Source organism: Phalangium opilio, unplaced genomic scaffold (assembly GCF_054372755.1).
Source record: "Phalangium opilio isolate 3A_F unplaced genomic scaffold, DU_Popi_V2 ptg000014l_1, whole genome shotgun sequence".
Classification (NCBI taxonomy): Eukaryota; Metazoa; Arthropoda; class Arachnida; order Opiliones; family Phalangiidae; genus Phalangium; species Phalangium opilio.
Genome location: NW_028324149.1, coordinates 3,234,887 through 3,350,791, shown reverse-complemented (window position 1 = coordinate 3,350,791; position 115,905 = coordinate 3,234,887). Strand labels below are relative to the sequence as shown.

The following is a 115,905-nucleotide window of genomic DNA, read 5'->3' as shown; positions in this document are numbered from 1 at the left end:
CCGCCGGTGTGGTTTAAGCCGAGAAAAAGGTCACGTTAAATATGCCTAGTTTTCTCTTAAATTTATGCTCCCTTTTTTCTCACCATATCCACAATACTAGTACGGAGAAGTAAGCGAGAATAGAAGTCAACGAGGAGAAGTGTAAAACACTTTCGGTTTAGAGTTAAAGCATCCATTAATTGGAAGTCGAAGAAGTTTAAAAACTTCGCCACAAGAAGACGCCCCTCTAAGAGAAATACGTTGGGACGTAAGGTCCCAATTTCGAAACATACTTACGGAGAGTATGATAGACTTATGGTAACGTAAATTAGGCCTTAACTTAAAAGACCGCGCGAGTCTGGAAAATACTCCGCGACAACAAGGAACAAGAAATGTTCTCAATTCACTTCTACTCAATTTACTTCGGGTACAGAAAATACGCGATTTACATAGTACACTAGGCAAACACTGTCATCGTTCGTGTCACAGTAAGGACGGGATAGCGTGGTGAAAGAAACGGGGGGGGGGATATTTCGCGTAATACTACTAGAGGGACCTTTCCACGATAGATTATTTTCTAACCCCTTTTCAAGCCTTCTTTGAATACCAAATAAACAAAGTCTTGTACAAACTCTCGTACGTTAGAATAACTATCCGTGTTATGTACCTTCTAGACCCCCAGACCTCGAGCGCCGGGGGTTAAGTAACTCGTCTTTAATCCGAGTCATAGCCAATATAATTTTATGACGTGTTAAGATACACCTAATTCAAGGTCAAGACCCAGAACGCGGAAAATGAGAGATAGCAATATATTCACTAACCACGTGGTTTTGTTTATACGCCCTCGAGACACAATTTTAAAGCGCGTGGAATTTTGAAACCTACGGATATTAATTAATGTATTCGTGGAGACACGTGACAATCCGAAACCATTGCTCGTGACTTAATTGCGCGCGAAACTCTAAAATTGAAGGCAAGGCTTAACGAGTTATTTTTATTTATGAAATTGCCTCGAAGCAATCCTTTCCTCGCAATTTATGTCTTAATAACGTCCCCGAATACAATTGAATATTAAGCACCTTGATGGGGCGTAAGCGAATTCGCTAAACTAAATAAACCCCACTTGCCAAGAAATCGTTTATTGAAAACATTTACAAAGTACCCGTTCCCCAACTTAATTATAGCTTGGGAAGTTTGGTAAAATACCTCGTCTCTTCGACCAAAATTTATCATAATTTCCCCCAAAAGTTATATACTTATAGAAGGCTTGGTGAAATTGGTGGCTATAGTCCAAGCCCGAGGCCTTACCCATAATTTATAACCGGATGAAGTTGGTAACGGTAAACGGGCAGCTTCTAAACGCGTGGTCAGCATGATAAAATTTCGAAACTACATGACTGCGTGAGACGTTACGGATCCAACACAAAATGGAAGCGCGAGGACAAGGCTTCTACTCTCGCTAAAGATCTATTCACAAGACGAAAAACAACCGAGGTATCTCCGAGAGTTTATGGGTAATTTTCAATTAAGTTTCTCGAACATTTTATTTTAGCTTTGGTTATGTTAGGCCCAATAGGTAATAGGTATCCCTTAGGAATGGGCTGTAAAGTGTTCAATAGTTACGCAACAATTGTAATGGTGGCGAAAGGTGCATCTATATTTCAAAAAAGGCAGAAAATACCTTTATAAATACGGTCTATTCCAGGTTTAGCATCGAACGACAAGTTTTACGATCTCCTAAGATAAGGCGCGAGATCCTTAATCGTTGCCATAATTCAAGATTCAAGTGACGTCTATACTCTCTATACGCTGATCGGTTTCCGCCTGAATGGACCTTTAACTTCGGAAGGGCCCTATTCGCTAATTCCAAGTCCGTAGCTCCAGCGCGAGGGGAGGGGAGTGGACGCGTGCTACTCGAGCATTTTCCATGTTCCCTATTATTACACTTCCTCTAATTAGGCACTTCCTAGCCGGCACGGTTATCGGTCAGCCCCTAGCCAGGCTAGTTTCATCCCTTCAAGCTGCATGTTGTTGAACGACGTACGGACCGGGTGAGGGGGGCGTTTTCCCTGGTACGTGAGAAGCCCGTTTTACTCGAGAAAGATCCCCAGTTCTGATCAAACTCACGCGTTCTACCACCCCCCCTTTTTGCTTATAGATGAATATATATATATGTATATATCGTACACCTTGTTGGAATTTTCGAAATTAGATCTCCCCTTTCACTCCTTTTCTTACTTAACAGGGTTTAAGTAACACGCTGCTTACGGTGTTGTCTTAAAACGAGGAACGTGCACCGATACTATCAGTTGACTTTAACGCCTACCCTTGAAAGCTTCGATAGGATATAATTATAAGCCTTGGCAAAGTAATAGTAAGCCTTGGCTCGCGGTGTTTATAATAGGTTTAGAGTTTACGGGACTACGTCATCCGTCGAAGGAGTAATGACAACTATAGAAAATAGAAACGTCGTCGTTCTACTATAAAATCCCCAAGTCCAATGATTCAATTGGGTAATCCAAATACTTTCCTATTTTAAAACTGCTAAAGCCTTAATAATTATGTCTATAATGGTTACAGTTAACACGAGGTGCTTTGTGAATACGGACAGACTCTTTTATACATTAGCTATAACGCTTAACACTCCAAGAAAATAATGTCATACTTTTATAGTATTATCTTCAGCGACATAAAAGTCGATTTCTTTTTAACAATAGCGTCCCATTCCCAGCAGCCGTCTTCTTTAGCCATACGTTTTAAATCACCTGGCAACCAATATCGTCTCTTTAAATTAGCCAATAAAGAATTTTTCGCTCGGATAGTTCAAATAACCTTCCGCGCTACCTCATTCAAGAGCGACTACTCTAGTTCTAGAGTAAATCTGATTTGAAAAAGGAGGTTAAAAGGTTCAATTTCTGCTCCAATTCACCTGGCCACTATCAGTCAATTCACTCCGCTAGGGTTCCATCGCGCACATACGTTACGCTCCCCCGTACAAATGGTCCCATCTTTAACCACTGTACTACTCCAAGTTCTTCGACCCAATCTTAATGGTTTCGATAAGCAACGGGCCTTGGCAAAAGAGAAATAAGCTCTGGTTTTCTAAGCCTGTGTTTTATACTTTAACCTAAATACAGAAAAGGGATGACGTTTATACTGTGAAGAAAACCCGGCAAATAAATTTTCTCTCCAGCAACATTGCATTTTTGCGAGCATCAAAGTGCGGCAGTGTAAACATTTCTACAGGGGCTATGGGAAAATACATAGAAACGTTTGCCCCTGTAAGACCACTTTTCTTAAAACATTCAATATTAAAATTTACCAGCCAGCTCAATCCGTGAACCATTTACGGGTATTATCATAACCATATAATACTACGCGTAAGTATAAGTCTTTCACGAGGCATGTGAAACACCATCTCTTTTTTAAGAATTTATCCTCCAAAACGGAAGGTGATTTCTTTCCTTACGGGTACGGATATAGATAACAGTAGGCCTTCATCGTTCCTGTTTCCAGTAAACCACGCGATAAATTCACCATTCTATCTTTTATCATTCGAGCCATATTCAAGGAGAGTATTATAAGGTTATGGTAGCATAATCGTTCCGATAGGTGTTAACTCCACTCTCTCAGATCGATAAAACCTCGAGTACGTTGACTCCATATCGCCATCTATCTATATATATCTACCTCTTTTCTCGGGGCTGGCAGTCTGTCCCGATACCTGCCTAGGATTCCCCGATCTCACAATAGCCCGTGGGTTTTTCTTCACAGTGCCTTCGAGTGAGGTTGGTGGCCTAGCAAGGCATGACACGCTTTTCAAGACGCATTAAGGTTTTCGCGGGTATTGCTCCGTCGATCTGTCTTTTCCGCGGCGCGCTATACTCCCTACAAATGGGACTCGCTTTTTTATCACGTGATATACGTCCTCCACTTTCAAATCTTACTAGTACTCTTACACGTCGAAAAAGATAAAAACGTGTCACGTGTTGCCAGTTACATCCCTTTAAGGAGACTGATCATGACCTTGCCATAAGTTTATAAGATATGTTCACCATAAGTTTGTCAATGGTTACAAACTGGAGCTTGTCATGAAGTGACGTAGGTCATAGATTCGAGGTAAAGCGAAGGAGGCCTGGTGAGTGGGGCGCGCTGTCAAAGGCTTAGTTCAGACTAAATAGAACTAGATGGAAGTCCTGCAAAATTAACCACCGAGTGTAGGACTTCAATTCTCGCTTGTCGTTCTCGAACTAGCTCGAGCTGTAAGTCTCTACCATTGCGAAGTATAGGTAATGTCATACTTATGGAAGGAACATCTCATATAAACTTATGCCTCGCGCTATAACCAATTCCACAGAACTATTCGGGCTACGTCCACTGATAATAGTAGCAAATTTCATAAGACATCCGCGAATAGAGTAGCTCGCAGCTACCTACTTAACGGGCTTCGTAAAAGGCCTTTATCTGAGACGAAACAGAATAAAACAATAAACTAGGTTACGCGAGTACCTCGGAACAGAGAAAAACACAAATATTAAGGCAAAATAAGTATAACCCTTTAGTATGGGTCGTCGCTCTCTTCTCTATTCAGAATGGATTCTACCTTTTCCTGTAGAGCCGTTTCGCAATATGGCGACCCACACGAGCGCAGTTAGCTTCAGAATGTTTGCCCGGCACGTTCTTAGCGAGAAAACAGAACAATAAAAAGTGAATATTTCCAGAGCTCCGCATTGATGGTTCTTGTATCCTGTCTTACGAATATAGCTACAATTACCCTCGCTTTTTCTCTGTCTAAGACTAGGCAAAGGCCAAACTTCTTTTAAAGGCCAAAGATACACGCACTAGCGAGTGATTCGAGGCTATAAAAACAAACCGATACTTTGGACCCGATTTTTCCTTCGTTACTATTTGCTTAAAAAGTAGCGGAAACATTGTAGTACAGTGGAGAGATAATACTCAAGATTGAAACCTGGAGAGTAACCACGAATAATATTTATTATTCTAATTCTTATGTTATTCTACTTTAACCAAATATTGATACAGACCAACTAGGCCCAAGTTTGCTAAGAATTCTGGGTAAATGTTGGTTAAATTTTCATATTTTGTCTGGCATCAAGGAGAGTTAAGGCCTTTTCAGACCATAAAACATTTTGACTCATTTAGATGAGTCAACTTGAGTTGAGTAAACTAGTTGGGGCAGAAGTTGACCGAAAAGTTGAATCACCAAATTAAAAATTGATCACTGACCAATTTTGTCTGATTCAACTTCTTGACCCATCTAGTTGAGTCAAACGTTGTATAGTCTGAATAGGCCTTTAGAGTAAGAACCTCCTAGTTGATTTACCCTTGACTACACACCCTGGCCTATTTTTTGGTCTATAATATTTGAAATATTAAAGATCCGCTTCATCAAATAATTTGAAAGATTAAAAGCAACAAAACTGAACCGAAAAAAAAAGGATGCAGCCTTCTATGGATAATGTAAGCTTTACTGATCCACGTTAAGACGTTGTCTAGGTAACCAGAGCTTGGGTGAATAGACGAGAATAGCAACTAAGTATATATACATATACGCTCTTAAGCAAAACTCTAAGCCCTTCAGGCTGCAGTGATAACATTATCCTCCTTCGGGCGAAGGAAGCAAAGTCCCCACCAATGTATTTGACTTTATTCCAAAGGTAAGTAACGGTATTACGACGCGGTAATCATGTTTACGGTTTTACAAATACCATTTTGGTCTATTATTTTTATATCCCTTATATTTCAATATAAAAATAATTGTAGTGCCCTGTATGATATTTACTATATAATCAGAACTCTCAATTATTTTCATCTTTGGCCAATCTGCGCTCTATTTTTCTTGGTCAATACATATAGTCCCCAAAAATCGTCACACAAAATATATAAATTTCCTATCACAGAAAAAACACCTGTTTACAATTTAGAGCTTTTCCCATTTCGCAAAAACAGTTTTTCTCAAATATTTGTTAGAGCTGTATTGAAAATAAACCATGGAAATTGAATAAATATGTCGTTTCTACATTTACAATAAAATTAAAACATTTTACTGATGAAATCGTAAATAGGCATAATGCAATGTTTTGTACGGGATAGCTTAGCTATTCGAAAGAGTTTCGCAACTTCTATTGTATAGTGTCTGCCCAGTTAACCCATATCCTCCTAAAATTCCATCTTGACTCGAAATAGGTAAACCACGCTGTATTTAAACAATCCTATTGCTTCCTAGTTTGCATAGCTAAAATTTACGAATACGGAAAAGCTTATACGTTAATAGAAAATTAGGGGCGTCACGTTCGTCGCCACGCTCTATCTCAAAATTGAAATTGTTTACGTTCAAATATTGAACCTACCTCGTTGTAAAGGTATTGTCTTTCGCGTTATTTGCGCAAATTTCGCGTTACCTAGGCCAGAGAACGTGGAATACTAAACTAGTTTCGGAATTTACCGCGGGAACAGAAATTATACACGCTGATGAACTTTGGGGTAACTGGAGACGTTCACCGCGAATTCCCCCCGTATCTATTCCGGAAAGTGCGTGGATGTTGTTGGTTCAGAGAGGTCATCTTTGTAGGCGCAGGCATGAATTGCGCCAAGGTGAAATTACACTCCTCTATTTACTACTTGAATCCTTACAGTAGGCCTGGCCATTTTTAGGAGTTCTAACATTTGAACGACGAAGATGGCGTGGCAATCTTTCATTTTCTTTTTTATGGACGATACCATAAGTTAATGACGATATGTTAACCATAAGTTTGTCAATGGATACAAACTGGAGCTTGTCATGAAGTGATTGAAGTAGGTCATAGATTCGAGGTAGAGTGACGCCTGGTGACTGGACTGGGTGCTGTCAAAGGCTTAGTACAGACTAAATAGGACTAGATGGAAGTCCTGCAAAATTAACCACCGAGTGTAGTCATCAATTCACGCAGGTCGTTATAAAACTAGTTCGAGCTGTAAGTCTCTAGCATTACGAACTAGTGTCATACTTATCTTATAAACTTATGGCATTACCCATACTTCAGACCCATACTTCGAAGAGTATTATAGGGTTATGGTACGCTTAAAATAATCTCGAGTTCAGCTAGGGTCCTTCTCATTATGTTTAAGGTCCGGGAGAATTGGTTTGCGCGCTGCTCTGCGCAGTTGCGTTGAGGTAAATCAAGCTGGCTCGGGGACTGAAACCGGATAAAACACGGAAATTGGCATGAAAAAGCGATTTTTAATCATTATTCAAGAGCGTGCCTTTGCCCCCAAAAGGAGAGGGTGGGTGACTCGTGAAAAGTCGTTTGGCGAAACAAACACGGAATAAGCTAAGTCTGTTTCCTTAATCTTTCCACTCTAAAAGGTTAAAGGAAATGCGTATTAATGAAACTTGAAAGCATTTATAGAAAAGGAAATGAATGGGACAAGAAAATACTTAATGAAATTTCCTTAAATATTATGCTGGCACTAGAATGAAACTATTTCGAATGCAGTATTATTGAAAATACAAATTTTTTTCTTTTTTAGAAGTGACTGAAATTGAGAGGGTAAAGGGAAGGCTAGCGTATTAATACTAGAAGTAGTACAAGGGCAAACCAAAAACAGAGTTTACACCACGATATCTATAATAATAATGTCCAAAAACTAAAAATATTCTATATAGAATATAACTTGCCTCAAAAGCCGAACTAAGTTCTATTTTCTTTTTGAGAAATTAAAAATAAATAATATCATAGACAAAGACATCATACTGGACACTACTGGCTTTTATCCACGCAGTGCCTTTCTCTCTTAATTTCATTTGCATTTGGTATAACCAATCGGCTTCTGGGTATAACTACCCAATTCTTGCTACTGCAATGTTCAATTTAGAAAAAAAAAATCTTTCATACAATTCAATCTAATTAAGTAAGAAAAAAATTTGAAATATCTCCTTTTTTTCCGTCTCTCTCTTCGAATCTTCACCCGGATGAATCTAGTGATCATTGTCTGAATTCTTCTTTAAAAAAAACAGTGCTTGGACATATCGGAACATAAAAGAACAAGATTTCTAGCCGAACCTCACTCTCGTTCAAGGGTTTCCTTTGAGAACACTGGGGGATACCAAAAGAATGCCAGGAATGTCTTACGAGAAATGTGGAAATTCCATATTGAACCCTCCCCCGCCCCTTTTTTTGATTACGAGGCGTTTATCGCTTTCTTCACGTCAGAACCTTGGCTACGTCTTTTGTCTCTAATCCTTTTTTTTCCCCCTTTCATCTCTCTCACTCTCTAGTCTTCAGGATGGCGTTTTTTCCATCTTTTAAACCCTCCGTGATAGAGATTTTAAGGGTTGTTGATCTGAGAATTAGCTAGGCTGGGCGGCAAGAAAATTATTTTAAAATTTTGCATATATATTTCAGATATTTTAGTGGATTAGAGAAAAATGGACAATTTAACCTTGAAGGGATTACGCTCCTTATAATTTTACGCAATAATCTCCCATAAGATGGCTCTGCGATGCTTGTATTTATGTTAATTTTATATCGTATTGTCTATAATATCACACGCTTCTGAACACATTAATATAAACTAAGCCTAATTGCATCTCAATTTTGAATATTTCCGTGCAGATTTGTAGCTCACGTGGTATTGAGGTAAAACGCAACGTTATGTATTAAATAGTTAAATTCCAAACGTAGCGTGCGCTTCCCACGATGACAGCAAACCCAAACAAAATAATTCTAGCACAAAGGGAGAGACACCATATACCCTATCAAAGAAAACTTGAATAATTATATTACTTATGCAATTGAGGGGTATGTTTTTCCATCGCGGGGTCATCTTGTTTGAGCCGTCGTTTTTGGCTAGATTCATTCGTAATAGGAAGATGGGGGGGGGGTGGCCCAGGCTGCAGCACGGGCTTTTAGAGCTAGGAGGACGTCGTTTATAGAGAAAAGAAAGCCATTAGCCCTTTAAGAGAAAAGCCATTAGCGCGAGCCGAAGCTGTCCGTTCTTTACGAATCTTTCGACATGCAGTTTTGGGAAGAAGCCGCCTTCTTCCCTTTTACATACCAAATTCGGAGCGTGCTCACAGTTTGGCCTCGTGGCGCGGCGGGCGAATAGCGCGCGCTGAAATGCACGCAAGCGATAAATTATTTGCGAACGCGTTTGCCGGCCAGCTTTACTCCTTCAAACTAATTACCTCTCAAGTAGCGTCATTATATATGTATTGTGTACCAACTCAAACCCCCCCCCCATCCCTCACCTCAAATTATAGATAAGATTGTTGAGATTTTTGATTGAGATTCATTTCATTCAAATCCACCTTATTTCATATCGCCGGAAGTTTGGCTTATCTCGGGATTCATGGAGGGAAGATATTCGTCTGTCGTCTGCTACAGTACATATTTTTGGACTTTGTAGCAGACGACAGACTAATTTCTACCCCCCCCCCTGTTACTCCCCTCCATGAATCCCGAGGTAAGCCTAACTTCCGGCAACAGGGAATAAGGTGGATTCAAATTCAATACTTTTTTCAATAATAACTCTTTTTAAAGGGGGTTTAATATCGACTACCAAATAGGATATTTTGATAGTTTTAAGGTTAGAATTGAGTATTATAAGTTAAGGTTGTTTATTTAATAATATTTCGAAAACGGAAAATGAAATGAAGCACTGCCGACTTGATGATGACGTTTTAACTGTGTTGTTTCTTATTGGACAAAATGTGTATCTCATGACTGATCGTAACTATAGCAACGGTACGAGATGGTTTTCTTCATCAAGATTCCCAAAAACAGAGATTTTTTGTTTTTAACCAAGGATTTCACTTTCCAGTAGCGTCTATACTCCATAACCATCTTTCGTGATAGGAAGAGCTGAAGCAAGTCGAGAATAGAGGGCAAGGCAAATTTAAATAGGGGGTCCCAACACGATCTCTTATGGCAAGAGGGGATTTGCATGGGTCGCGTCGTATAAGTAGGGAACTATTTACAGTTAGCGCGCGCGGCCGTTATTATTGTCCCCAATTAACTTCACCAGCAGTACCCCTGAAGAACGACCTTTTTGGTGGTCTGCCTCTTTGGCTCCAATTTTAAAACCGTAAAGGTTTTAGCTCGGTGGCCAATCCAATTGCTCGTTAACTGGATGAGCTTTGTTTCCTATTACAAACCAGAAGGCTTCCCTCCGTCCCTCCGGGATTAACACCATACGCCGAAAAGGGGTTGTGCATGGGGTTACGCCTCTTAAAATCTGTTCAAGATCCATGGGGACTTCAATATAGTTCTCATCAGATTTTTTTTTTTTAATTTTTAAAAGGGTTAAAAACTTGTTATACGAAACAATTAACCCTCTCCATTTTAGAAATCATTAATTTCACTTCATAAAATTAACTTTTCAATTAATAACATTAAAATGGAGGTCTACAATTACCTATATTCGAAGATGTTTCAGTTTCTTTTCCTATTTCGATGTCAAATGTGTCTTAGGTTGACGGAAGTTGTTTCCTTTTCTAATATTTCTACTTCCTTTAGTACAATCTTAACATATGCTAGATTTTAAATATTTAATAGGATCTTTATTCAAGATGTTTCTCCGAATTCTTTTAACTCCATAAAGCTTGAACTTTAAGTTTAAATAAAATAACTCCACCAAAACAAAAACACCGCCATCCTTTGTTGTACTGCAGCCGTGAACTTAACCTGACGGGCAATCCTAAAACACCCTCTTTCTAAACATATAGTATATAGTGTTATCATATACCTCTTTCGGGTTGAAAATGTTTTCAAAACTCTAAAAGATTTTTCCTCTCCCGTTTCCCTGGCGAGTAGGTTATCCTTTATGCTTTTGTTATTTTCCTGTTTATCATTTAGGAAAATTCAGTTTTATAAACCAGGAACCCACGACTGCTAGAGTGTATATCCGCGAAGATAAAGATAGCTAACGTATAACCTCATAATATTCTTCCTAAGTATACGCTTCGAATGGATATTCGCTACTAGCACGAGTTCTTTATAAAATGGTAGAGGGGGCGCCTCCTGGTGGTGGATTTTGATTTGATGGAAATAAAACCATGATAGCCTACTGTGATCTCTATCATTCGATCGACTCAACCACGGAACAAAAATTAATATTTTTTACAGTTTAAGAACTTTCAAAGATTGAATGAAGATGGCGTTGCAGTTTCATCTTCTTTCTTTCTCGCGTGTACAAAGGCATAAAGATACTTATAGAGATTACTATAGGGTTATGGTGGAACTTTGCGGGGTAAGAAATACGAGAGAAATATTCGCAAAATTCGGAGATCTCTGGCTGCTGTATTCCCTACTCCTTCTCCTTAATGTTGCAACAACACAATAGAGGTTACTGCAATTGCATTTCCCAGGGGCATTGCCTGGCAATGACGCGTTTCCCGAGATACGCGCGCATCCTGATTTCAATATACCATAGATAAAACTTAAATGCAATAACATCGCAACTCCGGAAGTTCGAGGATTTGATTCAATCGCGAGTTATACGTAATTAATCGAAATGAAACGTTACGCCTGTCAAATGTCTGAAAGACAAACTTAACGAATAATCACTACCCCGATTTACAAAAACCAAATCCAATTGCGGGATTTCGAGCTAAGATAGGTCAAAGGTCACCTTGTATATCGTGAAGACAATGTTTTGAAAAAATTTAAAAAAATTATTTCTTGTTCGATTTCAATTTTTAGATATAATCTCATAAAACCTATGTACGCCTATTTTAAATTTTCAAAAATGTGATAAACAATAATAGCTATATAGTAAACCGCGTTTCAGACAAAGACAGGCGTCTTATAACCTTGAGAAGATAATAAATAGTAGAGGTGAATAAGTATCCCTTGAAAACTCAACTATATAGGTATGAACTTGAAGTTACAATTTTTGGCAGGCTCTCGCGTACGCAATTTGCCCTCTAGTTACGTAGCTCACTAACTCTATCTTTTAGAATTTATACTTTAGCTTGAGACGTACACGTACCGTCAAAACGCAAGACGCGGTAAATACAATTGGAGTAAGAGTTGAAAGTTCCTTTTAGATATATATTCCCCTAGCTTTAATATTTATTACAAGCGGGTTCGCGCTATGACCTTAATCTCTTTTGCAGCGTAACGTCTTCATTATACGCGCTTCAATAATTTCTATTTTTATACTGGCACTATATAGCGTATACATAGAGTAGTGTAGGATCTCGAGCGAACCCGCCTTTGCTTTTATCACGAAAACTTATACTACAAGGCGCACACGCCCGAAGATCTCAACAAAGACATCAGAACTATATAAAAAAGAACAGTGCTGACTCGAGACGTGTGAGAAATTTCATATATTTAGGCCTAGTAGAATATCTTGCAGGGAAAACGGTTCAAATTTCCGTATATAATTAATTTTGGTCTATGAGCATTTATATCTTCATAGCCTAGATAAAACGTAATGGATTGATTCTAGCTTTCGCAACGAACGGTTATGTTTTTTTTTTTTTTTCACATACTGAATAAGGTTCTCCATAAATATTAATCGAAAGTATTATTAAATACCAGCTTTATCGAGCGCCTCCTGGTGTCTGAAATAGAAACCAGCAGGGCCTACTCGTAACAAGACCCGTTTAAGGACCATCCCTTTATCGCCTCTAAATTGAGGGAGAAACTAAACAAAGATGGCGGAGGAATCTCTTTTTTGTTTTCTTCATTATTTCACGATACTGTAAACTCCTACGGTAGTCCCATACTTAAGCGTTAAAGGGTTATTATTCAAAATGTATGATTATTTCTATTAGCTATGTTTTTATCGTATAATATCTTCGGCTTTGGCTCTGGCAGTGCCAAATGGAAACTCAGACCTAATCTGCTTACAATATTTCTATCCTTCCAAAAACCTTCTAGACCTTTTCACGAAAATATATACTAATAAATTTTACCCGCGCTGTAACTCTTTTCAAGGAAATTTGTGAAAGTGGAATTTTCTTAATGGAACATGGTGCTCATGCCAAGGCTTAAAAATCGGAGCCTTTAAAAAATATCTTTTAGTTTAAAGTGGTTGAAAGTATTTTTAAATTCTTAAATGGAATTTTTTCACACTCTGTTATTCTAAATTCCAATAGCGGATTGTTTTAGTGTTTTAACCGAAATAAACAAAATTTGAGGTAAAATAAATAGAAAATCCTGTAATATATATCACGTGGTTTTAAAAATTAAAAGAAAAAGCAAGGAGTATTAAAGATGGGAGAGAGTGTTCTAATAAAGTAGAGAAAGAATATGGTGTTTTAAGAATTCGCCAGAAATATATTTCAAATTTTAAAAGTTTCGTCGGCATCTGGAATCGCAATCTGAAATTTGAGACATGTTAAAGGTGTACTCTGACATTAACAAGGGCCCCTAAAAGTGATGTTGATCGCGATGAGTGGTTAAGAAAAATGCTTTCACTTCCTTTATACTTATATAACACCGCAACGTCAATAATAGTAAAACGTTTTCGGAACAAATTTTAAGTTGACAGTCCATTAGCAAAACAAGATTCGCTCTCCACGAATAAATGTTGGCGGCTTACCAAAGCCTCTACTTTCGAGATATAACAACTATAATAAATAGCTGGGATGGTTAAGCAACCTCTGTAGAATGCCTAATAGACTACCACGCCATCTATATCCAAAAGTCTGTAATGCAAAAGTTACCGGAACAGAGTTGGGGCATAGCCTACTAAGTGATTTCCGTAGTTGGTTCTCCAGTCAGAGGCGGGTTGTTATTTAAGACAAATTCGCCACCAGAGGGGGTCCCACTATCTTTTTATAAAAAAAACCTGTAATTTCTACTGCACTATACTTATGAAAAGTATAACAGGTTTATGGTCAAAAAAATCAGAATCAAAACTTGCATTTCTACATTTTTCAGGATTTGTAAAACCGTGCACCATTTTGGGAGGGACATGGGTCTCGTAATTAGGTAGCTCAATAACCATTCCATCTATTGATTAAGAGCTAGGCAAAAGTGCACTGCGAGAAAAAAAGGAGGGGGGGAGAAGGGCGCCGAAAAGTTTGACGCAATGAAACTTTCTGGGGTCCCTAATCTAATTCGGTGGAAAAGTTGCCGAGAACGACGACGTTGCCATCAACCGATCATAAAAGATGAGCCGCGAACTCCCAAAAGGCGCGAGAATTAACGCTAAGAATTACGGTTAGGAAATGTCAGACTTATTACCATCAAAGACTCTAATTAACAGAAACTTGTAAAATTAATTAATTTTCTCTGTCATTTTCAAATACTACACCCGATATTATACTCGTAAAGGGATAGCCGTACAATTTTAGCGGGAAGGCGAAGATAACAGGGTCGCGTTCGGTGCTATTCATCATATTAACCGGTATAAGCCTGAACGCAATGTAAAAGGGTAGGGTAGTTAGTTCCATTGGGAAGATTATTGATTATTGCGCTAGGATTAAATGGCGTCGGCCATCTTGGAGGTAAGATTTATTTCTTGGGAGATTCAAGCTATCGTAATTTTCATAAGTATGGGTTCAAGGATATTTGATTATAAGAACAAGCACCCTTTAGAGGGGAAAGGGGAGGATGGATTTTAAGTAAAAGAGCGCCACCTGGTGGTGGATTTGCCGTAAACAGAAACTATACTAGCTTTCTATGATCGCTATCTCTACTGTTAATCCGACTCGAGTATGAAACCACGGATCCGCATCATGAAGCGAAAATCACAGACATTGATTTTATATTTCATACCGCGATGCCCTCTGGTGGCAAATCATTTTAACATACTTAAAATAATAACCTAATAATAGTAAATGAATAACTAGTGATGTATTTAAGAAAATTAATGGGTCATAAGGTCTATTAGATATTGATTTCTATGTAAAAAATTTAACTATAAGAAAAAATTCCTGTTCAATATATTGATTGCAAACAAGAATACTCTACCATCTACGCTTTCATTTACAAATTTTTAATAAGCATTTTTAAAACACAAATTATTGTTGTTCCTAGCTTATATTTCTTATATTATCCTTTAATTTCAATTAAATTTGGCATTAACTTCGTGAGAAAATAGTCAATTTCAAACTTAATTCCCAAATCCCTCAATAGAAGTCCAGTCTAATCCGTTAAAAGCAACTCGTAATTGCGATTCGCAATTTGCGAAGGACTGTCACATCGCTACCCCTCAATTTCCGATGGTAAATCAGTTCAAATCAAACTTTTTCCGTTTAAAATGGCGCAATTCTCAACACTCTACAATGCAATCAAGAGTAAATAATATTGCTAACTATAGCTTCTATTTAATTTGCATTTACAGAAGTCTTTATGACGTCATCGCACGTGCAAAAGCACAAAAAAAATAATCACGAGATGTCAGATTAAATGCGCGTGAAAAACATTTCCTGTCACGTGGATAGGAACCCTTTTGCGGGAAGAAAAAAACCCCCAAAAAAATATCGGAACCTTTTTAAAATTCAGAACTTCAACATGAAACAGATTCTAAGCCTAGATTCTATCAGATGGATGCTCTCGCATAAAAAACGGATTTTCGCGATAAAAATTTAAATTGTAAATAAGGATTGAGTGATTTCAGAACGTTCTTCACCCCCCCCCCGCTCGTTTTCTTTGTCCTTCTAAGGGAATTATATAGGAGAGGGAGATCTAGGGGGCCATTTAAAAAGGGTTTATTCCTATAACAGAAATTGCCTACATCATTCTTCGATAATCTCAATTTTTGATTTAGTCATAAAATAAAGCTTACTGTACTGTCTATAAAACCCTTTATCGTAATAATCCGGTTAGGTTGGTATCGCCTTAAGGCGAAAAACACGTATCTTTAAGAAAATGGTAAATACCCAGTTTCTTGGGCGTAACTCATACGTCTTAGGATATGTATCTAGAATGGTTGCCAACAAAGTGTTGGAAAAGAACCAAAACAAGAACTGAGAATTTAAAAGTAGCCATTTTAGATTTAAAACTAACAAAATCATTCGTTTTGGGTTGTTGTGCGCCATTTCCAAAATGGCGGGGATTTTATTGAACTGGGGAATACAATAGGAAGTAAAAATCACAGTAGGTCACGCCTCTATTCCGTTAAAGTTTAGCGGGGAAATGTTGAAATTTTTCATTTTCGCATGGACAACGCCGAGGCCTGATGACAGACCCATACTTAAGGAAAGTATAGGGTTATGACCGTATCTTAATCTACCTTGAAAAATAACCTATAGAGATATTTCCTTCTGAAGTCTAAAAGCGCCTGAAACTACCTTGGCAAATTGTTCTTTACTTTTTCATAAGCCCAACCAATATTATCAGGAAAAATAACGAGCGATTTTCAAATTGTTTTTTTTTTCAGTAAAGCCAAAAAAAATATAATTGGCTTTGTAGCTTGCTTTTTCAATTATAACTCCGCCCATTTTTCCCTGAAACCAGGGGAAACCTGGTCGTTAACCTCTTACAGAAACTGGACCTACGAATCGGTTATAAAACGAATAAAGTGGAAGGCTAAACTACATACCAAAGAATTGTCTGAACAAGATTAAGTTTGTGGAACATTTACGTAATCGGCTTTTATGGATGGACAGAGTTTGATGTACGTTTCTTAAAAGGAAGAAAAAAACCACACTTAATAAGCGGCTTGTTAGGTTTTAGTCAAAAGGATTTTCGATTTTTCTTAGAAATACCTACATCGTTGGGGAGGTGGGGCTTTTGAAGTTTTAAAGTTTTAAAATATAACCTACCTTGGGGCGTATTATTTTTAAATATGAATTCAGATTTTATTTTAATATAATTAATTATTAATTGGGGTTTAAAATATTTTAAATTAAATATATTTAACTATAAAATATATAAAAAGTTATTTTAAAAAATATTATACTGATGTGCAGCAGTGTAAACATTTTTACAGGGGCTATGGGAAAATACATGAAGTACTGCACCCTGTAGGTTGTTTCCCCCGTATTATTTACTAAAACCATAAAATTTATATTCTGACGTTTTATTTCATATAACAACTAAACTAGGCCTAAGTCAATGGTGTGTTTAAAGACCTCCAAGCTCTAAAATAGATATCAAGTGTATACGGGCATCACAAAAAAAAAACATATCGTTTTCTAACTTGATCCCAGAAAAGCAAAGTTCCACGCGCGTAAACGATAGAAGTTCAAAGTGGTTTGGTCGAAGTATGAAAAAGTTGAAGTTTGAAATTGATCGCCAGGCGTTAGGCGTTTGGCGTTTGGACAAATCTATCAATGTCAAAACACACACTCTGTAGAAAGCCCAAATCCCTTAACGTCACCCTTAATCAAATTTTAACGGATTAAAAAAAACAGCGCGCTTTAAGTATAATACCTTCCTCGATATTGAAAGGGGTATTGTCGGTTTATTTTCAATATCAAGTATATATAGAAATAACAGAAAGTAATTAGGGATCGCGGTGATAAGAGAGACAATGGATTCCCAGTTCTTACTACCTAAAGTTCTAATCTCAGTTCTTTATACTGTCAATTCTTCTTTAAAAAGGTTGTCTATTGCAAAACGCGAGCGGAATATATATATATATTTAGGTAGAAAAAGGCGTGGTCTGTTTTAACTAAAAACCTAAAAATGATGTCTCGTCACCTAGATGACTAAATTAGCCTTCGGGCGCGTTTCGTTAGGCTTAATGTAATTCTTATTTGAAAACGTTAAAACCGAGATGACAGATTTTATAATGAAATTACGCTCGAGCGCATATTATATTCGAGGAGGGAGGAATCATGGTAGCACGCGCTGTATAGACTATTTTGATCGAGTGCTCGTGCTAATACACGTGCTAGGCTTTAATCTCTACTTTATTATTCATATAGCTGGGACTGACTGGAAGAACTAAACCGTTTTGGGGTTGAAATAGTCTATTCAGGGTGATGGAAAAAATTGGGGTTTTTTGACAGGGTAAAACGCGGGGTGAAAATGAGTAATGCAAATGGTAACTGTACCGAGGGAAGGTGTCAGTACCCCAGGGGTTTGGGCTTATATTAGTGCCGAATTTTTTAAATTTTAAGATAGCTGGAAACGAGAAACACTGGGATAACGTAATTTTTATATCTACACGTGGTAACGTGATTCTAAAACAGTAGCGTCGCTAGGGTTTCAAATTTGGGGGGGCTAAATCTGGGCAAACTAGTTATTATAAGAACTTAATAAAAAAATTGCATAATGGGTTCATTGGAAAATGTGTAGACCTTTAAAACTATCCCTAAATTTGTGTCAACGTGAAATTATTCGTATTTCAAAGATATACAACCTTTTATTGATAAAGAGTACGGAACCGATTATGAAGGATTTTCACTCGTTTTAAGTTTAATTTTAGTTTTGGTTAGCTTTTAGTCCACACTATTGGGACTCCCTTCGAAAGAACATAAAACATTTTACTTGTCTCCATCTGTTTTTTCTTCAAAATTAAACTGTTTGATATTGAAATTCATCCCTGCTATCATTATAATTTTTTATATATTGCTGCAGAATTTTAGGTTGCTAACAGCAATTTTTTGGTAGGGTTTGCGGATTATTTTGGGGGGGCTAAGTTTCAAATTTGGGGGGCTATAGCCCCCCAAAAAAGGCCTAGCGACGCCACTGTTCTAAAATAAAAAAATATATGGTTTTTGTAATTCATAAAACAATCGCATATTTTTGTTAGATAAAAATCTATGCTAGATTTAATTCCATTTCCGACATTCTAGGAAATAAAACCGGAAGGATCTTTTGGAAATACATCCCCCCTTTTTCCCCGGTTTCTTTAGCAAACCTAATCTGTCACTGATATCAACAATCTTTGGGGCCAGCTCACTCGTTTTAAACGATTTCCGGGATTTTTTTGGGCGGTTTCCTAGAAGATTAAAGCCAAAAAAGGATGAAAAACTAAGAGAGAGCGAGAGAGAGAGAGAGTGTGTGGGAAGAAGAAGAAGAGGAGAACTATCACTAAGGAGAGAATAAACGAGATGGGCGTCCAAAATGAAGGTTTTTCCGTAGTCCAAGTCCACACAGCTAATGCGAACACAGCCCAGAGTTAACACGCAAGGCCCTTATAATACAAACTACATTGAAACTGAATTCTTTAAGTCCACATGGAAGCTTTCAATTATTTTCCTAAATTTCATAAAGGGTTATGATTTGAAGAATATTTTCAGATATGTCCCCTGAAACTGAGTATTTAAAACAAACTACTTGGTATTTTTCAAATTCACCTGACTGTGACATTCTACCACTTCTAGTTCTTAATTCGATAAAATTAACCAATTATCCCTACAATTTACATACCATCTAAAGAACAACATTAATTCCAAACCTTATATATTGAATGTGAACTTTAACCTCCTCAATTCGGCATTGTTTCACGAACAGATAGTTCCAAAAAAAAGGGAGTCTGTCGTTAACGACTTTGACACGACATCTAGCCGGTCACTCCCCTACTCTCCTCCAAACTCCAACCAATCCAGTATCGTCACCCCCTTTCTCCCTTACAAGATATAAAAGAAAGTGTAGAGAGAGAGAGAATCTTTCCCGTTACAAAAACTAGATTCAATTTAAAACCTGAAAGTCTCTCGAAATTATACCCAATGGAAAAAGAAATGGTTTAACTTTAATTTTTTTTTATTTTATGAACTATTTTTATATCCGTTACTTTTGATAGGTTTTAAGGTTTATCGTATTAAGTTCTCATAACGTTGGCAGCAAAGGGACAAGTACGTCATTTTATTACCGGTTGTCGTTTTAAAATGAGGGCTGCATGAGTGTCCAATCAATAATTTCAAAGGTTTATTTAGCAATTAGTCCGTTTATGGGATATAGATATCAAATAGTATACTACATATTAATGATATTAGCGGAAGGGTTGAAATGGAGGCATACATAGGTTACAGATATTAGGAGGATTCATACCATTTACACAGGGAGGTCAGGGCTTCAGTTCAGGTGTTACACAAGGAGGCCTGACTCAATGGATAAGTCTAAAGTCAGGCCGCCTTGTGTAAATGGTATGAATCCTCCTAGCCTGTAAACTATGTATAGAATGAACCTGGGTTTTACCTAAGGAAGGTCAAGGGTTATCATTTCTGTTCTGGTTAGCTGACATTTGTCCATACAAGATTCTAATAACTGATTGGTAGATAAATCTTTACTGGTTAACGTGTAGCTATTATATCAACAAGTATACTAAACATTAACGATTGAAACGTAGAATATCAACCTTTGTGTTCCTTATAAGGAAAGGGTTATGGGGCTACATTTCTGTTCAACTGCTCTATTTTCCTAAGATGGTAAAAAGGATTAAGAGTTCAATCTTTCCTTAACGTCTCAGAGCAATTAGGATTGGAGCTGGACTTAACTATCCTTACAAAAAAAGACTCTACAAAAGATGAAACGTACAAACATAAACAAGGGCATCTTTTGATCTTTCTTAGTCATACTTGTTTATAAATGGATTATAGCAGAGGTTCACGTTTTAACGAAAGGATGAGATTCTTATTTTTTATGTTATTTTTTGTCTCTTATTTTTCTTTTTTAGGATCCGTTTGAACCAACCGGTAATAGAATAAAATAAAATCCACTTTTTTCCGTTCGTTTTTGGGCAATTTTTTAAAGTGACTCGTTTATTTCGGATTCCTTTTTTTGGCCCACCCCACCTCTCTCTCTCTCTCTCTCATTCCCAACAATTCCACATTTTATTTCGTTTCTAGTTGGATGTGTTTAACTTTATTTTTATCCTTTTGGAAATGGTATATAATTTAAGACTCGGTTAGTCTTAAGACAAGAAAGCTAGACGCAGTTTGGTTGGGTGGGAGTGTGCTTGCTTGGGGTGGTGCTAAAAGTTTTCTCAGTTTTCTAAATGAAATTGCGTGGAAACTTAATTTCATCTTTGAGAACTAGCTAGTCGGTCTGGCGCCTGGAAACTACTTATTTTTATACTGTTATAAATTTCTTATTAAAAATAAGACGTTTTTGGTGTAAAATTTCAATTGAAAAGTATATTAGGAAGCGTCTCTAAATATCACAAGACCATAGTTTAAATTTTTTTTCCAAATACGTCGCTGAGAGGTCCTTGTACTAACTGATAAAGAACGTGTATACCCATACTTCTAAAGATTATTATAGGTTTATGACAATATATAACTTATCACTAAGAATATAGGCTTGAAATAATAGTTATTACTTTGAACGCGAAAGGAATATCATTAAACTCGCAGCTTAAAAGGCGTTATTAGAATGTCAAATCAAGCCTTTTTAGAAAACCTAGCTGGGTTTGTCGAAATTACTAGTTTAAAAGACATATCCCTAACAACGTCATTACGTTTTACCCAAAAAGAGATTCAGTGTTGTGAAAATAAAAAACGGGTCAATTTGAAAATAGCTACATACGTTCAGTCAGCCCCTCTCTTAATCTAGTATTAAAGTTAGTGTTGTTTAGTTCCCTTAAAAAGAGGGTGGATTTTTACTCAACAATAATCGTAACTTATTCGGATCCCAAAAGGCTTCGGGTTCAACTCCCGAATGAATAGAAGCTCGAGGCTTAGCCAGGGCAGCCAATGGGAACCCCAACAAAAGTATTCAATTTTATCGCCTGGCGCGAGCTGGATAAAGGGTTAAACTAAAGAAAAAGGATCCATGCTAAATACCTAAATGCTAAAACGTTGTAAGTCAAATAATTCATATTTTAACTTCGTTTGTTGAACTCTCCGATTTTGACAAATGAGGTGTTGATGTAAACATTTCTTCTCAGTAACAACCCACAATATTTTAGACCCCCTCAGACGTCAGAGTCTGGTGTTTTGAAAACCTTGTTGACTTAATACGGAACTTCCGTTGGGGGTATGTGGAATATAAAAAGACGTGGCAAATATGACTTCAACAAGAAGACTTTGATGGTAACTTCGAAGCCCTATATGCCATTGTTGCGTCGACATACCAAGGGTATAAACTTAGAAACTCAAAAGATTAACACCGTACATCGTCTACGTTTCAATCGAATTAGACTTTAGGGATCATTGTAGTTGCGATATTTTTCCCCTGAACTCGAGGGAAGGGAAATTATCAGGTTAGAGCGCAGTGAGACGCGTTAAACCGTTCTTTCCCCTTTTCTTATGGGAGAAACGAATCAGAAAAGAACCTAGGGGACTTTCAGCGGACGCGGCTAACAAAATAAAATTCGGGTATAAAACGGAGAAGTCAAGTCCCATTTACATTTTAGACTCAAAATTGTAATAAGATGAACTGCAAAATTAACCACCAAGTGCAATTCTCGCCTGTCGTTCTCGAACCATAGCTCGAGCTGTAAGTCTCTAGCGTTACGAAGTACACTTACGGAAAAATTTTATAATCTTATCAAAGATACATTTCTTGACATTGAAAAGGCACCTTTTAGGGGCTCCTTCCCCAAATGACTGTATAGCGCTAACGAATACCTCGGATCTAATTAGGAAAACTCGCTAGTCTCCGTTCGTTCTCTCGCTCGAGCTTCTTTTTACAGCAGCGGGTCTTTAAGTACGAACTTTTTCTTTTTAACGAATGAGAACGATGAGAGGGGACCCTTTTTCTCGTTCACTCGTTTGGGTCAAAAGTCGAGAAACGATAATGGCGTTGTAATTATCGCCTTTCATTCGAGACGAACGAATATTTCCCATTGGCTAATAAAAAATTCATTCGCCAAAATGAGCGGCGATTCAGCTTGCCAAGGCCCGAATATTAATAACCAAAAGTTAAGCCTTGGTCACGAAGAAAAAAAAGTTAAATTCAAAGCTTTTCTAAGAAAGAAAAAATTATTTAAAAGGCTTTAATTACAGTTTCAGATATTTTTACTGTTCGTGGTTTTCTTTCTTTTACCCTTACTATTCATAAGTTTATAAGTTTGTCCCATAAGTGATTTTTCTTTGACTTTCGTGATGTTTCTATGACTTTCGTGATGTTTCGATGACTTTCGTGATGTTTCGATGACTTTCGTGATGTTTCGATGACTTTCGTCATGTTTCGATGACTTTCGTCATGTTTCTATGACTTTCGTCATGTTTCTATGACTTTCGTCATGTTTCTATGACTTTCGTCATGTTTCTATGACTTTCGTCATGTTTCTATGACTTTCGTCATGTTTCTATGACTTTCGTCATGTTTCTATGACTTTCGTCATGTTTCTATGACTTTCGTCATGTTTCTATGACTTTCGTCATGTTTCTATGACTTTCGTCATGTTTCTATGACTTTCGTCATGTTTCTATGACTTTCGTCATGTTTCTATGACTTTCGTCATGTTTCTATGACTTTCGTCATGTTTCTAGGACTTTCGTCATGTTTCTATGACTTTCGTCATGTTTCTATGACTTTCGTTATGTTTCTATGAATTTCGTGATGTTTCTTTGACTTTCGTGATGTTTCTTTGACTTTCGTGATGTTTCTATGATTTTCGTGATGTTTCTATGATTTTCGTGATGTTTCTATGACTTTCGTTATGTTTCTATGACTTTCGTGATGTTTCTATGACTTTCGTGATGTTTCTATGACTTTCGTAATGTTTCTATGACTTTCGTAATGTTTCTATGACTTTCGTAATGTTTCTATGACTTTCGTAATGTTTCTATGACTTTCGTAAAGTTTCTATGACTTTCGTCATGTTTCTATGACTTTCGTCATGTTTCTATGACTTTCGTCATGTTTCTATGACTTTCGTCATGTTTCTATGACTTTCGTCATGTTTCTATGACTTTCGTCATGTTTCTATGACTTTCGTTATGTTTCTATGACTTTCGTTATGTTTCTATGACTTTCGTGATGTTTCTATGACTTTCGTGATGTTTCTATGACTTTCGTGATGTTTCTATGACTTTCGTGAGGTTTCTTTGACTTTCGTTATGTTTCTATGACTTTCGTGATGTTTCTATAACTTTCGTGATGTATCTCTGACTTTCGTGATGTTTCTATGAGAGCTAATTTGAGAACAAGCCGGTAATTGGAAATGCACGGTTTCTGCTGTACGTCTTACGATATAGTTGTATATACGATGCTTCTTCACCAGGCGTTTCGTTACAAAAATGTGTTACGTTTCATTAACCAGTGTCAAACTTATGGAATTTATACTTAGGCTCTTACGGATTTTAAAGGCAAAGAAAACCCGTAATAAAAAGTGAAATGTTTACATTTTTTCCTTTTGAACAAAGTTTCATATTTGAGCAATGGCAAATAGAAATAATAGAAAGTGCGCTGTAAGGATCGCGTAAGAAAACTAGAACTATACGGCCAACTGCTAACTTCAAAAAACAAAAACTGATTAATGAAACATTTTGATTAGAAAATCTAATTAATTACAGATATTTCTTTCTAAAAGAAGGGCCATTCGTTGATTTGCTAATTATTTTCGTATTTTACCAATTCCCTTCTCGAGGAAATTCGTAATCCCTTCAAGGTATGTTCGGTACAAGTTCTAATATCAAAAAAGGACTTTCTCATACATTCTGGTTCAAGACCAGTGTCAAATATTAAACCTTGACCAAGTAGAGGCGGATTAACACTCTAATGTTAAATCTAATATGAAAAAGTAGCGCTAGAGCGAGAGTTTTTTCCTCTCCTAGCCAAAAAGAGAGTGAAAAGTGTTTACGTAGCCTTTATGGTGAAAGCTCCGTGTGTCCTAAGGGGGACCCAGCTAGTAATTACCAGTAAACTAATTTCCTTCAATTTCTTCTTCGGGGCGAAGGTACCGGTACACGGTAGACTTTTCTTTCATCTGGTACTTTCTAGCTAACGGAAGTACAAGTACTTCTTGTCTAGGGGGCTCGAGGAAAAAATTAGTAGAAAGTCTCAAACGCGAGTTGGGTCTTGGTAACAAGGATGAAAGGGTAAGACTTACTTCCCGGGCCTTAAGGAAACGCGCCTCAGGTAAAGCGAGGTGGGTCAGGTAATTATCTTTGGATAAAGAACAAAAAAAAATAATACGGTTCTAATAGTACTTTGAATGTTGCTGATGTCGTGGTTAGGACCGATTTCAAATAATCCGACTGTGGTTTGAGATATTTGAGGTTAAAGGCCGAGAAGATCACGGAGGCTTAAGGTCCAGACATCCTACTGGAATATGGGTCTTAAAATATTCTTCTTATTTCTAAGGGTACCAAACAAACAAAAAAGGAATTTCCTATTCCAACAAGAAAATGTGATCTTTTATAATGTTTTCCCTAAAACGTTTATTTTTTTCTTATTTTTAAATATCGAATTACTTTGTTCCGGGTTTTTCTGGAACAGTTTTGGGTAAGAAAAAAAAGAGAAAAAAACCAATATAAGTGTATCGACAGAGAAGAATTTTACGTATTCCCGCCTCTCATATGACAAGACAGCTGGTAGACATCCCAAGTGCAATTTTCGCGCCAAAAAAAGCTATTATTACTAGTATTTTCTCAAACCCCTGTTTTTAACCATACCATTTTTCAGAAAGATTTCTTTAAAAAAAAAAATGTCTTCGGAGATCAAAGTATTTGCTCCGAAATCTTTCTATTTCTACGAGAAATATCTTCGATTTTCGGGTTATCTTTAGAGCAAGTTACAATTGGTTTTTGGTCGACTAAGAAAAATCTTTTCTTAAGCCTTTGCTTTTAAAATTCCTCACACGCTCACCAATTACTAAAAACCTACGATCTTATAGGATTTTCGTGTCGATATTAGAGTTTCAGATTTTTTTAAAAAAATTGGAAGGGATCTTAGTCGTTTCGTACAATTTGTTATTAACTGCGTTACGTGTTGGCACGAGAATGTTTTGCAGTCTATAAACGTCGAATGGAGGCTACTCTATACTCTATAGGTTTATAATGTTTCTGGAAAAGAATTGAGAGTTTGGTAGATCAAAACTATTTCAGTGTTCGTACAACTTTGGCAACACTGATATACTTCCAAGTATACAGATATTTCCATGAAATTTAAAGGTTTATCAACAAAACCACCTCAAGCCCATCTGCTCTCAATTAAACAAACCCCTTCTTGTCAAAATAATATAAAATCTCATTAATTAAAATGATAAGTAAACATTTCAGAAGACTAAAAAACCTCAGCGAAAAAATAACCGCGGTTAGATTCCAACGAACCAAACCAAACAAAATAAAAATTATTCTAAAATACTTTATCTTTCGTTTCGTTTGCAACCATTCAAGGCTTAGAATTTATCTTTGTCTCCAAAGGAACCCCCCTCCACACCAAAAAAAGAACAGAAGCTTTACCACGGATGTAAAAAGCTGCGGAATAGCTGAACCCCAATTCAGCGAACACTGAAGTTATCCGTATAAAAAAGTGTAGCGAGATGAAGATTCCCATTTCGGATTCCAGAGATGAAGCGCAAGAGGAAGAAAGATGGAGATGAAAACAGAAGGGATGCTTAGAAAAGAAGAAGATAGGAAAGAGGAGTGAGAGTGAGAGAGGGATTGTCAGACGCAGCGGCTCGCAACCCGCGCGTGGCGGCGGCCCTGGGCTTCTGGGTAGCTGGCTATCGGATTCACATTACCCAAAAAACTTACACGCGGGAAAAGGGTTGGGTAGAGACAGACGTACGACCCCGGGGTTGGGACGTAATTTGAGATTCACAGGTGGCGCTAGCAAAAACCCCTTCTTTCTCTTCTTGTTTCAACTCTTTCGCCCAATGGCGCCCATCTTCCGCCTAACTTTATACGCTTTTTTCTCAACTCGGACCAGACACTGAACTGAACTGAAAGCCAAAATATCATATCTTTAAGTTGTTTGTAAATGGTTGTTAGAGTCAGTTAATTTCAATGGGGTTTTGTTCAAACCTCAGTTACTCTAGGTGTAATTGAGGTAAGTTCAGGTTTTTGGTAGCTGTGGAAAGATAACAATTGGGTCTACAGCGCCTTAATAGGGTTTGTTTGTAAAGTTTAAATTACGAGAGTTACGGCCTCTCAAAATTTGTTGATCTTCTGAAACGTTGGTCTAAGAACCTTTATTTCTCGAGCTCTGATTAATGTAAGACCAAGCATCATTTGAAAGGGATCAATATTAAAATTAAAGTTAAGGCGTCCTAGAGTTGGTCTATAGTCTGACTACTTGTAACGGTTGTCTAAAAACGTACTAATTCAAACCAAAATAGTGTGAGCTTTAATTGAGAATTAAATTTAAAGCTTCTATCACGAGTATAATTAATTATATTTAAACATATATAATAATTAAGCAGTTGGAAAACGTTCCTATCTCATCCATGTTAAATTTCAAATTACGCTCAATATAAAAATCAAGACGGTATTAAATTTTGAAACCACTGAAGTATGTCTAAGGCAAGGAAGTAATTTTTTATCTTCCTCAATTTTTTTTTTTTTTTCAAAACTCATTTTCCATATTAAAAGCCTTAGCAAGATTGTAAGTTATTTTGAATGAGGTAAAAAGGCAGAAAAACATATACTCTCTCATTAAAATAAAATTTCCTCCCCTTTGGCTTTAAAGTTTTGCTTGATGTAGAATCAATAATCTCCTTATTATAAAAGATTCACTCAGTGCACATCATTCCCCCGATAAAAATGCACGGAACATTATGTTTCCTATATTAAACGTAAGTAACTTAACACATATAAGTATGACACTAATTAAATAAGTTAATAAAAGTATTTTCGAATGATTTCCGGTAACCCAACTTGTTATATAATTCTGTCGCGGGTTTTTTATAGTAGAACACCAAGGATAGTTTAAGAGTCCCATTGAACCCAACTTTTAAAACCGAACGAATTATATTTACACAACCTTAATCAAAGTCGACTAAAATATAATTAAGTTATACTTGACTAATCTTTTTAATTAAAAACACGCCAAGTTAGCCACGAATTAATTTTAAAGTTCACTGAACTCAGACTTGGTAATAGAATAGAAGAGAAGGTCGGAATTCATTTAAAAATAAAATATAATTCCTGATTAGTCAGAAAAGGGTTGTTCCTATTCACCCTTACGATGCTTTGTTCCCTTACCAACGTAAAAACGTAGAGCGCTATTAATCAGGGAATCTACTGAAGCGACTTAATTCACTTCCTGCTAAGTATTAAAGGTAGCGGGGTCGTCCATATATCAACCACAGGGAGCTGAAAACCATGGCACGCGACTTCCTACGCGGACGCTTCTACTTGACACTACTACCTCAGATAGAACCCTATCCCTAAATATCCAAGTTCAAGTCAGGGATAGACTTTTTCGTGTACACTTAGGAACTACTTTCGCGAGTGTGCGTGATGATTAGGGACAGAAGCCTGGCAGTATTTAGCTTGGGGTTTCGCTTTAAGTGGTGTATAAGGATTCCCTCGTCTTTACGAGTATCATGACGCGCGTCCAGTTTCCTGGTGGTTTTCTAAAGTAGGGGGATCTAGTAAACCCCTTGTTTAGGGAGCGGAGAACAATGGAATATTCCCCCATGGTTACGCCTTTTCCCAGCTTCTCAGAGAGTACCTAGATTATGCTGGATAGGACACCGAGCCTTTTGGGTTAAGCTCAGCAACTATACAGGGTGGAACCTTCCTTGTTCTTGATAATGAGTTAACTTTCCTATAGCTAATGAGCATCTGTTACCAAGATTGCTCGAATGATTTTAAACATTGGCAATTACATAAACTCGTCATAAAATATTTTCTAGCGTAAATGAAGTACCCGAGGACATTGAAAGGTACAACTGGGTTGGTATGAATTTAATTGTCAACCCCCAGCTAAATATTTGGCAAAAACCATCTCTCCTCGCTGCTCAGATCGTAATCTCATCGGAGCTCCTTTTTCGCAAATGGTGCAAGGGAGTTTAGCTTTTGAAAACCAGAGTAACCTCAACTACCGGAACGGTTACACGATGGGCGTTCTGTTTTAAGTGTAGTTTCCCTAGTATGTTCGGGTTCCTGATTCAGCAGACAGTTTATACGTAACACCCTGTCACGGACCGTAAATGCTTAGTTTGATACTGTACTATTTCCCTGGGTTTTTTCTTTTTTTCTTTTGCCCCTTGGTAAGAGAAGTTGCCTTTTTTTCTTAGTTCTTGAGCCTGCGGGGGATGCAGGGGCGGAGAAGAGGGATGGCGAGAGTGGGCAGGAGGAAACGATCACGTTTTCTACAGGATTGAAGGGGCATTAATCAGCTCGGTCGTCAACGAGAACTTGTCCTTTCGTTCCCGACACCTCCAACAAGGGTTTGATCGATTATCGACGACAAAAACCCCATTCCCACCCTTACCAGACAACCAGGGTCACTTTGCGCAACTACCAAGCCTAAAAGTACCCATCCCGTATCACGCTTTTATTCCCAATTCCTCCCAGCCTGGCGTAAACCATGGTCTATTTCGATGTCGGTTCGGTACAACCTTATTACTCATTGTCCATTTATACGCTTCATGGCGAGAGTAAGCCTTACGAGTTGTCTTTGATAGAAATGGTCCTGATTGTTGACGAGGGTCACTTGTCACTGTTCCGAAAGGCAATGAGACGTAAGTTAAGGTCCGGGGGCTTAGCCCGAGTGACTTTGGGAATTGATGAGGACAAGGCGCAACAATCTAAAGAGGAGAGAGAGAGGAAACGACGGAGGCCGGTTCTCCATTCGACCGGATAAATTTCCGTAAAAGAACTAAGAGAGGTTCGAAGGGGGTTGAATGGGGGCCATCGGGGGAAACAATAGGAATGTCGAGTGACGCCTGCCAACTGATGAAAAGGGGTGACGCCATCGCGGAAGGAAATAATGATTTATTAAGCGACTTCTTTCCTTATTCAAGCGACCAATTAACTTTGTACCCTAGCCTGGCCTGGCCTGACACAACTTATCTTTCCCGTAGCTTTTTCTCTTTAGTTACAAAGCCTAAATTTCAGGAAAAGTTTCTCAAATAATTATCAAGCACAAACTCGATTATTGTTGTTCGTAAATGGACATTGATTTACGAAATTTTCAAATTCGACGTCAATCTTTATAACTGAGCTGTAATCAACCAAAGTTCAAAACCCAAATTGCTGAAACTAGTTTTGCATTGACGTTTACAACAAACGTGTTCGACTTCATTAATATTTGGTACCTATAAGGGTTCGTTATATTCTATGGACTTCATGGGTTTTTCTCTTTCAAATATTCAATTCAAAACTAGTTTTATTCATGAAGGTAGAGTGGTTCTAGAAATAAACTTGTTAGCCGTTGAGTGAGTGGAACGAGATTTCTTAATTCGCAGTGAAAAATTACTTTGAACTTAATTTTCAAAAGGATAACTCTACCTTGGCGTCACCCGAATAAACCAATTCCAGGAACTCAAGAACTTTTGAAATTCGTTTAAAGCGAATTCATTAAACTTTAAGGAATTCGTCAATGGCAAATAACTTTCTAGCTTTTGGTATAAAATTCCGGGAAGCGCTGGAACGAAAATTCCATTAGATCTCGCGATATTTTTTTGTTATTCGAGATCGAGAGCGAGTCTGAAGATAATGCGTTTTCATAAAGCAAACCCTTAAGAACGAAAGGAACCGGTTAGAAAAAAATATCCAACTTAAGAAGATTATTTTCCAAAAGTTAATGGATAGGAAAGTCTCTCTCGTTTTCTGCAAAAATTCCTTAAGCGAAACCCAAATTAGCCTCGTAATATATTGGACTAGCCATCTTTTCCTCTCGTATACCAATGGCAGAGACAAAAAAAAATGGGTTACGGGCATAAAGTCTTTCCGAAGCTTTAGTTTCTTTATGGCAGTTCCCATCTCAAAACAAGAGCACCAAGACGTTATCATAAATGGTACACTCACTCAAGACTCTAGGTCATCTTAGTCCGAAGGAAATTCTCTAGGAGCATACAAACGAGTCACATGCATAGCGGTGTTGTTCTCGTATAGGAGTGTCACCTAGTGAGAGGTTTTGCCGGACACAGAAACCACTCGTAAGTCGACTGTGGAAGTAAATCAGTTCCGGTTTGGTGGAGAAATCCTTAAATTGCACGAAAGTCGCTAAAGATAAGCCCTTATGACAAACACATCCTTAAACCTAATCAGGTTATGGTATCTGTCCGCATTGAGACCAAAGACCTAAGCCTTTGCCATCGTTCAACTTGGTAAATGGCATAGAGACCAATGATAAACAGAACTAAATAGCTGCTCCATAAGCAGACGACATTGGCAAACTAAATCTTCCTCGGACAAAATCTTAAATACATAACAACCTACTTGATGGAAGTAAAATAAGGGGAGTTACTGAAAATAGAGTAGGCATATAGAGAGAGACGGCCGAAGTAAGCTTTAGGACTAGATACTGGAAGAAGATGGAACCATTTTATATCCTTACGTACGAAGATAAAAACCGATAAAACCTTCAAGAAATTTTGCTCGGCTCGTTTTCCGCTCTGTCGATGCTTATCAAGAGTATTTTTTTTTCTTCTTTGGCTGCAAACGTATCTCCCAGCTTTTCCTACACGACCCGTTTTTTCGGACGAACGCGTTCCCCGATTTTCACCTGGCAGAGAAAGGGTGGAAACAAGAACAGGATTTCATCTTTATTCCCAACGGACGCCAGTGGAAGAGGAGAGAGAGAGAGAAAGAGCATCCCGAGGTGTAGAACACTTTCTAACTATGTTTACCGATGCAAATGTTCAGATTTCACAGGCCAAGGAATTTTGATGGACCGATGTATCTAAACAGCTGAACGACAGTTAAGAATAGATGATTTGTAACCTCCGTCAAGGTCAAATTTTTAGCTGTTTATGTACTGTAATTTCTGAAACTGGCAATAGTGTTCCCTGAAAATTAATAGCCAACTAATGAAAGAGTAGGACGGTGTTCAGCGAGGAAACCGATCTCTTTGGTAAGCGCCCTGAACGCCCCTTCGTTACGTCAATAAAAACGGTCAACTGGCAGAAATTCATTTTCAACTATTTTCCTCAGTTAATTTTGAAGGTTCTCATTGCAATTTCTCGAAGGGTCGCAGTCTGAAGACGTCCATCGAGCGAGCAAGCAAGCGTCCAATACCCCCAAATAACATCACGCACCCCTCCTTCGTTTCTGGCACGCTGCTTGTCAACTTTCGCGCCCAATTTCATTCGAGCCCCTATAGCTCTTACGATAAAAAAAGGAGTTATTCGAAACCCTAAATTCCCCTTTTAACTCAGGACTTTGAAAATAAATTTTAAGGGTCCTTCATACTTCGATAAGGTGTAGAAAAAAATAACCTAATTCTTGGGTAGTAAAACTAAAAAGATTGAGGACATATTTTGTAAAAACAAGTTGGGAAAACCAAAATATTACCTCTCCGAGTCTAGAGGAGGACTACTTACAAACTTATTTTCCCAGATATGGAAATGTTTCTTTTTTTTATGAACAAATACTGAAGTTAAAATTTATGAAATATTAAAGCAGTATACAAAGCATAGCAAATATACTGTAAATCAGACGACATTCTACATCCAATAAGGATATACTTGTACACATTAAAATCATCCGATGGGGGAAAAACGGGAAATGAAAAGATAAAACTTTGGAGGGATATTACCTTTACGTGTTTGTAAAGGCCAAATTTTCTACTCCTCAACTGTATACCCTCTATGTTCAAAGCCATATTCACAACAGGGTTGCCATGTAAACACTATCCTCTCGTTTCACCTCAACGATTTTCTTACTTTGTCAACATGACTTTTAACGTTACATAACACCAAAGCTAATTTGTGACTACACACACTGAAGGTAAATGCGCACCATAAAAAGCATAAAAACACGAAGCTATAATCCGATTACGATCAGACCTTTCTCTGATCTGGGCTGCGTTCAGCAGAGCTCACCAAAAAAGACAGCGGATTTTGGAAAACGTTTACCTGTGAGCTCTGTCGTCATAGCTTTTCTCCGGTCATTGGTGTTTTAAGAATAACGCTAGCGCAATAAAGCGTGCAAGGTACCAAGGCTTAACAAAAATTGTATGATAACATATTTTAAGAGATAGATAACAACAACTTTTATAATTAAAATTAGAAACTAACATGTCTCTTAAACTTCTCGCGTGATCAACTTGTTTCACGCCAATTAAATAGCTATAGTCCCATCAGAATCAGCAAGAGCTATTTGTATTAATTCCTCCATGCTTTTTTCGCCAAGCTGAGAACTACGCGTTTTACGTCACGTTATCCAAAAACCCGACTATTTTCCTTGAAGTACGCGCTGGCTCAGCGCTGAGCACCGTGACGTCAAAATTCAATAACAAAATCCCGTTCTGCAGGTCACTGCTAACAGCGCTGCCTATTGACAAACAAAAATTCATTTGACCAATATAGTTGCGTTCTTCTTGAAATCACTTTAGAAAGAATTATGCTATAAACAGATGTAGTATAGCTTAAGTAATATATAAACATCGATTTCAAATAATAATAATTAAAAATATTCTTGGGATATCAAAATGAAACAGAGCTTTATAGCTACAAAATCACTAAAGGCATCGAAATTACGAAAAATATTTCCAAATATTAATTACACATTATGAGAAAACCAAATTTTAAGGTTTTGTAGGATTTATTTCCACAAAACAAAGCGAACTGCTAACGCGGTGCACTAACGGACGGACACACACAGACTAAAACATAGGCTGCTTTTTAACTCTTTACGTTTTAATTTTGAGTTGAGAAACTAGATTATCTTAAATATTAAAATAAATATAATTAATATTAAATATTTTCTTCGTTAGTTGTTCGCCTTATTGAGCGTTACATCGCGTTAATAAAGAACAATTAGACATTCTTGAGAGACTTGACTAATATTGGCGTTTGAAATGAAGCATACGCCGGTTGCATTACCTTACTCAAATAGGTAGTATATAAGAGTGTCGAACTACAGCTAAAAGCAAGAACAACCGCAATTGCGAAAACCTTTGGTGGACAACCCACCCTAGGGAGGCTAGACGTTTCTCGTAACCCTAGCTGATCGCCGCGAATGTCTTAAACCCAACGATGACGATGGAGTAGAAGCCAGGTGTACAGACTGGTGTCCAAGTGGAATGGACGAAGACCAGAAGATGGTGGTGATTAGAAGCCAGTATGTACAGACTGGTGTCCATGTGGGATGGACGAAGACCAAAAGATGGTGGTGATTAGAAGCCAGTATGTACAGACTGGTGTCCATGTGGGATGGACGAAGACCAAAAGATGGTGGTGATTAGAAGCCAGTATGTACAGACTGGTGTCCAAGTGGAATGGACGAAGACCAGAAGGTGGTGGTGATTAGAAGCCAATGAATACAGACTGGTGTCCATGTGGGATGGACGAAGATCAAAAGATGGTGGTGATTAGAAGCCAGTAAGTACAGACTGGTGTCCAAGTGGGATGGACAAAGACGAGAAGATGGTGGTGTGAGAACTCAAGTAAAGAAGCCATTTCCGTGACTGTGAAAGCAGTTCGGAAATGGCGAACACGTTTGCTCCGATTTGGAAACTGCGAACGCGGTCACGTGGGTGTAACAACAGACACACACACACACACAGACACACAGACACACACACACACGTCGAAATTAGAACCTCTCCGTGACATACGTCACTCGGAGAGGTAAAAAGTCCTTCGGGGGAACGAGGGCATTTTATATCAAGGGTTGAATCCATTTTCTAGTATATTGTATTAGTTGAAATATTGAGAAGGTTTAGGTAATTCACCGGGGACACTATTTTCATCTACTCTCGTAATAAACATACATTGACCTAAATCCCGAACAAACTTTTCCCGATAATTAGCTACCTTAATTAGCTCGCAATCAAAAACCCAACTGCAAAACAGCCAGCGGTTCTCAGTAGCCTAAAACTTGTCGACAACCAAGTATTTTTTCATCTTTTATAAATATAATCAATTCTAATTAGTAATTAGGCCTAATTAGAATTGACAAAGTACGAAAACAATCGCCTTATTTACTAAGCCTTGGCACGTTTCGTGTATGAATTAAAATAAGCTAGACCTCGCGCTAGACAATCACGTGATTATTTGAATAACCCAAAAAACAAAAACTCGCACGTGCCTACCTTGTAATTTGAAACTCCTGGAGATTTTTCGAGAACTTTGAGATACTTGTAATGAAATATCTACAACCGGATTTTTCAAAGTGTTCCACATCACCTACTAAAATTCAGTTAAAATTGTTGTAAGAAAAAACCCCTAGCGGTTACATTAAAAAATACGGCAATTTTTTTTTTGCTATCTTTATAACCTACATGAGTTTATGGGTCAAATTTTGAAAGCACTTTTTTAGGAAATAGACCATTTCGATTTAACATACTTGCGAAAAAAACTGTCAGTTTCAAAAAGGATTTTTGCCCTATATTTTCGTGTAATGAATTTTTTACATTACTAAATTAACTTTGCGCTAATTTAAATCGAAATGACCTATAACGGTTATAGGTATACTTACGTAACATGGTTCGTTAAATCTTCTGTTTCATTTTAAAACGTCGATAAACCGTGCAAATAAAAAGGGTTTCTTTTTTTCGTCTCACAAGTCAAAGAAATAATTTATTTCTACAAGAAAATTAAATAATAAAACAAATTAACATCATTATGAAATGAATTAAACGAAAATCACCAATACAATGCTGACGATTTTTTTTTTTTCGTTTTTTCGCTTTAGTGAAATTTTTGGTTATGTTAAGTAGAAATTCGGATGGAGGAATTTTATATCGGTCAGAATTTCTACAAAAAATAACTGGCAGCAATTTCACTAAAATTGGACTAGAATAATTATTCAGGGTTAGGTTAAATTAAATTAACCACATTATTAAATTAACGTCCCGTTCATATACAATTCTTCATTTGATCAGTGCCCAGTCAATTTATTTTTTACCAGGGTTTAGTCTAACTAGTGGCAGTCATCAGTTCATGAACTCTCACGAACTCACGAATCATAATTTGTGATAAGTATATATATATCATATACGCTAAAATCCTACTATACACATTTTTCGTCATTTAATTTTACACAATTTAACTTAAGCAGCGCGTTGATTAACAATTCTCTAATATATATATATATATTTTTGGCGTTTAGTTTATTTGACTTTGACGCGACATTATTTTAAAAAAGAGATCGTAAATAACCCTGGAGTAGAAATTGTGTAGAAGCGAGTGTTCGAGAACTTTACTAACTCGTATATACTATCTTTCCTGACCTAGGATATTTATAATCTCTTAAATTTTAATTAATTTTGTTTAATTAGTAAGTTATTTACGTAGTTCCATCACCACCATTTAATTATTTCCCAACACTCAGTCATACCTGGCTGTAAAACGCATGGACGCGCGCAAATTCACGAACGTCAATCACTCCGAAATGTTTTGAACGTGAGAAAACATCACAAGGTGCACGCGGTTTCGATCCAGCGTGCTCCGGAACAGTTCCAATTAGTTCTAGAGTAGTTATCTTCAAAAGAACACAGACGCGCTATTCCAACGTACTCCGGAACAGTTCCGAGTAGTTCTAGAGTAGAATTTATCTTCAAAATAACACCGACGCGTTACTCCAGCGTGTTCCGGAACAGTTCCGAGTAGTTCTAGAGTACGAATTGATCATCAGAGTAACACCGACGCTCTGCTCCAGAGGAGATTATTTTGAATTTGTTCGAACCTTTAAGACTTGGATTTTTTTAAAATAAAATTATTCCTAGCGAAAGCCGAGCTTGGTTCCGCTATGATTGGTCTGAACAGTTATAGTTTATTGGGCGCGATTCGTGGATCATGGGGTTGACCAATCATATATTTTAAAGTCATTACTATTTGGCCACTGACCGACGGCTACCTCAGACGCGTGTCCTTGAAGGTTGAGAAAATGGCGGCCAACAATAAGAGATACCCGAACCAGCGGGGAACGTCCGAAGAATTGGAGACGGAGAAACTAGCGATGGTCACGTTTAACAAAACACTAGCGTCGTCCAGTCCTTTCGAGTTTTTGACCACGAAGATTATTTCGCCCGCGTCTTCCGGTCTGACGTCACGAATTTCCAGTGACGCGATATAACATTGATGACTCGAACCGATCTATTGAAAAATAGTAATTCCAAATTAAGATATCAATAATATCACATTCAAAGTGGATCACTTGATTATCGAGTAAAATATCCTTAGTATCGCTTACTTTCTGTTAATTCTTTAAACCGTGTTTGATTTCATTTACTTATGACAAAAACGTGCGGAGTAACGCAACTAATCAACTAAAGGTGGAATTCATAAACGACGAACGCAACGCAATTTAGTACAGGCAAAGGCAGGGCGTCGTGCGCAAAAGGCGGAAGTTTGCGCACGACGCCCTGCCTTTGCCTGTACTAAACTGCGTTGCGTCCGACGTTTATGAATTCCACCTTACAATGTTATTCAAAATCTTGTTTCAATTTTATACGATGTGCAAATTCATAACTTTTTCTCCGCCCAAGTGATTTCAATCAAATTAATTTTCACGTTGCACATAAAATATTCACGTCTTCTTTGAACCGTTGGGGGGGGGGGGGGTAATTCCGAGGGGCTAATCACTTCGTAAGGATTTTGAATATTTTAGTAACTTTAGTACTGGTACAGTGTAGGCTGAATGGCCAGCCCCTTGGAACATTCCCTTTTCCCCGCTAAATCTTTCCGAAAATACATCGTAAACCCTTTTCGTTATTAGGTAGTTCAAAATCGTGTTCGGATCAAAACTTATATCGCAACTGAGGTAAAGAATTGTCTAATTTTCTTCGGAAAACTCGCGTATGGTAACTCATGGTTTAATAGGTCAATTAGAAAGTTCAAAGGTTAATTTTGTTGTTGGAAGTTACCCAATACCGCAAAATTCTATCAATATGTCTCGGTCATTTTATAACTCGATTCATAGACCATTTCGACGTAACTCAAACCGAAATATAGCAGTTAAAAAGCCCGCCTTCCGTCACGCTTTTTAACACCTTAATCCCAGGGAATTTTAATTTTTTGAAGGTAGTGAGTGAAAGTTTTAAACTTGTCTCGATTAAAGTGATTAAAGCATCTCCTACAACTCGAAACCAATGACTACCAATTCCAGATAATAATCTACCAAACATTTGTTTGAACAAAAAAGAAAAAGGAGGACTTTTGAGTGCGAACACGACTCTGTGAGCTTAAGCCCTAAACCGAGCGACCACCAATTATCCACGAAAACTCGTTCTGGCAATTCCAAAATAGAGGGTTTAGATAGAGCAGCGAGAGACTGGGCATTAGCTAACCAAAATCTATACCAAAATGCTGGGAACTGAAGATTTCAGGCGTGGACAAATAACCGAATTCAAGCTTCGCGACTACAACAACAATCCGTAAAACATGATCATGATTGTACAAGGAAATAGATTAAATTAGTTATCCAACCCCTTGGTCTGGCGCGTGGTGTTCGCGCTAATTTGGAGCGAAAATTATACAGGCGCTAAGGTTATTCGCTTAGATTTTCCGCTTGACGTAATTCGCGGCAATAAAAGATTGGTGGTAATCCGTAGAAGGAGTAATTTATATACGTACGGTATAGTTGTGAGCCACGAAACGCTTGCTAACGTCTCCGGCCTTAAGGGCCAGTCGATGAATGACCCAATGAGCTCGAATGGGACGAGGATGGGCGCAGAATCGAACCGAGACGTAAGCCGTGTGACCCGCTATGGCCATCAAGCTCTTGTTAATCGCTTCCGCTTCCGGTCTACCTGTAAAGTTTCGTAGCAAAATTAATTAAGCTGATTAGTTCCAAAGATAAGTTCTATTTTAATTAGTGAAAGAAACGTTTAAAGGGGATTTTAAAGCGATTAAGAATATTATTTTTTCTTTTCTTTTTTGGGAGTTTAAAGAGCTTAGAAGCGAAGAAAGTTTTCTTTCTATAGAAATCCTTTAATCCTGTAAAAGGAGCTGCTAAAGAATACTATCTGTTATGTTAAAGTATTCGTACATCTTAGCAGTGTCAACTGCGCTTGAAAAAAAAATAAAAAGCTAGGTCTATATTGCATTTTAAAATAAAATCAGTTTAAAGGAAAATTAACAAGTTTATTTATGGTTTCTTCAATTCAAAAAAAAATCGACCTTTTTCCAAAAGTCGGAGGGAAAATAGACTCTGCATGGTGTCTAATGAAACTCAAATGAAGGCAATTAATTCTAATTAAAGCAATTAAAACGCTTTACTAATAAATTAATTACAATAGTTAAGGCCCCCAGCGCAATTTTTTTCTAAACATACCATAAAGACCGGGTAATATTTTTTTTCTACACTGAACGCACGCGCTCTACCAAATAGTAGGGGATTAAAAAAGGGGGAGAACTTAAACTTATTTCCTTTACCAAAACGGAAATTTAAAATCCAGCTACTTAGAGAAGAACGCGGCTGGGGTTGAAATTATAAACGCTTAGCTCCTTGTAACACCGACAAAAATGTCCGAATGTCGCAAGGTGAAACCTAAATAGACTTATCACAGGATATTTGGAGGTACTACTCGTTGCAAGGTGCTAAGTTAATATACAACCAAAGAAAATTTTCATTCGTAAGGTCGGTGAAATACAAACTAGACCTAGTACAGGGGTTTAAGGTTTGGGAGAGAGTTTTTATATCAGTTCTTCTATACACCTCAAAATGGTTGTTACAACTTTAGCAAGGCCTAGTGGATTTTGCGGGGGGATTAGCTATAGATGGAGGGAATGAAAAGGGAGATAGTGTGTAAAGGGTTTTTTTTTTCTTTACCATTGGACTGGCAGTCCAGCTGGGCTCCATCTCCTTGGCTTGGGATTCCAATGTCAGCGGGGGGTTGTTCCACGAGGGAAGGAGGGTCTGAGGCACAAAGAAAATGAAACATTAGTAGAATCTTCGTACGTAACAGAGTAACAATAAGTATAACAATCAATGAAAAAGCTAAAAACACCATAGAGTAACCCATTTTTAAGCAAAGACCCTATTATGTAAACAAACCTTAGTTTATTACGAAATTTAGCTTAAGGGCAATTTATGGTATCACACTTATGGTTGTAATGTTATTTATGGTATCTTTAACCAAAAAAAAAGGGTACGGAGGATGAAGTATTTCGCTTTTCAAACCCTAGACTGATACCCTTTTGGCATTAACAGCGCCCGTATACCAAACAAGTTGATGAAATCACACATTAAAACTTTCCAGAGTATCGAAACCGTACCTCAAAACAAACAGCATGTATATATTAAATTATTTCTTTGAAAACAAAATTATTCGATCCTATATTTAATTATTAATAATTAATTTAAACACTAATCTTTTTACAATTAGCCTGATCCTTTGAAAGATAATTTAATCTCCATTTTATCGAATTACCTTCCAACCGAAACTACTCAATCCAATAAACCCGATTCACCCCTTATTTTTCCTGGGGGTAAAAAAAGGGTTGGAAAAAGCTATTCTCCCAATTTCAACGCTATCATTCTTCCCTTTCTCTAGCCGCACTCATTCTACTTCCTATACTTCCTCCATTTTGAAAAAAGGAAGTGAACTAATCCACGGGTATACCGCGAAAGGAATTATTGATTAGAGTCTTCGATGACAGGTTCAATTTTATTTTGTTTTCCCCCTCCCAAGCCTGAAGCTGTGATATACGAGATACCAAGAATTTTTCATCGAATTTAACCCTAACACTGACTGACTCTACGCCTCTCGTGGATCGAAATAAGAGAAATATAAAAGTTGAACAAAAAGTAAAAGAATCCATAAGACGGAGGTAAGTATATATTAGTTTTCAATCTGAAAATTAATCTGTTTCCATTGGAAAATGAATCGTTTCAATTCTTTTCCAAGAGTGAAACTATATATATAGAGCGAGTTCAATCGGTAATAACTCGCCGACGAGAATGAATTTATGGCTATGGATAAAAACTGACGTACGAGTTTCAAAAATGGATAGGGTGTTTCGATAATTCAATGATACTAACTTATCCCCACCTCTATTGTAAACTTAATCCGTCAAAGAGTACTGGACAAAAAGTCGTTCGTAGAAATGGTCTATTATAGGAGAAGAAAAACTCTCCGTATTTGACCCGCATCAAAGGAGAGAAGAAATAAAAAAATCTCGTTGTCCACTCAGCTAAGTTGAACTTAATTTTGGAAGGTTATAAATGGGCGTAAGTTTCGAGCTCTATTCGGCTTGTATTGGATTTGGGAACGCCAGAAGGACCGGGATGGATTGGTCTTGAAATTGAAGTTTACTCTTTCGATAGCTGGGTCTTCCTTTGTGGTATATAACTTGGCTAATAACAGTGAGAAAGGCGAAAAACGAATGACTTTCGCTTCAACAAAAGTCGAGAATGTATCTCGGCGTCGAAAAACTCATTTCGTTTTTCACCGTCGCACTGCTGTTGGTTTGATTTAAAAAACACTTTCGATGTTTTTTCCTCCATCGAGTCTACAGTCTAGACATTCGTTATTTTCAGAGCTATCTTACGAAATCCGAATACGAAATTTGAAACTTTCGTTTACAAAAAATAAGAAAATAAAAATGCAATGCCACGAGTTCAATCACGGATTCTGTAAGCCTTTTGGTGGATGGTAAAACTGAGTACTATATAGTTTGTCAAAGCTAGTACCATCTAAGGTCATGCTAAAGGTCGTGGTTCAATCAAAAACAGTATAGTATTTACCCCGGACGTTGAGGAAATATCCGAAGGAAGCGAATGAACCGAAAGCGTGTTCGGTTTCGCACCGGTACCAACCGGTGTCAACTTTAGTGATGGAAGTAAAGTTGAGGAATCCACCCTTTACCGCGTTATGGTCGCTGAGCAAGGAAGGAGATCCGTTGGACAAGGAAGATCGAGCTGTACCATCGTCCCTCAACCAAACCGGTCTGCTGGGAGGATTCGCGTCTACGTCACACTTTAACGAGACGCTAGAACCTTCCAAGATTGGATAACCAAAACCGGGTTCACGACTGATTGAAAACGTTGGCGGATCTGAAGAAGTCAAAGAAAAATAAAAGGAGTTAAGTCTTAGGCCCTTAAAGTAGACCTAATAAATTTCTCCTAACCGGAAATGACGTCAAGAGGCGCTGTCGACACGCGCCCTTTAAAATAAATACAGGAAAAAAGGCATTACTTACAGAGTACATTGATAGAGGCACTGACGGCGGCCGGATGTAGCCACGTCACGTGAAATAGTTTACAAATCAGCTCCTTTTTGTGCAGCTCGCGCGTGACGTTCAGCGTCACGACGCTACGACTGACGTAAGCGTCATCGTCCGAAGAAAACTCGACGAATAATTGAGTCAAATCCGTTATGTCGGAGTCCCCCAAGAGCCAATGAATTTTGCGAACCGGAGGTACGGCCCCCGTTACTACGCAATGGACACTGACAACGTTGTGTTCTTGGACTGTCAAGGTGGCTTGATGAGCCAATTTCCGGCCTTCAACTTCGAGGAAAGGATCTTGGGGAGGAGCTAAGAACAAAAAAAACCCAAAATAAAATATAAAACCATTTAATTTTCCTATAGATTTATCCGAAATTAGTTGGAGCGTTTAAGTAGCACTTTGATAATTACCTAGCCAAGTTCTTAATTATGTTATTTGATCTCGTAATTAATCATAACTATCTAACTTTTGAGTAACAACCTTTGATTTTTGGTTTTACTTAAACAGAAAATGAAGCCAATTGTAAGCGCACCTGGTTGGGTGTATAGAACGGATTTAAATATATTACAAATTGCATAAGTCTATAATCGTAAGTCTCCGTTCAGCACGATGCCAACACAAAATAGCTTTGATAATTTCCCCAAAAAGACAGAACTCTCCATAGAATCAAACTGTCTTTGGATGGTACCTCCACGAATTATTTGTCACCATCTAATCATTGTAGTCTTACGATAATAAACTTAGGGTATTATTTAGATTAGGTAAGGAATTTAAATTAGGCGTATTAAACGACTTTCGGACGTTAATGCTAAGCCTTTGCCGAGGCAGTCTCTAGGGCGTGATTGCGGTCGGGAACGTTGAAAACTAATTCTACTATGGCAAGATCGTTAATATTCTGACGCGTGTTTGGCGCCAAAAGTCGCTCTATGAATATCTAAATAGGATAAAGGTGGGGGGAGGGGGAGAAATTTACGGTTCCGCGCTGAATGTTAAATGCATCGAGCTGGAATTAAAAGTAACTTCCGTAAGCGGGCACGAAATCTGATTTCGCTACATTACGCCTCGCAACACCAGCAGCAGTACAATTCCAACAAACTTTGTAAGACTATGGTTACAAACAATAGCCTTAAATTTTACAAGTTCACAGGGCGGGGGGGGGGGTTACAATTTAGGAGCTGAGTATAATTTAAAATTTTTCTTAATTTGCAGTCTTTGTGTGTGCGCATATTTATGGTAATTTTGCAGTGTTGGTAGAAAAATAAATAGCCGCGTGACTAGTTGTTAAACCTACTAAACAACATGATAAACATAGCAATTTTAGTAATATATTGTTCGCATCAGGTACTCGTTTACTTTGTAAGTTATACTTTATCGCCATTATTTGGCCTTTCTGACGTCAGTAAAGGGATATATAAACACTTCTATATGTATGAATAAATAACAATTCCCCGTGTCGCCTCTACAATTTTCCCACTGTACCAAGTAGAAAACTTCGTCGGTTATGGCGTCACGATTACGAACCAAAAATTCAAAATTAATTGATCAAAGTTGTACTTACACGTGACGGTCAATTTGAGAACTTTGGTCATTTTCCTAACTCGACCTTCTTCTCCTAGCTCCCAGCATTCCCAAGAGCCTTCGTCCTTGCGGCTGACTCCGACGATGGTCAACGCGGCCGTACCATCGGGCAAAATATTCCAAAATCTTCTCTGGGCGTCGGCCGGATCCAGGGTGACCAATTGTCCGTTTTGAACCCATTGAACCGAACCGCCCGGAGTTTCTAATGAACATGGGATACTGATTTTGTCCCCAGGATTGACCATCTTGTCCGGCAGGCTTAAGATTGAAGTTGAAGTCACCGAAGCAACGCATTCTGGAAGAAGAACAACAAAGAAAACATTCGTTCAAAGAAAGTCATTACACTTACGTCGTTTTTACTCAAAGTAGCTTTCAAACAAGATCAAGACAAAATATTAGAGCACCCCATCTATTTTTAAGCCTAATTGTTCCGAACATAACATCAAACGTAAGTTAATCCTCGCTATCTCTACTTTAAAGTTTTACAAAACCCAAAAAAGGGGAAAAAGCATTAAATATTTCTGTTCGGAAAATAAAACATGTTTCCAATTTTTACAAAACTATATCTTAAGCCTTTGTTGGTAGATATTCTTGTCTTGATATTTAAGGAAAAGGAAGAAAGAGAAAGAAAGAAAAGGCAAAGAGAGTTTCAAAACTCTAGGTCTACTATACGATATATACTTCCAAATGGAAAGATCTCTTGTTTTTACGGACATTTACTCGGTTATTCTTTGTCTGCGGACAAAATATTCCGAAAAGAACTCGAGAATACAGAAAGGGATGAAGGAAGGAGGGAAAGAGAGAGAGACTAAAGATAAGAAGATGTGGGCATCTTAGAGAAGGAATTGACTTAGAAGACAAAGATACGGGTGCGCCGAAAAAACAAAGAGAAGGGAAAAAAGCATCCACTAGAATCCCAATTCGGCAAGACTCAATTTGAAGTCATAATGAAATGGTTTCACCGAAAAGTGGGGAAAAAGCCTTAAGAACTTTACAATCATAAGACTATCATAATCTATAGAAGTATTGGTCTTACGAGCACGTCTCCTTTATAAAAAGGTAGAGGATAAATAATTATAATTATCACTTTAAATATACCTAAAACTCCGACGTCGAATCAAGAAAGATACACACGTTGGTGTTAGGCGGGAATATTTTTTAAGGGATTTACAGGGGCTGGTAGAGAAATGAAATTCACCTTTCAATTCTGTTTGTTCCATATGGTTTAAAATTGATCAGTAAACGATGCATGAGTTACCAACGTGCAATTTTAAAATAAATTCGCGTGGAATGCGCAGGCAGTTCATTATCCCTTTTCGTTTAAGAGGACCAAGGAGGAATTGGGAGTTGAGTGAAGACGGATTGAAAAGTCCGTTGACTATATCATTTTCTTTTATTTTTGGGGGGCAAGCTGACTAGGTTGGAATAAATAAAAGAATTCGTAAGGGATAAGAAAAATTTAGGATCTTCGGGGACTCTGTGTTTATCGGCGCGTAGAAATGGATACCAAAAAAAAAGACAGAAAAAAATTCGACTCGAATATATATCTCGTTATCATTTTTAAATCGAACTGTAGTATAGGTCTTGTTCGAATTGATTTCGGCAATGAAACCGAGGCTTAATGCTCTCCATATGCCTACTATACCTTAACCAGATCGTCTTGAACAAGGAGGACTTTACAAAAAATAAATGCGAAGAACAAAAAGGAGAGAAAAAAGAAATTGTATTTTTCTCCGTATACCATATTTTCGGAAATATTTTAGGAAAAAGCTCGGGATGTAAAAGAAAAATGGGGTTAACGCGAATATTGTAATATTTCAAATTCAAGGCTGTGTTTTATACATTTTATTTTTTATCGTATTTGTTTTTGCATAATACTTTAGACGCGGTATAGAAGCTAGGAAACAGCCCGTGCTTTGGATTTTTAAATAAATATAAACAAGGATTTAGTTAAAACAAGAGGATATAGAAGTAATGGGAAGTAAGTAAGGAGACTCATACTGGGCACTATACGGATCGTTTTCATTTGCGCTGTTTATATGCCTTTCATCGCTTCAACTCGTAAGTTACGCGCTACCTTTTAAAGCGTCAACTTGTTCGTATAATTTACGGTAATTTGGTAATCCAATGTAACGTGTTCACGTAAACCTTACTGACAATGTCAGCGGAACAAGTATTTTAAATTCAATTGTGTCGCGGTAGAAAAGGAGGACGTTACTGTCTTTGCTAAAGTCAAATCAGAGCGGATTCACGCCCTTTTAGCTTTTTACTATCGTTCGAGCCACTAAGCTATTTTTTCCTCAATTCAGTCTTAGAAACCCCGAATCTCGAACTAGATAACGGGTTTATTCCGTTCTGGATTCTACTTAATTCTAAGACCGCGATCTTTCTATACATTTCTTTTTTCCTTATTCCGCCTCAAAAACGGGGTACTATTTTTGCCGTGCTAGGCATTCCAGGGACGCGCCGTGGAAATTCAGTAGTCCCTTTTTTTACATCGTGTAAGTCCTGAGAAATTCACGGGCAAGATGGTTAAGATTTTCAATTTGTCTTTAATTTATGGCTAACAACTGTTCGTTTTCTGTATTTGGGTAAAATTAGTAACACGTATACGTGGCCTGAAAACGTGAAGATAGCTACGAGGCCAATATATTGCACTTTTCCCATATGGTGCCGAAACCCGGGAATAGCGTGATAAAAAACATATTCCATCTTTGGTCGTTTTCGATCACTTCTTACAAACGTGTTCTTTGTAAAACAAGGCTTATCCATGCGGGATAGCCCACGATTATCCGAGGACCTACATCCGCAGTACTAGCCATTTCCTAAGTGGATTTTGTCCTTCTCTTTTTAGACCTAAAAGTTTCTTCCAAGGAGGGGAGAGTTTTCATCCATTTTTCAAGGTAAGTTGATACCGAAGCTTAGGTTATAACCCCATGTTAAAGGGCGTACATTGAAACTACATTACTTTACGATTAAAACATGGTACAAATTCAAAAGTAGCAAATTTTTCAGTATAAGATATAAAATTAATACTATACAGTCTGTTAAGTAAATACAATTTAAAATGTATTATTACGTCTTTGCTAGTGCTAAAATCTTACGATGAAAAATAGCTTTGCCACATTCTCTCTATCTCTATATATACCCGTATGGTTTTCAGTTAATTCCTTTTATACGTTAGCAACCGTTTCTTTTTCTTGAACTAAACCATTTCCGTGGAAAGTTTGAGCCAGCTCAAACCCGGCTTCAACCGTATGATAATTATCTCGAAGAAATAGAAAAGTGAAAGGCAAGATTTAACCGCTATGTGAATAGGATAAAAATGGCCTAATAATTTCTTTCCTTTTCCTTTGGTATAGGTACGCCTACAGCAAACGTAATTGGCATTCCCAATCTCGGGAACAACGCAAAACAAAGCTAGAGCATTAAGAAATTGAACTGAACCGCAATAACCAATTATAACAACTCTTTCTTTATTTATCAATAGGATCTTGGAATTTTACCTAACTAGTTTTTAACTTTCGAATTACTTATAAAAGGTATGTAAATAAATATAACAGAAAAACGTATGTAGCTTTTGAAGTCCGAAAACTGTCGAGGTTCATTTAGTTGCCTATTTTACACATTTTATCTTTTCTCTACACTAGCTTTGAAATCTCCTATGGGAGACAAGTTTCTTATTCGACTTTCGAATTCCGTATTCGATGAAAAGAGAAAAACAACTTCTCGTATAAAAGTTCAAAAAAGAACTTTCCAAACTTTCTTTCGCGCCAAAATAAAATAAAAAGGCGGGAAAAGTCGATAGGAAACAGTGGGCGTGAAATGTACATGTAACTTTTGAAAATTAAGAAGCTCTAGTCTTGAAAAGGGGGCTGGAAATCAGCTAGTTTCTTAAAAATTCCGGTGTATGGTAACACTGGACTTCAATTCGGATTAAGAGTGACGTTCCAATTAAAGAAAAGGGGTTACTTTTCCTGATTCGAAGGAAAAAAGGCGAGGAAAAAAAAATTGACTTTACGAAGAGCGCGTGCGAGGGGTCGGATATTTCCATAAAAGCCTATGGATTTTAGATACGAGAGTTGGGAATACTTGTAAATGTTATACCCCTCGAACTACAAGCGCGTGGGAGTGTTTCATGGTTATGGTTTAATGAAGGTGAAGGTTGTGAAAAGACTATGAATAGTAATAGCGCGTGGTTTACGCTTCATTCAAGGGTCGAACGCGAACAAAGGCTTAAAAAAGTTTAGCGCGAGAAAAAGACAATCGAAAGAAAGAGAGCAATTTAAATTATTCCGACGCTGAATCGGGTTGCGGCTGACTAATTTCGTAGAAAGAAAATCTTTAATTGGTTTTTTTTTACTCGACTTTTTTAATTTTTTTATTATTTTTATCGTCGTTTTTTGCAAAAAATGTTTCCGCTTCGATTAATACTTTGTGATAAAAAATTTATTTTATACAAATAAAACTTTACAAACTTTAAAAAAACATATTATTCATAAAGGTTTGTTTTGGCAAAGCCGACTTTTAGGGGTAAAACACTCCATGTTATTCCTATCAGCCCCTGTAGAAATGTTTATACTGCCGCACACCAATGCTCAGGGTGAAGCTACCCACCAGGGTAATGCTTTTTCTATGGGTATATAACTTCAAATTTTAAAATTCCTGTAACTTCGTTAATTCTAATCCGATTTTGATCTAATTTGTACTAAATCGTAGCCCTTAGTCCGTTCTATCTAAATACCATAATAAATAATTATGATAAATTATATAAATGTATAATTAAGCCCTATGAAAAACACAAAAGATTTGGTAAGGTTTAAAAACGTTTTTTGCAAACACATGATAGAAAACACTATTCAAATCGGTTATGGAACATTACTCGCCGTTATATTACGGGGAAACATAGTTACAGAATGTAGCGAAACACACTGCAATAAATCTCTTCGCGGTGTTATATTTCCTTCGGGATTCAAATTCAACTTCATGCCCACTCACGTAGATACATCACTCAAATACAAGTGCATGCATGTAAGTATACAGACGAAGTAAAAACGGGGAGTGAGATGGGAGGGGCTAAATTTCACGTGACTCGTGAAGTGTGAAGTTGCCAGAAAGAAGAAGCGTGTCTATCTAATCAGTTTAACCCTCGCAGCCAAACAAATTCTTACTCTCTTCCTATTTAAACTTTTGAAGGCGCAAAAAATATATATATGTACAAGTTCCCCCATCTGCAAAGGCGGCAAGACTAGACTCCAGGGACACGGAAGAGAAGCCAAGGAAAGATGAAAAGAAATATTCCTCGCCTCTCCATCTTCCGGTATATGTATGTACGCGCATTCCCCGACACCTTCCTCCCGACATGTCTGACGTAATAAATTCGTCTAAGGGGATCATGCAAAAATTATGATTTGTTATAAAGTTCTTACTAGAAGAGTCAAGACAACCGGCCGCTAACGTATAAATTAATTTGGAAACTTTGTTCAGTCTTAGAAAATTCGTTCCTCCTTTTTGAATACATTCATATTCATTAAGCCTTTGTTTTCAAATTTTTAAATGGCGCGTGCTTTAAATTTTTATAGAGTACTGTCACGTGGTAAGTGTATAATATCACTCCTAGCGCGTGAAATTTCAAATTTTAAAAGTAGGCTTAAGGGATATTTTAATTTACGTTAGCTCCAGAGCAAAGGCATGTATTGGTGGGGTATTTTAGTGATGGACCCCCAAACTTAAGAGTGCCAGAGTCTCTCTTCAAAAAGATGTAGGGTTAGGAAAAAGGATCCCAGTAAGAAATAGGAAGGGGGACACGACGACGCTGGGTGTGGGGTTAGAATGACAAGGCGTTATTTTGACGTCCATCACCTTCGGGGGGTTATTCCTCCGTCAACATTATGCGTGAGACTCCCAACACCCGCTAGGCCTCGTCGTCTCTAAGCGTAGATATCAGTACATTCTTATACCCATGCAGAAACTGAGTGCGTGCTATATTGATCCACAAACGATCGAATTTTACAACTGGGGAACAAAAAACAACCGTCTTTTTATAGTAGTCGCGTCTGGTAGCCCTGTAGTTCATTGTCTAGCTTGGTATACTTAAACGAAGGAATATCTTATATAGATTAGCATATTGTACCGAGCAGACGGACAGGAATGTTGATGGTACGAGTCGCTCGAAATTTCCTAAGCCTCGGTTCCGAAGAATCTAGCTAGTGTTAGAAAAACTTACTGATGGAGTCCGGCAGAATTAATACCCGATAAAAGGGTACTAAAAGACGCCCGATAAGAGGGACTGGGTACGGGGGGATGGAAAAAGACTAATCTTCGCAGCGACCCACAAACGAGAAGAAAAAAAAAACTAAATGGGACTCGTGGACTCTGACCGAAGAAAAACTAGCCAAGGCTTAGCGAAGAAAGTATATAATAAAACAAGAAAAAAAGGTCCATAACAATCTTACTTCGTGAAGGTGTTTTCATTTTCCTTAACTTTTGAACCCGACATTTTATTATAAAACAGAGTTCAAAATTTCAATTGTTGATTGGGTAGAGGTTCATAGGACAGTTCTTATAAAAATAGTTAACCTAAACACGTTTTTTTTTTTTAATTTAATTTTTATTCAACTTTAAGAACTTTTCAAAGGAAAATTACAAAAAAGCGCACTGATTGGCTAGAAATTCGTACGATGTCTAGACAAAACTACGAAACAATAAATGTTCCTCTACAATAAATGACTTAAAAAATAAATAAAAACTTTAGTAAAACGCTTACAAATAGGGATATAAAGATGGTTTATCAGAGAGTAGGTTGAATAAAGATGACGAAACCCAAAATGGCGGATAAAAGAAACCCGGATAAAGTCTATAGTGTATCTAGCGCGGCTTTAGCAAATCCGAATTCCAATAAAATTGGGAGCTTGGCGAAATCTAGAGCTCGGTTTGGCGTGACAAGCGAACGACTCCCTTGGCGAAACCAATGGAGAACCGGCGTTAAGAGAGTTGGGCCTTGGACAGTTCGAGAATCGTTCTGTTCTGTTTGTAGCCAACAGAAAGGATGGGACAAAAGACAAACAGGGAAGTAAGATGGAGAACTAGCGATATACGAAAAGAAAGAAGAAAAAGTTCCCAAGTTGGTATCCGCCAAAGACCTAACCGTGGTTTCTAACGACAAAAAAGTATCGTCCCCAGTTGCAGAAAGGATATAAAAAATATCGTCTCTCTCTTTGGGAAAAAGACTCCACAAATCAAACGAGCCGCTAGACTTAAAAAATCTCTATTGAATATCTATAGTTTGTAGAATTTGCGAGGTGGTGTTCACTGCATGCCCAATATGGGTCTCTAACAGAACCATGAACTACGACCTCGAGAAGAGGGTATTCTAGCTACTTTAAAATAAATACGCAAGTGATTTGAACTAATAAAAATAAAAGTTTAACGAAACTTTGGATTACAAAGTGGGTACCCTCTCTGGTTTCTTTCGCAAAAAAACCGCCAAGGGGTATTTCCTCTCCACAAATACAGCAAATACGGCGGTACCAACGCTCTCTTTACCGACATACAACTCACTCCCATACGCATACGCGTATTTCTTCTCGTAAACGTCTATGGAAACTAAATCAATTTTGAGGACATATTTTTGTCAGCCTTGGAAATGGAAGATATCAAGAAAATGTAGAAGCCACACGAGGAATAGGTACAGCGGTGATACATAGATACGTGGGAGCTTGGAACCACTTGTCTAGTGCCATGAGCTGGACTAATCCACAAATAACCCTTTAATTGCGTCAACCAATTCTTAATTCCCAACAGTGTTTTTCGCCCATTTCATATCCACAAACACACTGAAGGCCATACAAAACTCTATCTAGTCTACATTATGATTGTAAAAAAAACAAAATTTCAAATGTATAGATAAAAATGGCATACGGATCCCAATATAATCCTATAATCCTATTTATTTTTCCTTAAATTTATATAATATAATATACTTTGCAAGTTTCGAAAGAAAAATTTAGGTTAAAAAAACAAAAATTCGCTATATTAAGTTTTCAAGAAAATGGAAGGCGTAAAAAATGCGCTAAAATCCCCGAGTATGAAAATATTTCGCGCGATTAAGGAATGAATGACTTTATCCTCTTTAGTTTCCGCGCCTTTTTTCTTGGGGTGAACATTTCTCTTAAAAAAAAGGAGAGCGCACGAGACTCTATTATATAAATCCCAGTTTATTAGACACTAGGGATATACTGGGCTCAAACTAAATTTGCGATATGAGGAGGAAGAGAAAAACAGAGTCGAAAAAGAAAAAAGATTAGCCGACCAATTTAAAGCCCTTAGAGATGAATCTGATGAAATTTTTTACACACTTTTATACTAAATGATTTCACTGATTTCTAAACAAGAATCTTAACCGACATTAAATTGCCATTTTATAGCCAACGTTGCCAAACGTTCAAACGTGAACGCCAAATAAAAACTTCTATAATTCCTAATTCCAGATTCAAGTAATAAACCCCAAAACCCTTACGAATTTTAAGGGTTAAAAAGAAAAACGTGCGGAGCGCGCACGAGTTTCGAGCTTGAGCTTGAGAAAAATGCAATATTAAATTTTTCTCACAAATATAAAGAGAAGATGGGGGGAAAGAAAACTAACTTAGGGAAGACTTTCATTCAGTTGGGGGGGGGGGAGAAGAACTTTAAAAAGAAGACGCCTATAAATGGACTTAATGAGGAAAAAGCGCGGGAAAATGGACGCCGAAAAAGAGCGGGAAAAAAAGTATATACCCCCATCTTCCAAGGAGAAAAGGGGAGTAAGGAAAAAGAATGAGAGAGAGAGTAAGCTAGATTGTGACAATCTCAGGGAAGCTCTATTACCATCATTTTCTAGCATACACGTCCCCTCCTCCCTCCTCTCTTCCTAGGAGAACGGGAGGGGGGGGTTAGAAAGATATCATGAAATTGAAGCTCCTATATACTCTATACGTGATGTGACGTAACTTGTAGGGAAGAAAAAAAAGAAGGATCCAGTAATAAGAAAATTCGATAGCTTACTAAGGCTTTTTTCTCCCGTCAGGGAGTTTGAGGAGAGTGTTCTTAACGCGAATATGTTCCGTTTATGATAGACGCTTGTTTTGTCTGTCCGGAGGAAATTTGGTCGTTTTCAAAAGCGTAGTATAATGAATATATTTTAGAGTTTGAGAAATAATTAAAAATAACTACAATCAAATGTCTACCTAAGTCAGTCTAGCCTAGTAATTTTTTGCCTGATTTTTATCATTTCTATGGAAGATCAGATCAGTTCAGTTCAGGCTATTTTACCACGGAAATTTATTCCAAAAACGATTTAATCAACATATTTCCAATTGAAAACCGATCATCTCGCTACCAACAATAGCCACTACAAATATTTAGTTTTAAAATAGTAGAATACCGATTTCGTAAAATTCTTATGATACATCTTGTTTGTTACTATAGTATAGGGTAGCTTTCAAAATATTCTATCCTATAAAGACACTATATCCTTTTCGTTAGTAATATTACTCCCAGTATAGACATAAATCCCCAGCTATATCCCTTCAATATATATTCCCCCATAGAATGACGGTCGTAAAAGAATTTTCTTTACGCTAATTGGCTGAACGCGAACCTTTCCATCTTTTCCCGCCTTTTTACAATCCGCGTGATGACCTAACGCGGAACGCACGTGGAGAAAGCGCGGGAAAAGAAGGAAGAAAAAACCCCGGTATCTTCTTTTCCCGCCAAGTTTTGACTTGGCCTGTTCAAAGACGTGTCTTCCGCTATCCTCCAAGAACCATCATCATCAAGGAACTAAACGAGTTAAAGCAGCCTATTCGCGTCGTACCTGTTTAATACGCTGAAAGGCCGGAATAACCCATTACCCTTACCATAATTTACGTTATCCCTTAATTACCGCAAGAAACGCGAATATTCCAATGGGGAATTTCATCAAACTCGTAAAGATACTGATAAGGTATAAAATACTTAGTATTATCAAAGGCGGGAATGAGTTAGCCCCCGTTTCGTATTATAAAGGTCTATACGAAAAATGAGGGGGTGGAATTCGGAGGCTATATACACGCTCATCATCAAAAGAGGAGCTGGCGAGCGCCGCTAAGCGCTGAGGGATTCTAGCCTAGGTCCCTATTTAAGACTCCCCCCCCCCTCCAAAACGTCGATTAGCGCTTGGTTTTTAATTGACGTCTCGGATTACCCACTAATTTGCCTAATTCTCTTAAACGTACGAAATTAAGGCCCAATATTCCTTCGAAGTGGACGAATAAAAAACTAAAATTCCCAAGAGTTTGTTTATATATAACTCTGCAACTTACCTTAATTACGTCTTAGGGAATTAGGTCTAATAATTGTACTTTCAAAAATTAATTACTTTAATTATACAACGAATTAAGACTATTAAAGAATGTCCTCAATTTGTGTACGAGGCGTTTCGAGGGACCTTTATAATATATGACGTATACGACGAAATAATTAATGAGAAACCTAATTATAACACGATTAAAAATTTAACAAATCTAACTTTGTTTAATACTTTATCATCGTAACGAAAATATATATTTTCCCCAATTACCTAAGCCTCATGGAATATAATTTGAAAATGCCACGTGTTTTCCTTGAGTTCCCGAGCCTTTATCACGTGAATTTTAAACGTGATGAATTACGTCATAGAATGCTAAAGTAATTACGATTAAAAATTGACGAATATATCAAATTAATTATTTAAAAACTTCTACCTCATTAAAAAATTAACTTATTACATTTTCTCAAGCTATATAAATTATAATCTCCCTTTGTCCTAGAACAAAAAACCGAAATCATAAATATCAAAGCTACAACAGAAAAAAAAGGCAACTTCAAAGCTATGAAACACATTTTTCATTTCAAATTTATTTTTCAAAAATAAAATAAATTTTTCAATCCAATTAGTAGAAGAGGCTTTCGCCTTTCGTTGAGATTAAAATATAGTTAATTCCCACTTAATTACTTAAGAAAGAGGCCTAAAAGGCTTAGTATCTTTCATAATTTTGTCAAGGATTTCCGTTTCCCGAAATTACGTTCGAAAACAAAAAATTAGGTTAATTAAACTTCGAGACATCGAGTCTAGAAATTAAGTTTCAAAAAGAGTCAACACTTTACTGGATTTAAGAATGTATATAGCGTTATTTCTACAAAACCCATAGCCAAAATACATTACGAGTTAGGTAGTAGGTACATCCCTTAAGACATTGTTTTTCTTGGGGGCCTTCATAGGTACCAGCCCATAACCATAACGAAGAAAATACCATTAAGTTAGAAATACCTTTTACTTATAAGGTAATCCATTCCCCATTGAGTAATATTCGGGCCATAAGTGGGGTCCCTATTAGCCCTCGCAACAAATAAACTTGTAGTTAATCAAAATGAGATTACGGTACGTAACACGTCCTTAATATTACGGGCACAAAGCCTTTTACACGCAGAAACCTCCAGGTAGGACAATTTTCATTATTTTTAGCCAATTTTCCGACGGTTTTCCGCAAGGGGCAAGGTTAAAGGTAGCAATTGGGAAAAACCCCAAAAAATGCCTAGGTGCATGATTGGCAGAGGTTAGAACGTGGGGTTGAGCAGTTTCCCGCTCAGTCTGCTCTAGTAAAGGCATTGAAATAGATTAAATTATGAGAAAATAAGCTACGGAGTAAGCGATGAAATTTTCAAAAGACACGTATTTTTTTATCACGTGCTCGGCTTTATTAGAACTTACTGTAGGATAGTGTCCGATCTCTTTCGTTTCCCGCGTTAACGAGAATTCCCGCCATTATGTCCACGCGTGGGAGGTGGGGGTGTTGGCACGCGCTTTTCAGCTTTTCAACAACACCGAGCGAGAGACTCTGTACGCTTAATTAATTGAATAAAGGACTAATTTGGCGGCCTTTCTTTAATAAAGGCTATGTCGGGGCTCGCGTGGCCCTGCGCGCTGCGCTGCGCTGCTAGTAACGTTTTGAGTCTTTTGAGACGGTGACAAGGCGAATAACGGACCGGAAAGCTAACTAAAGCATCAACAGAAATTTGCGCCAAATTTTCCCCCGCTTTAAGTGTATACGGTTGGGGTTAATATCACTTTTTTTGGTATCTTGTTTGTATAAAAGCACTCGGGGGAAATTCGGAAACATTTTATAGGGTCAGAGTACTACACTCGCCATTATCGCGAATGACAGACACTTGGTACTTGCACGCATACACACGAGTGTAATTATGTTCTAAGTATATTTATCTTACCACGTTAGCGATATAAGGCAAGGTTGTTGCGTTAACAAACATCGCATCTCAGTATAACGACATTGTCAATTAAATTTTCTTTAAACTTTAAGATATTTTTCTTAATTTTTAAAAGTAATATATTAACAATTTTAATAGCATCAGCTCTTAAAACTCTTATATAACATAATGAATTAATCTTAAAATACGATAAAAAGCAGGGGAAGAAAAGTCCCAAAAATGCTAATAAGACTTTTCCTAATATATATAAGCGTAATTTTTGTCGGAGTCGGCAAAAATATCCAACTATTTATACTTTCATTCGCGAACGTCCAATGGAATGAGTAAAACTTTAGAGAAAGAGAGATATACGGTATCATAACCCTACAATGCGTAAGTATGGGTCTGCCATATCGGCATTGTCTATGCCGGAACAGATTAGAGGTATAACCTACTGTTGCTTCCTTATATCTTGGTCGAGTCGGGTTATGGGGAAAAAGATCACAGTAGGCTATCATCGTTTCTGTTTCGGTTAAAATTCGCCACCAGGTGACGCCCCTCTACCAGAAATACAACACAAGACTCCTGTAGTTGCAAATATCCTTTCAACCTATGCCATACTTACGAAGAATATGATATACTTAAATGCCCCATTCCTTCCGCCTTTGAAATTCCGTACCAATTCACAATTAAGACGCGAACAACTAGCTCGGACATCGGAAAAGCGAGTTCAAAACCTCTCGGAAAGCCAGGGGAAATAATTTCCATCTAAATGACTTTAGGGTTTTAAAATGTCCTTCTCTCAAACTTATTTAACGTACGCGTGACCCTATGTCGCCCCCCCCCCCTTAAGAAAAATAATGGGCCAAACGTTAGGGTGCGGGTATGACCACCCTTTTCCGCTAACATCGCTATGCCCATTTTTATACAAGAGGGGCGAGCTTGAGAGACCCATAAATTAAGCGAAATATTACGAGCCAAAGTCACGGGTTTTCCGGGACATTTTCCGCCCGAATTTATACGCTTTTTCATACAAAATTTCGGCCAGCTTTCGGTCTTGTATTATTTTAAAAACTAATTTTACCTTAATAAAGTTATACCCCAGGTTTTCGGTTGGAATGCCCTATCACGAGTGCTGGTTTTGGCCTATTAATAATACATGCAGGGGGTCTTGGTTGTTTTATTTTTTTACTACGGTGCATAGTGTGAACAAAGAATGTAGTAGGGAAAAAAAATGTTATACGAACTAAGTTTTTAAATGGATGATGAATAGGGTTATCCCACGGTTTCTGTTCATAAAAATTTGGTTTTCTTTCTTATATAGGCACCGAAAGCCATAAAGGGTTCAGATATAGCGTCATATTGCGTAGCTTTTTTGACTGATTTATAAAGACCTTAATAATATACAGAGAAATTGCATAGAAAAAGCATAAATCTCAGATTTTACTAGCTGACTTTAACACGGTTTCCTTTTTCTTGCGTTTTGGGTTCAACTTTTATCCCATAATTTTTATATAGTCTTAAAATTAAAAAATGTTCAATTTTATGGACTAAAGATTTCTCGAATTTTCCACGACACGTTTCACCAATCGTGAAGTGTCTTTCGATTCCTTGAATCAGATATTGATTTACTTTTCATGACGATCTCTAAACTTATTAATTACAAAGACGTGTTTGGTATTGTTTCAATCAAAGTTCTTCCGGGTAGTTTTTCGTAACTCGGGTATAAGAGCGTCTTAAGTATAAGTATAAGCGTCGAATGTCGTTCATTACATCGTCCGTCATCTAAACTAGGACCCCCACTAAGCCTAATGTCTCAAAGACTTCAAAAGAACCGCGTCGCCCCTAAAGTAAGGCGAGCCGAGCGTGACCGAAACATTGCTACCCTATATCTCGCACCCTGAACCCCAAAGCGCGAGACACGAGACGAAGGCGCGAGCTAGTTCATCCCAGACGTAAACCACGGTAGAGGGAATAGATGTTACTAGCAATCGAAACGAATTAGGCTTAGCCTTGACACCATTGCATATTGAATCCGTAACGAAAATGTAAGAGATCTTTGGGGTTTGGTGTTTTCTCGCTTTGCCAAGGCGCAACTCTTTCTTTTTGGGTTGAAAAGGGGTTTTGATATACGCGGTTTGCTAGTTGTATAGTTGGGCCTTGGCAGGGGTAAGGGTCGGTTAGAAGAGTATAAGAATATATAAGAAAAAGGATAGGGGTATTATACAGGCCACGCATGCCACACCACCGCGCCAAATAGAATGAGAAACGATCTTTGGCCTGGCGAACCGCACCAAGGCGATCCCCGAATTCGCGCCTTTTTTTACTCGCGTGGGAATTCGCAATCGTTCCAGACGTATCTGGAGAGTAAAGTAAACCGTACATCAAAAAAGGAAGGCCAAAAAATAAAGGAAAATAAGTTGAAAAATTACTATTTTCCGTGGAGAGAGAGGGGGGGGAGAGAGACGAGAGAAAGAAAATATTTGCTTATTATAATAGAGACGTTATGAAATTGATTATGAAACGAAGATACGAAAGTATATAGCATTTGGTAAGATCTCGCGAGTATTCACCATTTTAATGTATGCCAGCTCGAATATGGACACATGACACTCTTATACTGTTCAAGTGCAACTTTTCATGACTAACTGAACACCTTAAACTATTTTCAGGCTGAATTAGAATCAATTTCTCTTGAACGGTGCCGCTTTCTTAGTAAATATTTGCCATTTTCTAAACAAAATCTCTATTAGGTTTGTTTACAGTATTACGCTAACACCGGTAGACATATTATTACGTAACTGCAGTATGTTTCTTGTTTATTCTTGTATTGCACAATGGCTTCCTCATGATATAACAATGTATCTCGCGAAAGGATACAAATGGTGTAACTCGCGATGCATTAACAGTATGAACACAAAAATAAACCTCGCGCAAGTTTCTAGCATTCAGTCTGTATTTTTGGAACTAGTTTTTCTCGGAAAATAAAAACTGAAAGAACTGAATCCTTTTATCAGAAGGAGAAGAAAGGACATAAAACTGGTTGGTCTATCTTCGAGTATAGTGCGAGTTATATTCAGCGGTAAAAGTCTCAGTTTTTTACAACCTCAATTCCGTGCAGTGGGTTAGTGCGAAATCTTTCGCTATCTACGTCGTCAGCTTTAGCAGGGTGAAGATAGCAGTAACTAAAACACTATATACTGATGAGAATTATTAGTCGAGGAGTTGATATATTTGTCTCTCTTTCTCTTTTATTTCCAGCGTGGTAATTGGTTTCCCGGTCAGAAAAATTGTTACGAGGTTTATCTAAAGGGCTCGCGGAGTCTACTCCTATAGTTTTTATTCTCTGGGTCCGTTCTAGATACTGGTATATGGCTTCTTTTATTTTATTTCTGGTTGTGTACATTTTCCCATCGGATTTCTTGGCGCAGTGTCTTTCGTTTTTAGCTTTTCTATTACGTCTTTTTGAAAATCCTCACGAGGAAAAGTACTTTGAGGTTTAAGTAACGCGCCAGTACTCATGACTATATTTTACAGATGTCAAGTTCACTAATTAACAAGCGCTTTCTAATTAATTGTCTAAATTTTTACTTAATTTCTATAATTTTTAGCCATTTATTCAAAACTCTGAGAAACTTATTTTAGCCTAAACAGAAGCTGAAAATCCAAAATGGAATTGTAATGTTTGAAACTTTTAATTCGTAACCTTCTTAATAAAAGCCCGATTTCGGTCTAACTTGTTCTAAATTGAAGCTCTAATTAAACCCTACCTTAAACTTCATCTACCTTTAAATTTAACTAAACATCTTTTAATTTAAAACCAAATTAAATAAAAAACTATACGTTAGGAAAAAGATGAAAACCAAAAAGTAGACTTAAATTTAAAATTAGTAACTTTCTTAATAAAAGCCCGATTTCGACCCAATTTGTTCTAAATTCAAGCTCTAATTAAACCCTATCATAATATTTAACCATGCTTAATCGTAGATTAAGAAATACTCAAGAAAAAAACAACCTTGTTACAATTTTGACATTATCACCACGTCGTCTTCTATCTGAAGGTTTTTCTGGGATTTTTTCCTGGGGTTTCCCACTATCGGCCAGGGAGGGCTGTTTTAACATTAAATATTCCTGTTTATTCCGCTAGAGGGCTCTTTTATATTCCATTGTAGAGTCGTACTCCTCCATGTACCCTTTCCAGTAATAGGGAGCCCTTTGAAAGCAACAAAACAATAAATGCGAACTTCCCAGTGGGTTCTGGCTCGAAGAAAAAACTATTGTTGCGTTCAACTGGGAATTGTTTCTAATAACCTTCTTAACTTGGAAAAAAGGAGACGGGTTTTATGTAACTTAGTAATTGAAATGCGAATTCGTTAAGCCTAAAACTCAAGTGTAAGCAAAACATTATTTACCGCGCTTTCTATTCTAAATTATGCACAAAATGAAATATAAAATAAATACTGAAAACCCTGTATTTCTTTCAACTATAACGATAGAGTCTATAGGGTAATATAAATTCTTCTTTTTCAAATTTCCCTAAGCCTTGGCCTATTTGAAAGAGATATGATTATAGAGGAAACGGGGTTCGCGGATTAGGTTCTTCCGTATACAACTCGACAAGTGGAACTGATAAAAACTACTTTTTACGTAAGGGATTTATTGCGTGGAATCCCTCCACGCACGTTTTCTACGCGCTGACATTTCAAGCTGGAGATCAAAACGGAGAAATAAGCGGGGAAATATTTCTATTCAGTCATTCGCGATCGCCCAATAAATCATCTAATCGAAATATAAAGAAATTATCATAACCCTGTAAAAATTTCCATAAGAATGAGTCGAAAGTATTTGCTACCGCATTATTTATAAAAATGTACTGGGGCGTCATCTGGCGAGAGTTTTATCGTAAATAGTCTCGAGGAACAGAAACTATGATGGCTATACAAGGAATGAAACGCAGTAGGTCTTGAATCAATTCTGTTCAGCTAAGAGGAAAAATTTTAAAGGAAGATGGCGCTGCATTCTCTAATTTAATTCCCATAGTAAGCAATCCAACCCGCACTTACGAAGAGTATTATAAGGTTATGAAAACAAATATACATATACCGAATTAAATTTTATTCACAATTTCAACGCGAATATGAAACCCTTGCCTATTCATGCACGATTATTGTATATATACATCCCTTTTCTAACACACTAGCTAGCCCTTTTCATATATATATACCGGTCCCACCGGTTCAGGGGACAATTTTTTAACGTCAAATCTGTCTGGGTCCCTGGGAAAGAAAACGTATATCAAAAAATCTTTTTTTTTTTTTTTTTTTTTGTAGAAAATCCTAGAATTTGAGCTTGAAAAAGGAGAGCGTATAAATAATTTCAGAAAAGAGAGAGAGAGAAAAAAAATATTGGATGTTGAAAGGTTATCACAAGACTGGTTCCTCCCGGTTTTCCTACCTAGTCGTTTCCTTCCTATAGTTAAACCCAGGCTATATATCTTTCCTCTATGGATGGAGGAGTATGGGGACTATATAGTCGAGACATCGATGCATTATGGATGTCCCAATGAACTCTTTCAAAGGTGGAGGGGAGAGGGAGCAAAAGCGGATCCTCAACAATAAAAATTGGGCTGGAAGCTTTGAAGTTTTTGGGCTGCAACTTTAAAAAATTTGGGCTATTTTTGAAAACATTGAGATAACTAATTTTGAGAATATTTTGTTAGTCAAGAAAGATGGTATGATCTTTAGCCAAACCTTTCTCCGAAGTTCATTAAATCCTCCTAAGAAGTAAACTCTACCTACGTCCTTACACGCAATATTAACCCTACCAGTATAAAAATAGTAAAATAACTGTAATAATCAGCGCATCACTCCCGAGTTACAAAATTTCAACACCCTGACGCAACATCATTTACAAACACACCCAAAATCGAATAGGTCAAAGAGTCGCCCTAACTCGACTGTAATTCGAGTACACTTATAACAAACCACCTTTAACCTCGGTTGATTTTAACTCCTTCAACCATCTCTTAAGGCTTTTAAAAGGGAATAGGATAAGGAGGTCCAAGTCAGTAAGTATATCCCGGTAACCTAAGACGTACCAACTCCTTAACAGAAGTGGAGAGAGCTTATATAGAATTCCTTAGCTAAGGTCTCGAGATGAAAAGCCTCGCGAGACAAGTATAGGCAGGCGCGCGTGACTTTCACATCTTAAATATTGACCTCAACGTTACACTTATTGACACCTGACTCTCGAGTCGAGTCGCCCTCCTCAAAAAAAAAACCAACCAAGTTTTCTAGGAACCGATAAAAGTAGTTTTTTTGGGGGATGCATAAGCAACTTAAAGTAGAACTTAAAGAACTCTGGCTTTTTTTTTTTGTTATTTCTTTATTTTGGTAGTTCATTTTCTCTCAATTTCAAAAGGGGCCATTTTTGAAAAAAGAAGAGAAAAAAAACATCACTGCTGAATATATTTCAAAGAATCCTTTCAACACTAAAAGGCGATGAAAATAGTTTAAGACCGCGATACGCGGTTGAACTTTGCAGCGTATATTAAACTGGAACGTAACGCCATTTTAAATTTAATATCACTGTGCAAAGATACATTGTATATAAATTAAATTTTAAATTATAATTTGAAAGTGGGAGCATATTAAATCTATTTATTTTTTATTTATTATTTAAACTGGTATAAGGGCTTTGAAATCTAAATTTTTATTTCAGACTAGACGAATAGCAGTGACGTATGTGTGTAGGAGCGGCATAATTCACCACACCCGCTATCATTAGGGAAGATATAGAGCAAAAGAGTAGGAACTTTGGCTGCGGCAGACGTCGAAACGTATAGATTATAACGGGGACTAGATAAGGAAGGGGTAAGAGATCTGACGTGCATTTTGAAGAGCGCGTGCTATAGTCTTCTGGGGATCTCGTGCGAGATACCATAATTAAACCTTTCTCAAACTCCCCTAGAGGAGTGCACGACACTAGCTAGCTATCTCCGTGCCGTTATTAATGAGTCTATAGGCCCTAAGCCTTGGCGGCCATTCTACGACTATCGTCTTTTATTAATCCCATCTAATCGTTTAAACTTTTATCCTCCGCGTCTTAAAACGCATGCACCCTTCCGCAGGCAATCTCGGCTATAACTGACGATCGAAGGTCTCATCATCTCGTTCCTATATTAGTATATTTAAGCCAAGGCTTAATTGACCAAAATTTTATCCTCCCAGAAAATTAATCTTATCTAATTAGATTCGATTTTATACGTATAATTTGCGCGTTGATAGCCAAGATATTTTTAGATGTACATAAATCGAAAAGGTATAACCTCTATCTGTAACGTGAGAAAAATAATATAGATTCAGCGTAGCTTTCAAACATGGCTATAGTAAATTCGAATTGAAATAAATTAATTTTCCATTCACCCTCACTTTAATTAAAGTTCTATTAAATTCCCGCCATCAATTTAAGAAGAGCCAATCAAAAAAAATCTTGAAACCCATTAACCAATCAGAGAGCGTAAAAAGGGCCATAATAGTCGTGCCATCACTATATAGGGTCATCCAAAACTAAATTCAATACCCTTCTAAATAAAATAGAGTTGGCCCTAACACCCTGCAGGGACACTAAAAGTTATTTAAACCTAATAGAAAACTATTTACACTGTTAGAAAAAACCGACCAGAACTAATCCAAGTTTGGGCGTTTTCGACCAAAGGTGGGCAAATCCCAAAATGGTCTGCCAAGTTTGTACGAGTCTTACCAAATTTGCACAGATCCCAAAATGGCATACCAAGTTTGCACGTCTTTGACCTAAGTTGCACAAATCCCAAAATGGCATACCAAGTTTGCACGTCTTTGACCTAAGTTGCACAAATCCCAAAATGGCATACCAACTTTACACGCTTTTGACCCAAGTTGCACAAATCATAAATTAACACGCCAAATTTGCACACTTCTGACAAATTTTGGCCAGGGAATAAAATGACCTATCAAGTGTGCTTTAAGATTGCACAGATCGTGATACACTCTAAGAAAAAAGCGTTCAATGGGTATTCAAACTTGAACACAATTTTTCATTCTTGAACAGTTTGGAAATATTAGGCTTTCAATCGCGAAAGGCGTGCAGAATCATTCAAAATAACATTGAAGGTGTTCAATCCTGACAGTTTGCCTAATACGTTATGAGGTTTATTAACAAAACCTTCATTAAAAATCTAATAGTATCCGATAATATCTCAACAATTTACTGTAAAATGCTGATTTATCCTATATGAAACATAAATTGGTCTTTACAAACATCATTTTAAAATAATATCAAAGGAAATGTCAAGTATTATTGCGTATTTCACCTTTCCCTTATATTTATAAAAGACTTCAAATGGTTTGAAAATGAAATTATTTGCTAGTCCATTATTATCGGAAGAAAATGACAGCATCCACATCCGTCAAGTGCTTTTCGTTAACCGTCCAAGGTGTGGTAGTACGATCTAATGGAAACTCCCCATTTTGGTTCCGGTTGATTGGGAATTCGGTACATTGGAAAGGAATCAACACGAATATCGAAGGTTGGCATTGTATGAAATAAAATAGTCCGATACACTATTCAAAACTGCCACAAATTTGTCATTGTCATTTTTTACCATGCAAAATTGACACATGTGTGCCAAATTGTCGACTTTACTGTTAAATTTTGCATCCCTAAGAAGAAATCCTACCACACACAGTGTTCAACAAAGAGCATGAAAGTGCTCAACCTATCACACCGTTTTGGTGTTCAAAACTGAACGAAAAAGTGTGCTCCCAATGTGTTGAGGCTTTGCACAATAATTTGTTCAGGTTGGAACAAATATTTCTTAGAGTGTAGGTTTTTGCATTCTCCATCATTCATGTGACATTAAACGACAAAAAAGTCTACAAACCAAAATATTTCATCTTATGTAAATTTGTTAAATAATATTTAGTTCAAAACTAAAATTCATTCACAACTAACCATAAGCCAAAGGCAGGGAGACGAAATTACTCTATTATTGTGCCACCTAAAATGTTATTATTACAAACAATTCAATTTTGTCTTGACTATTTGTTAAAGGGCGAGAGTGTGTTGAAAGTTGGTTTTTCGTAATATTGAAAATCAACAACGAAAGCAAGGGTGTGATACATTTAGAACTTATTTAAAGAACTGGTGAGGTGCAAGGCAAAGGCCTATGCAATAATATATCATATTTCTTAATAAACCTCTAGATTCTACTCCTTATTTCATACTCCCTTTTTGTTTTTACCTTGTGCTGGTATGAAAAGAACTCTTTCAAAACCATAAAATTTTCGTTTTGCAAAATATTAAATGAAGATATTGTCAATATGTTTCGATATTACGATTCTTTTAGTGGTTTTGTAGCTATAAATTTCTAATTCATTTCGATATTCCAAGAAAAACTTTTGATATTAGTATTTTAAATGGGGTGTTTACGTTTTAATTTAGCTTTACTACATTTATATAAAGTGTAAACATAGATTTCAACTTCCCAAGAAACAATGGTAAATAATTCTTAACTTTAGTTTTCCATGAGGTGTTATATCGGTTTTATTGAATGCACCGAAGGACGAAGCCAAAATAGCTGTTGCTTCGCGACCTTTCTGAGGAGGTCCTAACGGTTCAGAGTGAACCGAAAGTTAAATACACATTTAAGCAATATATTGGTCATTTCCTTTATGTGCACCATGAAGACTGTGCACCAATGCATAAAGCAATATCTCACCAAATTGTACTATTGTCTGAGTTATTTCTGTTTAAGAAGTATAATAATTGGTTTAAAATGTTGTCTGCTTTACTATATATCCTTCATAGAGGTGGAGAGTGGTAAAAACGTGGCCATCGTCGATATTCCATGCAAAAATTGTCGGTCTTCTAATTGAAGATATTCGAAGTATAAGCCGTCGATGGTCGGTTGTCCGATCCAAGATGATCGATATTCTGTTCAAATATGGCCGATATTCTGTTCAAATATGGTCTGTATTCCGTTCAAATATGGTCTGTATTCCGTTCAAATATGGTCTGTATTCCGTTCAAATATGGTCTGTATTCCGTTCAAATATGGTCGGATTTCCAGTCTAAAGTGGTCGATGATCGTGCCGTTGATGGTCGAATGTGTGTTCAAAGATGGTTGATTTTCCTGCCGTTTATTGTCGGTAGTCCGTTCAACGATGGTCGGTTGTCGGCTCAAACCTGGCCGTGTTTCTGTGTAACTTCGCGCAATCAAATTAAAGTGCACATTAGCACATGATTTAATCTGTGCAGATTTGGTTAAAAATCTGTGCTGTCCCAGAGTCACTACTCTGCACATGATTTTGTCCAAGATTGAACAGTTTTTTTTAACAGTGTAGGCTCCTAAATCAGGGGTCCCTTTAATAGCCCGAACCTTTTGTGGGATATAAAGTTCGCATATAACAGCATTCATTCGGGAAGAGATGCCGAGGCTTAGAAAGTTATCATTTAATCGTGAAAAGGAGGGTAGGTTACGCTCCATTTACTTCCGTTTAATTGGTCGATTAACATCCCGTTATCTGGCATCCCCCTCCCTCCATTTTACCCCTATTTCGGCAATTGCCATGAATTCGACGCTAAAGATGCGAGAGGATGCCTCGGGGATGTTTTGGAAAACCTCATTGTGCGAATAGATGCGAGCGCATATATATATGTGTGATGAGCAGTTAGAATGGTTCAGAAATATATTTGTGAATAATTTAGGATAGACTGGCGGATGAATACAATAGTATACGTTGTAGGTGAACCGATAATGTGGATACTAAACGACCTCTAAGATAATTTTAATTTCTAACGAATTCCCAGATCAAATTAGCCTCAAAAGCTCATATTCATCTTTTAGAGAAATTTTAAAAAAAAATTAGGTAATAATAGTGTGTTTTTTCACTTTCATTTATTTCTATTTATCTTTGGTATACACTGCGAGTATTTTTAAATCTTATAATTTCATAGCAACCTTCCTAAAGTTAGATTCTTTCCTTCTTTTTGGGTAGGTACACTTTGAGAGCGGCTGTTAAGAGAGGCGACGGCCGAAAACTTTTAAATTAAGCTTGATGGTTCCCGTGGTAATTTCAATAGCGTAAAAATGGCTTAAGGCCATGAAGGGAATAAGTACAGTGGCGTATTGGGGGGGGGGGGTTGCGAGGGACCAAGTTACCGTCTTATTACTAAAGCCTTTGCTTCAACTATTTTGGAAGCTGAATTTATTTTCTCAATTTCCCATTGGACCGATTTCGATCAGTTTCCGGCATCAGGCTTTATTAAAGGGACCGTGAACTATACAGAAAATTCAACTTAAATCTTTAGAATCGTACCCAAAAACGTAATAAGGCAAGATCAGTAAAGGGCAAGTGACACAACCGAAAACAAAAATTATTTCAAATACTTAATTCTATCCCATCTTATTTTGTACTCAGTATATAGCGAAGGGGTTATCCGGGGTCACCCATACATAATACCACCTGGAGTGGATAAAACTCACTTTATACTCCCTTTAATTGCCCGTACGAATTAAACCACCGAGAAAGACGCGGCGGCAAATAAATATATATTTTTTTCATTGGTTGATTTAAGGTTTGCCCAAAATAATCGATACTAATTTGATTGGTGCATCCGTTGGAGCGGATTTTCCTTCAGCAAGCAACGCTTATTTTATACTTATTGATAATTCCGGAAGAGGGCGGCGGAAGGTACAGTTCGGTTTTGTCAAGAAGGAAGGGGCTGGGGTATTGGAGAAAGTATAGGGAAAAGGGATTTTTGATGATGCTCGTCTCTCTGTTCCTCGTGCTCTGTTTATTATCATAATTGCTTCGTAAGCGTCCTCGCTACTCTCCAATTCCCCTTTTCCAAAATCAATAGCTAATAGCTTGGAGATTATTTAGATAGGAAACGACGCGCTGCCCAATACTACCACCAGCATTAAAAGACTTCGGTATACAACAGCGGCAGCGGCGGCACAAGAGAAAAAGCAAAATAATTTATTGGAAGAAATTTGGGTTAATGAGAAAGCGATCTTATCCAGTATACTAACATCCAAAAATATAATATCCTATATATATAAATGCCTAGATGTATTAAATTTTAAAATGGTTAGAAAGAATAAACTGTCTCAACTATAATTATTTGTATTCCTTAACAATTAATGATTTATTCAACCGTTTTATTAGGGGAAAACCGGTGTTTCTATTAATATTCAATATGATAATATTATTCTTAATCGTGTTTATCTTTAATTAAACAGATTGATGATGAATTTGAATCGGAAAGTAATTTAAACTATTTAAACTGTTTTTCTGAAATAAAAATTCAATGTAGCGCCTATAAGGTGGCATTTCCGCGAGCACCGAAGTGCGGCAGTGTAAACATTTCTACAGGGGCTATAGAGGACGTCGAACACGTAGTGCTGTTTTGTCCGGCTCTAGAAAAAGCGAGAGCACCGTACCAGAGGCTTGGGCCCGTGTCCCTAGCAGATAGTTTGTCTCTCGGAGATAGGTCAAATATAGACATTATTAACACCACTAAAAGTATTCTTGCAAATTGGGCAAAAGCGCGCTCCCATGGCCCCATGCCCTCTTAGAGGGTAGCGCTGTATATAGATTAATTATTGTAACTCAGTCTCGTGTGGTATTGTAAATAGTTTTGTTATTAGTTTTTTTATTAGTTTTTGCCATTGTAAAGTGCATATTGCACCGTTTCGTTTTTTTTCATTTTTTTTCCGGACCTGTGAACCCTCCTTTGAGGGTTCCTCCCTGTTTCAAAAGGGATTTTTTTAAAAATTGGGTCAATAAACCATTCATTCATTCATTCATTCATTCATGGGAAAATACATGAGGTTGCTTCACCCTGTACGGTGGCTTTCCCTCATCACTTAGTTTCATAAAATTCTTATTAACAGTCAGATGCGATAAATATTTGAATACGTTAAAATTGAACAATAATGCAATTTAACTATGAACCTTAATTAATATTTTGTATTTATTAAAATCCCTTAAATTTAGCTGGGAAAAATATATAATAGCTAAAAATAATAAAATAAAAATGATATAGGATTTAATCAATACTCGTTAGGCTTAACGCGTTCGCGATCGAAACAAATCAGGCGAAAGTACAAAATCGAAGTACTTGACGTTACTAAAGTTTTCCGTGTACAAAATATAATAGCATGCCGTGACAAGTGGTCATAAATACGCCTTTATCCATTTGACCGAACTGAAAATACATCAATCTAGCCCCCAAAAAAAAGAAAAATAAATTATTTTAGAATGCGAAACAGCCACCCCCTCCCTCCTTAAGGCTCCTAACACACCCTTAACAAAAGCTATAATCTACGTTACTCCAAACACTAAAGCCTGTGGTCATGTAGCTGGAAATAAACCATAAAACTAAACTGTTTGGAAAAGTTTAAAATTTAAAGCAGTCTTCCTTAAGCCTTTGTTTCCTTCAATGGGAGATGTTTCTACTCGACTGTATTCGTAGCCGAAGAATAAACCCTCAGTAACCGTGCATGGGAACTTGTAAAAAATAAAAAACGCTAGTACCATTTATCCGAATTGGTAGTGGCGTTTTGGGATCATGTTGAAATGACAGTACGTCTAAAGGTTTCCCTAAGCCTTGGCGTGAAACACCTTTATTTAAAGAGGTAGCCTACCATACTGCTCCAATTTTAGCTACTGGAAAACAAAGGAGGGGCCGAGCATTACCATTACCGAAATGGCTTCAAATAACCCGTAGCTAGTGGTCCGAACGTTTAGGACAGCGGAAAGCTTAACCTTTGTATACGACTATAGGCCAGTCGGAGAAAGACCGAGGCTTAGCTGATGTGACTGCCAGTAAAGTTCATTTAGCCGTGGCGCGGCTGCTGGACGAGTAACTTAACCGAGAGCGTTAACGGAACGGACACAAAGAATGAAAAAATAAAAGAGCATCTCGCTGGCGGGCCAAGGCCTAGGAAAGTATATAGTCTAGTTTCCGTCGGAAAGCCTAACCGTTACGGAGGTACTCTATGCCGAGAGGAAAAATAATGGTTTCCAAATGGCTCTCTCAATGTATTTTGCTGGCTTTTTCTTGTTTTTTTTTCTTTTTTTCAATTGCAAACTCTACCGTAGTAGGCTCGTAATAACCAGCCTTTATAACCTTGATGGCACTATACAATTTAGTTTTTACAGCTACGAGTTTACACGTAACAGTGAGGCAAAATGCTCATTTACTCTATACTTATACACCTCAGAAGGAACTTATACCAACTTCCTAATAATATAATTTTAGTTATACTTTAAGTTAAAACCTTTACTAGGGTAGCATTAAGTATTTTTTTACCGATACCTTGATATCTTTCCTTCTCGGATCTTGTCTTAAGGAAACTTTAAAACAAAATTTTATTCTAAACCTTGGAAGGACAAGACGTTTCAAGACGAAACGGATGAAGTTAGCCATTCCAGTAATTCTTTTTTTTCTTTCTTTCAAGTTTTGTAAATGGCTCCTAGAAGATACCCCCATAAATCTGGACCCACAAACTCCCTCGGAAGCTCGTTCTAACTACGGCGGAACCTTGGATTCTAGAATATTCAAGAATTCGAGCTAGTTTATAAAGAAGAGACAAAATAAAAACTGAAAAGCCAGGGCGATAAAACATGACGAATGGGATGCATTTCCTATGCAAAGTTCTAGTAGTAACTTATTTTGTTTCGTTTACGTAAGACAACGGATTTTAATGGTATATACTTTAAAAGGAACGAAGTTGCCAATCCGGATATGAACATCTACAATATTAAACATCAAAATATCCGCAATTTTATCTATATCCATCGCTTCTATTATTGGTTCGAGGCCTATTTTTGCAACACTCTGACGTCATAAGTGTGTACATTTCTTCGGGAAGTAGAAAAAACTTTTAATCCATAATAGATATATATCAAAATAGAGGTTACTAATTTAGTAAAATAATAACAGACACATAAGGTGACATTGGAGCAATGGCCCAACTATATTATTTTGTCCTAGCAATTCTTACACAACATATACAATCACCATCACGTAATTCCATGTCACTTTGCACTAAAGCTAATACTATACATTCCCTCGTATCAACATATAGCGTCGAGTAAAGTCAACTTTCGCTCCAGTCCGAGTTTTGAAAAGAGGATGCATGCGTGCTATTAAGCAAATTATATTCGGACATTCAGTGAGTCCATTTCACCTGAATTTACGATACAATTCTCGCTATATATCCCTTCCATTCAAAGGCCAAACTGCCGGTTTTAAAAACATTGCAAATTATAACTGAAACGATCTCGTATACGTCAATGTTAGTTTAGAATAATATAAGGTATTTTGAAAGGGTCCTTTAGAGGTATTTACTGGTTTGAGGTTACTTTGATACACGGACCTCGTTAAGGGATTGTGTTGAAGTTGAAACCTGGAACCGCGCGCGGCCTTCCGCAGAGCCGGAAAAACAGTCTATATATATATATACGAAAAAGGGGGCCATAGCTTCATTAGCGCTAAATAAAACTATAGAGCTTCCAAATGAAGCGAGAACGAGCTAGGGAAGAAGAGCCATTTAAATTAATGGAGGAAAGGAAATTACGGTTGGTTTTATACGTTCGATATTTGCCATTAAGGATGCGGGCATAGTAAGTTTATACGCTTCTATGTATATTGTTTGCATTGCAAACTTTGAAACTTTACTTTTTAATTTAATTTAATTTAATTATTATATTTTTCGGTTTTATTCGCGTCCCTAATTAGTTTTATCATAGGTAACATTATCTTCCGTAAGTACGCGTTCAAATAAAAACTCTTTTTCTTTTTGTTATTGTTAATTGTGCTTTCAACTTGTCTACGTTATTATCGTGATTTTTCCCAAACCTCATCTTTTAGTTGATCCCTTCACAACGCTAAGCCTGATGTTACAGTAAGACAGCCGTCATCGTTCCGTTTCTTTCACGTCATCTTAACCCTCGGTCGGCTTACCCTAATCACCATCACCGATTTCTTTGATAATTACCGAATGAAGGTTCAGAAGTTGCAAAAACAAAACATGAGTGTGTAGTGTTTATCAACGGTGATAAACAAATACTTTCCTATTTAGGAACTTAAACACTATAGTATTTAATTTACGGTGATGTTCATTTAATCATTTTAACTATTAGACGCTCGTGAGTATTTTTTTCTAATCGGTCTCCATCTTGGAAAAATGGAGGATAGAAAACCTAATCATAACATTTAAAAATATTATTTTTTTTACATAAACATAATTTGAAATTGAATTTAAACTAATTAAAAGTATACAATATTTTCCATTCGCTGATTTTGGCTTTTGCAGTAAAAAAACAAAATTACTAAGGAATCGGAAAGCCACGATAGAGATAAATGTAATCAGTTTTCAAGCTTTGAAAAATCACGGGGGGGGGGTTTGTATTAGCGTCTATTCCTTCATCAATTATCTTTGAAACCACTGAATAAACAGAGTCGACCGCGGACATCCTCGGTTAAAGATTTAATTTCGGATAGTCTATATATATCGAAGCCTTATCGATGGAAATTTTTTTAATAGACTATTTCGTCCGAAACCAAAAGCCACTTCGTTCCCGCCTGGAGTCATAACGTCATACCTTTAACTGTAAAAGGTAAAAAGGAATTTCTTCGCGACTGATATCAAAATAGTTCACGCGAGAGAATAGGTTTGAAAAATAGCCGCCAGGGAGCGTTGACGCATACGCAATCGGCAAACAAAGAAAGACGGGAACTAAGAACTAAGAACAAAAAAAAAATCAGGAAAAGAAAAAGAACATCAAAAGAGAAGGTTATTCTTTCGTCCAAAAAAGTCATTCGCATTGTCTCCTCTTGGACTTCCTTCCCTCCCCCGCCCGCCTTCCCATCCCTTATCCAAAAGGATTCCGGAAAAATATGAAGGGATAAAGAATAGAAAAACGAGGAAATAAAGAATCCAGAAGATGGAGAAAAATGCCTCGTTCGACAGGGAATTCGAGGGACAATGCGCTACGAAACGTTGAAAGTTAAAAGAATAACTTCTTTAGGGTGGCCCTTGTGTCTTAGAAAATTTCCGAACGTGGTCCTTCCTCAGCCTTTACTACATCTAATTAGATGGATAAAAATCCACGAAGTAGCAATTACTTCTTTTTCTAAACAAGTTTTTAATAACCGAATTTATGTTATACTATATAGTAGCAAAGTTTCACGCCATTTTTAAAATGATTCAAATGTACATAGGTTTTGTTTGGACCATTTCTGCAAGTCAAATATAGTGACGTACTCCTCGGACATTCGCGTGTTGGGTGGTATCACCCCTTCCTCCAGCAGCGCCCACTGGCGGGTCACTGACCAACGACAATAAGCTGCGAAAAAAAAAACCGCAGACATCCCCCAAATTTCCTCTCTGTCCGACGACGGCTTTTTGGTCGGTTCAGAATGTCCAGCGATGCCGCTCTGATAAGATATTAGCGCCAAATCTGGCGACCCAAAAGAATTTTTCTGTCTTAGATTTTTTTCCCGCCATTTCTCCTAGCTACAATTCAGTTTTGGCGGGAAAGCGGGGTGGGGGCGGGGAGGAAGAGAGAAACGGGTATTGGGAAATACAATGTCTATAATTCGATAGTTTCCGATGGCTCTAAAGATGTTCAGTTTGGTTTTATCTTATTTATATTGTTGTCAGAGGGAACAAAATAACATCATTTTCTTTAGGTCCGTTTATATCATGTTACCGAGAAATGCGACAATGTGGATACTAAAACATAATGCTATAATCTTCCCATGGGTATAAGTATTGGTCCACCATAGAGGCTCACGTAGCACGAGATCGCAACTAGGACGCGTACGGTCTATTAATTTCGTAATAGATCATTCTCTAAACTTTCCTAAACAGTTCAAAACATTTATGATTTTTCTAAAACCAAGAATCAGAGATACAATTGTAACGACATTTTATTTATCTAACTAGAAATTCATTATCCCTTTATATTTATTTCACTATCCCTTTAAAATACTTATTTCCCCAGATCATCCACAGCTTATTTTAAATAAATTCCCCTTTGAGCCCTTTCTATGAAAGCCTTAACGCTGGTCGTGGGTCGTAATAGAAAGGTCATATACCCTTAGCTAGCATTCTTTAGGCCAAGAGAATAGCGATGCTACCTCAAAATTACAATCCGTGAAGTTACACCCCTATTTTTATCTACTGGTATAAAGCGTCTCCATAGAAACCCATGCCTTCTTACAAATATATAAGTCATTGAGAGTTACCAAGTATATTGTTGTAAATAGTTTAAATATTGTATATACTCAAAATACCGAACAAAGTGTACATAGAATTCTTTAATAAGCGCGAAGAAGAGTTTCACCCGCGGTACCCGATGTACGAAACAAACGGTCAAGGACCCTAACACCTGCGCGAGTGGGACAAAACGCAGATCCCCAGAAATACCCAAACGGGACGATGAAGGAAGGACTGACGTCAAATAACCATTGACGTCATATGCAAAGACCACAGAAAGCGAGTCGATGATTCGCCAACAAGGTCAAGAGGAAAAGTATAAAAGCTCAGGCCTTCAATAGACCAGTAATAAAATGATATCGGCCAGTTCCAGCCTAAGGCTCTGCCCAAAGATGACCAGACTCCATTCCTCGTGGCTACTATAGTTCGCGCCAAAATAAATGTTAGGACTCTAACCCGCAACCGAACGTAATCGCAAGATCCTAAAAGAACTCGATCTCGAGTCTATCTTAATAGCGGGTATGCCGATTTTACCATAATCGCGAATTCAACAAGAACTTTGCCGCTGGAGTTAATCTTTGGACTACTACTAATGCCGGACTCCTAAAACAAAGACCGGACCGATATAATCTTGGACGCCGTCAACATCGTCTAAAACCCCTGCCTGATGGAAACCACCCCAGCTTTATCATCTGTTCGTTCGTCCCTTGGGACCGTGCCTCGCGAAATCGCCGTCTAATAAGACTTTCCGCACTTCGCGTTATGGACACCAAAACTCACGTATCGTTATATTTTAATTACTGTTTATCTTACTTTATTTATGCAATGTATAGTTTTAGTTTAATTCTTATGATTAGTGTTTATGATTCATTATTTTAGGTTAGATTAAAAAGCCAAAGGTCATGACCAGTTAGAATTTATTAGCTTAACTTAAGTATTTGTTAAATCATTAAATCATGGTAACTCTCAAGACCGCCTTTTTATTATTTCCCCACAAATCCCCTAGACATAACTGACCATTCTTAAAATTAACGCTATAAGCCTATAGATGAAAATAGGTAACCGACCCGGACCAACCATTTATTTCATTCCCCTTTGTAGCTAGCTATACTTCTTGGTTTAAAGATATGATGAACCGCATTGGTTTTAGTATCTACCCTTTAACTAGAAACTGTTAGCGCTACAAACTGGGGGCCCAGCCGGGATCCTTTTCGATTAGTATTATTGAAACAGAGAATGAAGAATTTAGGAACGCAAAAAGTAAATTACGTATGAATCTACCTTAGAATTAATTAATCTCGATATTTCCTGGTTACCCACTGATATAACTTAAGGGTTGTTTTGTTTATTATTAGTTTGTTTGTTAGTTGAGTTATTCAGTAGTTTTTCCAGGTTTTAGAAGTAGAATATTTTTTTAAGGTTAGTTAGTATTTAATTCTTTAAACGACGTCCAAATTTTAGTTAATATTATTTAATTTGATAACTTCGTATCCAAAATTTTAGTTAGTCTTTGTTTGCAAACTATTTCTGATACCATAATTCGTTGATAACTGAAAGTACTATATGAGTAGGGAAAACCCCTATAGTAGATTTGATTTATTAGATTCCATTAATTGTAGGCAATCACGCAACGATCGTTACTTAAATAGAAATTTAAACATGCCTCTCGTAAACCATAGCAACCCTCCTTCACGAAGCACTTCCCCAGCTAGGAATACTCCGTTAATTCCCTTGGTTAATCCCCCAAATACTCCGTTAATTCCAGTTGCTAATCCCCCAAATACTAGTGCGGTAGCAACCGGAAGTAACCCACCTCCAGGTAGTCAAAATCCGCCATTGTCTACTGTAATTATACCCACCAATAGTCAGGTGCCTTCGACTGGTGCTACGAACCCTGTTCCGAACACCACGAGTATGCCTAATGACGTGTTAACACTCATTATGGCACAATTAACGCAGCAAGCCGCCGAACAAAAGAGGCTAGGAGACTTAGTAACCCAATTGTTAGCTTCCCAAAATTCGAACGCTGTTCCCCCGCTAACAATTCCTGTTATTACCGCGCCCCAACCGCCAGTGTTACCTCCTTCTTCTAGTGTTAGTGTACCCTTGCCACATGCACCCAGCGTTTCTTCTGTAGTTAACGCACCCTTGCCAATGGTGCCAAGCGCTAACGCCCAAACAGGTACCTCTAGTATTGCTTCGCACCCTAGCGCCCCACTTAGTACCAATAGTGCGCTACCTATTATTAATCCTGTGCAACCTGCGTTACCCCTGACCCAAGGTCAAGTTATTAATCCCTCAATTAGCTCTCACCAATTATCCGTAGAAGCTGTACCCTTCGTATACTCAGCTCCCATGCCAACCCTTTCATATTCAGGGAACCCAACAGATTCAGGTCCCAAAGATTTTTTAAAAAGGGCCAAACAATTAAGATATTCCCATAATGTGACAGACGAGATATTTTTGCAAAGGTTCATATGCCCCTCGCTGCACGGCCCTGCTTTCGATTTCTATGTAGAAAATGAACCTTTTGCTACCTACGCCGACTTTGAGGCAGGATTAAAAAGCAAATTTGAAAGGAAAGGTCAGGATGAGATTACAAAAGGCAAAATATACGATAGGAAACAAAAACCTAATGAAAGTGTCTGCGATTTTGTAGAAAATATGCAAAAGCTATTTAATCAATTAAACCACCCCTTTTCTGAAGAGAAAAAGATCAGAGTAATTCGTCATAATTTAAAAGACACCATTCAGAAATACTTAGTTGTAAAAGATCACTATGAGACTGTCCGCGAATTGTTAGATGACGCAATGGGGGTAGAAAGAATCGTAAGGCGAGAGGGTAGGGATCAACCTGAGGTAGTTAGCCAAAATAGTAGCACCCAAGGGCAAAATAGGCCTAATCAACCATCCCGCCATTCTAATCCCCCTAGCCGGGCAAACGATTTTAATGCAAGGTCGACAAATTCCATTGGACGATCCAATAACTTTAATAATAATAGACCTAGAAATAATGGACAAAATAATTATCAGAATCGTCCGAATAACAGGGGAGGTCAAGAAACTCCTCGAAATAGGGAAACGCATAGAGAACCAGTTAACACATCAACGGGTCCCTATTATAATCCCAACGTCACCTGTTATGGGTGTGGTAAGGTTGGCCACGTGCGACCTTATTGTACTGATTCAAATCCCGCGCCAATTTCGGGAAACGGGCAGCGCGGCGACATGAGCGACGTCGGAAACGTACCCCCCGGCGCTCCCATGCCGCCGGTTTAAAGAACCAAGAAGCTAGCACGGTACATTCACCCCCAGAGTCCCCCTTTTTACCAGATGGTAGAGATTTCTTAAATATTTTTATTGGTACAATACCGTGCTTAGCCCTAATTGACTCTGGATCTACACACACATTAATACACAAAGATTTGAAACCCCTATTAGAAAAACAAGGGTACCCCACGGCTAATCATAACATCACCCTTTATCAACCTGATTCGACTTTGTTAGCTACACACGGCACAGTAACCGCCCCCTTTTCATTGCCAAGAAAACACCTGAATTTTGAAGCTTGTTATGTATCCGACCTCTCGTACCAATGTATTTTGGGGCGAGACTTATTAAGCCACGTTGGCATGACTGTAGACTTTGGTCGTAGTAGTTTTTGTTATACCGGAAATGATAACGAACAATTACCCTTTGCCCCCGCTTTTGGCAGCAAAGGTAGTGTTTTTAGTTTAGCTTCAAAGAATGTCGATGTAATTATAGATCTAGAAGGCATAAAGAAAGCGTTGGACGAAGCTCCTCTTGACCAGGATAAGAAAGCAACATTAGGCGCTTTAGTTAATGAGTACAAATCTATATTTTCGTTACTGCCAGGAAAAACTAATAAAGTCGAACACTACATAGATATAGGAAATAGTTTACCGATATCATCAGCCCCTTATCGGTATTCCCCAGCCAAACGCTCAAAAATAGACGAAATAATAGATGAAATGCTACTTCAGGATCTAATCGAACCTTCTGATAGCCCCTGGGCAGCGCCAAGTGTCTTAATTTGCAAACCCCCTCGCGCCCCTCGGTTATGTTTAGATTACCGTCATCTTAATTCCGTCACGCGTAAGGACGCCTACCCTTTACCGCGAATTGACGACATATTGGAGTCAATTCTCAAGCCACGTTACATAACCACGCTGGACATGCGCAGTGGGTATTGGCAGGTCCCGTTGCATGCCGGTCATAGAGACATTGCGGCATTTGTCACCCACAGAGGTCTTTTCAGGCCCAAGGTTTTAATGTTCGGACTGACCAATGCCCCTGCCACGTTCCAGCGTATGGTTAATAACATATTTGGCGACTTATTTAATTCCGGCGTCTGCGCCTATTTAGACGACTTGATAATAGCGTCGTCTGATTTTGACACTCATATTGCTACCCTAAGAAAGGTTTTTGAGAGATTACTCAATGCTGGCTTAACAGTAAAAGCCTCAAAAACGCAATTTTGCAAGCAAGAATGCCGAGTACTAGGGCACGTAGTTAATTACGATGGCATCAAAGTAGACAGCGAGAAAACTGATGCGATAGGCAACTATCCCACTCCCAAAAACTTGAAGCAACTTCGCAGGTTTTTGGGAATGGCATCCTATTATAGACGCTTTATAAAGGATTTCTCAAAAATAGCCAGCCCACTCAATTCATTATTGAAGAACGATACTGTTTGGAGTTGGAGTATGCCCCAAGAATCGGCTTTCAACGCATTGAAACACCATCTATCGTCAGCACCAATACTTAGTTCCCCGGATTATAGGTACCCTTTTATAATTCATACAGACGCGTCCAATGTAGGATTAGGCGCAGTACTTTCCCAGGTCATTAACGGTAAAAAGCACGTAATACAGTACGCTAGTAAATCCTTAAATGCCACTCAAAGAAAGTACTCCACAACCGAACGAGAATGCCTAGCAGTCAAGTTCGGAGTAGACACCTTTAGACCTTACGTAGAGGGAACTAAATTTGACATATACACTGACCATAGCGCTTTAAAATGGCTTCACAAAGCACCCGACCCCACGGGCAAATTCGCTCGATGGAACGCCCACTTACAAACTTTCGATTTCGAAATCCATCACGTCCCTGGCAAAAGTAATTCGGTAGCAGATGCTCTTTCCCGAATTCCGGAAGACACGGTCGAACCAAGTCCGCCACCGACAGGCCACGTAACGGCCTTATCTAGCATTAATCCTGATAAGCGCCTAGTCCTCTATGAGGATAAAGAAATTATTGAATCCCAAAATAGTGACCCAAAATTAGGCCCACTTATTGTTTATCTACTCGACGGTCAATTACCCAAGGAAAAATCCTTGGAAGACTGGGTAAAGAAGATAGCCCCGTTATGTGAGATTCGCAATAACATATTGTATAAGGATACGGGTAAAACAACCCATGGGTGGGACTCCTTTAAAATTCTGGTTCCCGACGCCTTAAAGGCTCGAATTTTGTACATGAACCACGACCTCCCGTCCGCTGGACATTTCGGTTCCAGAAAAACCCTTAAACGCGTACAAAGTCAGTTCACTTGGGACGGCATTACACTCGATGTCGTCAAATATTGCAAGTCCTGCTCTGTTTGTCAAAAGCACAAAAGCCCTCGCCAATTACCGGCAGGCTTAATGAAATGTAGCGATGTATCGGAACCATTTTCCGCCATCTCCATAGACCTCAAAGGTCCTTACTGCCGTAGCAAACGCGGTTTTAAATATATTCTCGTAGTGGCCGATTACCTTACAAAATGGGTAGAAGTATTTCCCCTTAGATCAGCTACAACCAAACCGATAATTAATCATTTAGTTAATGACGTATTTACTCGCTTCGGACTGCCATCCTCAGTTACCAGTGATAATGGTAAACAGTTTTGCGGAAAACTATTCCGTGGGGTATTTCAACAGTTGGGAATTAGACAACGTTTTACGTCTTTATATCATGCCCAAGAAAACCCCACCGAAAGGTTTAATCAAGTCCTTGGGACAATGATCGCCTCCTTTGTTAGTGATAATCACAAAGACTGGGATGAGCATTTGCAACAATACGCAATGGCGATTCGAAGTGCGGTGAACGAGTCCACCGGCTATAGTCCGGCCGAACTGATGTTCGGTCGCGAATTACGCACAGCCTGTAGTTTAATCACTCCAAAGAACCCAAATGATTACTTGGATCCAGAAACGGAGAAGAATTATGGCCTCACCTTACTTCCAAAGGTTCAAAAGGCATTAGAAAGCGCGTACGCTAACATTAAAAAGGCCCAAGTTCGTCAGAAAGCGAACTATGATAAGAAGCACAGAGCTTTTGAATTAGAAGAAGGAGATTTGGTTCTGAAACGAACCCACCACCTTTCTCACGCCGCAGATAATTTCGTAGCCAAATTAGCAGAACGTTATGCAGGTCCTTATAGAATAGCGCAGAAGCATAGCGCGAGAACGTATAGGTTAGAACATATGAAGACGAAGAAACTGCTCTTCGGAACATACCATATTTCGCAATTAAAACCCTTTACGGATAGGACAGACTTAATTCTTCAAGATAAGGATTTTGATAGTTCCCCTGATAACGCCCATGAAAGTGCGCAAGACGACGATAACATGGTATCAGAAAGTTTCACTGGTCGAGTTTTGCGACCGAGGGATGCCCTAACTGGAAGGGTCAGAACTCATTAATTTATGCTAGCACCCAGTTAATTTGTAATATATTTTTTTTTCTTTTGCGCAACATTTTTTTTTACCTTTTAGTTATTTATTGGGCCCATGTACATATCGAGATCTCGTTTAGTTTATTTGTTTCCCCACCAATTTATTTTTGTTATTTCCGACGTTCTCATTTTCTTGTTTTGATATTAGTTCGAACGGGGACGTTCGAAGCCAGTCTGGGGGGAGTTGTAACGACATTTTATTTATCTAACTAGAAATTCATTATCCCTTTATATTTATTTCACTATCCCTTTAAAATACTTATTTCCCCAGATCATCCACAGCTTATTTTAAATAAATTCCCCTTTGAGCCCTTTCTATGAAAGCCTTAACGCTGGTCGTGGGTCGTAATAGAAAGGTCATATACCCTTAGCTAGCATTCTTTAGGCCAAGAGAATAGCGATGCTACCTCAAAATTACAATCCGTGAAGTTACACCCCTATTTTTATCTACTGGTATAAAGCGTCTCCATAGAAACCCATGCCTTCTTACAAATATATAAGTCATTGAGAGTTACCAAGTATATTGTTGTAAATAGTTTAAATATTGTATATACTCAAAATACCGAACAAAGTGTACATAGAATTCTTTAATAAGCGCGAAGAAGAGTTTCACCCGCGGTACCCGATGTACGAAACAAACGGTCAAGGACCCTAACACCTGCGCGAGTGGGACAAAACGCAGATCCCCAGAAATACCCAAACGGGACGATGAAGGAAGGACTGACGTCAAATAACCATTGACGTCATATGCAAAGACCACAGAAAGCGAGTCGATGATTCGCCAACAAGGTCAAGAGGAAAAGTATAAAAGCTCAGGCCTTCAATAGACCAGTAATAAAATGATATCGGCCAGTTCCAGCCTAAGGCTCTGCCCAAAGATGACCAGACTCCATTCCTCGTGGCTACTATAGTTCGCGCCAAAATAAATGTTAGGACTCTAACCCGCAACCGAACGTAATCGCAAGATCCTAAAAGAACTCGATCTCGAGTCTATCTTAATAGCGGGTATGCCGATTTTACCATAATCGCGAATTCAACAAGAACTTTGCCGCTGGAGTTAATCTTTGGACTACTACTAATGCCGGACTCCTAAAACAAAGACCGGACCGATATAATCTTGGACGCCGTCAACATCGTCTAAAACCCCTGCCTGATGGAAACCACCCCAGCTTTATCATCTGTTCGTTCGTCCCTTGGGACCGTGCCTCGCGAAATCGCCGTCTAATAAGACTTTCCGCACTTCGCGTTATGGACACCAAAACTCACGTATCGTTATATTTTAATTACTGTTTATCTTACTTTATTTATGCAATGTATAGTTTTAGTTTAATTCTTATGATTAGTGTTTATGATTCATTATTTTAGGTTAGATTAAAAAGCCAAAGGTCATGACCAGTTAGAATTTATTAGCTTAACTTAAGTATTTGTTAAATCATTAAATCATGGTAACTCTCAAGACCGCCTTTTTATTATTTCCCCACAAATCCCCTAGACATAACTGACCATTCTTAAAATTAACGCTATAAGCCTATAGATGAAAATAGGTAACCGACCCGGACCAACCATTTATTTCATTCCCCTTTGTAGCTAGCTATACTTCTTGGTTTAAAGATATGATGAACCGCATTGGTTTTAGTATCTACCCTTTAACTAGAAACTGTTAGCGCTACACAATGGCAAATATAGCAGCAAACCTTAAATGATTGAAAAAGTACCGAGAAAAAAAATTGGAACATAACGCAAAAAAAAACCGTGCAGAAAACTTTAGAGATCTTTTTAACAATTTTTCTTTTTTGGTTACGAGGTCAACGGAGGAAGTTTTATTGGATCTGATTACTCGGAAGCTGTGGGAGTAATCTGGCTTTTCTTCTAACCCTTTTCTTTGGCAAAAGTATAAACTTCCTTATATTTTTTATCAATTTAATAGTTGGTATGGTTGATACGCGTATAACTCTCGATCGTGATAAAAGAGAGAGTGCCACGAAATGTACCAATGTAGTAACAAGCAAACGGCAACAATCTAATCTACTACATCTTTGTGTACAATGTTAGAAATCCATTTTCGCTTCCTGCAATGGACTGAACTTGGGCCGCCCCTTCGATACTTCTCTGTTCCGAAAAGTTTTTTTTTTAAAAAAAAAGAACGGATAATTCTTTACAGTTCAGTCAAGTGAGAAAAGAAAATTTCTGTCCCAAGTTCTCTTTAAAGACCGCTCGAACTGGACCCTCGAGTCTATATATAGATCAAAAAGTCTCGATATAAATTTGTACCAAACGCAAAAATACCGCGGAGTGACACGTATCATAAAATTTCGTACAGGAAAAAAAACAACCAAGTGCATTCTCGAGTTGAAATACCATTTAAAAATCTCAAGTTGATCTCTTATTTTTCAAAGCAATTGTTTATCGGGTGCTAGAACTGCATGCGCGCTGGCGTACCAACTGGAGCACTCTAGCGTGCGTACTTCGGAACTGTTTCAAACTTTTAGGGCGTCCCTGGAGGGCTTTGGACTTGGTTACAGTTTTTCTCGATGGTTCACTGGGAACCGCCAAGGTTTCAATGCGGATGGAATTTCTTAAGATCTTATTTTTCTTCGAGTTTGGAACGAAACTTCATTAAAAGAAGAGGATTTTTAAATTAAAGACGAGCCCGTTTTTCGGTTGACCGAATTTAGTCCTTCGCTTTAAGTTCAGATCGTCTAGAGTTTTCAAAGTTTTTTTTTTTTAATAACGAAATTACGCCCTTGGGTTATCAAACGTCGTTTTTGAATAAAATAAAACTGGACTGCTGGTAGCGGAGTGTTGTTTTAGAAATTTTCCTATATAAAACTTTTTAATTAATTTATACCAAGTTTCGATTGTCGTTCCCCCAGTGTTGCCAGGTCGTTGTTGAGTCAAGAGATTGTGGAAAGAAAGGCTAAGAGTTCAGATTCGCTCGGTACTTGACCAACTTGACCAGCAGAGGGGCCTGACAACACTGCACTGAAGCTTAAGGTGATAGATGGTGAGAGGAAACTATCTATAGCTTCAAAAATCCTTAGGTCAAAGGTCATAGTGTCATATATTGAGTCTAATATATAGGTTTTCATTTTCAAATCGCCCCTTTTATCGTGTGTCAAGGACTGTCTTAGTTTGGTAAGGCTGACCATGCCAAAACTTTAGAAGTTAGTTGTAACAAACTTCTAAGTCAATCATACTTTACCGTTCACGCATGAGCTGGGCTTTTGGCAAAATTAAATAGACCAAAAAAAGTAGGCTTAGTGGACCTTATATTCACGCAGCGAAACGTTACTGTAACCTAACCGTAAAACTAAGTGTTTGTCGGAAACTTTTTGGCGAGCCAAGTTCTCGAATTCTCCGAGAGGCGGAAACGAGGACCCGGGTCGTCGTCGTGTTTGTCCATCTAAATCGCGTAAAAATCGATGCCCAACTGAAATATACTGACAAAGGCTTAGCGCCAGTTACCCAAAATAAAAAGCCGGCTGGCGATGTGTTGGAATATACGTTCCCGGGGGCTTTTGGAAAACGACCAAAAATGGCAAAAGCTTTAAAGGCCCCAAAGACATTCTTACAAAAAAGGAAAAAAGAAATTAACCAACGTACGTAAGACTTGGCTAGGGACACAAAAAAATGTCCTTTGAAATGTGAAAATAATCCTTTTTCTCGCGAATACTTCGTGTTTTCTAAAATGACCTCTAGAGATGCTTAGAAAAAGGTCAAAGCCGGCATGGACAAGTTGACAAGCAATAAAGGATCTTAATATATAGTTGAACTATTTCCTTAGCCCAATATTTATGGAAGAAATGAAGCTATTCAAGCGGACACATATTTAAAAAAAAAAGATGTGTAGGGAGGGGGGGGGGGTAAGGGAAACATCGCGTGACCTAGTTGTTCAGTAATGCGTCATAGAGAAGCGACGACACCCGGAGCAAAGCGACGGACGCAAATTTTTCTATCGGCCATTTATGATGAGAGCAGGAGGGTACAGTACATACCATCCCGTGAACCATTCAACCATCAGCGGTTATTCTACTAGGTAAACCTACTTTCCCGTACGGCTATTAGAGTGCATAGCCATCAACGCCGCCTTCTATTCCTGAACTTTCAACATTTGTTTCACGGTATAGCCAATTAATAAACTATAGCGGTCAAGTCATCCGCTGCGTACGTTGCTTTACTAATACCTTAAGTTTATTTTTTGGAGCTCGGCTATGGGCATGTTCAGTCAATTCAAAAATGTTTATTTATAACATTGAAATGAACTTAGTTATTCCCCAAGGAAAATCTGCTGGGGATTGTAATTTAAGTTCTGATTAACTGTTGCCATTTTTCATACAAAATGCTAATAAGGGACTGGGAGTTAAAGCTCTCGTATAGTTAGTGTTTAACTTCTACTTGAAATAATTAAATGAACATCCCCGTAAAGTAAATACTATTGCGTCTAGCTTCCTAAATTATTGAAGCATTTTGAGCTTTTACTGAATTTCTTGTCGTTCTTCAACATCTAAAGTAATCAGGACTCCAACCGCCATATAGTTGGTCTCATGGGCATTAGGTCCAATCAATATAGGCGCACCTTTTCATGTGTAACAGTGCTTAGTATATACTCGTAGGTATATTTATACCTTCTCTAACGACATAGCTTGTAAAATTCATTCCCAGAGTGTTTTTTTAGCCCTTTTTCGTCGGCTTACTTGGTTAAATCGATCTACCACGTACTTGCAGCTAGCACTCGGGGGTTTCCCGGACCGGGTATCGCGTGGCGTTCGGTGTGATACTGCTTCGTACAAGACTGTTAACGATTGTGCAGAATGTATTATTATATACTCCACGTTAAATGTACGCCTTTTCGAAATAACCTTAAGCCATATATACATATATAGTATACTTCTTAATTGCGCCTTGCTAGCACGCTCGCTCTTTTTACGACACTGTGGCACGAAAAACAGTCGTATATACCTTACAACGTAACTTCGTTACGAGCTCGGATTAATTGTCTTTGCCCTGTACAGGGTGGACAATACGTCTAGGTGCATCTCCTAAAGCCGTGGTGTTACCCAGGGATAGTTTGTAAGGGATTTCTAGGCGTTACTATAGAAATTAAATGAACAAAAATCATTTTTTCATGCCATAAAGGCTCGGGCGAATGTTTACACACTGTATTTTTATTGTAAAAATACTGTTCTTAATTCCTAGCGCGTTCCCTAATCACGTGAAAGACACAATTGTTAAAACAGGTGAAATATAAAATTTTAAAACAAAGACTTAATTGTAAAGGGAAAAATGAAGTTTATGGGACATTTTGATATCTCACGATGCAACCATTATAATAAATACCCTGTCTATAACAGCTAGGCTGTTAATATAGTCTAGAAGAAGTCCGACAGGGGTACGTTGCACGGTCATCTATTCTCGCGTGAGTCCAGACGGAGATCTGATAGGTCATGATGGTATAGTTAATACTGGTCAACTGTTTGTTACGTCAGGAGACGATAGACGATCGAGATGGCGGGAGAATTTGACTTCTATGACCCTGGCACGATATTAGTCCCCGTCTAACGACGCTATTTAAGGGAACCCCAGGGCCAAAATCGAACAAGGGCTGATGGGAATGTTCCTTATATATGGCTTTGTAAAAGTAAACGTCTCTAATATTCTTATATTGTATATATGAAGTATAAGGAGCAAATGGCAAGTCTGGGTTTGCAGGCTTGAGGAAATATTTATTAGACAGGTTAAGCAAGCTTGATTGTTGCTGTAATTTTCAAGCCCTTGCAAGCGCGTGCTTTCTTCTTAACAATTGTTAAATATTGCTTAATCTCTCTATAAAAATGTAGGAAAACTCCCTGAGGGTAGAAAAGATCGTTAAGGCCTTTTAGCTTTTATCCTTCGACTTCTCCTCATTTGGCTGCAAATTTCTGCCCTAGCTATAGGCTAGGTTACGTTTGCGGATAAAGTATTAATTCTGACCAAGGGTTAGTAACAAGATTTGACCATTTAAAGAGCGTGGAACCTGCAAATCAAAAACTTTACCGAGAGAAAGACTCGATCTGTATATACGAGTGTGCGCAAAAGGGGTCAGTATTTGTACTTAAGATCGCCAGTACACTGAGACAATTGGGTTATTGGGTTTGAACCGATTCCGCGAAGTGTCCAACACCTTAACGAATTTCATTTCAATCCAAGCAACTATTTCTTTATTAAAGGAGCCTGAACGAACGGGTTCCTTTTCCCGAACTCTGATTTTTCTCTTTCTAAGTATAATTCATATCTGAAACGAGAGAGAGGGGGTGTGGTTGATAACTGGCAGTGATTTGTGAGCGGTGGAATCGCGTCTGAGTAGCTAAGCTTTAGCGGGGGGCTGGCTATTCGCGGTTCGCCGCGGGGGATAAGGTTGAACTGGCGAGCTTTTTAAGAAAAGTTTAAGTCCGAGTCTTGATTAAGTGACCGCTTTCACGCGCTCTTGACTCGACTACCACCCTTTCAAGTTTCTTAACAAATTTTTCAGATTTTAAAGTCATTTATTTCATCTTCATCTAGCTCCGAGGATTTTCGCTTACTTGGCATATTTGCAGAAAGTAGATTAAACTGAAGTAAAATACTTCATTAGACTTGAGATATTAACCCTCAACAGAAAACATCATATTTTTCCAATAATGCATTAGAATTCTCGACTAAGTTGGCTGAGCTCCTCATATTATTTTCGTACTACGAGTCCTTAACTATGATAGGGTTGATTTGGGTATTCTCGGCCGGCGGATATAACTTCTTGGGCCTCAAGAGAATAATAAGGAGACAATGAAAAATTTCCCATCAATTCCCAAAAACGGGATCACTGGACCACGGGAACAGAAAAAAAAATAACCCGAGAAGAGGTGATTGTAGCGGTTAGAAACGGATGGGAGAATGATGACCGAGTCTCGGCTGATTGGAGAAAATGGCTAGGACGTGATTGGAGAGGCTGCGACCGTCGTTTCTCTTAATTATAGACGGCACGCTATATAAGCCCGGGGACCACTTCCCCCCCCCGTGGCACCTGCCCCCTGGTGCTGCTGCTTATGGCTCTAGGCGTAGAATTCGAAACAGGGTGAAGTTATTTCGCCCCACTATAAATTTTACTCGCTGATTTTCTATTAAACATTTTGTTCGAACAAGGAGAATTTTATATCGGAGGTGAAGTAATATACTGTACATTATTTGCGTTACTCGGCTCTATAGGTAATTTTTGAACTTGTAGTTGTTTATTTGTTACTGATATTGATATTTTGAAGCTTTTCTACAGAAGTTAGGGGAGAAAACAATTTCTAATTTCATCTTAAGTTTCACTAAGAAATGATGGCACAACCGTATTACTTCTCCAATACCCAATTCATCCTCCACGCTTTTACATCAGAAGCGCCCGAGCTTGATGATAATAGAGCGGCGATGTTTATAAGGCTAGAGAAATATTAATTCCGGAATAGAAAAATTCTCGGGCTAAAAATCGATACGAGACTTTTCTATAACAAAGAGTAACAACAATGCGAGCTCCAATGAAACGTCTCATTTAGCGAAAGGAACGAAATTGGAGCCGAGCGCTGAAAGGTGAATGAATGAATATATACGAAACATTGCTCAGCTTTTATATTTATTCGTAATAACCCGAGGGAACCCAATCAAAGTGAAGAAAGAGATGGCTTTAAAGAGCTCCATTGTCCCACAGAAACTGAAGTTTAAAACGTGAAGTTTGAGATATCGTCAAAAAAAATTCTAAAACCTGTTGATCGCACATCAGAGATAAATAGAGATAACGGAAAGTAAGGTATCGGATCGTAAATCCAACTGGGAATATGCTAAATAAAATGAAATGCTTTCGTAAACCACACTCCACGCAGTTTGTAGCTCACTTTCTGTTCCTTCTATTTGCTCTTGCACACGTATAAGTCAAAAACATTTCTTGGTACAAACAATACGTTAACGTCACCTAATTCACTTCTGGTAGGTACTAATAACAGCGACGCCTCGTGTGCTTTTATTGAATTTTTATAAAGATTGGTTCGGACGAAGAAGATTGGAAAATAACGTAAACATGTCGGGATAAAAGGGAATGTATAATACGCCTTGGGCTTCCATTTTCCCGCTCAATGAATATTTTCTTAAATTCCTAATTAGTCTTTCTCATTGCCTCGTTAAGAAAAAAAAATAATTATCGCTCTTCCACGGGAAAATTACAAGCCCGAGGCGGTTCATATTTTAATACAAAATATTTCATTAATGAATAAATTTTAAAGTTTTGGGATAATTGCCTTTTGTGGAAATATATTAATATATAAAATAGAACAGAAGTAATATTTCAACCGTAAGTCTGCTCAATCGTGGCACGCGCAAGGTGCACGTCGAGCTTCAGATCTAGTATATCAAGGTCACGCTGTCTCGTTAAAGTTAAAAAGCTAGACAGAAAAGATATCTTGAAAATTTAAAAGCTATAGGCGTTCTATACTAAGTAATAACCATTACAGGGGGGGGAATATAGGAGGTTCTTAGGAGGATTACCCCCGTAATATGCCAAGAATGAATTATGACCTGGCGTTGCCGTATTTAGAGACTAACGAACGAACGGTGGGTGCGTCACGTGACCCTCCCTGCGCGCTGCGGTATATAGGTCCTAAAAGCGCGTCAACTCCCATGCCAGATAGGTTACTAGGGTTAGCTATATCACGGATTCGCGTTCGCACCCAAAATCTACGGGAATGTTTTCGGATAAACCAATGGAATTTAAGGGTCCTTTAGCAGATAGACACGTGACTGTGGTTTGTTAACATTCTAAGCTTATATATACCAGTGAAAATTTTGAGGTTGAAAGATTTGATTTCGAAACTAGAATGTTAGTGGCATTTTAATGAATATTCTATACGGCTTCATGAGGAATTTAATATGATTGGAAAGGAATTTTGGGTAAATTATCCAAGAGCGCGACAAAGTTGACCAAAAAAGGCTAAGTCAATTTTTAGAAAATGTGGCTAAATTCCAAAATGATTAAAAAATCCTCAATTCAACAAATAAAAAACTAAACACATTTTTAAATTTATCCATTGATAATTTAAAACAACTGTTTTATACTGCGAGTAATGAACTCCTGTTTATTAATTAATAAATTAATGCAGATCGCGCTATTTTGAAACACACAAAAAATTACAATTTCCCATGGGATGACGTTACCATTCGTAAAAGTGACGACAGCTAACACCAAAATTTAAACGCATTTCCATGAATCATCAATGATGGTAGATCACTGGCTTCAATCTGTTCCCTTAGCTAACTTATTTACATATCAGATCACATTGGATTAGATAATTCTCGAGAGACATTGCGCCAACTTTTTTTGGGGACATCGAAAAAAAAATAGAATTAAAATGTCTTTAAAGCGAGCTAGGGACCATGAAATGTGTGAATAAAACCAGATTATGTGTTTTATAGAGGAGGCAGGGACGAGGGAGAACGCGTAGTTCAAGGGGTCAAACACGTGCCAGATATTTAGAATTTAAAATTTCATTATCTTTATCGCGTAAAGAGCGTTAAAATTTTTTTTGACAAGTGTCCATCACCTCGAAGGAAGACGCACGTGCGTCAGACAGCGCGAGGAGGGTACGATTCCAGGCGGAGAGTCATAATGAACCTAAACGCACCAGCCAGCCATGCACGCGGACGAGGGAGAGCACTGAGCAGTGCAGAGCGCGTTCTGTCAAATTTTCTCCCGCTCTTTTGAATCCAGGATAAATGTGGTGTAGCAATGGGGCGAACCAGGGTCGGTCGGGTCGATTCAGCAGCCGCTTTTATATCATGGTAAAGAACTAAAGCTATACAGCTCTACGCGGAACGCTAGCTAGCTGTTCCGAGTTGCACTGGACTGGAGGGAATAAAACCTACAATTTCTCATCTTGGGGAAAAATGTTTTGGAAAAAAAAAATTCAAAAGTTGCGCGTTGCTATAAAGTAAAACCTTACTGGGGTGGTCAGTCTATAGTAAAATTGTTATCCCGGACTTACTAAGAGGAAGCGGTCGTCCAACAATAGGAGAAAGGAAGGCCCTCTTCATCCTGCCTCACTTAACCTAAACAACAACTAAATATTGATAAAATACTAGTTAAATCCATCATTCAAAATTATATACCCGTCACTTTGGTGTTAGCCTTACACAAAAGAACAAACACCAGGCGTATAAATAATAAATAAATGCGACTAGAAGGTCCGAAATTTCTAAAAATAAGCTCTCCTCAAACTAGCCGCTCCTTTTCTAATAAATACCGTATTTCTTTCAATGAAACTCGTCCTGGGGTAAAGCCAAAAAAGGCGCGAGATCACCACGTGCTTTTTTATTTATTTTTTAGCTCAAGACTCCAGAGAGCCCAGCCAGACTAAAAAAAACCCACCACCAATTTTAGCGGATCTTTGCAGACCAATGCATAATACATTTTGTGGCCCAATTCGATTCTCAAACTGTTGTGGTGGTGAGAGAAAGTAGTTTCAAGAGTTCAACCATGGAAAATTGTTTGGATAAAAGAACTTAAACAAGATGACTATAAACCATAATTCATATTTTATATATCATCTAGAATGTTTTGGGAAGAAAACAACTGAATATAAGTCTTAGCTCCAAATGATGAAACGCGTAGATTACGTCATTTTGTTTAGGTGATAATCTTAAAGCTTCTGATTGGCTGGTACTTTAAAGAGAAAGAAAGAAAGCGGGAACTAGGCTCCACCCATTGAGGGTTTCATCATATCCATGGTGCCATAATTGGAATATTGTCAATACATTCCTGGATCAGAATATAAAAAAAGTCACAAAACGGAAAAAAGCCAAAAAATGATACAAAAGGTTGAACCGATGTATATTAGTGGCTATTCACGTGAGGGAAAACTTCGGGGGGGGGGGAAGAAAACAAATAACAAGATTAGCAAGCCCATTCACAAACCCACAAAAGAATAGAAAACCAAGGCACTGTCTCCCACACGTTACAAGAATAAATCTCAATACAACAATCCCCTAAAATCCATGTTATACAGAGGGGCTTAAAAAAGTGGTTTTCTCGGCGTGAGATCTGTTTTGATCTTCACCCAGTCTTTCCGTCCATCCACCCTCTCTGCCTTAAGAGGTGGCCAGGCGCTCTTGGTGGTAGGGGACCAAGAGAACTTCGTTTGATAGATGAATGTGGCTCCGAAGAAAGAAAAAGATCGGTTGGCCGGGTGAGAATTATTGATAGTTGCAAAGCACGACGGGAAAGAAGAGGAAAAAAACCTCCCAAAAGGCAAAACCCTAAGCTACGGTCAGCTTGTATCAAATGGTGCAATCCAAACCCCCCTAAAAGCACGGCCGTCCGTCTCTAAGTCAGATATAGCAACGATATCTGATAGGGTATTTCGATCAAAATTTCGACCTACCTTCCCATAATAGTAACTGAATGCCCTCGTTAAAGTTGCAACGACTATTTTTTGATACCCAAATCGAAATGCCACGAGGAAAGATGATAGAAAAAAAATGCACGTGGCATTGTAATTTTGGCGCGAGCTATACGGATCGCGCGTTGGTTTTATGCCAAGTTAAGGCGGGAATGAAATTGCACGTGGTTTTAGTTGAAGAGGCCTAACTGTCTACTAAAGTAAGGCAACAAAGCGTGTAGTACTTCCAAAAAATAAATCAAACGTCCATTTATCGTTTTTCGTTAGTTTCGTTAATGAACGTTAGTCGCGGCCGGGGGTGTTAGGATAGGGCTTATATGACTCGACGCGGCCGATTTCCCAATGAATGACCACCACTTTATCGGTCCGTTTCGTCTTAAGAAAATATGGGTCTCGGATCAGAGATTCTCGATTAGGCAATTTATAAAACTCAGACACCAAAGATCGCGTACGTCAGTCCCAAAACTAAAATGAACGTTGCGTCTAGCGTGCGGCTTGTTAATTTTTCTTCGCCTGAATTTCGGCTCGGAAATACACAAAAACAAATCTTAATGCCTACAAAGCGACCGAATTATCTAATCCATATTATACCCTCTGATTATCCAATTTCATAAAGTTGCCTACAGTATCCTAGAAACTGGGTTAGCAACCCGAATGACTTCCAACTCGACAATTCAAGTTGGTTCAACTATAGTCTTGATCTAGTAAAACCCTTTTGGCGCTTTCAAAGCGCCAATTTTCTTGACAATTTTATGGTCTACAAAATGTTCCCTGCAATTTCGCAATAAGACGGTCAGCTAGAGTTAAACGTAGCGAAATTCTAATTTCATCGATTACCTTTAAGGGAATATATTAAACATTAAATCCATCTGTATTAAAATATCCAGACGGTTGCGGCAATGGAAAATAATTTCCGAATACGAAATAAATCAATATGTACAGGTAAGATCTTGCAAAACGGGTTAAATTTGAAGAGACGAGAGAGAGGGAAAACAGGTTGTTTCTGATTAGTCTGCCATTACTTAAACAGGGTTCGGAGGCAATTTTTATATTGAAAATCCCTAACGTTTCCAGCTTACCCCTGACGAAATTTTGCCAATATCCCTGATGACCATTGTTTACTTCACAATTACCCCTGGGCCCTTATTTACCGTTGCTCAAGGCAATCATGGTTTGATACACCAAACGAAATCCCTGACCTATCAATGACTTTTTAGGGAAAAAACTTTAAATCCCTGACATATCCAGGTTCAGTTCGAGCCCTGTTAATAGGTATGTACTTAGAGTGAAGCTGTGCGTAAAATTGTCAAAGAACCCTGGGTTGTAAACCGCGTGTTCAACTCAATTTGACCCATAGAACGGACCGTTCAATTTATGGCAGACTTACCAGAAACACGGCCCTGTATACTCGGAGAGGAGAGGAGAGGAGAGGCGGGAGGGTTGTCCCATTAATTTTACATATCAGAATAAATTCTCCAGGCTAAATTTGCACACAATGGCCAATCAGATATATTCCGTTATATCCCAAAGCTTTCCATTCTAGATTTATTGTCGGACAAGCTGCCGTCAAATTTAATATGTTAATTTCACTTGACATATTCGCGACGTTTCAAACAACCACATTTTCATAACCCAAGCCTGAATTAACCAGCCATAAGTAATACTCGTCGTTATAAGTATCTCATTTTACATATTCCAGTAGGATATAGAATCCTTACTCAAGGTCACACTTATTTTATATCGTGTTATTTACGCTCCAACTAATTTAGCAGCATTTGCCTTGGAATTACTTAAAATCTTAATAAGATAAGGCGACTGAAAAGTGGTTGGTCTATACTAAACGTACGTCTCCAAAAACCAAGATAGATTCTTGTCGTTTGAAAAATTAGGGTTTTAACTGGGCATAACTGAGCGAGGGATGCTGGGCAAAATCCCAAAAAGGAAAGCTCGACTCTAGCTCGATCCGGGCGGGTTTGTATAGAACTTGGGAAGAGTAGCTTTGATTAATGGCGTATTATTGGAAGGCCCAACCGACCCAAGAGGGAACGCTCGCGCCAAGGAATATCCGTATAACAACATCCAACGTCTCTTCGAGATTGCGGACCAAGGCCCGATTTAGGCATAGAACCTTATACTTCCCCTCTCTTTTTACTATACGAAGAGATGGTACGTAGCTTTAAAATATTTCCAAGAGAATACAAATAGGGGGGTGATTTACCAAAATGCAACAATCGGTGCCCGTAAATCAGAGCCTAAATAGCAAAAATTCTTTCTCTATCTCTCTCGAGAGAGTGAGAGCCGTCCGCCAATGGGTGCCCCATCAGTGACTTAAAGGGAATGATAGTGTAATTTGGCAGAGGCCCTTATAGGCCCCTAATGCATTTAAAATTTAGGTGTTGTCGGCCGTGCGGACAGAGACCCTAGATTTAACAATTGTTAGAGGGAACGTTCTTGTGTGGTCGTGGGTTTTTGTGTCCCGGAAAAGTTTCTGATTTTGAAGGATCGTGTACTGTTCAGGCCTATAACTGTGGGGAAGGGAGATTGCTGCCGCTCCATTGATCAATGTAAGAGACAGTCGCCATGTCAAATCGTGTTTAATTTAACGAAAAATGATCGAGATAAATAGGACCCTTAACAAATGGGAAGCTCGAGCGCGCGCGGTCCATGACTTGCCTTTAAATTTATCAAATTCTGTTGTTATTTTTGAAGTATTTATAAAAGCGGTTGTTTTTAACGTTTTTGGCACTTCAACCGCCTGTTACAGCTGCTGCAGAGGTCTCTTATGAAAATAATCAAGAACATACTTAAGATCTAGAACGTTCAAAGATAATTTTCTATACCGTGGTCTCGATTAAGGTTCCCTAATGCATCGCCGGTTTAGTGAAAAACATTGCGACTTGCTCTTAAGAAGTTGAAAATTGATTAGTATATTATTCGCATCTCGCGCGCACTTCCGGTTCTTGGTACATCATCATAGTCAAGTTTCAAATCAAAAACACCACCATATCCAAGTCAAAGGTGTTCTCGCGACCTAAACGGCAAAAATCAAACCTTCCCAATATAAAGTAACCGTAATAGCGAGAGTACATATTCGGTTCAGTACGCGTCGTACACTTTGAGTTGAATCCATGGCAGCTCTACGCACTCCAACAAGTCCTTTTGACGTACAACATCGGACATCGACGAATGGATTGCCATTTCGACTCATTTCTGACGCGTAGCTTGACATAAAGGTCGGGTGGGTGCATGTGCTAGCTGAGCCGAGTCAGACTTGACGTCGGGCCCGGGGAAGTATAAAGTACACGATGCATGCGCTTATGTCTAGATCACCTAGATAGATAGGGATGGGGCGCTTTTTCGCCTTTATCCTGGAACTATAACCATGCATGGAAAGAGAGAAAGAGAGAGAGGAAAATGTGAATTTTTTTCTTTACATCTTGATCCACGGAGGAAATGTTTTTCCCCCTAACAGGAAGTCGTTTGGAATCACGGGGCCCTTTGCAAAAGCTTGGCTCTCAAAGTCGGATGGCTTTTTTCCGAGTGTTTTTGGGGAAGAAATGGAGGCACCCATTTTTGTTTTACAGCCGTTCGAGTTAGTATTTATACGAAACGGTTGAAGGACGCCTAAACTCAACCCATATAGTAAACAACAACAACAACGTGCAATATCGTTTAGTTCACGTGGGACTTATAGTACTAAGGTATCAAGACCAAATTTATCAACAAAGGAAGTCTCGAATCAGTTTTCTGGACTTACTCGTAAGCTTATGACATTCTATAACTACGCTATTTTCAAAGGAAGGTATGCTTCATACGTGGTTATAAGAAAGCGTCAGTTTTTTTACCCCATCTGTATGGTATACAATATGTAGAGAGTTTTGATTGGTCTTTACAATGTGCTTTTTTCTTCTTCTTCTAGTTTTTTGGGCGTTGTCCCTAGTAAGTTATGACAAACCACGTACGCGGCGGCGAGCGGAACGAGGTGGTTTATAACGGAACGGTCAACTCGTGTTGGACGTCCGTTTTGGTCTCAATAAAGAGACCTGTCAAAACTGATACGCGAGCAAAAAAATTGCTTTAATAAAAGGCGGTTTTCCTTCCCTAAAGTGACTTTGACAGTTGATTCGCGTCTTCACCCCCAATGCACGTCTAGTTGTAGATGCCTGATTTTAAGTTAAGTACCCCTTCAAAAATATGACATGAAGCACGTGCTTCAAGGTAAATTTATTGGCGCACGCTTGTCCCGTCGCGTGCTTCAACGCGTCTTCAAAGTTAAAGAAAGAAATACTCAAAATGGAAGTTCTTTCTTTTCTAAATACAAATTGGAACTTGGATTCTACGTGTTTGGTCTATTTGAACAGCGGACTACGTTGTGGTGAAGAACTCTATTGGTCTAACATTACCACCTGACGTAAGGGTCCAATATTGTTCTATAGAGTGGTACTGAGAGAGGGGGCTACGAAGACGTGACGTCAATATTGGTAGTCCAAATTGTATGGTCTGAGCTGATGACTTCCAATATGGACGCCAAAAAACCGAGGGAAGAGATAGGAGGTTGTGATGTCACAAGAAAGTTCGTGGTAGCAGACTATAGCTTATCCTTTTCCTTTAACAAACTTTTGATCAATCTGATAAGTGGATACGTTTTATTCTTTCTCTTCGAACGTAGGTAATTTTTTAGTCAAATTGACTTAACCAAAATGGAAAAAGAAAAACTTGGGTATCTCGTACTCATCCTTCTAGATAAAGGTCCTTTGCATTTTGTCTCGATCTTTACCCTGATCTTATCCTAGTATACTTTTTCTGATTAGCTTGCCTCATCTTTTTTAAGTCCTGCCTGGTACGGTACTGTACACGTACGCGTAAGCTATATACTCGTTTCGGAATCTTGAGGAACCCTCGTCGAGTTTATTCTTTCTACCACGATACTCCACTAAGCCTCGGTCGTAATTCGAGAAGATGCGGAAGAAATCGGAGATGCGGGCGGCTAGCTAGATATATATATATATATTGTCAACGTCGTGACTAGCCTGCGGGATTGTTTTCCTTATTTACTCGAGTGCTATAGGTCTACGCGTACCAGTACCAGTATACGACCGAGGCTTAGCCGATGTTCTTTTTATACGCGGTAAGGAGGCATAGCTTCTAAATACGAGAGGCCTAAGTAAGCCTTTGGCGAAACAGTAAATGCTCTTATACTAGGCCTAGACTTTGTTCGTTAAGAATTCTTCTCAGAGATGCTAAACTAAGATTTTAACAAAATATTTAGCGATAAAATTCTACAGACCCTATGGGGTGGAATTTAAGTAACGTCGTGGGAAACTTCACGGTCTAACGCCCTTACAAGGGTTATACTTGAATACTTATGTTGCATTTTTAAAGCGTGACTATTTTTAAGTTCAAACTTTACAGGCTCCAGCAGGAGTGTTTGTGTCAACTGATAAGAATGTTGACTCCTACCCTAGCGGAGGAGGAGACTCACCAGATTAAAGCATAGCGTTCATTGGTCGACCAATCCAAAGAAAATAGAGATAAAGATATGAAGAGTACATCCAAAACCATACAGGGATTACACTAAAATAAAAGGCTTTCAATAATACCCTCTCCCCAATGCCACACGGTGCACTTTCACTTAGTTCTATTTGCCTCTGATCATACTTCAAGAAAAATATTTTGAGTTAGCATCGCCGAGTAGAAAAAATAAAAAAACATGAGATGTAAAGACGTAGGGTGTCTGGTGTTGGGGAAAGATTTAAGAGGATAGTGGAAACCAGTATGGATTACTGAAGCCCCATAAATTTTCAGCAAACCTTTCTCGTCTCTGAATCTAGAAGCTAGCTAGCTAGCTAGGAACATCTTTGAAACACGGCGGCGGCGATAAGGTTGAGATAAAAATGTAGATTTATATTAAGGAGTTAGTTCTCTGAAATATTGAAGAATAACAAAGAAAGACGAATAAGTTTTCCAAAGGCCCCAAAACTATAGAGAGAGAAAAATAATTTGAAAAATAAAAAAAGCCAGGCAAGATTGAACAGCTCAAAGTAAGTAAGTTAGCTAGGCAACTGGAACTTCCGCCGCGGTTAAATAATACATATGGCCATAAGTTTATAAGATATGTTTCTTCCATAAGTATTACACTTCCTATACTTCGTAATGATAGAGACTCACATTATGAAAATAGTATAATCGTTATAAAAGATCAGTGATTTGTTTAGATACGATACGATACGATTCAAAAAAAAGGTTGCTGAGCAGTTTCATCCACTTGATAATGGTTTAAGACGAAACATTGAATGGGTATGTAGTCAACAAAAACGTTAAAACATGGCTTCAAACTTTCAAAGTTACCAGCACGCACTGGTTCTTGTTTGAAACCATATCTGCCATCCTTGTATGACGCACATACCACCACCGGATGTTCAAAGCCTTAAGACAACAAGGTACCTCAATACACCATACTCTATTTCACCCCTGGATTTTGAAACCTGGTTCTATATATTGTGACTGTACGCATTATTGCATGGCTTAACTAAGTATTCAATTCCCAGGATTTACTCATACAGAATTACCGTGAAACTGTACACCAGTTATAGTGTTCGAAACTGTATGGATTTCTAAGCAGAACATGAGAAAAGGGATTTTAGTTGAGATTGTGGGGGGGGGGATTTAAACGACCACTCAAACTGTTTTAATCTTATCTCAGTGACACGAATTTAAGGGAAGATAAAAAAAAAGAGAAAAATAAGACAAAAGGCTAAAGAAAGGGAAAAAAACCAGATGATAAAAGAAAAGAACTAATCTGTCTTCCACGAAGAGGCAAGGCGACCCGAACGCGCTCTCTCTCTCTCTTTTAATTAAATGGCTAAGAAATTGAAACAAAAGAATTAGAAACTTTCATAATAGAAAAGCCCTTGGCGACAATAACCTCATACGTCAAGTTATAACGTTCATTTTTTTTCTCTAGGTCCCAAAGGGGAAAAATTAAAACATGGCAAATTAATTTCAAGGCGTTTAACTAGACGTTCGGAATTTTGGCCATATGACCTGCACGAGCTAGTGAAGGCTGGGAATTTTTGTCACTTTGTATATGCTTGGTGTTCCAAAAAAACAATGGGTGGGGGCCTAAGTACTGACGGATTGTTCGATGGGCAATCAACTAACAATCTTGAGTCGCAAATGTTCTATACCTCTATGAAATTTTGACCCCACAAGGAACAACCCATAAACAAGTTTTGAACATTGGAGTAAAATAAATTCAAATTTGTAAATTAGCGAATTGTATATAGGCTTAAGTAACAAAGATACAAAAGCGTCTTTCATTAGTTACAAGTTGAGATTCCAAGTCACTAAGCCCTAATAGTCGTAGCTTCAACTAATTACTTAACTATCTAGCATGTCAGCAACAACGTAATCACTAATCACGTGTACGTCCCACTAATGAAGGGTCATTTGACGCCATGGTACCCATTACGCAATAGTAGTATAGTAGCTTCTAACCCTCCCTTAACTATAAGCCTCGTCCTTCTGCTAATTGAGTATATACCATATAGTTTCAGCTCGATAAATCTCGATGGTTGAATGTAATAACAGAGATCTATAAGCCATGCAGCCGTGTAGCGAGCTCGCCCTTCCAGTATAAAGGACAATGTTTCCCTTTGATTATGGAATTTGGGGACCGGTCCCAACCCCTAGCTGACGCGCTCGGACCAAAACGGACTCAATAGAGTATGGACTGGTTTCCCCGAGTCCAAATGAGACATCACACGCCTCCTTTACCAACCAATAAGGCCCCTTGATTCAGAGGGACTATAGTCTACGGGAACTTGAAACAGAATCCAAGCGATTGAACCGAAACATAACGTAGAGGGACCTACAATTGTCCCTCAGACTAGAGAAAGGGAGTCACTTTTAAAACATTAAACAGATATTTGAAACTAATTACTAAGTTTAAGTCCTCGATTGTAAGTTGAGCCAAGTCTAAGTAAGTATGGCGTTTGATACGATGTGGGTTCGAGCACGTTATTGGCGAGGCCAATCTCTTTAGCGTCGAGGAATTGGACAGGATACCATAGCACGTGTTGAATTAATGAGCATAATCTCATGCACCCCTTTCCATACACCCCTCCCATCCCTCGCCTTACAAGTACTATAAGGAATAACCATATATCTACTACCTACCATGCCCCAATCTTTACCATCATCCTATACGTCCATAAAACAATGTCGAATTGTGGGAAGCGACGATACGGGCAGATGGTAATGAGAACCACGTCAGAAATCTATTCCTCCAGAGATTGAAATTGCATTCGGCTTTTAAGGATGAGTTATGTATAATTGTTATTAACGTAAATTTGTATAAAGCATTTTCTTAAATTGGCTTCGAAACTCTAAACTCAAAACATTTAATTTTCTAAAAACCTTTGAAAATAAAATTATAAAATTCAATAATCTGGAAATTCGACTCTCGAGTCGAGATTCAAGAAGGCTTGACCCGAATTGAAATTTTAAAATGAAAGAAAAATAATCTCTCTCTTTCGGATCTACGCGACGGAAAAATGATATTTCTTGAACAAATTTAATTTTTGTAAGAAAAAGAATGGACTATATACATCGACTAGGCGGAACACCCAAAGACGCTCTGTACATTAAGACGCGAGACATCGACAAACCTCACTTGTCTAATGAAATATTTAGAAAGAAATATAATAAGTTAAGTATTATTTTATTGAAATGGTTGCTATATATTTTATTAAAAGGGTGATCGAGTGAGACGTTTACTCTCGAACTTCAGTCGCGTGATACAACTGCGTCATAAGTCATTTTGGTATCTTAAACATAAACTATATACGGGACTATAACAACCACAAACAACAACTTCTTTTACTTACGGCGATGTTTATGTATGTATTGAACAGTATTCCTTCCGTGTATGTGCAGCGGGCAAGGCATTCTGGAGAGTTCGGCGTGCCGTGCCACTGACAGAAACGGAAATTGGAAATATGACATTGGGCTTCCAGATATAATATAAACGCCTTATCCATATCCTAGAGTATATAGACCGTATCTTGAATTTTAATATAGCTTATAAGGAATAGGTACTCGTAAACTGCGGCATCCAGTAGCCACGAACGCCATCCAGGAAACCCGGGCCAGACCCTAAATAGTTTGTTTCGGAATTCCAAAGGTCTCTATTTTAGAGATACGTGACTTTCAAACGAATTTTGTTCGACGTCGAGTACAGACTCGAATCAGACTTAACAAGATGATAGAGACCATTGGATGCGTCTGGAATTCAAGGGTTCTAGACCCCAACGCCAAACCGACCATCCCTTAACAATGGTAAAGACCGTTCTTACCTAAATATTTTGTCTAGTTCTAGAGTGACTGCAGTTGTACAAAGCGGCTCTGACTAGACCAAAGACATTTTCAAAACAATCTAATCTAACCCGACTGTAACCATAACTATCCAAACATACTCATACCTAACCCTTGTCATATTATCAAAGTCTAACCCAAAACAAACCTAAACAAACCAAATACACACCATTAATACTATATAACGGTTCCGGTATCCCTTATAGTTTTAGGCAAAATGAAGATAAACAACGGAGCGTCCCATCTAATGGCTTCCCGCTTTCAAATCAATACACCGTAAAACCCAAATTTCTCAGTAGGCTAAAAATCCAGACTAAATAAAATTTGAAAATGGAAATTTTGAAGTAAAAGACGAGCGAGTATATACATCGTCAAATCCAACCACGTTTCGGCCCAGTACCAGTAAAGACTTCATTTTTGGGAAATCGCAGTCCACCCCCCCCCCCCTCCCCAAAGAAAAAGAGGTAATAGGATTGTATAAACAAAGTTATAAAACGAAATTGACTCTAGTTTCTACTGTACATAGTAATACTCTTTTTTTCTCTTTCTAGCTAGCTAGGGGCCGTTGGCTTCCCCTCGAAGCTGGAATAGGAAATGGCTTATTATAACGGTATAAATTCGACCTGTTTTTGGGTTGCACCGTCAATTTTATTACGGTTAATTTATCTTAATTCTATTAGGCAAACGAAATAACGTTACTTGACAGTGGTATAAAAGGCGGGGGATACCCAAGCAAGGAAGCTACTTAGTGTCAGAAGAAACGGTTTATGCACGTATACGTTCATCCATAAGTAACATGTCGGTAATTAGTATGACACTGAAAGAGAATTAGCCCTCCTAGTGAAACACGATTACTGCCTTAATGTAAGCTAAGTGAATTAGTGTCAGACTTACAATAATGTATATTACTTATGGTTCTTCCCTAATCATTACCGATCAATTTCGGGTATAGCTAAAGTTAATGATCTTAACGTTATTAATCGTGACGCGGTAGGATTCTGTCCACGATAGACCCCGCGAATTACGCTTAAAGGCGGGGGGCCATATTGAACGGACTGTGAAGGATTGGGCTTCAAATCTATTCGTGGAAGCTAATTGGACAGACTTATATCATATATATATTATCTTCACAGTTAACAAGAATACGCCAGGAAGTACTAACCGACGATTTTCAAGTGGAGTTACCACCACGCGCAATGAATGGTTTCGTATATATTTTAAGGTTAGGGGTAGCTTCGATTACGGTGCATTTTCGACGTGAAACTTGAAGCTCATTAAGTAATCTTAATGCGTTACTTACCTAAAGTTAATGGAGTAATTAATTATACCCGGAAAATAAACATAGTTAAAAAAGGTAGGCAAATGTTACATTAATATTATATAGTATACCCTAAGAAGATGACCTCTGACCTAATGGTCAGTGCAATCGCAAACGGATTCTATAATTCTATTATTGTACGTTTCCTTTAAGACTAGGCACACTCTCATATTTAATATACTATTGCTATGGTCGTACAATATGCTGTTAAAGCGTTAGGGTTAAAAACACGGGGGTCTCTTTTCACCTCATCGATTTTACATCGTATTTCTTTTTGGACAAATACTAAGCGTTTCGGCTTATTGCCTCATACGAGCAAAACTCGCTATATAAAATTTCCAAAGGATTTTTAATAAATCCCCTTGTCTCGAGACATCAACGTCTTAAAAATCTCGACGTCTCAAAACGTTAAGTCGCCTGACCATGCCTAGAATGCAACGTTATTAACCTAAGAACATCTTTTAAAATAATATAAACACGAAGCAAATTAGGATTGAAATAGAGACCCTAGTTCGTTTCAGTGGCAAAATTCAATTCCGTCCTAATTACCAACCCTATTAATAAAATCTCATTGAAAATATATAACAATAACCTTCGCTATTCATGGCAAACTCCGGTTGAAACTCTTACACAATCTCGCACGCGCAATATAAGCTTTGTTGTAAAGGGTCTAAAACTGACGCCAAAACAAAACCAAAAAAAAAAAAAAAAATACAGACAATATCAAATGAATTCACGTGAAATATAGCTCGAGACTTTAACAGTGTCGTCCCAAAAATAAATCACAAAGGCTGTATTAACGTTATACGTGCCTTGGGTAAAAATAGTCCACATGTTTTTTGTTAAATTCTTCTTCGGTCCGAAAATTTATTCTTTGGCGGGAAAAAATAAATAAAAAAGAAAGAAAAAAAACTCGGTAGGATAAACATATTTGACGCCCTTGTCATATATATACATAGTTTTCAGACTAGGAGTATTCATACCATTTACACAAGGAGGCCTAGCTTTTGTCTCCACCTTTGTGTAACACTTGAAGTCTGGACTCCTTGTGTAAATGTTATGAATCCTCCAAGTCTGAATACTTGGGAATAAAATAGGCCAAACTTTGATCTAAGGATTTGCCCTTTATTTTAGCCTCCTTTTTCACTGACCCCTATAGCATAGCGAATAGGATGAAATGTTCTTCAAGAAGACGCTCTGACACTGGACAGTGTTCGTGTCACTGAGGAAATTCTGGCGGGGGAAAAAATGGGTGGGAAACCTCTCGCAACAACAACAACAAACTTCTAAATACCAAAATTAAACTGTCAAGTATTGACATCATAACGGGGTTTCAGTTTATTTTCTTGGGAAAATGGGCGGAGTTATTGGACATTTATCTTCTAATATTGGCTCTTGTACGACCATAGAATAGCCGATTGATTTGTTAAACGTCACTAATATTATTTATTTATAGTTCACGTTATTTGTTTTCCCGGTACTTTTACCAAAACATCATTTTGTCAAAAATCTAATATTAGAAGATTAAAGAGAACATATCTTTATTTCTTATTTATGTCAAAAGCAAATATAAAAAAAAAGAAAGTATATTTATTTTTTCTCTTTCAAATTGTACCATTTTACGTAATAGTGCCTAGCCTAAAACCTTTCCGATTTCTAAATATATTTATTTCTATTTTCTATTCTTTGGCCAAACGATAAGTAACAAATTTTGTTTTTCTGGATTCCGACCAAACACGTTTTGAATAAAACATAACCTTTGACCCAATTCTAAATTTCGTTTCTGCTACAAAATGGTATTAAATTTTATTCTGAAAACTAAGACCCGGCTTTCAAATCCTGATATTTCCAAGTTTTCAGTTCAACTAGGCTGATATTTGCAAAGATTATTAACAAAGTTTATCTCAATATTTAAATACTTCTCATCACCTTTCGACGTTTCCAAGTTAAACCACGTTGTTGTCACGGTATTTTCTAATATTATCTAACCTAACCTACCTATAAACTTTAATAGTTAAAAAAATCCGGTTTTTTCCCCTTTAAAACCATTTTTCCCATAAATTTCCCTTTTTTAAGGTCCAGATTTTCCCTTACAATGGCATTAAATTGGCTTTGTGCCAGCATACAAAATAAAAAAACGGTTAAAAAAATTAAAAATAAAATATTAAAAAGGTAATATGGTCTTTTATAATAAATAAATAATGAAATATCCGACGTCCTGTCCAAGAAGGCCAGTGCATGCGGACGAAAAATGGCTCTTGCAAAATTAAATAACCTATATTGCTATTAAAAGCGTCTTCATCAATTTTATATTCATAGTTTATTAAAGAGAAGGGGGGGAGGGAACTCTTTTATATTTCAAACTAATATTTTACGAGCAGCAAGGGGTATTGTTAGTTTTATTAGAAAAGGTTAGTTCCTTTCCCATACACTCTCCCGTTATCAGGCACCGGTAATTTGTTATTATACCTACCCCCTCTTTTCTCCGAGGGGCAAATCAATCTTAGAGTCGCCGTACATCGATTACGGAATATTACGTTGAGCGTAATATCTTTCGTACACCGAGTGAATATCCCCTCGCTTTTCCTTTCCAACAAGTAAATAATTCATTAATAAAAATATTTTATAACGTAGGCCGTATATTTTTCAACTGATATAAAATTTTAACGACACTGCAACCAGACTATATTAAACGAAGAAACTATAGAAGTGACACGTGGCATTAATCGTGGTGCCGCTTCTATATAAACAAAAATGTCTGGAAGCTTACTCCATTATTAAGGTAAGTAGAGACACCGACATTTTGGAGTTTCACTGTTGTCCTTTGAGACGATTCCCAACTCATGTCAAAGAATTTTCCATGAGTTCTTCTGGACCTAACGTGCCAATGGGAAACGTGAAGAGAAACGTCATCCCTGTAAGAATTAAACCTTAACCTTTTTTATCCGTCGGCTTCCATAAAAAGGGTTCACGGCTCAAGAATAGAAAGGACGAAATGTCCTCAAGTACTTAAAGGATATCGTTCGGCACTCCGGACGGAAGCTGAGACAACCTATCTTTCCTACCAACCAAACCAACCAATAAGATTTCGATATAAAAAGTGTAGGCCGGAAGCTACTACTTTTTAATATACTTAACCCCTCGAGTTATTTCCTCGGCGACCTTCCGTTGAGTGAAACAAAAAAATATCACCAGGATTGAATGCGCAATTTTACTACAAAGCTGGCGCAATGTCGTAGCACCCTTGGGTAGTTTCTAAAGACGTTATTATCGCGTTACCCAGGTTAAAGGCCGAGTTTTATTTCATCGAAATACCGTATTGTATACGAAATAGAAAACTGCACGAGGAATGTACAGGCATTTCTGCTGCAAAACTCGAGCGATCTCGTGGAAGGCTTGGGTAAGTTTCTAAAGGAGTTACTATGGTATTATCCAAGTTAAGTTGATCGAAATACCCCATTGTATGAAACAAAAACGCGTGCACGAGGAATGTACAGGCATTTTTACTACAAAACTCGCGCGATCTCGTGGAAGCCTCGCGGTGTTACTATCGTATTACCCAGGTTAAGGCCGGGGTTCCTTTCACAAAAATACCCAATATTGTATCAGGAGCCTGCATGCCTTTTTCCATCAACAGCTCTCAATATCCGATTCCTACCACGCGGACAAAAAAAGAATTTCGATCTCCTTCACTCAGTCTCAATGGCATTTTTTTGGATGGCCAAAATTGTACAGGGTGTTACGAGTAAATTCAATGAATTTTCCACGATTTTAAGCGACTGAATAAAATGTATTAAATTTTACAGAGCTTTTGAAACGTTTCGTCATACGATGGCCTGGTATAAATAGCTTTACAAGACCATATACCTAAAAAAACAAAAATTTAACACTTAAACTTTTCATTCCCAATAGCCCAAAAACACCCTGCGCAACATTTGAGTCTTTTGAAATAAACACGGGACGGGAGCTGGTGCGATTCGGGAAGTGCAGCTAGGGAGCTAGTAGCTAGTGAGGGAATCCAATATCGAAAAGTTCCCGTATAGGGAATATTTTTTTCTAGCAAACTATGCGCCCGTTGGTTTCTATTTTATTATTGCCGTAAGAGTCAGAGTAAACTATCGGTTATTTGTTTTTTGTTTCTTCTCGGGCAATATCGAGGGGACCCCGGGCTATGTACCCAATAACCAAGACTGACCATTCCCGTCCATATAACTCTTAAAACTATCCCTTCCTAAAAAATACAGTCCGTCAAACGTCCATAATCTGACGTTGAAGAACGCAATGTCTCAAGGACATCAACGGTTAATTTTGCCAAGCAAAAATTATAATTTCTACTTCACCCTATAACGCGTAAGTACGGGTCTACCGTAAGGGCTTAGCATAGTCCCGAGAGTCAAAATTGAAAGAGATTGTAGCGCCATCTTCATTTGGACAATCCCTGAACCGTTAATTTTACCAAGCAAAAATGTCAATTTTTACTTCACCCTATAACGCGTAAGTACGGGTCTACCGTAAGGGCTTAGTATAGTCCCGAGAGGCAAAATTGAAAGAGATTGTAGCGCCATCTTCGTTTGAAAGTTTCTCCTACAAACGGGAGTTGAATAGAACCACGGTCTACTCTAATTTCCTTTCTAAGTCGAGATGGGCTACGTTCACGTGTAGAGATCACAGTAGGCTATCATCGTTTATTTTTCCGGCAAATTACGTCGCTAGATGGCGCCCTAACTCCGCTACGTGACATTCCAAAGAATGTGAATATTGTTTTGACATATACTTGTAACGAATATGATAGCATTATACTGTTAAAAATACATATTAATATAATTTTTTCAAGGGTTAAATTTAAACAAGGAAGGGGTCAAATCCGTTTTTCCACGGTCAAACCTAAACGGGGCAATTTATTTCCAGCCTTTGATAGTATAATACATGCAACTTTATCGAAGGTATGACACGATGTTAATCGAATTGGTCTATAAATATATAGATATATAAAAGGGCGTAGTCTTTGGTGGTACACATTCATAAATCTTTTAGGGTAGGTACGGAAGTGGCACCAAACGCTACCCTACCATACAGTCTAATACAATCAAAGGTAGGGAACCGCTATTACTGTGTAAAAAAAAGTCAAGATTATAGATTAGATTAACCGTTTTTCAAAGAAAGCAAATTTGGGCAGTTTTATCTCGAAAACGATATATTGAAATTTCAATATCATTTATAATACCAAGGTTTTCTGTTAAAACAAAAATTTTCCTCAAAATAGAATTGGGCTTGGTTTTTATAAGATTTTCGGTAAATTATTTTAAAGGCTCGTGAAAAACCAAACTCAATTCGAAAACCTTTTAAACTATAGCGACTTATTTAATATTTGCAATTAAAATCCATCACGAACTTAATGATCGTCCAATTAAGACTCTAGTTAAAAAAACCTAGATCTAATACCGCTTAATTTATAACAGTCGATTTAGGGCCCTTTGAAGTGTGTCTGGTGAGATTCGTCCGTATTTAAACCGCGTATAATAGCACAGACGCGTGCTTGGCAAGGCTTAGGGGTCATGCTAGAGTAACCACGCGCATCGAGGACGATGAAAGAGCGAGACCCTCCCCTTTTAAACTCACGTGACACCCCCTTTTCCATTATCCGGAATTAAACCGTGATTAAACGTCTAATACGGTCCGGAAGCGCCAGGTCAAACCCCTAACATAAACATACCTCAAAGAAAACCATAGACCAAAGCCTAATTTCCGTATATAGGCATTATGGACCATTTCTATCGTAGCTTAGCGCCAGTTATAGTCAGCCTTCAGGCGTGTAAAAATATTCAAGACTAATTTAAGAGGTTAAAATATTTAACAGATAACTATTGACCCCATCATAGGCGAGCCATTTTTATTACTTGGGGTTCCATTGGAAAGGTCTATGCGTGGTTTTAATAGCGCAATCTGTAGTCAGACGCAACGCGATGCGATGTACGAAGCGAATCATGGGACTATACTATCATTTATCTTTCCGGTTATGTTTTGCTCACGAGGGACTGTCGCGCGGTCAATAAGCCAAGAAGGGTACTGTACCATGTAGGTGTGGTCCATTCCGTTATAAGGGTATCATAACCTCTAAGGGTCATAATATTGTGAATTTATATAAGTTATACTGTATATTATATATATATATTCAGATTTTCAATATTAACGAAGGTGTTTCGCGCAAGTATTCGATGAAAATAAATGGTTAAACGCAAGGAGGACGTATGGAAAGGAGTGGTAAACACGCTGAGAAACTGGAAATGGTTATAGACAGGCGCAGGATATTCCATATGCAGCTTTAATGCGCAGACACGCTGCCTAACTCCAGCGGTTCGCGCCTGAACTGCGCATCTTAAACCTATCATCACATTTTCTCTCGCCATTTACGACAGACAGCTCTGGAATCCAAAAACTCACCATTTTTCCCCAAATTCATTAGCCCTCCTAGGGTTAAACATGTTTTTCTAGTAAAGACATTGTTTAATATGTTTTCCAACTTCAGACTCTGGTACATTCTTGGATTGAAAAAAGGTTTAAAGCAATTTAATCAAAAGAATTGCGGTAAAACACTAAAATTGTAGCTAGACACTTTGGAAGACCAAAAATATTCTCATGGGAGAATTAATGAAAAAGAAACTTAAGGTTTTCTTTTGAGTTTCCAAATGCTTAAGGAACGTATGGACAATTTCAGTTTATATACAGTGCCATTTACCGTTTACCTTTCATAGTATTACAATATCTTAGAAGCCAAAGCCTGATCAAAGTTAAGTTTAGTTTTCTGTTCAAAATGGCGCCTACTTCTGTCTAGTATTCAATTCAATAAAACAACGAGAGCTTTTATTTCCCAACAAGGTATAAGGCGTGCTATTAAACTCAGGCATAATATGTCTAGAGTCGCGAACTGCGAGTGGAATTATTTGTATTATTGGTTCAATTCAATTCAATTTCGTATATAGTAGCGTTACTTTTCCAACTAAAACTTTTCATTCTACTTATTTCCAACAAAAAAATGCAATCAAAATGAAATCTATTACTCTTACAATTTCGCCTCAGTTCTTTCTTTTTTCAAATTTTATTTTCAAATTTGACGATTTTGTTTGTGTGTGTGACCAGATAATATATCCCCTTCCCGGAAATTCCCCCTGAGAGAGAGAGAGAGAGAGAGAGGAGTAAGCTTCTCCGCGAGGGTTTTTAAAAAACAAAGTCAAATCACTTCGAAATTTCAGCGGACGAAATGCCAAACGTCAACATGATCTCATCTCAAACCCAACTTATAATGGAACATCCTAAATTTGGGTGTACTGTAATTTCGACATGAGATTCCGGGTCACCCGCAAAACGGTTTTATTTCTTTTGTTTCAATTTCTCGAGTTCAGAAAAAACCATCAAAAGCCCATTTTTACCGAGGGAAAGGGGACGGGTGAAATATATCATTTTTTATTATATTTCATTCCTCCTCTCGGAGTTCTACTGTCCTGCCCTCTCCTGTCCTTTCAAATGTCGCGCGCCAAAGTTTTATCATGGCTCTTCTAAATAGGGGGTAGGAACCCTCGGTGCACGAGCGCTAGCGCGAGCTCATTGGGAATTTTCATCATCGCACTGGTTAAAGTCAGGCGCACGCGAGCATGGGAGAGGGGGGAAGTAAATGAACGGAATGCATTCCCCCAAAGTTAACCGCGCATCACGCAATCATTTCTTCTTTTCTCATCCCGTCCTCTTTTAAGATACAAAGTCCGTGGTTGTTGTTTTGATCTGGTTTAATATAGGATTCCCGGTCGAGGAGAGGATATAAGCGAATTTTTCTTTTTGCCCTATCAACATTTTAGGATCGATTTATTTGATAATATAAAACATTGAAAAGTAATACGGTTAATCAAGCGTAAAGTTTTTGATGACTACCACCACTTTGAAATGTTGTTTACGGCCAGTTTAGTAATTGGAAAAATGTCGTGGAAGAATTAAAGGAGTTATCAAACGCGTTTCAGTATTCTGGTATTAAAAGTAATATAGGTACAATTGCATTATATCTATTTACATAAAATAACGGTCTTACCTGACTAATTAGACCATGGGGAGTTCAAATAAAATAGTTAAAAAAATATTCGTCCGCCGGAACTGGACCAAAACTTCGTTTGAAAATTTGTAGGTTAGGTTAGGTTAGGTTAGGTTCTAGTTATTTCTCCCTAAAAATAATCAAGAAAGTTTTTGACGCAAGAAGATGAGAATTAAATACACGGTCGCTAATTACGATCGTTATCCCTAAATCCTCACTTTCCGTTACTACTATAAGTTCTATTTGCTATTGGTGGTAACAATTTTAATTTCCAACTTTCTCCTCGAAAGATTTGAGGAGGATATTAACGACGTACAAATATCAAATTGGATTTAATAGTTTCTAAATAAAGATCATTATTAAATTTATCCTTAATTAGTTTTAACATCGTTAAATCGAAGTAGAGACGTATACGAATTAATTCTATTACGAAATAAATTCCCCCTATATATATTTTAGCGTTTTGAACGGAGGACGGCGATTAAGAATGTATTTCCAGGGGCCAAGGCTTAAAGCGTCAAATCGCTATTCAGATTAGGCTTAGATATAACTCGTTACGTATATTGGGCTCTCGCTCTGGACCCATTAACAGACGGGATGGTAATAATAATAATAATAATAATACACGCGTTGGATTTGAATCGACGCATATTCGAGCTATATAATACTAAACCGATGCTCTGGAATAATTTCCCTTCCTGTTACGTTTACTTTTAATTCACCCATGAAAAATCCATAATCCTATGATCTAAAATTTCATGAATGTTTCAAAGGCATTTATGACTTTCAAATTGGACCCTTTTCAAAATGGCGGTCGGGGTATAGTCAGCCTGATATATAGAGTTAAAGAATGGAGATACGGTGTGTATATGGACGCAAAGATATAGGACTTGAAAGTGACCAGTCCTTATTGTTGCATGCCGTCTTGGTTTATCCCCATACCGGATGTACCACCATCTTAAGAAAACCAGGGTGATCAAGTGGTCAAATACCTGACTATATCCCCGAAATTTGAAAATTTCAACTCAAAATTAATTTTTAAAGGACAAATTTTGAGACGAGTTAACTCTATGGAGTGATTATCCCCTCGAAAAAATAAAATATAATTCTAAACGTAATTACGGTGAAAATATTTATCTATTTAACTTCAGGCGCCTTTTTGCAGTTTTACATTGAAAATAACAACGTAATACTATTAATTTAAGGAGATAACGTATTTAAACAGTTAAGAGCCGTCGAACTTATAGCCGGGTCTTCATTAAGAACCGGACGTATTTATTTAAAATTCGGAAGTACCTTTAATTTCTAATGAATTTATCTTTATATTATTCTTGAATGCATTTCAAATATTATTATATCACTTTTAATTTTGCCCGTAAACGAATAATATTATAAATTAAGTTAATCAAGTTTAAAATCAACGGATATAAGAAGAAAAATCAGAAAGCAACCGGAAGCAGTTCAGTCGACCGAGACAGCGTGCATCTCAATTTAAAAAATATTTTCGTTTGCCCTTATCAAGGAGTAAGTAACTTTCCATTTATATTCTGAACAGAGTATTCCATAAAGGGTGCATGCACAAAGCTCAGAAATGTTAGACACCACGTTAGTTAAATTTTAAAGTACTAATAGGCCTGTAGCATTAAGGTCCATAGTCCATTGTCTGGCCCTAAGTGTCACTTTTAAGATCGCGTTTAGGCTTAATGAAGAGTGCACTAAGCGAATAGGGGGGGGGGGAAGAGAGAAGGAGGGGATGGGAGGATGAACGCATTCTAGAACAGCTTAGCAACAATAGCGGCGTTGGGGGGGGGAGTTACACTTTCTCTCCCCAATTTCAGAGTCTAATGGAATTTAATGCCGCGAGTGCATGGAAAGGGGGGTCATTTTTAGGTCCCTTAAGGGGGTTACAATTTCTAACTTGAACTTTTGTAAAATGAAGCTATTACGCAAAGGTATCGCAGGCATAGAGGTCAATTTATATACTCCTCTTGTCGAAACAGAGTGTAGATATTTGCCAATTTTAAATTCAATTTACGTAAGGATCTGATAAAGCCTATATGGTACTGGTAGGAATGGGAACTCTGAGAGAGCGCTTTGTCGACGCTTTTAGATTAAGATTCTAGTACATCAAGGTCATTCTAAACCTAATTTCACTCCTTGAAGTAGCGTTTAAGATGATAACCTTAATTTCCGCGGAGAAGAAATACCAAAAACCATCCCTGAAAGCAATAACGATGTCAATCATTAGAGACATACCATGAATCCACGTTGCCATTTGAAGAAAGATAAGCAATCTTGACACGAGACGGTACCCGGCCGGACCACCAATTTTCTTTGAAGAATACAACGTTGCACCTTGACAATTCGTTTTAGGATAGATCACTTCATTAACCAATTCGAATCTCATGGTGTCGGTGCAGTTGGTGGCTTATTGGTGCCACCAGGTTCCATCGGTGCACCCGCGAAAACGCGGAAATTCCAAAACAAATTTACACCAAAACGTTCCTCACCCGCACTAATTAAGTTACGTAACCTCAACAACTTTCTAGGGCAACAACTTCCAAACTTACGCCAGACTCTGCTGACTTGAAAAAATCCAAATCAAAACATAGGAAGTCTATTCTAGTTGACTCCAATTCCCACTAAACTACTTTAAAACTTTGTCGTTTACCAGAACACGGCGCTAAACGTGTTTGTAACTTCAACCTGAACTACGTTTGACGTACGATCAGTACAGTTTACGAAAATTGCACCGGCTCTATTACAAAAAACGAATTAGGCCTAATTCGGCTTTTTTACGAAAAATTCGGGCGCGCGCGATTTCCGTGGCGCGAGACTCGGGTGTTAAATTTGGCGGGAACAACGCTTTTAAAGCGAAAGACGAAGAAAAGTTCCTAATGTCACGAAAAGCGTCGAGGTTGAAAGAAATTAAGCGAGTAGAGTTCGCGTTTCGTTGCCAAAAAACGCGGGAAAACTGTCACAGACTCCTGTTAGCTATATCTAACGACAAATACTAGGCTTTAAGCCTAACTTTTCAAACACGCGGTGCGAGAAATAAGGAGATTCCGACGTCTAGGTCTCTCCTCTTCCACGGCTCGAGTGGTACTGTGGCAACTGAACCAGTGCACGCGCCTGCCAAAGGAAAACGCGCGAAACTCGACTCGAGGCCGGAAACTTCCTGCCTTTTATATAGTGACGTCAATCGCAGCCGCGATCCAGCGTTAAGTCTGAGAAGAACTCTCGGCGTTGGCGGGAAAGAGAACCGAGATGATAGCAACGGGGGGAAAGTTCAACTTTTCCTTTAACGAGGGAGACGAGGGTAAAGGCGACGAACGACAGTAGACCAAGTGCACGTGGGAAGGTGGATGATCTACTTTGTAGTGCCGCTGTTTCAAACGGGGTGGACATTTTTTAGGCCTTCGGGGGAGGGTTGTGTTCTAACGGACCCCATGGTAAAGAGAGGTTGACAGAAATAGGCCTAATTTGGGTTTGATTGCATTAAAACCAAAATAGAGGGTGTTTATACTGATGGTCCATTAAGGGATCCTTATTGTGGACTTGTATTATGTTAATGAAAGCGCCTACAAAGCCGGGACGTTGTATTTCACGTAATTTCTTTGTTTGAAAACCAAAAAATTGGTATTAAAAATGTATTTTACAATCCCTTTAACATTCTAGATGTAGCACCGTCACGAACTGGGAGACAAAAGCTATGGAAGTATAACCATAAACCTTGGGAATTTCCACGGCTAAGGTACAACTTACGGGAACCGCGTCTATATAGCTATTCCAAGTTCAGACAGTTTCCCCATGACATTCTCAGGGTCTATATAGATAAAGAAGGCTTGGCGGCCGAGGGTTAGGGATGTTTTAAGCCTAAGGCATCCTTTGGGAGCCTTAAGGGATACGAGGTTATACCGCGTGGGAGTCTGGCTAGCCTCGCAGCCTTAGTAAGGACGTAGGGCACCCCATCGCTTCCAATATTGAACCGTGTAGAAATTGGATCAGAGAATTGAGATGAGAGAGCATTGCTATTTGCGCCGGGCGCGCGAGGTTTTTCCCGCCAAAATGAGAATAGAATGCCCAAAAACGTTGGGAGACCCTCGTGCCACGTGACTGCTCGGCCAATTGAATTGGAAAGAGAGTGGCGTATACGCCGCGCTGTACCATCACCAGACTAGAGACCGATTGGATCATGGTGGGACTATGGACTCATGGACAGTGAATTAAAGAGGACCTATCAGACTATATCCTCGTATTACAAAGTCACCAAAACATATCATAATGGTTGACGAGAGCCTGAAAAGGTCCAAACATAACGTGGTACCAATGGCCTTGGACGACGACCGTTTTCGCCCTCAAACCCAGTGCCTACCCTTAAAGTTTTGTACTGTTAAATCAGGCTAGCGAATTCTAGTCCTCTATAATTCAACGTCCATGGTGGACTCTTAGCCTTTTTAGCGATAATCAATAAGGGGAAGCTCTCTATACTCGGGATATTCTATGGTCAGAATAACAAAACGCACCTTCGAGCCGAGAATCAAATGAAATATCATGCCAACGTCCTTCCCGCCTTTTCTATATAGGCTATTACTTAAGCCGTATCAGTCGGAGATAGCCAACATGCGTGGAAAAATAGCCAAAAATGAAAGGGGAGCGGCGAAATTTAATTTGAAAATAGACTGTAAATAAATTGAAGAGCAAAATTAGATAACACGTAGCTGAGGAGATGATTAATCCTAATTTTTTTTTGGTGATTTCAATAGGGTCATTAAACTAAAATTATGTAGCTTTAAATATAAATATTACTGATTCGGTCAAAAAATAGC

The 115,905-nt window shown here is 38.0% G+C and overlaps 1 protein-coding gene across 1 annotated transcript; it reads right to left on the bottom strand.

Moving 5' to 3' along the window:
• Positions 1–35,386: 35,386 nt before the first annotated feature.
• tei (irregular chiasm C-roughest protein teiresias) lies at positions 35,387–114,267 on the bottom strand. Its single transcript, XM_089865306.1, has 7 exons — positions 113,333–114,267; positions 43,575–43,889; positions 41,989–42,324; positions 41,534–41,842; positions 39,617–39,703; positions 38,419–38,594; positions 35,387–36,939 (listed from the first exon to the last, which is right to left on the bottom strand). The coding sequence occupies exons 1-7, from the start codon at positions 113,481–113,483 to the stop codon at positions 36,697–36,699; spliced, it is 1,617 nt and encodes a 538-aa protein (XP_089721432.1). The 5' UTR covers positions 113,484–114,267; the 3' UTR covers positions 35,387–36,696.
• Positions 114,268–115,905: the final 1,638 nt, after the last annotated feature.

Bases quoted from the DNA above. Each gene is read 5' to 3' on its own strand.
- tei (XM_089865306.1), bottom strand. From the start codon at position 113,483: ATGAGATTCGAATTGGTTAATGAAGTGATCTATCCTAAAACGAATTGT. The intron at 43,890-113,332 runs GTATGTCTCTAA...TTCTTCTTCCAG, and splicing joins AATGGCAACGTGGATTCATG to AATGCGTTGCTTCGGTGACT. The intron at 36,940-38,418 runs GTACGTATATAA...ATTTTTCAATAG, and splicing joins TCGTGGCTCACAACTATACC to ATCGGTTCGAGTCATCAATG.